The 107,877-nt window shown below is 33.3% G+C and overlaps 2 protein-coding genes and 1 pseudogene across 8 annotated transcripts; 2 read left to right on the forward strand and 1 right to left on the reverse strand.

Annotated features, from left to right (window-relative positions):
* Positions 1 to 8,193: 8,193 nt before the first annotated feature.
* Positions 8,194 to 53,817, reverse strand: LOC125051712. Of its 7 annotated transcripts, none has more exons than XM_047652244.1 (20): positions 37,143 to 37,278; positions 36,678 to 36,950; positions 35,975 to 36,254; positions 35,308 to 35,455; positions 29,877 to 30,176; positions 29,420 to 29,578; positions 28,912 to 29,095; positions 25,901 to 26,050; positions 24,861 to 24,976; positions 21,979 to 22,153; positions 19,682 to 19,810; positions 18,364 to 18,509; positions 17,994 to 18,210; positions 17,318 to 17,592; positions 16,990 to 17,171; positions 16,076 to 16,267; positions 12,664 to 12,823; positions 10,896 to 11,020; positions 10,252 to 10,421; positions 8,194 to 8,788 (listed from the first exon to the last, which is right to left on the reverse strand). In XM_047652244.1, the coding sequence occupies exons 5-20, from the start codon at positions 29,962 to 29,964 to the stop codon at positions 8,596 to 8,598; spliced, it is 2,661 nt and encodes an 886-aa protein (XP_047508200.1). In that variant the 5' UTR covers positions 29,965 to 30,176; positions 35,308 to 35,455; positions 35,975 to 36,254; positions 36,678 to 36,950; positions 37,143 to 37,278; the 3' UTR covers positions 8,194 to 8,595. The 7 variants fall into 7 exon arrangements, with proteins under 7 accessions (XP_047508200.1, XP_047508223.1, XP_047508216.1 ...); XM_047652267.1 differs by lacking the exon at positions 36,678 to 36,950 and adding an exon at positions 36,440 to 36,631 and having other exon boundaries at positions 37,143 to 37,268; XM_047652260.1 differs by lacking the exon at positions 36,678 to 36,950 and having other exon boundaries at positions 37,143 to 37,277.
* Positions 53,818 to 68,320: 14,503 nt separating this feature from the next.
* LOC125055452 lies at positions 68,321 to 68,433 on the forward strand (annotated as a pseudogene).
* An 18,492-nt stretch (positions 68,434 to 86,925) lies between these two features.
* Positions 86,926 to 89,797, forward strand: LOC125052741 (extensin-like). Its single transcript, XM_047653757.1, has 5 exons — positions 86,926 to 87,159; positions 87,899 to 88,030; positions 88,699 to 88,915; positions 89,279 to 89,468; positions 89,596 to 89,797. Exons 1-5 carry the CDS (start codon positions 87,033 to 87,035, stop codon positions 89,719 to 89,721), a joined length of 792 nt encoding a protein of 263 aa, XP_047509713.1. The 5' UTR covers positions 86,926 to 87,032; the 3' UTR covers positions 89,722 to 89,797.
* The last annotated feature ends 18,080 nt before the right edge of the window (positions 89,798 to 107,877 follow it).

Genomic DNA, 107,877 nt, shown 5'->3' on the forward strand with positions numbered 1-107,877 from the left:
GAAGTATTCAATTTATTAATCTGGTCAATTCGAAGCTCAAAAATACGCAACAATACGTATCACGATAAACGAATGATTAAAACTACGCATATTGACGTATCTGGTATTCAGAAATGAATTATAATATTTGTGGTTATATTATTATTTATAAGAAAGCACGAATGCCAAAGGATATCTAAATAATTTATTAGCGTTTATGGATAAAAACACGTCAGATTTAAATGAACATTTTAAGGAAACATAAACACTAGTACATCAAAACATTGTTTCAATATGAAGTATACAATTTTCTAAAGTCTGTTAAAACGAATTCTGAACGGAAATATTTCTTTGCAAATCATTTGCACTATACAAGATTCTTTTCATTGCAAACGAAAGCACTTAAACTCGAAGACGGACTGTAATTTTAAACTCCAATTAACAAATGTGAAACTTCGGGGAGGTCAATTAAGAAATGTCGTGTTAAGAAAGCGAATGTTAATTACTTCAATTTCACTTCCCTGCTGGATTCAAACTAGTGCTTACCAATCTGTAACAAATCAGAATTTTAACGAGTATCCTCATTAGGAAAAATTCAATCATAAGTTAAGAGAGGGTAGTAACCAAAATCTCTCATCGTAGATTTGATTTTATCTAATTATGTGATGTTTGAATTAAAACATTGTCAAGCAGCTCCAGAGTGAATCGTATAAAAATCATTTAATCATATAGGTAACATAATGTACACTTACTCATCATCAAACAACATCAAACATTGACTCGTCAGTAAAGAAATACATATTAATGCTTCTAATTTTACATTCACTGCCAGTTCTCAAATCAAGGCCGGAAAACGGAAGAGAAGAACTGGCAATAAACTCTCCGCCACTCTTTTTAATCGCCATTTTTTTTACACAACGTTTGTAAGAAGCAATACATTGAAACAAATATATATATATTGCTTCTTAGTATCTTGCTCTTTGTATCTATATGCATGGATTTAATATTTATAATACAAGTACAAAACGCAGCATAAAAAATGAAAATCATCTAACATTTATAGACAAAGAATATCAATAAATATTGCAAGATTGTCTTATGATTTACGATATTTTTTTCGAGTCTATGGATGCATTTTGTGTTTGTCTTTTAGGAAACAAATACTCAAAATAAGGTCGTATAAGAAGTCGACTAGGTAGTTAAATCGAATATTAAGTCCGCAAATTACCGCCACAATAAGATTGTAAATTATTGATGCTAATATTTTCAGAACCATAATAATACAAACATATAAAAAATATAAATATAAGTGGTCAAAGTGTCAAGAAAATCGGAATCAATTTTCTACATCAGTTGGGTCGTTTTCCACGTAATCACGTTTTTATAGGTCAACCTTTATCACCTATAGTAGCTTGATAGATCTTGAGTGTACTCTACACTCTTAAGTCTGCCATGAGAAAGATATCGTTTCATAAAAAACCGACACTATAAAAGTGTTGAGCCGAGTGCTTGTTTACTTGAAAGTCTAGAGAAGGCTACTTACCGTATTAATTCCATAATTACGTTTTCAGGTCTTTTGGAATCGAAAATAAATTATTATTCCTAAAAAAAATTTTGTTACTAATGGCTTCGAATCTCTTCGGATCAACCGTGGTAGGGACAAGAAAAAGATGGCGCGTAACCGAAAAATGTGACAAATGTGTGTACATTTTTTTCCAACGCCGATAAAGAAGTTTGACTTCAAAAAGCAACATGGCGCGTAACCTGCTACAAAATTTCTCCCATACGTCGATAAAGAAGTTTCACTTCAAAAGATGGCGCGTAACGGAAAAATTTGACGCGTAACGAAAAAATGTTACACTAAATTTTTTTCCAACCCCGATTAAGAAGTTTCACTTCAAAAAAAGTGGCTTAGTGGTTAACGCCCTAGCCGGGTTGAAAGTTTTTCTGAACATAAGTCACTTTTGAAATAGGAAGCAAAAGTCTGCGTGTCCCGTTTGGAGCTGTAAACATCATGTTCAAGCTTGCCGCTGCCACTTTCATGCAAATTTTGTACAGCTGAAAGGTACTAGCTACTAGCTATTGTTATATTGTGACGAAATCGGAAGCTGTCTTAATGTTAACCACCATTAGGGATAATGAACGATTCTGATTGAGACTGTTGGTCTATGTTCCATTAACCGCTAGCCCAAAGTTTTGTTATCAAACAACAACGACACAAAACAGCAAGTTGCGTAACTTTAAAGATATCTCATGTAAGAAAGGTATTATTGTGTTTCAGTTAAACTTTACTGCTTCCGTATTTCACCTTTTGGCAAAAGCTTTTATAGAACAACTATTGTAAAAGAGAAGGTTTTATACAAACAGTTCTCCGTGACTTCGTTCTCGTGGAAAACAAATGTAGACCACGAAGTCTAGGTAGACCAATTTTTATCCAGATCTGTTCGGCTATTCTTCACAAGGAAGTCTGTATTGTTTTATGTACTTCTATTATAGTAGTGTATTTTGATTTGTGATGTTTCTCATATCATAGAAATAAGCCCGTTATTGTCATGGCCAGAATAGTAAGCAAATATTGGTGAGAGTTATTTGGGCGAAGAATCAAATAGACGATCCTAATTAGATTTTTGTTTGACAAATATAAGAAATTGTTATCATTTTCTCTCAACGAATATTTGCTGTGATAAGTTTATCCAGAGCATGACCTAAATATCGGATAATATAAAATATGGGCATTGACATTGTTGACTATTTCGGAGAACTAGGATATAAATCCTAGGCTATATAGCCATACACAAGCAATACACAAAATTTTTATGATACCTGCTAGGGATTTGGACAGTGTTAAATAAAGAAAACTGACTCGACATCATAAAGACTTTCGCTTTAGCCTTTTGCGTAATTTAGTTCATTTTTTTAACGTGTTAGATCTTTATCTAGATTTAGTTTTAAATAGGAATCGCTTTAATTCTTAATATGTAGTGTAAAATAAAAACTCATTTCATAAAAACTTTAACCTCAACACAAATAACCTTGCTAAACTGTTGATATTAAAAGCTTGACCTAGTGAATATTTTATAATAATCTTTTTTTCATTTACAAATTTGTCATTATGGAGCTGGATTTTATAATCCAGCTACTTCACTATAAAATAAAAATATATAAATTTAATGAATAACTAAATAAAACTTTATGGTCTTGTATTTTTTTTTAATTACTTAGGAATGAATTGTTTGGAAAACTGTTTACTTTCAAAGATAACAAGACTTTGCAAATACAATTCAGAGGTCTGTATAATAATCCCACTCACTTTCTGAGCGCCTTCATCCTCTGGCGTTGAGTAATGATGTGGGGTCTCTTTGCATCTTCTACCGCTTTTATCACAGAGGGTGTTCAGTGGAGTTGTTCAGAATACCTGTTACATCATCGGACGTCGGGGCAGAATACGAAATTCCTCCCGTATTCATTGTTCCACAATTGAGCGTTTTGCAAACCTTCTGACACTGTGTGTGTCCATATAACATGAAGGCAGTGGCGTCATATAACATGAAGTAAGCCTCATATTTGTTTGCCATCTGTTCTATAAAAAAAAACAAAGATAGATAGACTTATATATTTGTAAATAAAATAAAATAGTTTTTTTTTATGATTGGGTAATTAACGAACTAAGGTTCGATGTAATTTTCTCGAATTTTGAATTTGGATTTGGAATCATCTTTATATTTTATTTGACGTTCAAAAGTGCCATTTTAGGTGGTATAATTGAAATAAATGATTTGACTTGACTTCACTTGACTCGAATATTTAAAAGAAATTCAAATTATAAATCAATTAATTACTTTTTAAATTTGATAGTGTAACCATCATCGTATGTTTATATGCCGTTATTGCTCGCTTGTAATACAATCACATAGTGTGTAAAACGGGAAGAGTATAATTAAATAAACAGCGGGTAAATTCCTTGTTTATTCCCTTCTAATTAACTCAGAAATAGTATCTAAACATTGTTAACGGTAGAATTTGAAAGGGCTAACAATTTCCCTCGATGTCAGCAATTTCAATTTCTTATACTGTGTAATAAAATTCATAATTTAAATAATTATGACGTTTCTGCTACGTTATCTCCGACAGAAAGTTAATAGATAGTTATATTCAATATATTTCATTTACTTTATGTCTAATCGGTCAAAACTTACACTAGAATGATACATTATATTCCTGTAATATTAAACCAGTATCGGGACGAGGGCAATTAACACATCCAATAATAAAAAACACTGCAGTGTTCACCTTCAACCTTCACTTTTATGCATTTAAAACATCGCCCTAGTTTATAAATAGAACATTAAAATGGGCTTTTAAAGCTTGAATTTATTTCTAATTTCAATTTTATGAATAAACCCCTAATTGGGTGAGCGCCAAATTGGATTTCTAAAGGCGAACGGTTTTGTTGTAATTTGTTGCAGTTAATACAGCGTACAATGTTCAGTGAAATGAAAAGGTAACTGTTGGGGCATGCAACATACGCTAGCTCATGAATAACACATATGTACTCTTAGTTCAACGGGGACTTAGATATTGTCACTAGCTTCTGCCATTGACAGCTTCTATTTAATCTCTAAAATACGAAACTAATTAATATACGAGTTCATGGCAATGTTAGTCCTGGGTGTCGGGCGGAACAACAGTTGAATGTAATTATACATACAAATATGTTGGTTGACATTCATTCTATTTCCCAGTTAAACTCTCAATAAAGGAACTCTCAACGAACTGCACGAAAACTCGTAAAAGTTGACCTTAATTCGGATTTGTATAATTGTTATTATGGAAATTCAGTATTAAATATGGGTGCTTAGCGCTTTTCCTCGTTGATCTTAGAATAAGCTTGAAATTTTGTGCACAAGGTTTTTTGGGATTGAGTATTTGCCACGCCCGCATGAACTTTAAATTACGACAGCGAATAAAATGAGATATCTGTGAAAAGAAATCCACCTTGCGTCGTCTCAAATAGCACGCGTATTTGGTGTCCTCATGGAAAGCAACACATTCATTAATTGCAGATATAGTAGTCAATTTAAATCTCCGCTGAACTCTCCTTAGTTTTATTATCATACACCTTTGAAATGAAATTCGTTTTCCTCGTAGTCCGCTCTATGTAAACATTCAGAGATAAAATTTAAAAAGGCTCTTTATTTCACCCTTCCTGGCTCGAATATTGATTGATGTAGGTACTTTTTTATATCAATCGTAAAACATTTCTTTCAAGGAAACCTCAAAGGATCGTTGAAGTTGAGAGAAAAGCAAGCGAGCGCTCCTAATGGAGTTTAAGGCCTTATCAAACTGATAGAGCTTCACTGCAGTCTTAGATTTCAAGTTTAAGCCCGTCACAGACTTAGCTATAATATATATTAATATTGTTATGGCTAGGCATATTACTATATATTTTCTATACTAATTTTCGCGTGACCGCACACTCAGCTATAATATATATTTCTGTGACGTCACCAAGCGATACCGTAATATACATTATTGCATAATACTATATATTATGGTACTAGGACGACCATCAATTAAATAAAGGCAAAATATATATTTCTCAGTGTGTGGTAGCTTGCTATAATATATATTATAGCTAAGTCTGTGACGGGCTTTATTCTCTATTTTGTTAATTTCCAATGTTGGTAAAAGGCGCTTGTATCTAGAAACTTCGGCTTCCTTATATTATCTTAATTGAACCAGCCAAATATTTTAGATGAAATACAATATTGTGACCGACACAAACTTCGTACAAGGGGATTTATTACAGCTCCTAAGTATTGATTTTGATGATATTGTGTTTTAAATGAAAATAGTTTCTAGTCCCGAACTCTATGAACCATATAAGATATGTGGCATATTATATTCTCAATACGTTAAGAACTTTACATACAAATATATATCTTTTATATATACCCTGAGTTACATGATTAGTATAACTGCTATTTTATTATGCGATACCAAGCGAGGTTTCAACACTTTATTATGAAAATATATAACTAAAGCAAATGTTTTCTTTGTGATTTCAAGTTGGATCACAAAATAACAAATCGAACTTAATTTAAGCGAAATAAATACGTATGCCATAAACTTCAACTAATACGAAAACTATACAGAAAGGCATATGTTTTGAAAGTAGACGTTACCTTCTTTAAGTTTCTACTATACTTCGTTATTTCCTAGGCATTCGTTATTCTTATATGCAATTTCATCAGAAAGCAATTTAATGATTACCTGCGTAAGGACACCATCACACCAGATTAAAAATATCTAAGGCCTACAACGCACTAGCGGCTGGCCGTGATGCGGTGTGCCGCTGCGGCAGGCCGCAGTATATACGGTCTGCCGCAGCGGCATGCCGTATTCCGGCTAACCGTCCCTATTGCGGTCCTATTGCGGTCTGCCGCAATCGTCACTCGTCAGTGCTTCTTGAAATATTACAAATTCAAATTTAATGACGTGGAATAAGTGATACATGTATCTTATGTTCCATAATAAACATATTTTATTTTTTTATTTTTTACTCTTTTAAAATAGGTTTACAATATTTTGTTTACATTTGTTAAATAATTATATGTGACGACGTAGGTAGGACGGCTAACCGCGCCGTGTGCGTGGAGGGGACGCGGCGCGCCGCATCATTCAACCGGAGCGGCTCGCCGCAGCTCCAGATCAACCGGAGCGGTTGACGGTTGACCGCAAGTCAGTGCGTTGTTATCGTGCGGTTTCATGTAATAATCGATGTGCCGCTGCGGCGGGCCGCGGTATATACGGTCCGCCGTAGCGGCCTGCCGTATTCCGGCTAACCGTCCCTATTGCGGTCCTATTGCGGTCTGCCGCAATCGTCACTCGTCAGTGCTTCTTGAAATATTACAAATTCAAATTTAATGACGTGGAATAAGTGATACATGTATCTTATGTTCCATAATAAACATATTAGGTCTAAGACCTACAACGCACTAGCGGCTGGCCGCAATGCGGCGTGCCGCTGCGGCAGGCCGCACATCGATTATTACATGAAACCGCACGATAACAACGCACTGACTTGCGGTCAACCGTCAACCGCTCCGGTTGATCTGGCGCTGCGGCGAGCCGCACCGGATGAATGATGCGGCGCGCCGCGTCCCCTCCACGCACTCGGCGCGGTTAGCCGTCCTACCTACGTCATCACATATAATTATTTAACAAATGTAAACAAAATATTGTAAACCTATTTTAAAAGAGTAAAAATAAAAACATAAAATATGTTTATTATGGAACATAAGATACATGTATCACTTATTCCACGTCATTAAATTTGAATTTGTAATATTTCAAGAAGCGAGTGACGATTGCGGCAGACCGCAATAGGACCGCAATAGGGACGGTTAGCTGGAATACGGCAGGCCGCTACGGCGGACCGTATATACCGTGGCCCGCCGCAGCGGCACACCGCATTGCGGCCAGCCGCTAGTGCGTTGTAGGCCTTATAAGAGTAGGCTTTTAATAGTGCCATATTTAGTAGCCGTTTAATAATATGAATTAAATAAAAACACAAAAAATTTGATCATTTCATCTATTTCATATAACAATCATTTTTATACCATTCTTTTTACAAAGTGATATAATTAGCATTTATAATACAACTATTGTGCTATTTACAATCTACAATTACACGTATCTACAAATAAAACTCATCTAAATGCAAATTATATTGAATCTTAGTAATATTAAATTAGCAATTATTTTGAGCTATGATCTACAATATTTAATGCTAAAAATTATGGTCAGCAATGAAAATACAAATAGTTGAAATAAATTACTTCTTTTTGTTTTAGTGCGCATGTATTTATTTTTTCGAGTTTGTTTTAATACCGTAATTGGAATGTAAAAAAAATATATATTAAATACTTTGATTACAATTTTATTTGAAAATGTGTAAGTAATAATAAATATTCATAGGTTTATATTGTAAGAACTGAATGAATCTACATCTCACTCCCTTTTAATATTTTAACTCCACTCCCGTCTCCAAGTATGTACATTTGCCAGTATAATATATGATATTTAAATAATGAAGTTGTTGCATTGCCACAAAATTCGTATTGAATATAACGTCAACTTAAAATCAACAATATTTCAGCTACTTTCTACATACTATTAAAATTATGTAATATAATTGATTTTTTTCTTCTAGTTGTACTAATTGACGTTTCTATATTATTCTATAAAAGTGGTGGTATAAAAAAAATTAACAAAGTGCTTCAAGACTGTCGTAGAATAAAAAAAACTGTTTTCCAATATCTAACAAAATAATATGTATAACAACATAATAAACAGAAATACTATACATGTATAATAGTACCTACATTTTTAAAGACCAGATAATGTTATTGTACGATGAGCTCTCTCAATATGAACTGTTTACCAATACATTTCCATTCCCTATTTGTCATTTACAATGTTTACCACTGATACGTCGACACAATACAACGGCAATATCGTTGGGTTTACGTGAAATATCGACTTCTATGTACAACCTATTAATTTAAACTAAACAAGTGGTACAAAAAGTTCATAGCCTAACATTAACTTGATTTATACTATAAAATGTTTTAGTAAGGACACGGGGTAGATTAATAATAGCACTGAGTGTGTTTTTAATTGTTGCGGTGATCGCGCGGAGGCAGCCGGCGCAGGAGTTGGAGGGCCGAGTCTATTGTTAGCGCGAACTACTTGTGATCGCCAACGCATTGTGTACAAAGGCTGCTGACGCGATAGAGCTACTAACCTGTACAAATAATATGACAATTGATAAATTAAAATAATTACATACTATTGCCATCTCATACTTTTTAAAATTCATCATACTTTTATATCTATCGTCTATAATATTATCATATTATGTTTAACATAATTAAATGTTCATTAAACTATTCAGTAACTCATAAATCGATATACCAATTTAGATTATGCACATTAAACTCTCTAATCAAAGTCATTTATCATGAATATTAATACGATCTGAAAGAGACGATTTTGATTGGTTAATAATTAATATGTATATATAAAAAGTTAATATATATGTAACTTGTATATATAGTTATATACAATTCGTAAATAGTGTTTTCAAGGACCTATTTGATTTTTAACTTTAAAATGTTTAATTAAACAAACTTTCCTTATGTTTAACTTAACAAAGTTGTCATGATTTACACGGGAAAATTCCATTTAAAATCCATCCACGTACGACACGAATTTCTAATACGTACAAAAAGAGCTGTGTACCGTGAAATACATTTTAACTGTAAAGGTATGCGCTTCCAGGGGCCCTTTCGGTAGAGTAACTTATTAAAGCTAGGAGCATTCATAAATAATTTAACGAAACGGATCTTTTTCGCTTTCTTTTGATAAAGATGTCGTTAAACTTGAAAGCACCCGTGAAAGGAAGATTACAATGACGTAATGCGTGCTTTCTTGTCAACTTTTAAATGCTGTTAAAAAGCTTAAAATATGCTTCTAACTTTGAGCTATTCGAAGAATTTACATGTAGACCTAAGTATCAAAATATATGTTTTCGTTACAACGCCTTACGCATAGTTTCATATATACCAAACCTAGTAAAACCGAATATGTTACAAAACTTTAAATTAAATGCTATGGTAAGTAGGATACGCTGTTGTGGTGTGATAAAACTTATTCAGAAGCAAAGCCGGTTTTAAAATTAGTTTAATAATTAAGTTTACAGAGCTTTGTTTCATTATTTGTAATTAGCCTAACTCAGAATTGGTACAATAAGGACGGAAGACAGCTAAGAAGGTGTATAAACTACATTAAGGAAACAGCAGATGGTATTTGGCAGAGAGTGGCACAGTGACTGACAGGAATGGCGGGATTTGGACGAGGCCTTTGGGCACACAGCCCTGCGATTCTGTAACTCACTTCTGAAAAGGTGGGAGCTTGTAGTTTATTGTTTATCAGAATGCCAAATCATAAAATGACTGCTTCACGACTGATTTGAGAGCGAAAGCCGATGCAAAAACCGCTGTGTGAGTTCCAAAAGTGAGTTACAGAATCGCAGGGCAGATATCTAAAAATAATGAGATGATAGATAGAAATATAAATATGTTGTGTAAAAGTATCTGAAATGAAAGGCTATTATTATTAATATATATTTTAAGATATACTAAAATCATCAATGTATATTCAGACACAAAGACAGTTATAAAATCAGGTGTTTTGTTTATTTGTTACCTGATGACAACAGTATTTAATCTCCAAGGCAGTGTGTATGTATGGTTCTTATGTCTTGCACAAAATGTATAAAGCAGGTCACCAGCCGAAGCGGCAAGGCCGCCCTCATTGTGGACACCTCTGCCTGACCATTCGTGAATTGTTATATTCCATGAACTGCACGATTTGTCCTAAGATATAAAAATCTTATTAATATAAATATAATTTAAATATTGTTAATTTACACAGTAGTTCATAGTATTGTCTTTGATTGACATAACCTTTACACATTTAAAGAAAAAACTTTTTAACGGATTAAAGTTATGTATTTTTATAAATTTACAACTATTTAACACCAGTGACCACGCACGCTGTAAAGCACGCGAAACGTCGGATAAATTTAAAATTATGTTAAATAGTTGTAAATTTATAAAAATACATAACTTTAATCCGGTTAAAAAGTTTTTTCGTTATACACAATAGTTACTAAATTAAAATTGGTTACAAAATGTTGCTTTAGGAGTTAAAAATGAAAATTTTGACAATATTTGTACATTGGTAATTTATTTATAGAAGGAAACTGGTTTAAAAATAATTAGTGAAAAACGTTACATAAATTCCAATGAAAATATTTAGTCAAATTGTAAAATAAATGGTCATTCTACCTGTTCGGAAGATATATCAATGAAAAGTTGTCGTTCGACGTTGGAATCTAGGACCCAGGTGCATTGCTGATAGAAAAATTCATTCAGACTGCCAGTGACTGATACATTGCGTGATGATATTTCACCTATCAAAAGAAGAGTATTTTTGTAAATGTTACATCTTTACAGGATTTGTATTTTTGTATGTTAGAATAATAAGCGAAAACTATTCAAATTATTTCACCATTAGAATACTACATTATCTCGAGTATATAAGCTACACTTATTTCCCAAATATGTCGGGAAATATATGGTCGCTGAATTCTATAAAATTTCTGCTTAAACAAAAGGTATTAAGAGCTCATTAAAAAATTTATCGACATCCGCTCGTTAACCACTAGTTCAATATTCGTTTAATGTTAAATTGTCTATGGAATGTAAATAAAGACGCATAAGCCGAAGAAATTAATCGTCCTCAGCTGCAACTACATAATTCAATTAACCCGCATAGCGCTGAAAAAAGGTGAAACAAAAATTGTACGGGCACGAATATGAAAATGTAGCGACAAGTCACCACAATAGCGACTATGTAATTGGAACTTTACGACCTTGTTCAAGGTTTTTTCGTCTCGTTCGTACCACGAGCGTAAAACTGGGTCGGGGTACGTAATTTTCTCGGACACGCCTCGCGCCATTCAGAACAATATTCCCTTCGTTCAGAAATGGAGATGCATAAATAGTGTGTTTGCTATTTTTATTCAAGTACATCATTCCTTCAATTTTTGTGATAACGAAGATACATTTACATGAAAATTGTTAATCTAATATATAAAATTCTCGTGTCACAGTTTTCGTTGCCATACTCCTCCGAAACGGCTCGACCGATTCTCATGAAATTTTGTGTGCTTATTGGGTATGTCTGAGAATCGGACGACATCTATTTTTCATCCCCCTAAATGTTAAGGGTAGTTCACCCCTAAATTTTTATTTTTATTTTTAGATATTTTTTCTGTTTTAAAAAATACATACAACCCCTAACTTTCACCCCTCTACGATCAACCCCTATTTTTTTTATTATACATGATATACATGGCAAAACGACGTTTGCCCGGTCAGCTAGTTCTCAATAAAATTTAATTAGTTAAAAATTTTACACAAAGAGACTATCTATATATGTCTATATATAAATAATAATAGTAGCTCATTTTCTGTTATAATTTTCCGTTTTCTCCGAGGGCGCGAATTGAACAGTTGGTTTTCGCGTGACGCCATTTGAGATGATGTGAGTTCATTTCAGATAAATTACCAATTATCCCTCGTCTCCACTGATGGAGGGTTGTAAAATAATACGTCATATTCTAGTTGTATGAAGACGTTAAAGCTTTGTTACAAAATTTTGAAATTTGGCTATCAAACGCACAGGCTACTAAATATCATTAAAAACGCTTACATTAAAATTCAATTATTTAACTATAATACGTATATTGTTTTAAATTCTCTCTCTCTTTCTCTTTTAGACAATTCACACCAATTGACCTAGTCCCATGCTAAGCTGGTGAAGCTTGTGTTATGGGTACTAGGCAACGGATATACATACATATTATAGATAGATATACATATAAATACATATTTAAACACCCAAGACCTAAGAACAACACCAAATGCTCATCACATCGCTGTTCGCCTCAGCCGGGGATCGAACCCGGGACCCATTGATTCGCAGTCAGGGGTACTAACCAATAATTCGTCAGATAGTTAATTCTAAAGGAAATATTTCTTTTGATTTTACCTGAATGAGTAGTATACGTGCGTTGGCCACACATAGAGTCATCGTTGAAGCTATAAGCCGCGGCGTAATCAAAGCCACGGCTAGCGTAGGTGTAATGCGCCACTGAATACTCTAGACGGAGGCTTGTCCAACTTCGTACAACCACGGGTAGCCAGGTGGACTAAAATATTAATAAAAAATTTATGGATTAGATTCAGATTTAGATTTAGAGTCGGGACTTAACGCAAACTAGTACGAGCTAATATACAACGTACACAAACGTAACTATGAAACTTGCCCTTAGATACGAGCTGTTGATCACTTAGTTCACACTTCAAACAATGAAATACGTACATATTTATTTCTAAGCACAAATTATTAAAAAGTAATTTATAATTTATATATAATTATAATAAAGATAAATTATTAATAACAAATAAACAATTATAATTCATACAAAAAAGAATGTTATATCAAAGTTTTTAATATGTAAAAATTTGCTCGTTACATAAGCGTAAAAACTATAGCAATAATATATCTTATTTGATAACCGTATCGAGACTTGATATAATAACATATATATCAAGACTCGATACGTGTCGGCAAATACAAAACATATGATTAGTTATGCAAAGAACCGCGGTCGAATATTTCCTCGAAACCTTTTATAACCGAACCAACCCGTAGACTTAATAAGTTGATTTTTTGCATACTGATAATAAAAAGTAAGGGACAGAACCCTAATCTTTTCTCTGGGGGAATGGAAATATTGGGGTTTACGTTCCAATACCGATATTGACTTAAATAGTTTACATAAAGGAAATTGGGTACAATAGGAACGCGGTATGCGAATAATGGAACAGTGCGCAGAACGTAGTTCGTCCAAGCATAATGTACGACACATGACATACCGCGACATATGACCGGAGCGATGCACAATACATAACCAACAGATTAATGTGGCTCTTCGTCCAAGAATGAAAGCCTAGTGCGGTTTATCATATTACACCACTGTCATTTGTTTATTTAAAATTTATCGTCACTTGGCTAGTATGAGAATAGGTCATTAAAAATATGTATTTATATTACTGATATTGTGGCAGACTACACAATCACTAATAATAAACGCCGACAGTAATTGCCATTATATTGAAATATTGGTTTTGTCATTGTCCAACTCTATAAATTATACAGATGAGAATGGCTTCCAAATATCTCGTCACATTTTTATTAGTTTTTCATGCGAAACTTTGTCACCAGAAAGTTTGAATATGGTTATCATTTAATTACTTTAAACGAGATGTGATTTTACTTTGTCTCGACTTTTTGATTAAATGATATACTAATAAGTAATATAAATAGATAAATCTGTAATTCAAGCAAAATATTTTCAGTTGTTAACTTGGCAAATTTTTATCATAACATTAAAACCTCATCAAACAATGATCGTAGAGGGACTTTTTCTTGTCTTCTTATACACTTTAACAATCCACTAATACTATTTTGGAATTGTACATTTTTATATTTGAACCATGTAAAAACTAAATACACATTTAGATGAAGGCTAATGTTTTAATAAAAATGTTTGTCTAATTTCTCACCACCAAGTGCGCTGTAAGATTTTACAGGTAAACAAGTACACTTATGAACGTCAATAAAGAAGTTAAATTAATTGTTAATTTACATTTACTACCAGTTCGCAAATCAAGAGCGTAGAGCGTGCAAGAAGAACTAAGTTTTGAGTCATACAAATTGTTTGAACTGGAGCAATTCAATCCCAAGGATTAGGATCATTTAAGTATTCTTCAAATTTATAAAAAGTTTTATTGATTACTTTACGTTTAACAAGGGCTTTGAATTTATTTAGTGACTAGTATTACGTGGTAAATCGACATTTATTACTTTGTCAAACTGATAGTACACCAGAAGTCTAGTTAAATATAAGATCACAGTATTTAATATTAAATTAAAGCACTTCCTGTCTTTACAATATTGGCAGCATAGTTGATAAATTATTTAGTGGTCGCTTTCAAGATGGCCCCTCATGCTACGGTCGGCCCGCGCTTTATTGCTATTACATACTTAATACTAACCCTCTTACTTAATTATGCGGACAGGCCGCAGCCGTATAAGCTAGAAAGGGGTAACATACACCCATATCGACATGGAACAATAATAATTATCCGGGGCACATTTTTTATTATGAACCGTAAATGTTTATTAATTTATTTTTTCGGACAATTTCTTAACAGAGTTTTGAGTGTCGCAATGGTTTGACTACTTTATTTCTGTAGAATAATATTTCAACAAAGCAAGCCTTTTTTTTATCAAGTTATCAATATACTAAATAAGTTATTTCAAAGGATGTAAACATGTATAATAAAGTAAAAATGGCGAGATTACTTTATCCAGTTAGTTGGTGTTGTATGTGTAGTAAGGGGCTTTGACCTGACGTAGCGGGTAGTAACGCGCGTAGAGGCTTTACTAAATCCTTAGCGTGAGCCTCACAGACATTTCAAAAAAGAATGAGCTTTATTTAAAGAACTGTAACTCGCATAATTAAAATAGCAACACTCACAAGGGAAATGTAATAATACCCAGAACCCACTATAGAACTTTAAATATTCCTGAGTACATATGGTAAATGAGGAGGTAACAAATATGAGTAATTACGTCTAAATATGCCTAAGTCGTTTTGGTTGTAAAATGTAAATGGGCGAGAAATATCTATATATAATAAAGCTTTAGCTAAGAAGTTACAAATATATATGTAATTTGTATAATTTTTTTTAAACAAGGAGTAAACGGTCGGCAGGAGGCTCACTTGATGTTAAGTGATACCGCCCACCCATGAACACACTCAATGTTAGCCATTTAATAAGAAAATGAGCTCCTACAGATTTGCGACAGGCCTTCAATCTGCCACGAATATATAGCTATGCACAGGTTTATAGGTATTCAGTTGGTAATAGTTTCAGTGGGTTAGTACAGACTATAAAACATATATTGTAACGGTACCAAGTAGCCAAGGCTATACATTTTGCTTTCTCAGGCTCTCTTAGTTTTATAAGCCTGGAGTTACACCCCGAGAGTATAGCCAGACGCAGGCAGTCTCTTTAAATGTTACATTGCATTCATTCGTTTCCTAGCAATTGACGAAATCACGGGAGTTACGCCCCGAAAGTATAGCCAGACGTAGGCACTCTCTTCGACTGTTACATTGCATTCATTCGTTACATAGCAATTAGCATTTAATTATTTAGCTAATATTCCATTGTTGTAAGGGAGTGGTTAATATAGAGTAAAACTTATATCTACTCTATAATTAAAAGCACCCCAATGAACCAGGAACCGTACAGTAATTATCCAATACTTAAACCACGAAAATATATAGTTTTCCTACAAGATTCCTATTTTAAAAAAAGCTGCTTACTTGGAAGTCTCCGCAAAGACAGGACAAGTGTGTACCATCCCCTGCAACCAAAGCGATGTGATCGTGGTAGTGTAGAGGCGTAGCGGAACGACACTCGCAACCAGCATCACCGCAAGCTGTACGGCAACCAGCCGCCCCAGGTACCACTAAATTCGTCGGCTCAGCACTCCACATCCGCTCCAAACGTTGAATCTAAGAACAGCACGTGCAATCTAAGAATTTGCTAAAGCCATTTCATTATTTTACTAAATTATTCTTTTTTCATATATATACATATATATAAATAATAATAATAATATAATCTTTATTTATTTCTCACAACAACTTACAAAAACTTAGGACATAAGCAAGTGACAGTTATATACTATTATAAATAAATAATTGTCTTACTTCTGTTTAGGGAAAAAGCTAGTTTGTGTGAGACTGATGCCTGCTAAAGGTAAGAGTACCTGTGTTACAGGTCATCAGGCCTCCACCACTTCGGATCGACAGGTCTTATACAATACTAAATATATAGTAGAGAAAAGTCTAGTGAGAATAAACAATCATTATTGCAATACTTATAGGAATACACATATAAGGAAACCACATGGGGTATGTGTGTATGCGTAAATTATGTGTATGTGTATCGGTGTGTCAGTGTATGTTTTATTACTTAAGTGTTAATCTAATAAAGCTAAAACTATTACTATATTTTATATGGAATTAATTGAATGATACATTATTTCATTTTCATTATTTCATTTTCTCGAAATGAACGTGTGACACAAAGAGGATAATATTACTCGTTATGGACAATAGTCAAATAAATTAACTAAAAAGTTCTTTTCGCATGGAATATTCAAATTAACTCAATCAGTATAAATCAATAACTAATTAAATTATAATTACTAGTTCCTTACATTAACACTTACCTCAATAGTAACACTTTGATTAGCAGCCGGAATAAAACGATGAGTGCACAAGAGTCTTTCTTCTATATTCCAAAATATGTGGTGTTGGTTTGGCGCTGATACACCCCCATGCGCAGGCGCAGCTAGTCCATAATGTGTAGAGGCGCATGTGGCATCCGGTGATACTGTTCCTTCATGTTGCTCTAAAAATTTTTTATATGAAACTAACAATGTTTCATATAACTAATGAAAACGAACCCAAAAACCATTCGAGTGCATATAGTTAAGATAACCGTTTGGCTTACCATTATACCTTTTTCTGCCAATTACGTTAGGTTATTGTACTTACCGTCATGAAATGCAAAGGCGCCATCGACAAACTCTTCTTCATCTGCACTTTGAGATGTTGCTCTTCGAACTAAGATAGTAAGGTTAGCACCCTTTGAAGTGACAGCTTGTCTAACTAAAAATCTTCCAGTAGGATCTCTAGCTTCCCTCACAGAGGGGCCACAAACTCGGAGAAGAGCTCTATCTCCTCGCTCATACCGATCGGCTCTATCACCTCTTCCACCAACTTCATGTAAACCCTCTAATATTTCAATGTGAGATCTACAACTTTGTAATCTGCCAACAAAATTATGAAAAATTAAAAACAGTTATTGTTTCAACAATAGAAAATCGGTGCGTCAGCGTTGGGTTCAATGTCAAAATTCATATTCAGGTTTTATGAGTTTCATTATATATCGTTTCTGTCGTAATATAAATATAATAATAAAGTTGCGGGTGATTTTTCTTTATGGATTTTTTTATCGACCTATTTAATATTATTTATACCTTATAAGAAAATATGTTTTTTCCATTAAACTAGTTTCCAATACTTAATATCTTGTTTAAAAAATTAACAAAAACATATTTTATTAATAATTTATTCTAATCTAACACTATCTATATAGCTCATAATTTACTTAAAAGTGACAAGTCATTTATCATTACATCAAGTCATCTCAAGGAAAAAATTATATTACCTTAAATTATAATTGAATAGCGACACTTGCACTATGTCTGTAGGGACACCAAGCAAGTGGATGGCACATTGCGTTCTCCATGCACTCGCTTTCGTATCGAAATGGCCGGACCTTACACCGCCCGGCCCATACCCACGTACACTTGCCCCACACCCAATCCTACCACTACTCGACAATTCGTTGGATATTGCGTTTTGATCTACTGGTGGTCGGTCGCCTGTAGAAACATGTTACCCACTTAAAAATGTACCAATTTAAAGTTTTGTCTTTCCAAATTGCATTTTAATAAACTGATGTTAAATTACAAAATGAAAGTTCAGTTAACCTTAGTACAAAGTAATAGTTAACTGAAATATAAATATAATCATACCGTGGTTTGTGTGATGTGTCAGGAAAGCTAGCGGCTGTGACGCGACTACAACTGTCGGTGGTGCATCACTAGACTCTGATTTCTCCAAAAATTCCAACTTCGCAATAAAACCATTGTAATCGTATGGTGGCACTACAGGACCCGAGCTGAACAAAGGATTATTATAAAAATATAATATTTAATAAATAAGTTATAACGAGCAAAATTTGAATTCTTTTTCCAGCAACACTAAACCACGACTAGTATAAATTATATTTCATAACAGATAATAGAACAGTTTTACAAAATAAAAACTTTAGAGGTGTCAAGGGACACCCGGATGGAACGAAATTCCTTTCGATTAATTTATATGTTTATTGGTATCATAACAGTATGATAGATTTTCTCGACACCAATCTTACGACGAAAAAAAAAGCCAACATCACGAGGTGTTCCCAGGCGGTCACCCATCCAAGTACTGACCTCGCCCGTCGTTGCTTAACTTCGGTGATCGGACGAGAACCGGTGTAATACAATAGCAAATAGCAAAAAAGTGTCGTGACAACTTTTTGTAAGAATTTTTTCCGTCTAGCCCCCTTTCACAACGCGCGATAAGGAACTTCGTTCCAAAAATAATTGCTAGTGCTGCGTGTTGTTCTAGTAGTTCTTGAGTTGTAATTTGTTAAAAAAAAGGCTCTTTCTGCAACAAATAATTTAAATTGTGTAACTTTATGTTATAAATTTTACTGCACCTGTGATTCAAATTGATAGTTTAAAAGGTATGAGTTCATGTTATGTGAAACAAATAATATATTTTGTAACATTTGAACAGTTATAAATAACTGAAACAAAGTTCAAAACGCAACTTCATCTACGCAAATATTAAACAACTGTATTCCTCTCTAGCCAGGTAATAGCAATTTCTATCTAACATTTTCTACCTAATACGAAATGCAACTTAATAAAGCCAAAATTCGTCTATATTTTGCAGCAAACCAATTTCTTTTATGTTACACATTTCACAGACACATTAAAAGAAAAATACAAGCGAGCTCTCATTATAATTTCACAATATCATTTTAACGTAATTTAACGTAGATTCTACTTTTCAACACACATCACGAATAATTATTTATTTAGGTAATTAAAAAGATATAACAATTTGCTCCTCGTTCTTTGATAGATATCAAACACTTCTAATACAATTTAATTATTATTTTAAATAAACTTCAACTCTCAAAAAGGTTTATTTGTGTCCCGACGTAAAATGTTAGGCCTTGCTCAGAACGTTACGCTTATTATTAAAATATAAGAGGTTGATATGAAAATAATACGTTACTTGAATTCCAAAAGTAAATTTGGTCCGGGATGCTCCAAGGTGGAGACTCTTTCCGAGCACAATGTTGCCAACAGGGGCGCGGAGGGTGAACTTCCGGCACGAAGCGTCAGATAGTCCGTCGTACAGCGGCTGTAATATATTATATATAAAATTCTCGTGTCACAGTTTTCGTTGCCATACTCCTCGAAACGGCTTGACCGATTTTGATGAAATTTTTTGTGCGTATCCGGTATCTATGAGAATCGGCCAACATCTATTTTTCATCCCCCTAAATGTTAGGGGTAGTCCAGCCCTTAATTTTTTTTATATATTTTAGACAAAAAAAATTAATTTCTATTTTTTTATGATACAGCATTAAAAAATACATACAACCCCTACTTTTTTCACCCCTCTACGATCAACCCCTATTTTTTTTCTTAATATACATGGCAAAACGACGTTTGCCGGATCAGCTAGTATATTATATATATAGAAAGGCTCAATTTTAATTGCCTTTTACGTGCTATCAAATTTAAAATGGTAAAGAAAGGTGTATAAACAATTGTTTAAACAATACAAAAACACACATTTCTTAATGATTTATGTTTGATACGATTTATTGAAAGTTGGCTTTATCAACTCGCTCGTTTAATTTCACTCTAGCACTCGTGTGAACTTTTATAGAACTTGTGAATAATGTGATTTCTTTAGATAATTTATTAGTTAAAACGTGACTAATATATATCGAGAGACGTGGCGGGTCCGATAGAATGCATAACCCCTTTGGTTTGGTGAATTATTGATGTATTTATACTTTAGAGGCATCCGGCTAATTGTGGTTGTAGCCCTCTGGGTGTAAACACATTACATTAAAAATGTAAACGTTCATTAATTTAGAAACATACATTAATTAATCATCGTTGCAAAATGACTGCGTGAACAACTAGTATAACAAATTAGGTTTGTACTCTTCCAACAGGTTACGTTTAATTACGACACAATAGTAAATAATTTTCAATTCATAGAAACGTATAGCAAATACCCTATTGAAAAGCAGTAAAAACGTATAGAACATCGCTGATGAAAGCCTCCATTGGTAGAATTTCAATTAACTTATTCACAAATGGAGTACAATTGAAAACATCAATTTAAGTTAATGGACGTCCCGCATTTCCAAAGTTGATTACTTCGATGTAAATTTTTAGTAAACGCTGTGCATAGGGGTGAGATGGGGTGACATTTCTTTTATTTACCGAAACTGATTGTTAGCCTTTCGGGTGGAATTTTTATACGGGCGTTACTAAAATACTTCCGACACTAGCACTATCTCCCGATCTACTTTTTTAAACGCTTTCCATATCCTTCTTCTTTTATAATCCTACTCCTTTAGTCTTATTGAATAAAAAATCAATCGACACCGTACTAGTACAGACAGTGAAATAAAGGTCAGTATTAATATAACTTTTTCTACAGAGAAAATATACGAATACTCTCTTATATTAAATGTTTTAATAACAATTTCACGATTTGTGTTCTAGTAATACCTGTAATTTTGAGCAATTACTTTAATAAAATAAAATTATTAAAATGCACAAACTGTTAGTGAAGCTCATACACGCAATAATCATATTAAACAAAAACGCTGATTTGATTTGCTCAGCAATTCTTGATAAAAGAAAGTAAATCGTGAAATTTGACCACGCGCCGTGAACTAAGCTAACAAGAATGAGAAATAACAAAAGCTAAAGAAATTTATTAACAAATTTACCCTCGAAATACAAGCAACGGGAAATGAAAATGCCAGGTAGATTTAAGTAAGTTCCTTCAACTAATTTCGACTGAATTAAGTCTTTAGACAAAATTAACAGTACTTTCGAGAAATCAACGTTTATTTTAAACTTTGTTCTAACCAGACTTATAAGTGAAAAGTTATTGATAACTTCAAACAGAAAAATTCTATAATGACAAAACATGGTATATCGTGCCAGAACGCCTGTTCAATCTAAAAAAAGTTTTCATTGAGAAAATTAATAAAACCCTTAAGACGGATATACTGTTAAACGCGTTAATTAACTGAAGAACTAAATGCAGGCATTTTTATTGTATCTTAGGAGTTATGGTAGGATAAAAAAAAGTGACACGCGACTATTTCAAGCGGGAATTTGCATACCATCGGGACCAGAACCACAAGACCAGAAGGTTTGTTGCCTAGTTCGCATTTATAAGTAAATCTTTGAGGTAATATCATTCTACTTAGTAGAAAATAAAAATAAAATTTATTGAACTAGATTAATTTATCATTAAACACATGAACTCACTTTCTCGGTAATATTATAGAAGTGAAGATGATTTTGACCCGCGTGTGTACAGAGTTTGTTGCGAACAGATATCGGCATCGTCGATGCGGTGGGTACAAGCCGGGATAACCAGGACTCGCCAATACACAGGAGCCCGGTGTCCGACACGACACGTCTTGATACAGCCAGTCGCAATCTGTTAGACACCATGTATATTACAAATCTATTACAGTGAACTATTATTGTTAACGTTGTAGCGATAGTTTATTGCGTTTTAATTATTAGCGAAAGAAACAAAAATCGACGTATTTCAGGCACAGATTCAAAATACGATACAATATTTAAATGTTTTTAAATCCGAGCAGTATACCTACTGAAATTTATTTCTATTATATACTCTTTTTATATATACGAGTACAGACCCGTGGTTTCAGTCGTAGCGTATTTTACCTATCCTTCCTCGATAAATTTCTAAATGATTTGGTCTTGATTGACACATCAATAAAAATTAAAACTAATTTAAATCTAGCCTAATTTAATAAAAATCATGATATACATAAGAATATCTAAAAGTATAGTACTTGTTATGAGTGGCACAAATTGTAAACAAACCTGATAAATAAGAAAGCATATATTTTATATAAATATATATGAAAGAAAGAATGCATATATTGGCACTTAAAACACAAAAATGTACACTCGTTTCTCCGATTAATTATAATATTAGAATATGATTTACGCACTTAAGTTACTAAAACTTTACTGTTGATTAATAATCGACTAACCAGTAAACAGCAAACCTCACAAGTCACAAATCACAAAGACAGAAAACGAATAGTGATTTCACTTTGACATTTTGACACATGATATACAGCTGTCACGTAAAAGTAAACCAATGAAATATGAACAAGAACTAAAATCATAGACACCGTTTAAAAAAATAAGAGTAGACACCAAATATTAAGACTTACGTGGGTGGTTTGCTATTATATAATCTATAACAATTGTAACACAGACCTAACTGTATTGAGCTGTAGTATCTGGATTTTAGGAGGCCATATTTGTTAAAATTTTGAAAACTTAAAAAAACGAACTCGTACAAGTGAAACACAGTTTAATTCTTGTGTTCTACTTAAAAAATTCCTGGATTAAAAAAAATAGATATACTATTACGTCTATTCAATACAATTGATCTATTATACAAATACGATGATAAAAAATTTACAAGTATAAAATTGATGTCTTCTGAGATAAAATATTAAAGGAACAATTTAGTTGTTTCATCAGAATTCTTATAAATGAGAGGTATTTTATGAAAATGTTAACTAATATTTGTAGAGACCGGAAGAGCGAGGTCACCGTCTAAATGATGTAAAGGAAAAGTGGCAGAAATAGCTAGTTAACAATGGCAATTTAATGCTTCATTGCATTATGAACTCGCTCTGCCAAAATGGCTGTGTTTCACTGGTAAGGGTCATTGCTATTTTATTTTTTCATAAAAATTCTCTTTGACGAAAAGTGGTATACAATTTCCTTATGTTGAATATATCAAAGACCATACAAATGACAAATAGAGATTAATGCAGAATAAAGAACAAAACACATAAAGGCAGGCAGGTTATTTTTAAATTTCTTTACGAAGGAAGAGGGCCAAAGAGTCCTCAAATACATACATTTTCTTTATATTTTATCTCCAAAACCAGAACGTGTAAAGAGTTTGAATGAACGTGAAAAGCTTTTCAAAAGAGCATCTAAACGAAGTAAAACGTGGCAAAAATGCACCATTTCAGCTTAGTGGAAACAATTTTCCGTATTCTCGAGCTGCCGGGGTTGTCACATCATCGCGTGCAATTTCAGTACTCACTGTTCAGTGTTCATATCGCACGTACCAGATAAACTAAGCTACAGTATTTCCCGTCGAGAACGTCATTATGGAAAATATTAAATTTCTAGGATCCATCCTATGTATATCCTCTTCTGTTTCACTTGACATAGAAACATTTATTACACGTGCAGTTCAAACTATGAATAAAACTTTTTAGGTTTAAATACTTTATGTCTCAAAAAAAAATGTCACTTACATGAGAATAATACTTTAGATTAACATAACATTTTATTTAAAGAAAACACTTTTTTACCGGATTGAAGTTATGTATTATTATAAATTTACAATTATTTTACATAATTTTAAATTTTTCCGACGTTTCGCGTGCTTTACAGCGTGCGTGGTCACGTTGAAAGTTATATCAATAAAAACAAAACTATGTACAAAACTTTTCATGTCCGTAATTTTTCAAATCGTCACATTAATAGACTACAGAATCAATTTTGCAAAGTTGTAATATCTGTTTCATAATTCAATCGCCTTACTTGTCTCTACGCGTATATGATGAATTAATATGACATGACAAAAGGAGCAACGCGCTTTACTAAAACGAGCTCCGTATGATACATTATATTGTGATACATTGCGTCCACAGGGTATCTTTGTAAAGTTGTGTATAGTATGGTTCTGACGAGGGTCGTACCTTTGTCCACCACACTTGCGTTCTTATGGAAAAATCCTTCGAAAACCAATAAATACTCCTTTATCTTTTCACTTCCTCGTTCTTTTATGTGGTCGTATTGGTTATTACTTGTTAACGTTTTCCGCTCATATTCGACATATATATTGATCATTGGTGATATTATATTAAAAACATAGTAGTAACAGATCAGTAAAGAGTATCTGTAGTCTAAAACTGTTTTTTTTTTTTAACTATTTGATTAACCTAAAAGATTAATAATAAATAATCCAACATTACACTTAAGTTTTGTAAATTTGCAATTAATCTGTGATGAATTAATTATCTTAGAATAGAAGAGCGTTTATAGGTTCTCTCATAATAAAACAATTGATTTACCCGTGTGAGGGATTCTAGAGCCACCTCGTGGATGAAACCCAACGCCTTGGGTATTGCTCAGAGACGTAAAACTGAAGAATGCCAGGAACTGCGATCTTACTGTTCTCTCCGTAATTCTGTCAATATAATATTTACATGTGGTGGTTAAGTTAGTCTAATAAGTCACTATTAGGTAGGTATATATATCTATAATTTTTATAAGCGAATCTTTACATCTGTAATATTAAGGTAAAGATATTTATTATATTTGTAACCGCCGCTGTGGCTGTTCAATGCTTGGTTAATTAAATGCACATAACTAAACAAACTGAATAATAACACACAGCTATAAAGGCATGGAGTAGAAATGGCCGCCCCGCATCATCGAACTGTAAATTTATTGTTTTATAAGGTTCAATAAGAATTGCATTTCAGTAAGGACTCTCCACTATTATTTGTATAATATTACAAAGAATATATGCAGTAAGATAGTGAGAAAAGTAATCTTACAGATGAAATTCATAAAGAAAAAAGACGTACTTTATAAAAAGCATCGGTATCGAGGTAATATTATACAACCAGGGCGTAATTGTATATACTTTATCAATACACATATAACTTTTTAGTTAAGTGAGATATATTCTGTTAAAACTTTTTGCTCTAAACGGCTCATACATGTTTGTTAGCTATTGCATTATTCCATCGTGTTATCTCTGATTAATCAGTCAAACAATGTCCAATAATGACGATATTGTCGGGTTTTGTTATTGGCTAGACATCCAACACTCAATATGTGACCTCATATTGCAATACCAAAACAGGAATATTAAATTGTGGTAAAAACATTCGTGAGGTTAAAAGAAGATTAAACCATTGCCGGATGGAAAGATATATTATGAGATTTTATGAATATCAAAGAATTTAAAGAAAAATTTCAGGTACAATCTTAAATAGCTTGAAAAATTATTCAATTACTTTAAAATTATTTGATATTAACTTAATCTTTAGAAAATATTCATTGCTCCATTCAGTTCTAATGGAAATTGATAGAAAATACTTACTTAAAGTCTAAAATGGCAGCACCGTAGTCGGCAAAAAGAACCACCGGCGGTGTGTACCTTTCGTTGCTACCACACAGTCGCGTTTCTGCCGCACCGGTTGCGTCCTGCACAGCACTCGCACCTCCTAACTGCAGCCATCCTCCCGCGCAACTATTATAATAAAGATTATAACCTTTTCCACAAATTCAGGTTAATAGAAGTTACAATCTTGCATAATAACTATGTTAGTAGTATTGTCTTTGATTGACATAACCTTTACACATTTAAAGAAAAAAGCTTTTAACCGGATTAAAGTTTTGTATTATTACAAATTTACAACTATTTAACATAATTTTAAATTTATCCGACGTTTCGCGGCCTTTACAGCGTGCGTGGTCACGGTGACCACTTTAATCCGGTTAAAAAGTTTTTTTTAACTATGTTAGTATTTTAAACTATGATTATTACTTCAAAGTCAAAGTCAAAGTCAAATCGTTTATTTCAATTAGACCATCTAAAATGGCACTTTTGAACGTTTTGAACGTTTTGAACGTTTTGAACTTCATAAAACTCATGGCAGGACTCCAGTGCTGCCAAAGATAAGAATTTTATCTATCACTAATTTCCTTTAGAATGCCGTTCTTGTTATTTCTGCACTGTAGTAGTAGTATTTTAATAAAAAGTAATATAATCCTATTCACATAATTTTTTCATTGATTCAACTTCTCCCCACAACAGCACACCCTTTGTAACTAATTAATGGAATACTAGTTCTATTTATTTAATAACACCGCATTTACTAAGTTGTGGTGATAAATTAATCCCCTGTCAAATCCATAAATCCCATATATGTTTGATTTAGTGATTTCTAAATTGATAGGAAATTTATTACGAAATTTAACAATGGTTAAAATTGTGCTTTACGAGTGTTTTAAAAATATTAGATGACGAACATGAGAAATCGCGATATGAGAATGGGTATCGATGTATACGAGTAATAGATGAGGGCGATAAATCAATACCTTTCCAATTAGACCACCGATTCTTGGTGTCCGTATATTTTTAGTAGAATTCCTTTTATTTCTTTATATAAATAATAATAATAAATTTTTATTCATGCCAGAAAAATGGTTGTGACAAAATTTATCTAATGCTAGTCCCCACTCTAGGGAGACCCTGTGTTGTGGGTTACTAGGTTGCAATTATTTCGTTGTACATGGTGCATGTTTAAAATCATTTTTTTAAGTAGTAAGTGTTCTTTTTAATCCAAAAACTCCTAGCTTAAAGCAAAATTTTATGATCCTCTCTGGCGGTAGTTCTGACTTGCGTTCCTTAGACAATCCAATTCTTGAAACTCCTACTCATAAAACTGAATTCTATCACTCCTCCTTTACAGTGCAAAGTAAAGCAATCCTGCCTTGCGATTCTGTAACTCACTCATTCTGTAAAGCAGTCATTTTACGATTTGGCATTCTGATAAGGTTGCTTTAGATAATTAGATTGTCTAAAGAACGCAAGTCAGAACTACCGCCAGATTGGAACATAAAATTTTGCTTTAAGCTAGGAGTTTTTGGATTAAACAGAACACTTACTACTTTAAAAAAGTATTTTAAACATGCAGCATGTACCACGAAATAATTGCAATCTAGAAACCCACAACTACAAAATTGTGATTTCTATAACAAAAAGTTATTTGTAAAACCCCTCAAGTTGCTTGTGTGTTGTTGAATAAAAAAAAAGTTGTTGGTCCAAATAATAACACGAACCAAATTACCCTCTCTTCTACATTCAATTCTCTTACAAATCACTAAGCAAAAGCGTTGAAGACCTAAGTTTAATCAATCCAAAGTACATATAAAATCACAAGTCTATCAATAATTATAATTTAAAGAAAAAAACTTTTTAACCGGATTAAAGTTATGTATTATTATAAATTTACAATTATTTAACATAATATATAATAAATAATTATAATATACGGAAGTTAATTTGCAATTACAAAAATAATCGTAAACTATAAATGAAACGTAACTTAGAAATAGGTTCCATGTCCCTATGACGCGGTGAATAAGGTTACAAACGAGTACAAGCTCTACACGCAATACTAGATATTTATTCACAATAATAGATATTTTGAGGAAACAAAAGAGAAACGTTATCTTCATAATTTAGAAAAATGTAGTCATTGACCGAATTTTCTTATGTTTATTCAATAGTCGTTTTGTATAGAGCGCCATCAGCGCTTTCAGTTCAAAGAATTTTATTTAACGAGTGTGCTTGTATAATAATAACTCTCAGTAAAAACACAGCGAAAGCAAACACAGCAACAGTTTAAGGTCAGGCATCCTTCAGTAAGCTTGAGCGTTGTTAACTCTGACCTTATAAAAACAAAATGGCTTCCCTTTCACTGTCGTCAGCGTTGATAATGTTAAGATTATCTTATTAGAAAATTTACTTTTTATTTTAACACTACAATTTACTTACTTGATTTATAATTTTCTAATTTTAAAAGTGGGATTAACTTACGACTACTTACAACTGTACTTCAGTACAGTTTTAATCAGTTCATCAATTTTTTAGAAGGATTTAGAAGTCATCATACTAATAAACAGCCTATAATTTTTAATTACTTTAATTTAATTTACTATTACTGAGAATCTACAATGAAACCCACTAAATCAAGATAAGCGTGATAGTACAACTTAGCAAACGAATAAACCTAGCAGAAGCAGAAGACTTAGCAAACTTACGAGAGAGTCTTATTAGGTAATAAGGTTCTCTATATTAAACCCACATCTTGACTTACCGTGAAAGCGTACGACTTACATTGCTTTAAACGATAAGAATGAGAATTGTAGTCTAAAATAACCCTAAGTTTCATAAAAATATCGGCATGTTCAAAGTACTAATACAAGATATTTTTAAAACAACGCTTTCGATTATTATCTATTCATAATTTAACCATAACTTGGGTTGGTACAGCTTCGGTATAGAACAAGCATGAGCCGCTAAATAATTCAGTATAAACATACCTAGTGCCATTAAATCTTCCCACGGACACAAGACGGTAGATTTGTATTTCCACTCGTTGTCCGGCGTCTGGTTGTAGGAGATACGAGCAAGAATCCGGCCCCTCGATGGATGGGGACTTTATCTGGCCGAAAGTCTTGCCCGATTTATTTTTGAGCACTCGGGAGTCGATTGTGATATTGCACACTAGAAAAATATAACCTAACTAAAATTTGGCTATTAATAATATGATAATGTATTAAACCCGATCTATATCCCGATTAGAAAGTCTGATGGTTTATGTTTTCCAAGTAGTTTATATTTTAATTCTACCAGGAAATCATTTTATATAATTCAAATAATTATTTAAAATTATAATCATTTAACGCATTTATTTATAAAGGCAATTATAATTATAATTATAGTCACATACTTTAAGTTCTATTCAAAAATACCTTATTAAGGCAATCATATTATAACTTAAAATGAAATTATTATAATATAACATAGAGGAGGCAGTCTCATACTCACTGTTCGAACAGTACTGCTCTAGACCGCATTGTGCACAGCGTGTAGGCGCGATAGCGTCGCAAGGACACGCACCGTCGCGTACGCAGCACGCGCACTGTTCATCTCCTGTACCAGGGCACGCACAACCCGACGAGGTCTGTGTCCATAGGTCCACCTGACCTGATCGTCATTATACATATCAATATCACGCAAAATTCGTACATTATTAGACCTATAAATCATATTTAGATGAAAAATTGTTTCTTTGGCTAATTTGTCTACATTAAAATTGTTTAATTCTCATTAATGTTGGGTACTTGGTTTGACTTGTGTTTTAAATTCTTTATTTATAATAAAATACATACACGTTTTTTGTAAATTTTAGGTTCGGTATTACGCATATAGATAACTTTTGAGCACTGGAAGAATAATATTAGATATATAATTAAAAAAAATGAGCTTCTATTAAAATACGTACTACTGCCATCCAAAAAAATCGGTGTCCATGCAATTTGCGCTGTAACAGCCGCGTACAGAACGGCGAGTAGCACCACCGGTCGGCGCATATTGCGCGGCAAGTCACCGCGCCGACCCACGTTTTCTTCTCATTGGCTCACGAGTCACCCACAAACAAATAGAATAACGCTATACGCATGATCGACTAGACCCTAAATCTTTTATTATATCAGTAGAGTTAGTTCATCGAAGTTTTATTACAAATCTTGCCGAATCTCCTGATTTCATTTGATTTCGTTTCGCATTTCGGCCAGCGCGTTGTCTGGAACAAAGTAATATTCTTATATTTGAAAAATTTACTGCTTAAACTATATAATATTTCTTTTAGCAACGGATTGTCACCAGTAACATTTATGTTGTTTTTTATCTAAGAAATGTTTCAGATGGACTAGTTTTTTACAAATGGTAGTAAAACATGATGACAAAGTGTTTTTAAAACAAACAATAATGTAAATAAGTTTATAACAACTAAGGTAAAAGTTGTTTAAAAATGTAAGTTAAAATAGTGCTAGATAATCGATATCAGACATATCGGAAATTTCGTTCGGAAATTCGACAATGAGTTGAGGCACCCGGTCCGCTCGGGTATATGCTATAGGGGATATGTCTTTATTCACTAGTATTTTCTTTTACGTTGAAAGGTTTACTCTTATAGAAATGGGTGTAGTTTTTTATATACGAGGGATGGTCAAAAAATAGTGCGATACATTCTCCTTGGAAATAAAAAAAATACTGACATAGCCTAGAAATTAGATTTAACAATAAAAAGCAAGTCATTTGTTTGCGTTGAGTCGGAACGTGTTCTTAAAGATGGATAAACGGAGCTGGTAAATCAAGACATGATATTATTCTCTTCGATCGTCGTGTTACGGTTTGTTTTATAGCAGAAGGAACGTAGATTTCTATAGAAAATGTCCATAATATTATACACAACCATATATATGTATGAAAGGGTATGAAAATAGTGCCAGCGCGCTGGGTGTCCAGCCCTGCGATTCTGTAACTCACTTTTCGAACTCACACAGCGGATTTCGCATCAGCGGTCGCTCTGAAATCAAGAAAAGTGAGTTACAGAATCGCAGGGCAGAATGCTTTCTGATGCGTAGAGTCAAACGATACTGATATTTTCACAAAGCAGTTTGGCTTCGTTACAACAAGATCTTGAGCGATTTTGGCTCTATTCATAACTATGGGTGAAACATGGCTTTACTGTTATGACGCGAATACGAAAAAACATTACGTCCATACCTTGGAAGAGTCATCTCCAACTTCGAAGAAATTTAAGTCCCATGGAATTCAGACGGATAAATTCCGAATAATACAATAATATATACATAATATAATATAATATATATATAGTTAATAATATACGGATAGTAACGCTCTGAAGCGTTCCCCATGATAAATGCAGTAGAAGACGCGGAGAAAACCAACATCTCTACGGAAAGCTAAAGGATCAAGCCGATCGGAAAGACAAAGATCGGGTCATCCGCGAGTCGAGTTGCCCTGCGTTGGATCCGATCCAATGGAACGACCTGGTACTGGGGAGCTCCCGCCCAGAGGTGAGAACAGTTTGTTTTGCCACTGCTCAACATCAACCCGAGAAATATTAGCAGGTATAAAAGGTGTCCTCATAGCTGTCATCTGCATAGCAATGAACGTTGCTTGACTGCAACATGTTATTGATATGCAGGAGGAACCCTCATGGAGAAAGTACACAACTACACAACAGCTACACAAAAAGGGTTGGGGAACTCATTTATGTTTTTTCTGTCGGAATACGTACGTACCGTCGACAACGGCTTTGATGTTCCGATCGGCAAAAAAAACTAGATATCTATTCGCACAATGTCATGGGTAGTCCATAAGCTAGAAGTTTTGAGAGAAGTGCCTCCTGCCAAACCCGATCGAAGGCTTTCGCAATTTCCTCTTTGGCCTCCGCTCATCGGTGTGTAAGGTAAGCTAAAACATCGTACTGAGGGGTCACTAATCAACTAAATTGTTATACGCTCATGCATCTTTTGGGAGTATAATTTTTGTCTAAAAGATACTGAACTTTCAGTTTTATTTTTACAGTTTTATTATTGTCTTTTGTGTTAATATTTGTGTAGTAAATGTAAAGTTAATAATAATAGAAAAATGATCATTTAGTCGTCGTTGTGTCAAACTGTGCTTATTAGGCTTTACTGTAAAGAGAATGTTTTTTAGTTAAAATCGCTATTCAGTTCGGATCGCAAAAAGAGAATAGTGTAACCCCACGCTTAAATTTGTTACGAATTTTATTAAATCCATAATATTAATACAATATAGAATTATTGTTCAACCAAATGTTGCCACTGTTACTGATTGCAATTTGATGCTAATTTGCCTATGACGGCGCCCTGTTAAGGTAACGGCTGACCAAATTAAATTTACCAGGTACCTAGTCTTAATTGTATAGAACGATAGTCCTACAAAGCAGTTTCAGAGTGGATATACTTTGTCGACGTTTTTTGTCTCATATTAAATTTATATGATGTAAAGATTCAATCTTATGTAGGCCTCGATTAATATATTTCATATTCCATAATTGTATGGCGTGTAATATTATTATTATTATTTTTTTTTAAAGACAATTCACACCAATTGACCTAGTCCCATGCTAAGCTGGTGAAGCTTGTGTTATGGATACTAGGCAACGGATATACATACATATTATAGATAGATATACATATAAATACATATTTAAACACCCAAGACCTAAGAACAACACCAAATGCTCATCACATCGATGTTCGCCTCAGCCGGGGATCGAACCCGGGACCCATGGATTCGCAGTCAAGGGTACTAACCACTAGACCAATGAGTCGTCAAATTATGAAACTATTTTACGGCAATTGTAACAAAAAATAAAACAAAAAAATAATAATAAACTTTAATAACATAGCCGCCACATTGTTTAGATTCACATTGAACACGACATAATTTAATGCAATATTGTATCAACAACAGTAATAATAGCAGTTGTTTGGAGGCATAGCCTTCGCTGGGACGCAATCTGCGTAATGGGGACACTGAGGACACGAGTGACACGACTGACTGTAGTTCAAGCCACTCGCGTTTTTCTTTTTCTCGAAATGGTAGCAACAATTACCCTGTACAAAACAAACAAGAAAATCAATGCTAGCTGAAAGATTAGAAAGTGTCAAATTTGAAATGTAAAAAATACAACGTAGGTTAATAACGTTCAAACGCTATTTGTATTTTATTTTAAATGCCTACGTGATATTTTCCAATGATGTTTATAGCCGTGTGTCAAATTATATTTCGACAAAACTTCACGAAGCGTCAATAACCTAATTTGCATAAGCGGTCAACTTCGCGTCGGTATCCATAAATTTAATTAAGTTCGCAGGGTAAAAAATCCTAAGACGAAATTCCTATCTCGTAACTTTTCGTGTTTCTAGCTACTGCGCTTTCTGTTAATTACTGAAGAGGCTGGAAAGTTTAAATTCCGTTATCCGATCTACATAAATAGCGAAAAATTTCAGTTAACTTGAGAATCATGGTCTCGACTATATTTTAGATACATTTCCTTAGTTTTACAGATGTTCTCATTAAACATTCCGCATTCTAAGGTCTCAATATTATAATACTAATATAGCCTATTGAGACAGCTTACCACTTGAGAGTATTGTTACAATTAGTTATTCACTGGTTTCTTCTAATACTACAGACTAAGCAGAAATATACGAAAGGAATGATATAGGCAGACCAATATTCGTATCTGTAACGGATCAAAGATTGAATCAACAACGTCATGAGAAAATACTGATGGAATGGTTGCATTTTTCAAAAGGAAATTTTAATTTTATTTGTTTGATAGATATTTTGTATGCATATAGTGAAGGAGGTAAATGGAAATCACAATTGAATTGATCAAGTTACATTTATTTGTACGCATAACTACAATTATGTCAATTTTTTAACTAACGAACGCTGCCGAACGGGGAGACCGATTGTGCCTCTTTTGCACTTCAAGCCTTAAATGGAACGCTTCAAAGCGAGGTAACGCCTCAAAGCGAGGTAACGTCGCATGCGTCATGTTTTTTCGTGCGTGCAGCCGGCTCCATCGAATTATAAGACGTTGTCACATCAAAATACCGTTCAAAAAGGAAAATTGTACTTTCCTTACATATGTATTTTTGATTACCTTAAGAAACAAGCGTTTATGAATTCATAAACAAAAGTAACGTGACTATGTATAAATTAAGGCTTCACTAAACGAGATAAGAGTCAGGAAAGCTCGTAAATAGTTGGGATTATTTGGCCCAATCACGAAGATCCCATTTTCATCCGGGTTCGGAAATAAATCCAACAGGCTCTCGACGTATAACGGGTAAACATTACGTTCAAATGTAGTAATGTATTACTAAACGTACAATTACGAAACCAAAATTAATTATAAGGGTCTTTCCTATTCATTACTTTTCTGTCAAACTTACAATTTATCCTTTCAATGTTTGTATTTATTCTGCTTGCAACAGTTTTGTTGAAAACGTTTGAATTGTATTGCAAAAAGGTTCTTTGAAGACTGACGCTACAGAGCCTTTCAACTACTTCACTAACTTATAGAAATGTTCACAATATAGAAATTTTTGACTCACCTATTTTAAAATGTTTGTCCTAGTTTTGTAAACGATGATTTTAACAATATTCTCTAACAATATAAGGGGCACCTGTTTTAAAGGTTTGTTATTTTTTTCAAGAATTAACTAAAATTGATTTGTGTTATAGTTAAGCTTTTTAGGTTTGTTGTCACATTTTGAAAGGCAAAATACATTTGCCGAACTAATATGTTCAAAATTGTATACCACTACTTTTTTTTATTCTTGTTAGTTCTCATATTACTATTAATGATGACCAGTATAAATAACATTTTTATATAATGTTATACACTTGACATGTTTATTTATATCCATACACCATACACAACAAAACTATCTCATTACTCGTGAGTAATAATATTCGCCGGTTTCACTTTTATTGGGCTGGCGTGAGTTGTAATAAAATTGAATTTCACCTCAGCGTGAGCGTCAACGACACCGTTTATTCGGCTTTTTGCTTCGGCCCCGTCAAAGGATATTGCGTGGGAATTGATTCAGGTGCGGGCTTTTGCTAGAATATTAATCTCTTGTAAAAGCAACCTATATGATTTCCAATAAGGCCTTTATTAAATTCACACCAACAAGAATTAAAGTAAAATTTGCGTATATATCTGCCCTAAATACTAATTCGCTTAGAAAATATTTTGGCCGATCGGAGGCTTATTATGTAATAAAACAGTCAATTCGATGACTGACGCAATTAAATTATATAAAAAGGTACATAAAAGTTAGACTGAATTAACTAACACGATACCCGCTCATCTTCAGACACGTATCGATGTACCTCCTGCTCTTCGTCTGCGCAGTATGAATGTGCACAAAATGGCTTTCGCCTGGGCCTACATCCCACAGCCACTTCACAAGCTCTACGCGTGAGTACAGTGGGTTGGTTCACCTGGAACAAGGAAAAAATCAAGGTGAAGCGCAATTTTTATTTCTATAAAGTGTAAAGTGTCCTTTAGTAGGTAATGATAATTTCAGACCAAAAAACATTGATTCTAAGGCCGTTTGTCCACCGCCGCCGTCACCGGGACGTTACCGAGAACGAGATTATTATTAACTACTCGAAAGATCGGCGGCCGGGATGACGGCGCTCTGGTGACGTGCGTGCGGTGGAAACATGGCCATATTAAATGTATGTATCGCTAAATCGGCGCCGTCATCGTTCTCGGTGACGTCCCGGTGAAGGCGGTGGTGGACAAACGGCCTAAAAATGTTACAACGGGTCATTACATGTTGTACTTGACCATCAAGGTCACTACGTCTTGTATTAGAGGAAATGACAAAGGACATTTAACAATTTTTCATTTATTACCGCTTACAATAAACGGTTTAAAAGTTGTTTGGCTGCGTTTGATTGCATTGCAAAAGCCTAAAAATAAGCTATAAACGAACACTCTTAAAAATATATTACCCAAATAATTAGTATAGGCATTTTTTTAATCTTCATCTAATATATCTTCAAGAGAGATCTCGATAGGTTTCTTCTTAAAGACTCTACAGCATAATTCAGATTTTTGCAGCTCTGGTACTTTAACTGGGTCGTTAACTTTTACTGGTTGTGTACAAACGTCACACTCAAACATTACATCTCGGGGACATCTCTTAAGAAAGTTTGTGGTGCCCAAAAGTTTTGAGTGTTCTTGGTCTTGCATCCCGTTCCTCTTGAATGCAGACACGGGTAACTTTTGTACCTGCAACCGACAGTGGCCGTTTAAAGATAACAATCTGCTGTCTCAATGTCTACTAGGGTCTGTATTTCACTAACTCACAAAATTATATTTATTAGCGTTAAAATACACCCACAACGACCTTGTCTGAAATCATTTCTCACTGCCATAACGTGGTTGCAAGTGACAAAATTGATTAATTAACGCACCCACTACGTTCATCGCTTCTTATTGACTTTGACAGGCAGTTTCTTCGCGGGTTTGACAGCAAACGCGAATGGATAGTCACTCCACTGCGCGTTGCGCCAACATTTTCTTATATAAGCAATGCCACCACTTTCAATAAATTTTTGATCTTGAATTCCATTTCGTTTTAAAGCAGATGATGGCATGGGGTTAACCTGCCAATTGATATTGGAAATGTGACGCTAATAGACAAAAGAAAACCTGCTAAAATTCTTCCGTGAAAGCGGGAATAGCTTCGCAGACTACTTATTTCTTATCCTTCTTTCTTTTAACTGGTAATATTTCTTGAGTTATCCTCGGAAATACTTTACGAATAGGTTCAACAGCTGTGTAAACACAAGGCATATACGAATTACGACCACCAGCACATAAGTATCTGATGGCTCCTCTATATCCATGCATTTGATCCTGCATTCCGTTTCGACGGTATGCAGAAGCCGGAAGCCTACCGTGTCGTGTCGGCATGTACTGTTCCTGAAACCAACCACAAAATAAGACTAAATACGAATGTGTTGGTTTCAGGAATTTCACAAGTACAAATATAATGGGAATTTTTTTGCTGGAATGTGCTGTTTGTAAGGTTTTGATGTTAACCGCATTCGAGATGTTTGGAACGCATCCAAAAAGAATTGTGTAGATGTGTAATGGTATTATGTAAGTACTTACTATACGGCCATCTTCATAGCGGTAACATGGTATAACATATTTAGTTTTAACTGGATTACATGTAGGATGCTTGCAGGGTGGACAGCAGTGATCGGGCGAACAGTCTCTTTCGCGATCTCGTTGACGTTCATTGGACTTTGGTTTATTCGATTGGCAACAACTTTCGTCTTTCGGTGGCCGACTTGGCTTTCTTTCACAGCAGTAAACAATTTGGCCTTTTGGACAGCGAGGCAAACAGGGATAACAAAGGGCTGGACCATCACAACACGGCATGGAGTCGCAAGGTGCCATGAGCACGGGTGTTACTTGATAGTCTCCACACTCGACATATGAGCACGACATTTTTTATACTTTTTAGTTTTCTACTAAGAATTTTTCACAAAATCGCCAAATTTAGATTTTTATACAATAATTTTCTATATTTTAAATCCTAAATTAAACTTTTGACATGTTCTAAAAATGTTTTACTATTGTTTGGCCTGAATATCAGCCAGTATTAAATACAGAAGAACACTAAAACCTCATTTTGTTAAATATTATTTATAAGCATATGTATATGTCGTAGTGCGATGGATGATATGATAATTTTAACAATTAGTATACTTAAAATAAGTAAGTATGCAAGAATATTCATAATACAATAATTAAAAAAAAATATTTAATGTTCTTACGATATCTAAGACATTAGAACTAATCATTTGTTTATGTTTATGTAGTAAGCGTGTAAAATTCAAGTTATCCACGGATCAGAAGTTTTAAGATGAAGGTGGTTCTTAAGTAAAGCTTTAGGGAGCTTGCAAACATTTGCAGACGTCGCCTCCTTGTCGCCGCCAGTTCGAAAATGCAATTTTCCCAATGCAAATCGAAAGCTCCAGACAGATTTAATGCCTTTTACTTGCTGGTTCCGTTCATCATTTCCTGGAAGTATTAGAGATAGCCACATCTGTGGGAGGTCAACTTTTATTACTTTATTTTCTCATAATATCACTCCGAGGATTATTTGCATTATATTGAGAAAGTTTTTATTCCAATAAAACAATTAGCTTATTGAAATAATGTTTAATAGGTAAATCATGAATAGATATAACAGCTTGAGTTTTAATTTAAAACATCAAGAGTAAAAATCAGAACATATTTTTTCATATCTCTGTAGAGGAGGAAACAAATGGTTTTATGAGCTATGGACGGATATAGAAAAAGGGATTGTGAAATTGAAATCCACCTGAATCCGGCACGCTTCTGTATTTGAGTAACAATGTTTTTTAAAATTGGTTCCATGTTAAATATTCGAATCGGTTCAATGGTAACTCTGAGAGCTTTCAATGCGTTTTGTTTATATTACCTAAAGCCGCAGGCGCAAACAAATACCCACGAAATGGCACTCTGTGTGTCTCCAACACAGTTTACACTTTCCGAGTTTCACTTAGGGAACGCTTTACATTAAACTTGAGTATATTTCTACACTAAGTTTTGATTTAAATTTGACGAATAAATGTAGTTTTGTAATTTAAAAAGAGATGTAGGCTAAAACAAAGAAAAAGTGTTCACATGCTATTTTATTAAAAATGTATAATACTACAGATATGTATATGTTAACGTAAAATTGTAAACACCGTTAGATTGTAATCTATCGGTTATCGGTATTCGGTAGATTGTACTACACTAACTTAGTTATCATTCAAACTTCTTTGGTCAATTACAGATTAATTTTACTTCCCAACAATTTCATATAACTACCGAATAATAATACGTTAATTTGTAAGCAGTTCGTTGAGGTTCACAATCTTTCGACAGTTTACAATCTCGCGAGATAGATTACAATCTAACGGTTTTTACAATTTTACGGTGACATATATACGTTTCGGGTGAGTTTCCTGTTCTTGACATCGTAAAAAAGAGTTAAAACTTTATCGCCTATCGTGTCAAATAAATAGTCAGTCTAATAATATTTGCTATAGTAAAACATGCCGAATATTCTAACTTTAATTTCTGTTTACTGTTTTGATATTAAAAATGTAAGTACTTCACAAGACTGTAGCGTCAAATAATTTTCTCATATGTCAATATGTACTTCTTAACGATTCTATTGAGAAACAGGAAATAGTGTGATATAAAGGAAAGAGCACATGAATGTATTAATACATGACGCTACTACTGTCAAAAGAACTTGGGTTTTGCGGTGATTTACGAGCATTTTCACAAAGAGCGGAATTATACGACCCCTTACTGCTAGAAAAGGCCATGCCGTACTATATTATCAATAATAAGAATATATGATTTATATAAATAAAAATATGTTTTATTATATAAAAATGTAGCCTCTGCATTTAGGGATTTTTTTACTACAAAATTATAATAAATAATAAAGAGAATTAAGTAATGAACATATAAAAAAGTTTAGTTTATTTGTTACGTTTCTTTCCCAAATAGTAATTACCACTGCATACTTACATTTAAGTTCTAAATGGAATTTAATATAAAGACCTAAGACTCCATTTCATATTGTAATATAAATTTTGTATTTCAATCGAATATAACAATATATATTGATCACAAAGCCTCTTTAGTTATAGGGTAATGTAACAATTTACAAAAGATCGAATAACATGGAAATGGGTCGAGAAATATAAAACTCTATGGGCCTGGGAAATGATACTGTATTGAAACAAGAGACGTCATTTGTCAATAATGCCAAGATTTAGTATGTAATATATAACCTTATTCAACCGTTAGTACTTGTACTTGCTTCGAATTTCATTCATACAGAAGTTTTTGATGTATCTTCGAAAAACTTGACTAGAAGTGTCAAAAGTTTATGGTACAATTTAAGATTTATCAAGTATAGTATTGTCTTTAATTGACATAACTTTTACACATTTAAATAAAACACTTTTTTACCGGATTGAAGTTATGTATTATTATAAATTTACAATTATTTTGCATAATTTTAATTTTTTTTCCGACTTTTCGCGTGCTTTACATCGCGCGTGGTCACGGTGACTCAAAAAAATCGTGTCGGATTTTTTTTTTAATTATGCAAAATAATTGTAAATTTAAAATAATACATAACTTCAATCCGGTAAAAAAGTGTTTTCTTTTATCAAGTATTTTAAATTGTAATTTCACGTTTAAAAAGCCCTATTAAAATAACATTGACCAAATTGAAATTTCTCAACCGATTAATACGTATCATCACACAAAAAATTCGTGACGAAATAAAGGACGTTCTGATTGCGCGCAATCCCCGACATCGTACCGCATTTAAATATCGATAGCGGAATCCAATCTGTGCAACGATAATTCTCTTTCAATAAAAAGGGCCTGTCAAAACAAATGCCCTATAAAGAGCGGATATTTATTTTGCAATTTATGCAGCTTTATAGTCGATTTTAATTTTTGATTTTGGGACTCTTTTATTAAATGAATACATACTCTTCTGACCTCATTTTTCGTAATTAACAAGATATAAATGGCGGTCGGGGTCGATCTATAATGATACAATACCTCTATGAAAAAACATTATAACAGAAATGTGATTTTTGTAATTAGAATAATCTGTACATTCTGAAATTGGTCTTAAATTATTTGGTTCGCAAACCTACTTTACATGTGAGCATGATATTATCAACGGTTTTAGAGAAAGCATTGTTAAGTGCCTATCCCGAACCTAATTCGCTGTTTTGCTGATATTTTTTTTTGTCTGTTTAACAAAAATTTCTGGTATTTTTATTGTATGATTTTATCTTGTATATATTTTAATTGTTTTTTTTTTAATATTTTGTTTTTGTAACACTTATGTTTACTTAAATTGTCATACATTTTAGATAAAAGAGTTTGTAGCATATGCCGTAGATTTATTACTATGTATGATGTGGTAAACTTTAATAAATAAACACTTCAGTAATTAAAAGCACTTGAATTTTCAATCGTTTAAATATAATCAGTATATATTTTATTATAATTTTTTATAATAATAAACCAAACTATTATTACTATCAAAACAACATAAAGGGTTTTATGAGCTGGCTGACTGTCGAAACTGAATTCAAACAAGAAAGATTTATGTCTTCAAAAAGTTTCCTTTCATTGTGAGCCGTTTTTCTTTCTCACTAATTGCATTTTTCGTTCATTTGTTCGTAATAAATGAGTGCTCCGTCGTATTTGGGAGTTTCGAGTGTAAAAACGAAGTAAATCTAAAAGCTACGGTGTAGATTTTGTTATGTTTAAAAATATTTACAATATGAAGCTCCATTATCCATAAATTACAAGCGATTATCATTTACGCTTACATTATACATATTATCATCAAATAGTCAATCTATCGATTTTACTCGTTGATTTGAATACATTGTCAAAATTGAACGCACGCCATAACTGATATGCTTCTGATTTTGAAATTTGATGCCGAACTATTTGTTGTTGTATTCAAATTACTTGAACAATGTATGAAATATATTCTATTTACAGTGAACATTGAAAGGGCTGTTTGTTTACATTCCTTAACAAATAATATATCTTAATATATATAAATAACGCGTCACGTTGTTTGTCCGCTATGGACTCCTAAACTACTTAACCGATTTCAATCAAATTTACACACCGAGTGCGGTTTGATCTAACTTAAAAGATAGCATAGCTTAAATCCTAATTTATACCCGCAATATTATTTTATTGCAAATTATTTGTTTATTATATGACACTAACAATTCTAACAGATGGCGCTGTGTTGAAAGTACCAACGTTTCACATAAGCTACAATTTAATAGCATAACCACCAAAGAAGCATGGTGGTCCCCATGACTGGTGTTCTCCTACCGATTCCCTTGAATAGTTTACAACTATGTAGTATAACTAAAACCTTAGCCACAGCAACGCTTGGCCGAGTCTGCTAGTATATATATAGTTTCTTTAAGAAATGCAACATTTACTTCATCGTTTCGTTATGACGTCTCCAACCAAAACTAAATCCTCGCCATTTCCAAGAATTCGTTCCCCACAGAGCCTCGTAAAGTGTAAAAGTTTTTATAACTTACCCTAGCCTATATATAATGAAACCTTCGCTCGTTATTACGGTTCGCTTCTTAATTTGTCTTTACGAATGTTAACACCGTCTAGTACAATTGGTAGGGTCGACGTGTTAAAAACGTTGAGGTTTTTCCTTAATTGCTGGCAGTGTGAGTTATTACAAGGCGAGGTGAATAATGTCGCGTGTTCTAGTGTGTCAGTATATACGAGTATTTATAAAGGACAAAACACATTTCTTGCATTTGCTAATTTTCAATGCCTACAAGATATTTTTTGTGTTACTAAGAATCGAGACTAAAATTGCGTGAAATATCATTAATATATTATCATAATTTGCCTGTGACTTAAATACATATAATATTTAATTAAGACCTAGTCGAAATGTCCAAAAATAAACTATGAATAATCTAGTTAACTATTATAACATTAGTCGGACATAACTCAACGTAGCTTGAACAATATCGCTTTTAACAAAAGACAATAATGGATCGGGTAATAATTTGCAGTAATGTTGGTAAACAATAAGTGGTATAATATACGAAAATTGTTCTGCTTATTAGCACATTTGCTTTTTCGATTAAGTATTTAGTTACTTGCCATGAAAAAATTGCAGTATTTATATGTGGGTTGGAACACGGTTCATCTAAATCAAAATATGCCGTCGCCCACATCATTATAAATCGTTAATACATATGGGATTTATACTTTGCTAAATTGACACTGAATCTTTCCTTTGGTAAGGAAATACTTGGCCTAGTTCCACATACTATTGGTGTTCGTCACAAAGCGTCAAATTTAAAGAAAACACACAACTTAACAAAATTTCATACAATAGAACGTTGCATATTGTATTTGCAGTACTCAGAATTTAATAATTTTGTAATTAAAATTTGATTTTGTATAAAGTTGAAATTGTTTAACATACATGTCATGTTAATAGGTACTAGTAACACCTTACTAATTACTATTTAATTAAACTACAGTTGATACCTTATCGTAATTTCACTTGTGTTAATCTTCATCCACTTTATATAATATAACGATCACATTGAATTCTGAGATTCAATTTAGGGCTTCCTTACTAAATTAATTACCGTAATAATAGTAACCGTTTACGCGTCATAATTAGAAAATGTTATTAGCATCAACAACCTTTATAAAGAACTAATATCTATCACGGAAAAAAATATATCTCACCATTCCTTGATTCAAATGTTTTGAAAACACAAAGCCATTGAAATAAATTGTCAAGTTCTTTAGCAAGTTAAAGGTTATATAAAAGAATTAATGATTTCGTTTTTAATATTCTTTTTGAAATGAAAACTTTTTACCTCATGGGACGAGGGGTACACATTATTCTCTGTTCAGGAGTTATTTATTTAATATAAGTAGAGATTTAATGTAAATACACTTCTTAATTGAAAAAAACATGTTTATTTATAACAGCAATGTATTTTGATTTTAATATTATATAACTGTCTTTCTTTGCTATACAGCAAGTAATACGAGAAGTGTGAATTGCTGAAAATACTCGTATATATGTAAGACAATAGACAATAGACAATAGTAAGTAGGTGTTACTGTATTCGTCCCGCAAACATTTTTGTTTCGCCAGGAACAGTAATCTGGGTTAGTAACTGAATTTTGAATTCCTCGTATCGAACACTTGATCTTCCGAATTATGTAATATGATATAAGTTCTAAAACAACACTATAACAAGATTATAATTCATTTTTTTTCACGTATCAAAAATTGCAGACTATGATAAGTTCAGGAATGACATACTCCTCCATAAAATAAAATGTACTTAAAATATGTTGTTTGTAATGTGTATTGTGATCAGAGCTCTATATAGTAAGGATATCTCGAGCACACATCTTCGAGAGGTTTTTACAAAGCACAAAAGTGTATCGTACAATAGCAATCTAGCTTTCCCTACTTTTCCCTCGTTTCTTTTGGTTCTAAAGGATGTGTTTATTCAATGCGTGAAATTACTTGCATTGTAAGACTTGTATTTAAAAAAATTCTATGACGGGTTTAGTAATTTAAAATACTTAGTAGTTTCTCAATTATATTTTTATTATTAATGTTTATTATTTTTATGAACGACATTACAAATCTTTTTATACAGCAAGCCTTTTCTGTAGGAATAAGACAAACACTTTAAGAATTGTTAAATAAAAATAGCGCTATATAATACTTCGGTCCGGAGTCATATCGACTGGTGTGGTGCCTGCACTGTGCAACACATCAGTTAAGACTGGAAAAAATATTTTTAGCAGGTTTTTTCGCCTACATTGCTCGGCTACGGGTGGGTCACATAAAAATTTTGTCCATAGACAAAAGGTTGGACTTTGCTGACATGTCTGTTATATATGATTTTTTTAAAAGCTAACTTTGGCAGAACCATCCTAGTTTCTAACGCTGCTATTCCTAGAATGTGTACGTGTATGTTTACTAATAATTTTCCCCTGAAATTGACCCCATCCACCACTCTTACTCTCAGTTTCGGAAAGTTATCATTTCCAAAATTTTGCAATAACTTATAATTTATATTTCTTGCTTTTTAAAACACATATTTATTATTTTTAATAATTCTGTTAGTTAGTAAAAATTATTAAGCAAGCTGTGTTTGCCTGTTAGATTAAATTAGATTTATTTGTTATTCTTGTTTGTTTTTATATAGATGTAAGATTTTATTGTGGTGCCCGTTGCTTTAATAAATAATTACACGAGAAATAAATAAAATTAAATATCATAGGCATTTAAATTTAACAGTATAAAGCTGGTGATATGTATTGGTGGGTAAGCTTGGGATGCTTAACTATGATTTTTGATATGATGCCTAAGACTCAAATACCGATAATGAGCACGTGAGTTTGATGACTTGCCTATTAAGAAAGAGGATAAATACAAAAATAAATGATAAGGGGGCATATTGCAGTCGCTAATCCCTGGTGAAAACGCATAAATGTTGTATTATCATTGGATTTGTATATGTATAAAATTAATTGTAGTTGATAATTTAGTAGTTTAGATAATTTTTAAAAATTTACGTTTTCTCAAAATTTACGCTCTTTATTTTATATATAATCATAAACAAATCAAGTAATCGAAATCAGTAATTACGTCGAAAAATTTTATAGTAAGAACGGAAAATCAAAAAGATCACATTCCTAGAGGATAACCCTTAAGAGACTTTATGGGTTTCTGAGTCAAGTATTTGAACGGAACTCTATTGTTACAGCACGCCGAGACCTTTCAAGCAACTGTAGCGTTTTAAACAAATGGAGAATACTCAAATAATTAAGACGCTTTAAGACAAAGTAAAAATGTATATCGGAAGTACAATTAGTCGAAGGGAGACAAGCGTAAGCATTTATCAGGGTCCAATGTGAGCTCATCATTATTTACTTTAATCTATCGTCTTTCCAGCATCATTAAAGTGTAGTGTGCTCACTTAAAAATATATAAGTACGTCAGCCTTGCGGCAATTTTCTACGATTGCAGCGTAGTGGGGTAAGTTCTCGTTAGGTCATGGACGTGCCACTGCCGACATATTAATAATTATCAGTTTTATTTCACATGCAATTATGAATATTTAATTTTTTTTAAAGTTTGAAAATATAATAAAGCAAAAATTTTCTTTTTTTTTAAATTAAAGGGTATCGCATATATCACGCGCAACTTATTCTTTAATATTATGTTATGTTGGATTGTGAATTTCTGGAAATTAGAAAAGGAGATGATATACATATGTTAATAACACTGTGAATAACCAGTCTAATAGTAGCTATATGTAAATAAATAAGGTCCTGCTAGACAAGCGCCACATTAGCAAATTAAATAAAAAAATACAAAGATAATAATCAGTTATAAGAAAATATGGATCTTGGCCTCAGATTGGATATGTCTACAAGCCAAGCCAGTTCCTTCACGATGTGTACACCGTACAAGTGTTAAAAAACAAACAGAAAGAAAAATCTATTGTGCACGAAGTTTAAAAGCACTACCAAAAAAAGGTCCTTCGATTATGCCTGCCTATATAAAAATGGCCAACATTTTTTAAATTTTTTTGGTAAAGTCTGCCTACCAAAATTATTAGTAATTGCATATTATAACCGTCACGTAAAACCTACTAATTATTGAAGGATTTTGATTAGATTTTTACAGATGAGACAGGTCGAACTTATTTTCTCGTATGCCGCTTGTACCTACTGAATCGCACCGCTGAATAAAATTAACCGTCAAAACATCTTAATTTCTAAAACTTGAATATCTTGCAAGGTGGTGAAGGTTGGAGCCGAATTTGAATTGGCAAGTTTACCACATACATATTCAGTTTGAGGAAGCGACGCAGTGCGCAAAACTTTTGGCACTCTCGCTTGCATACAAAAAATGAAAGTGACTTCACGACAGCTGAAATGGCGTAATCCTCTTGCTTAACCTGACCTATATCATCTAATGTTCTAACTTTTGAATAATATGCAGACGTAATCGGATACGTAAATCTAGTATGTGTCTGTATAAATGCTGATTCATTATAATTAGATATCTGTGGTATGTACTACCAATACCATACGTAAGAAAAGTACTATTTAAATCAGGACCTGTATCTATCATAGGTTAAATATTATATTAAGTACACCATAAATATATATCACGAAATATTGTAAATTGTCCATTGATAATATCTATTACAAACAAATGACAATCATCATTATGATTGCACGAGATAGGGACGAATAAGTCTAGTATATATATAGTAAATGTTGTGTGACCATAAAATATATAATACAATAACAAAATAATACAAATTATTCAGAGTTACCTTAAATATATTTAGTACATACTCTTATTAACTGACACCAATTTATTCTAAAACAAATAACAGCACAGAGACTGTTCAAACAAGTTAATTAGTAAATTGCAGTTAATTTTTTATATGAAATGAATTTTCAACACCTGCACAAGTGATTAAACTAGTTACTCGATCATTAGCATTTAATGAATTAATTGATGGATAAAAATATAAAAAATTGTCGCAGGTTGGTTTGAAACGATTAAATCATTATACTTCTAAATATTTTGCTTTTTACCTTCCTGCCTGCCTTAAACCGCATTTAGTTTACCTATTTAATTTATTTAGACCGTAATATTCAACCTGGCGCGTTACAGATGAGGCAAAGAGAGCCGGAAAGACTTGGAGCGAGGAGAAATACGAGGCTCAAGACCGAACGCGATAGAGACTCACTGTGGACGCCCTCTGCCCCATCTAGGGATTCTAGGATATTAAGTCATGTAATATATTATATATGTAAGGAAAACATAATATATTTTCCTATACAAACTCTTTTTATATTTTATTTTTCTTCTTTGGCGTCTGATCGACGATGTTTAATTTGTCACTTGACATAATAGATGTAAAGTGCCCTGTAAACGATCAAATTGTTTGTCAAATTTTACGTGTTTGTCAAATTATTTGATAGTGTACTGCTGTGTTTGACGCGTTTGTCAAACAATCTACGTGTTTGTCGTGTTTGATGAAAATTTGGATTGATGTCGAGTTTGAAACAAGATCTCACTCGTTGTATTGACATCATGGAGGACGCTACGCTCAGTGACAATATGAGTGTCAATATTACTAACATAGAATTTATGTTGCATTTCATATCTGTTTATCGTGATTTTTTTTTATTTTTAGTAAACCTATGTTATTTTGTATATCTTTTAGCAAGAAATAAAAGGCTTTTTATTTTATTTTATTTATTGCTTCACAAGTTTCAATGATAATGTTGCTCAATGTTCGAGGTGCAACGCAGGCTTGAAATTTTAAGTCTTCGAAATCATCGCCGCTAGCCAGATACCTCAAAGTTATTGATAACCTTTGAGAAGCTGGTATAGATTTCCGCATAACTGTGTCCTTTTCGTATTGAAACGAGGGTGGAATATAGTCAGTAAATCTTCAAAAGTTTTATGGTCCATGCGCAGGAAGTTTGCGTAGTCTTTAGGTTCAGTGCGCAATATTTCCCGTAGCAAATTCTCGTATTTATCTCTTAATTTCAACCATTCTCGACTCCATCGTCTTCTTTTTTTGTGTTGATACACAGTGCTGGAGTCAATGCCAAAAATGCGTCATTTGAATTACTCGCGCTCGGCACGGCGACGTCACGTCACGAAAGGAGAATCTACTAGAAATTTAACAAATTTGATAGATATTTGGTTTGATCGTCTAAGCTATTGTTTGATGAAAACGTGAAGTTTGACAAACAAGTTTGTCAAGCAAATTTGATCGTTTACAGGGCACTTAAAGTGCCCTGTAAACGATCAAATTGTTTGTCAAATTTTACGTGTTTGTCAAATTATTTGATAGTGTACTGCTGTGTTTGACGCGTTTGTCAAACAATCTACGTGTTTGTCGTGTTTGATGAAAATCTGGATTGATGTCGAGTTTGAAACAAGATCTCACTCGTTATATTGACATCAAGGAGGACGCTACGCTCAGTGACAATATGAGTGTCAATATTACTAACAAAGAATTTATGTTGCATTTCATATCTGTTTATCCTGATTTTTTGTAAACCTATGTTATTTTGTATATCTTTTAGCAAGAAATAAAAGGCTTTTTATTTTATTTATTAAATAAAACCGTATGGAGTATAGTCAGTAAATCTTCAAAAGTTTTATGGTCCATGCGCAGGAAGTTTGCGTAGTCTTCAGGTGTCCTTCAGGTGTAGTGTACTGCTGTGTTTGACAAACGCGTCAAACACAGCAGTACACTATCAAATAATTTGACAAACACGTAAAATTTGACAAACAATTTGATCGTTTACAGGGCACTTAAGTCTTCGAAATCATCGCCGCTAGCCAGATACCTCAAAGTTATTGATAACCTTTGAGAAGCTGGTATAGATTTCCGCATAACTGTGTCCTTTTTTTCAATACGAGGATGGAGTATAGTCAGTAAATCTTCAAAAGTTTTATGGTCCATGCGCAGGAAGTTTGCGTAGTCTTTAGGTTCAGTGCGCAATATTTCCCGTAGCAAATTCTCGTATTTATCTCTTAATTTCAACCATTCTCGACTCCATCGTCTTCTTTTTTTTGTCTTGATACACAGTGCTAGAGTCAATGCCAAAAATGCGTCATCTGAATTACTCGCGCTCGGCACGGCAACGTTACGTCACGAAAGGAGAATCTACTAGAAATTTAACAAATTTGATAGATATTTGGTTTGATCGTCTAAGCTCAAGAGCGTCAAGCAAATTTGATCGTTTACAGGGCACTTAAGATGTTTTAATTTTTTCATTGTATTATTTTATGTTATAAAACCTAAAATATAGGCTTTAAATGTTGTTTCTTTTGTATTCACACGTGAGTGAATAATTTGACAAACACGTAAAATTTGACAAACAATTTGATCGTTTACAGGGAAAATTTTTTCGCAAAATTTCCAGTGTCGCTTTACCAGCCTTTCTATCTTCTGTCCATAGTTCAGCAAATCTCATAAGTAAAATTTTAAGGGCATCCCCTTCAAACTTTGAGATTGCTGGCTTGGAAGAAGCTAGAAACGCTTTCTTGATTGCATGCCCAGGTCAAAATTTTCCATTATCTCTAAATTCACAGAGGAGCTGGGATGACATACACTGCAAGTTGACTTTTGACGATCTTTTGAGTCGTAGTACAGGTTCGGCGCGTGCTAGGCTTTTGGCCGTGGGTACGCATGAGGCCGGCTACTGGCTTCACGCTTACCCATCGTCAAATACAGGAACTTTTCTTGAGCCTGACACGCTTCGAATCGCAACCTGTCTACGGCTTGGGGTTCCGGTCTGCGCTCCTCATATATGTCCCTGTGGCAGTGATGTCGACAAGTTAGGACATCACGGCCTGTCATGCCAAAAAAGTGCAGGCCGCTTCTCGAGACATGCCGCACTTAACGATATCATACGCCGTTCCCTTGCCACCGTCAACGTGCCAAGTCTTCTTGAGCCAAGTGGTATTGCAAGAGACGATGGCAAGAGACCGGACGGTATGAGTTTGATTCCATGGAAGATGGGTCGGGTACTGGTATGGGATGCAACCTGTTCAGACACGCTGGCCCCTTCCCATCTACATGGAACCAACTACAGAGCTGGTGCGGCTTGTGAAGCGGCTGAAAAAAATAAAGCATGCAAATACAGGGGTCTGGGCTCTGAATATGATTTTGTCCCATTCGGTGTCGAGACCCTTGGTCCGTGGGGTCCTAGCGCTTTAAGGCTTTTTAAAGAAATTTCAAAAAGGTTAGTCGACATCACTGGAGACCGAAGATCTGGCAGCTACCTCGGACAAAGAATTAGTCTAGCAATTCAAAGGGGGAACGCTGCCAGTATCTTCGGAACCTTGCCTAAAGGGACTCCTTTTAATGATATATTTTAGTTTATTTTAAGTTTCGTTATTTATTTCAATGTATATTATTTTATTATTATTAGTTTATGTTTATAAGTTTAATTTTATTAATATTGTTGCTAATTACATGTTACTGTTAAGATAGATATTATGTGGAAATAATTTGAAAATATTTTTTTTTTTATTAAATGTAAATTAATAGATATTTCTTTTGTAAATAAATCTTTTGTATTCACAGAGAAACGCAGTTGCGCCTTATTTATTCCCAGTACTCGTATAAGCGATTGATACCATTATAAGTATCAAAAATAATTATCAGCAATAATTATCAGTAATAAAATAACAGAGTCTGTACATCTTTATCATCAATTCTATTTAGAACAATATTTTTATATTTTAGAACGCGGGACTTCAGTGTGCGACTTACATCCCTGAGGTCGTAGGTTCGAACCCCGGCTTGCACCTATGGACTTTCTTTATATGTGCGCAGTTAACATTCGCTCGCACGGTGAAGGAAAAGTCAACGCCGTGTGTCAGGCACAGGAGGCTGATCACCTACTTGCCTATAAGATTGGCATATAAGTATGAAACAGATATATAAATCTGAGTCCCAGGCCTTATTTATTTTATTTACTAACACTCCTAGTTACATCGAATAAAACAAGGAAAAGAAAACATTATAATATTGACTACTTTTACGTAATTAGATACTTTAAAATCTCGTTAATTTTAAATTGTAGTAAAATACAAAAAATAGAACTCTTATCAAAACATTGTCTTGATTTAAATTTATGTTTTATACCCAGAGAGACTAGTCCTTTAAAAATAACAGCTTACACCTCCCTCCTAAATTCATTCTGCCGGCCATTATTATGTGTGTCCATGGGCTGCCTTTTATGGCCTCTCCATAGGCTGGTTTGCGTATCATATAAAAAAACCAATTACAAAAAATAAAAATTAAAATGTATTAGTTGAATTTAGTAAATTAATCTAGTGTGCCATTTAGACTTTGTTTGTATTCACAATTAACGTTAGCAATTTAGGCAAATCCCGCCGCGAAACCTAAAATGTGTGTTTAGCAAATTACTCACTAAAGTTGATTAAGTTTGAAAACAAATTAAAAACTACAGCTAAGTGTTTAACTTACTAAAGCCGTTTTAATATTAATAAAAACATTTAGTAAAGTAATCAAAACACACAATTATTAATTTTAATTTAAACTACACGTACTACTAAAACAAAAGAATAGATATGAAACAAGAATATTATCTATATTAAAATCCGTCAAGATTGTGACGAAGATGAAGCGGCATGGATTAAAGAGTTTAGCTTAACATGAAGTCGAGTATAATAAATACTGCGAGTCGAGTATAATTTATAAAAATGAAACTCGTTTTCCGTTGTCAGGACATAACATGAAAACGGCTTGACCGATTTGTCTAATTTTTTTTTGTTGTGTTTGTAATTGTCAGGAGAAGGTTCTTACAAAAGAAAAAAAGAAAAAAATTGCGCGGAAAATTAGAAAATTTAAGAATACTTAACCACCATACAATTCGAACTTTTTGATGTAACCTTATGGCGTTTAACAAATGCAAATATCGTCAAAGAGGATGTAAGAAAAATGAATATCGTTTAAAATAAATGCTTCGATCGGGGTTATTATATTGATAACATAATAATATGCGAGCAAAGAATGTTGTATAACATAAAGCATTAGAATAATAAACACTTTGTTTCTGAAATATTTTTTAATTAATTATACCAATTTGAATTCAATATTCATAGTTAAGACAGGACAACGTCTGTCGGGTCCGCTAGTAGTAGAAAAAGGATTACCGTTGCCTCCCTGCCTATGATACCTACTGGTTCCTTTATGCCTATCCTACATATGGATAAGATCTAAGATCGTAAGAAAAAATTCCCTTCAGTTTAAATAGTTTTTTATCAAATATAATTAATTCTATGTATAAGACGAATTACATTTTACTGAATTTCTAGGTGAAGAACGAAGTTAAATCAAAGTTTTATAACACAAATGACGAGTTTAAACTTAACAATGTTCGCCTCTTAATAGCGCAACTCCGATTACAAATTACTGATTTTTAAGTGAAGAACAAAATCAAATGGAAACATGAAACAACTTTCCACGAACATAAATAACATTATAATTTGAATACAATCTAAACATTTGGTATTAAAATTGTTCAAATAATTTACATAGTATTTCATAATCAACACAGACCTAAAATATCATTTTAATTATCGTAAGATACTTTTACAAATGAATTAAATAACTTTAAATATGAGCGGTAATTAACTGCCTCAATATTATGAATTATATCGTATCAGAATATTTATTTTTCATTTCATCTGCAATTACGAGTATATTCGCTTACGAATAAAATCATCATGACTTAGCAACAATTTATATACATTTCCGAGATAAACTAAAATATCGTTATGGATTCCATAACTATGTACTTTACTTTCATGCGATATTAAATATGTATGTATGTGTATAAAATGTGTTGCTAAGCGCTAATCTCGAAGACGGCTGAGCCAACTCGAGTATTTTGTTTATTTATTCCTCGAAGGAGAGTGTTTATGGAGAGAAAAACAGGAAAAATATAAAAAATAATTGAATTTTTTTTTATTTAGTTGTTAGATTTTATTTCCTAAAAGCGCCTTACCGCCATCACCTTAACACTATAATATTTCCTAATAATCGAATGATTTGTGATAAAATTGGTACCAGTTTATATCGCTGTGGTATTTATTTACAATAAATATCCAAATTAAACTTTACTCATATTACGAGTAATATTTATTACACTTGACCTACTTTATCTCCCCTAATAATTTTCCTACCGCAATTTAACGATTGTGTTACTGTTACTAAAACTACGTACGACGTAGCAAAAGCGTTTAGGCTTTCGTCGTAATAATGAGTACCATATTAACAGGCCAAGCGACTACGAATATATATTATTTATAGGTATATATTAAAACATAGAGCTTACCTTAATTTGTCATAAAATAAATTACAAGATTCCAGTCTAACGCGCAACTAAACACATGTTCATAACACCCACACACTCCACTATGAATAGAGATCTTGAGAATTGAATTAGAGCTGTTATACTAAAAAGTCCCAATAGCACCTATTCAATCTGAACTTACGTAAGTTTCCCGTGTTTGAGTCGTTCACGCGCGCAAGGCTCGCGGCCTAGCTTCGTGACGCTCTACGTCACTCTGAAACCTTGCTTCGGGCTATACTCCGCGCATGCCTCCCGCTGTATAAACCATTCTCACACTGTCTTAGATCCCTAGCTATCTATTTGTTATTGTTACACCTTAACAAAAACCGCGCGAATTCGCTACGGATCTATTGATTTTATAAAAATATATAATTTTGTCACCGCAAGGTACTTGTAGCGTTGAAATGTATTACTTATTCATAAACGTTAATTTTATGTTTGCGAAAGCTGCTGATGGCGTTGTTCTTATGCCATTTGATTGGTTTGAGAAGGTGATTTAATTAAGGAACAGTTTGTAACATCAACGTTTGGAAACGTTCTGAAATTGATGAGATTTTAAAACTAACGGAGGTAAGAATGTATCTATTTTTAAAGTTATGTATAGCATTAAATGAGCTAATGAAATTAAAAATAGATTGAAATTAGATACGGCTGTCTAACATCTTTTTATTTAGATTGTGCTCGCGCGAGATACATACGTGATCAGAATTGAAACACGATGGGCCCAAGTTTTTGCACGTAAATGATGTCACGACCGAACTAAATGTTCGTGTAAACAAACCGCTTATTTCCTGCTGCTTTCATGGTACTGTTTTACCTGAGGCCTTTCTTAATTAGTTAAATTCGTAAACAATTTAAGAGACAGGACAAGTTTTGTTGTTTTCCATTTAAAATGCTTTTCATGATAATTAAATTATGGCGTCGATGTTTATTAAAGTAAGTAAGTAATGTCAAGTATTTCGATGCTGGCTGTGGCTTTAAGAAGTGTCTTCGAAAAGAGGAGTAGCGACAAAATATTTTTTTTAGCGGAAAACGCGTAAACTCGTGTCTTTTTGGGGTTAAATTGGACTAGATTTCAGATACAATTTTGTTCCGATACTGATCAAGAGCTGTCCGAGAAAGATTTGCACGGCCAGTGTAAAGAGCATTCCCTGTGGTGTCTTTCGCATAGCAATTAATGATGCTAAGTTGACAGATATCATATGCAGAAGAAACAGGGTCGGGGATATGACGCAGCCTTGTGGAACCCCAGCGGTCACAGATTTAAAGTCGGAATCGATTCGATTCGAGTCGCATAATTTCTCGGGGAACCCGTAAGCTGAAAGAGAAGCTTCGAGAGAAATGCTTAGTGCTTCTCCCTTGGACTTAATTGCCTTTGTCCATGTAGTGTATACAAGAAAGTCACCAAGCTGAGCAACCACGACGGAAGCCGTTCAGATAATCTAAGTTCAGATAAGCTAATCAGCTGGTGGCCCTCTAGATACCTTTGGACCTGGCTGCTAAAATGGTTACCATTATTTTGATTTACAGATTCAAACTTTGTTAGTAGTATTAAAAATAAATACCACCGATATCAAAATTAATGATACTAGTTTAAGAAAACATGATAGGTCTTTTTTTATTTTATAAGACAAATAAGTAGGTACAGCTACAAGAAATAATTTAACGGATCACTGTTAATCTTAGAAATATTATATTAAAATAGTACAGCGAACGTCAACTTTTCTAAAGAATAAACGACCTCGAATTTAATATTTAGCATTAAATAGTGGAGTAGACGGAGAGGCAATTAGTTATTTTTCTCATCAGTTGAATCGACCTTACGATACTAAAAACAATCACAATCTAAAACAGCATACGCAGCCTGAGTTACTCTTCGTTCTAGGTGGGGGTCTACGCTTTATGTATGTTCCCTGATCATTTGCTATTTCTAATAGACAGGTGATCAGCCTTCTGTGCCTGACACACGCCGTCGACTTTTTGAGTCTAAAGCATGACGGTTTCCTCGGGATGTTTTCCGTACACGAGCGAATGTTAAATGCGTAGACACAGGTGCACTAACGTAGATCAGACCCCATGGATGGGAGTCGTACGCTAAAGCGACCAAATCATTGTTCTAAACGCGTTTAACACCTGCTCTAAATTTTAATGTAAAAGGTAAAAACAACAGACTTAATAAGGATTCCACTGTAAGCCAAGTGCGGTTAGAGATGAAACACGCCCTCGTATTTTGCTTTTGCCGATTTTCTTACGAATTTTAAGCTTAATATCACGGACTTCTATAAAATAAGACCAGCAATGGTTGATTGTTAAATTTGGCGTTTTATAGCTGACCAACCATACTTTTTAGAAAGCAGCTGTTTTAATGTATTCAGAGTCAAATCAAAAGGAGACCTAAGCGGCCTAGACGTTGTAGACCAATGTACTCGTATAAATGTATATTATTAAATGGAATGTGATAATTAATTATCAGTAAAGTAATCAGCCCCGATAAGTTCAAATCGGGATTGTAAGTAAGACATAATATGTCAATTGTTCCCACAAAAACCTCTAAGGCGGCGGTCGAGCGACCTAATTAATGAGGGCGAACCCCGGGGGCAGATTAATCCGCACATAAAACCTTGCCTCTGTCCATGACATATGCTCCTTGGCTGACCGCTACTCTGCTTTCTTTGCCAAAAATTTATTTTTCTTAATCACCACCCACTTATACATTATACACGAATTTAAATAGCTAGAAGTACAGTTGATACCGTACGGCATTTATTTTTCATATTGCAAACCATAAATAGATGTTTAATATCAGCCCTGCGATTCTGTAACTCACTTTTCGTACTCACACAGCGGTTTTTGCATCGGCGGTCGCTCTCAAATCAGTCGTGAAGCAGTCATTTTATGATTTGGCATTCTAATAAACAATAAACTACACGCTCCCACCTTTTCAGAATGCCAAATCATAAAATGACTGCTTCACGACTGATTTGAGAGCGACCGCCGATGCAAAAACCGCTGTGTGAGTTCGAAAAGTGAGTTACAGAATCGCAGGGCAGGTGTACCGCAATTCTAATTCTAATTTTATACAGGTAAACTCGGCATTTCACACGTTGGCAAACAAACAAAAATGTCCCTTGTGCTTGAAATTGTTAATATTCACCAAGGAAGGTCAGAATAACATGGTGAACTTTACGAATTTCAATAGGGTTCATGGTTTGTAGAGGCACAAAGGATAATACGACCAACGCGGTGTTACATAAATATATTATACAAGGAAAACAAAAGCTTCTGTGAATTTGAATATACTATATGAAGAACTTAGACCGTAATGGGATGATCGGCTGGGTTTATTCACAAGGTACAGGGGATCTACGCCAGCTTTTCATGGATGTGCGTGTACGGATGGATTTTTCTATACAAATACATATGTTATTATAATACAATGTTACGTAATAGAAAAGGACAGGTGCGAAAAACGTACGAATTTACGAAAGCTGCGAAAATGGTTTTGTTTTTTGATTGCCTATTTTCCGAATAATGTCTTAATCAAATTCATACAACTAGAGAACGTAACGATTATGTGTTTGCGTGTTGTTCCCACGAGAATGTAAGTGCGTGCTCCTATTTCACCATGCCTCCTGCTGATAGAGGACAACTCTTTGTTTTTAATTTATGTTATTATTATTAATTACTTAAGATGTCATGTGGAACATGGTTTAATGGTTGCAGCTCCATACAAACGTTGTGTAAAAAAAAATATGGCGATTAAAAAGAGTGGCAGAGAGTTTATTGCCAGTTCTTCTCTTCCGATCTACGCCCTTGGTTTGAGAACTGGCACTAAATGTAAAATTAGAAGCATTAATATGTATTTTTCTACTGACAAGTCATAATTGTACAATGTGTTACCTATATGATTAAATGATTTTTGAATTTTGAATTAAAGTAAAATGAGTCGTTATTACCATAAAGGGAAAACTAGTGTTGTCATCTATTTTATTCATCCCATGTACTATGCAATTGTAGTGTCCCGCGAATATTTTTGTTAAAATGCAATAAAATATTTTTATTTACGTATATTTCAATTCGAGTGTTGTATTGTTGGTCGTTTTCCATGACAATCGCGAGGCTCATTAAAATGCAGTGAGTCCACGCGAACACTCCTCCTGCTGCATCTGTGAAATTTCCAAGCCCATATTCTTTACATACATGAGCGGGTAATACACAAATTTCTTCAATTCTCGAGACTTTACAATTTACTTTGTGTAAGAGATAAAAGAGTTTGTTTACACTGTGGCAAAGTACTGTTAATGATGGAAACATTTCTGTCTTTTTATCAGACACCAAATTAAATATTTTATTAGCAGCTACGCACTGCATATAATACATGATAGCCAAATAAAAATTTATTCGGTATTTTTATTAATAAAGGACGCGACTAAATATAATATATAAAAAATATATAAATATTTCTTATTATAAAAGCAAAGCTTTAATATCCTCTTCTTCAATATCCTCAAAATTCTTCTGCGAAATCAAGTAGGTACTAACTACTAACCTAGCTTAAAAGCCTTGATAAATAGATTATATAAGCTTTTTCAAGCTTTAAATATTAAAATCTAAACTAAATAATAAAATTCATAACCAAGTTAAAATGAAGAGTAATAATGCGAGCATCACTTGTTTGCTTAGTGCATATTATTTATTATTTAATGTTGCGCAGGCGGGCTGCATTCCAGCTAAACTTGCTGACTGGCAAACTCCTTATTATTCATTGCAACGGCGGGTAACTGATAATAAAACTTTGCCGCTCGTCAATTTAAAGCAAGTAATTTACAGTTCCCGTTTGCTATTTCTCGAACACAATATATTCGGATTTTTAATTGAAATCGCCGCTGATACGATGTTTCCGATATTGCTACTGAATCGAGCTATACAATTAATTGTTTGGCTACTCGGTATTTTACATAACCTAATGTAAAGTATTATAAAATTACTTTATCCTTATAAATACTCCATAGTTTCCCATGCTTTAATTTCGACGTGGTGTGATCCTTTAGAATTTAGGCCTTCTTTTATATAATTATGTACTAGCCGTTTCCCGCCCGCTTCGCTGGGCGAATTAAAATAGGATATAAATAAAATTTTATGTTTTATTATTATTTTTTTCATATTTTTATTATTCTTCTTTTTAACTTCCCGCTAAGAAAATTGAAAATTTTCTAAAATCGAGTTTTTAACAGATTGTTGACGTTTTGAGGTTCTAGGAAACCTCCCCGAATGTTTCCGCGGTGAAGTCCGTATGTATAAATAAAAGTAAAACAGCAATAAAAAATGAAGAAACGTTGGAATTTAAAAAAAATATAGCCATTAACCATCTAGGAAAAATTTCATGTCGATACGATCAGTGGTTTAGGCGTGAAGGAGCCTCAAATGAAGACCATTTTTCTTATAAATACATAGAAAAGATATAGGTTTATTAAAAACCATATATGTTTTCAAACCTTGTGCCTTCCACATATAATATAATCCAGGACCTGCATTAAGCTACGCACTAGACATTATTATTGCAAAACAAGAATTCTAAAAAAAACTTTATTTTCTTAGCAATATTTGCTGTAGGAAATATGTTTATGACGGGATCATAAACAACTTCCGGGTAATCGTTAAGTAAAGAAAAACATTAATTTTTCAATTCCATTCATTACTCGAAATGTTTTTCTTTATGGTAGGGGAGCCCAAGAGGGGATTTCGGGATTTACTAAAGCGCGGCAGATTAATATATAGGGGGATACCTTGTACCCGGTTAAGTACCTCCACAAAATATGAGGCCCATATATAAAGCCGCACGTGAAGGAGACAGGATCAGTTTAGTAAAAAAAAATTGACCATCAGAAATTCCCGAGCGCGTCAGATTAAGGTAGGGTGAGTTAATTACATCCTAAAAAGTGTATATTCCACTAATCTGACAATTTGAGAGTGACGGAAAAAAAGGGGAGGGCAACAAAGTTGTAAAAAAAAACGTCATCTCGACATTCTCGAGCGTAGCAAATTTTTTTTTTATTTTGAAGGAAATAATTCAAGAATAATGAAAAATATATAATCTGACGATTTCCGCAAGCCGAAATAACAAAAATTCGTCGATAAAGTTAAATGCGTGCAGCTGCGTGATGCCTACATTTCCTTAAACCGATCGGAATCTACTAAACGGCGTTCTAAATATTTCCCTCAAAATTACATTTCCTGTGAATTTGAACCGATTCGGACCGATAGATTTTGAGAAATTTTGAAAAATCTTAAAAAAATAAGAAATATTTTTTTTAAAGTATTTTCTTTATCGATCAACTTCAAAAACTAATCCGCCTTTGAGCTTGAAAAACCACGTCGATCGCCACCAAGCTGGTCAAAAACGGTTGATTCGTTCGAGAGATATCGTACACGAAAGAAACCCGAAAAAGTGTTTTTTCGGGATTACTCCGAAATTTGTGGTTCGATCAATTAAAATTGCAAAATTATTTATGAGGATGATAAAACTGCGTCGAATGCCGCCAACCGCGTGAAAATTGCTTGATCCATTCAAAAGTTATTGCGGTTTGAAAATTCCAAAAATAGTGTTCTATGAAACTTCTATCAGACTTTCGAGCTGGGAGAGCTCAAATGCATAGAAATGTTATTTCTTTGAACTCAGCGAGCTCAAAATATCAATTTTAAGCGCCCAGGAATGGAATTAGCGGGAAGTTGCAGGGATGGCCCTTTAGGTGAACCGTTTTTCTATTTTTTTTTTGGCAGATCAGGCGAATCCCTCTAGATAATCGTCAGATTATGAGACAGTACGTTTAGAACATAAAGATGAACCACATATATCTTAATCTGACGCGCTTGAGTATTTCAAAATTGCGATTTTTTTTTGCAAATTAAGAAAATGGCTGTGGGTTTGCGTCCCATCGAAATCGTCAGATTAGTGAATGAGAGCTTTTTTTTGGTGCACTTAACACTCCCTTAGAAAATCTGACGCGCTCGATAATTTTTTTTTTTTTTTAATTTTCAACCCTTAAATACAACCACCCGCATCATGCAAACGATCAGATTAACATACGTACATTATTAAAAATACGTAGGGCATAGATGCTATCAATATCTGACGCGCTCGAGGATGTCCATGCAACAGTTTTTTTTTACATATTTAACTATCTATAGCCGCTTCCCCCACCGATGAAAAGGAATTTATCATATAACATTTTTTTCTTCTTTTTATCTAAGCTTTGCATCCCAATAGGTCTCTACGACGCTCGAGTAAATCCCCATTTAGCATCGTGGGCTCCCCTACCATTAAAGGTCTAATATTTTAACGTATTTTCGTGAGGCTGGTTAGGGCGTGACATATTGTCGCGGTCGGAGCACTTCAGAACGTAATCATACGCTATTAGGGGATGATGAATAAAAACGAGAGTAATCTCATCATTTTATGTGATAAGAGCTTTATTACAATCTAAATATCTTCGTCCATTACGTAGATAGTAGCTAGGATTTTTACCGCGAATATAAATCCAAGTAAAGTGTGCGGGAGAGATCGTATTTGTTCAATTAATTTAAATCGATGTTTTATTTTTACACGCTTTATATTAGCTTCACCTGTATGTATGTATGTATGTATGTACGTATGTATGTAACCGACTCCTTCGGACTCGATTTTGACCCACCTTAAACGGGCAGATTTTATTCAAATTTTGCGCACCTGTCAAAGATCGATGACAATGCAATAATCCGAAAAAAAAAATTAACTAAAAAATTAATAATAGTTAAAAAAAACTAAAAAACACGCTTTTGAAGCACATTAAACTAAAAAGTGAAAAATAATTCCTAATTAAGGCTGAAAATGGTAATGAACAAACAATACTGGTTTTATTGTGAAAAAGCGTGGGTTGCTCGATAGACGAAAAATATGGCACAGAGAAATTATTTTTCACTTTTTAGTTTGATGGGCTTTAAAAGCATGTTTTTTAGTTTTTTTTAACTATTATTTATTATATGATAGCTTTCCATGTTATCTAGTTATACTTGATTACATTTATCTTATTTTTCTATCGTTAATATTTTCATAATAAAACCTAACTTTAAACCCTGAAATAAAAATTAAGAGTTTCATGAACACTGTAAAATCGGTTGGTCGTAAAAGGAAAACGTGCTATATTTTAACTGGGAGTCATTAACATGACACATTAACCAGTGGCGTGCTCTACGACACAACGGAGGCTGCATTGCTTCGTGCCAACTAGCGAATTAACGGCTATTTGCTCCTCATTCATTAATTTACTACTGAACTTTACACGCTCCTATTACTAGGCTTAGTATATTTAAAACTACCTCAATATATTCGGAAATATTGAGTTTATATAGGATATATTTTCACGTATAAGTTCTATAGAATACTACTGATCGCTGTTTATAAATTAAGTAGTTTTGTTGCTGCAACGATTAAAGTCCAGATATATCTAAACGCAGGTTCTAGATTCAATTACTGGAAAAGATATAAACATTTCACGTTTTTACACATAGAACTGACTCAACTGAACTAAAAATATTAAATAACAATATTCGTTATTTGTACTAATTGGTATTGTATTAACAAAATTTTTTTTTTTTTTATGTAATAGGAGGCAAACGGGCAGGAGGCTCACCTGATGTTAAGTGATACCGCCGCCCATGGACACTCACAATGCCAGAAGGCTCGCAAGTGCGTTGCCGGCCTTTCAAGAATTGGTACGCTCTTTTCTTGAAGGACCCTAAGTCGAATTGGTTCGGAAATACTTCTGTGGGCAGCTGGTTCCACATAGTGGTGGTGCGCGGCAAAAACATAATTAATTAATTTATATACTGGGTATGTAGAATCTCTTAGTCTAATTTTTGGTCAAATTATCTTTACAAATTCACGTTTAAACCAATTTAATTATGTTTAGTATTTCAACTGGACTAAGGTAAAAACACAGCCGCATGCTATCAGAAAATAAATAGTTACAATAGCAGAATCCAGATCGCTATCATTAGGGTTTTTACAGTGCGGTTTAAAAAGTCCAGTACTCAGAGGAACCGCAGATAAATTCTAGTACGATCGTATCTGGGAGAGCAATTAAGATAAGCGAACATTGTGCTGTCACGGCTCTCCGTACGTTTAGCGGACGTTCCCGATTTATGCTCGCTACGTATTCCAACGTATACTATTGCTAGAATATCGTAATTAATATGTTAATTAATAAGTAATGGTACAAATTATGTAATCCTAATTAGGATATGTTAGAAAGTCACGCATCTGCGCTGTTAAATATAAAAAGGATATGTTGACACTTTCAAAATCTATGTATTTAATTATTATTATAAGTTCGTGTCGTAGAACATTGAAAGCCCGATCTGATGTAACTACAGAAAATATAAAAATCTAAATTTTGTAATGAAAATATGTAATAGACTAGCTTTAAGCACCCCTTGAAAAGCACCCAGCTTTTAATATGCTGGAAAAGAAATTAACACTTTACGCTTTTCATTTTAAGGTTCAAATTAAGTTTTTCCTGTATCATTCATAATAGCAATTATCGTAGAATGCGCGCCATAAGAGGGCGTGTTAATGCATAGTTTGCACGCAATGTAGAAAATATGAAAAGTTAAAAAACTAATCAAGAGCATAATTAAAAAGCCTATCAGAGCTCAGCCTGTGTTGGCCTAGTTGCTTAAGCGTGCGACTCTCATACCTGAGGTCTTAGGTTCGAGCCCCGGCTGTGCACCAATGGACTTTCTTTCTATGTGCGCATTTAACATTTGCTCGAACGGTGAAGGAAAACATCGTGAGGAAACCGACATGTCTTAGACCCAAAAAGTCGACGGCGTGTGTCAGGCACTGGAGGCGGATCACCTACTTGCCTATTAGATTTAAAAATAATCATGAAACAGATTCAGAAATCTGAGGCCAAGACCTAGAGAGGTTGTAGCGCCACAGATTTTTTTTTATCAGAGCTCAGCAGACCTTTTTATGTTATCTGATCAAAAAAATCGGCAACACTGTTTATATAGGAAAGGAACGTTTTATAGTTATTTGATCTATTTCTTGAAAAAAAAATCTAAAATTTTCTTGATTTACGGGGCTTGTCAGCGTAATACACAAAGCTGTGTTAGCAGACAACTAGAACGGTTTACCTAACTTACTTAGTAGTAGTATAATATGCGACAACTTGCGTTACGCGAGAGCAAAGTTCTAACCCAACCCGACATCGCCGTAGCTGCCTCCAATCATCGACTCAGAGCAACAACAACTCGAAACGACCTCACTTCATTCGTGCCTTCACAACTTCGGAGAATAACTTACAAATTCAATTTACAGTGAGTGAACTCTGCAGGCCTGTTATGAACCTACGTTTGTAAGTTTCACCAAGAAATTGTTTGTGACGCTGGGTTGTCTAATGACTTGTTATAACATAAAACAGAATTGCTTAAGACGAAACATGAATTAAGAATGTACCTTGCAGTTGTATTGTAGCACAAAAGGAATTTTTATCAATACTTTATAAAGCTGTACAAAGGTAGATAAGCTTTTTGAATTTTTGAAATATTATATTTTTACTTTTTATAGGATTTATATGAGGGAATTGTGTAGGGTTGTAAGATAGAGATATGTATGTCAGAGATAAGGTTATAATAGAACACGGTGTAATTTGTTTCATTACAATGGCAACACCACGCAATATCATAGACATCTTACAGGTTGTAAAGTGTCAATGTGTCTATTGTCAAAGTCAATTTGTCAGTAGTGCGGAGAATCGGTCGTGAAGAGCTTGAGTTGCTTTCCGATCGGCGTCTGCGGCGGACGTGCGCACTGACTCTGTTTAAATATTAAGTAATAATGTCGGACGACGGTAGTGATACCAACTTTGTAATTATTAATCGCGTTGAATCTCCGACATGTATATACAATTTTAATAGCTTAGAGTTATGTTTGAAACCTCTGATTGTTCATCATATATAGATTACGTTACAACTAAGCAGATTAAATAAAATATAATCAAGTGTTGTTATAAATTCAATTGTTACCATTATTTATCTCAAACAGTCTGCTTGATAACTCAAATTAATTATGTTCATACTATACAAAGGATACTTGAAAGATAAATAAATGTCAAAAAGGATTATTAATCGTATAATTCAGATAATGAAGTACAATGAAAACAAAACAATGTGATTAAAAGTCTTATTAATTTTCTGGGATTTGTAATATTTATTCCCTAATCTTTTATACTTTTTATTAAAGAGAATATTTTCTGAACATCAAAGAAACAAAGTAAATTGACTTTATTTTTTTAAAGCTAGTGATTACATTAGTTCCAACATTTTTGTTTTAACCAGTGAAATTGTTAAGAGTTCAGCATTTAAATCATATTAAGTGTAAAATAACATTAAGGAATGTAAACTAACCAATTGTTGTATGAATTAATTAATAAAGCTTTAATAATAATAAAGTGTAAAATATATGTGATAAAAATATTGCAGCTGAAACACTGTACTGTGAGCACTATATTCTAAAAAAGGTTTGATCTTTGACTAAAAGATGACATTCTAGATAGTCACAAGTTCACCACTAGTGAATTAAATGTTACAAAGTTTGTTTTGTTGGACATTTCTTTTATAGCCATGAAACGTGGAAAAAATACACATACGAAGTGATAAGTGTCAATAAGTACCCGAGAACATATTTGTTAACACGTAAAAAGGACGTGATACGAACCTCACATAAATTTAAACATTGTAAATTTGTGGACCAGAATGTCTAGACAAATAATAAACATTCATTTCACAAATATACTCTCAGTTACCTCACTGAAATAATATTACTCGAGTTGAATATAAGTCAATTTAGTTTAATTCTAAGATTGTAAATAAGTTGTTATAGGACTTAAGAATCGTACCGAAAACAAACAATTAGCTTTAATAAAATTTACGTTTTCACAAATAGATATTTTAATAACTCTCAGTCTTATTTCAAATGCTTGTTATATCAAACGTTGGTCCTTCAGTTTCTTTTACGTTACGAGTTCTGTATAAAAAAAATCGGCTCATACAATAATTATTACCATTTGGCAATTTCTTTAGTACGCGGTACCTATTTATAGAGACCTTATTACTAGCTGTATTTTTGTAAGAATATGTAACTAAAGCAATTAATTTGTTATGTACTAGTTACGTAATTGTGTATTAGTTACGTAATTTAGGCTCTCTTTAAAATGTGCCAATTTCTTAATCTCTTTGATCAGTTAATTACGCTGGATGATGCCTAATCGATGAAAAGTAATATAATATTAAAATATTTTCTTTTATTTAATACATGCTACGTACTTTTCTACAAATTGTTTTATCGGAAAACGTAGTAAGAAAGCTGTCTTACATTAGAGCTCAAGAATATTTATGTGCAGGACGTCGCTACATAAATTATTCAGAATGAACTTAGCTGGTAATTTGAATAGGGTTGAAAAATGTCTCTCACGGGGCACCCGTCCGTGGCCATCTTGAGCAATCTGTCTTGTTTGATGCGTCGTCGTCACAGCTTTGACAAGTTGCTGATAACATTTTCCTTAAGGGCCTCATAGCCTAGCGGTCTTATTAAGTGGCAGCTAGGTGAGGGGTACCAGGTTCGATTCCCGGTTCGAGGGCATGTTTTAATTTAATTTAAATTTGTTCTCGGCCTTTGGGAGGGTTGTGCGGTACCGGGCAAGTGCCTAAACCGTACATGGAGGATATGGTCGAATTTCTAAGGCAAAAAGCACGAATTATAAAAATCTTATACTTGACGCTGGCTTCAACTGTCAAAACTTATTATGAGTCTATTTAAAACACTTATATAAAACTAATTGTTAGTACCGTTAATCATTATCATATTGGCATAGTATGTAAGGATAATGTATGTATTTCTGTAATAAATAAAAAAAAATTATCAGCATTTAATTACCTAAATCTAATTCTATAAAAAATTATTTATTCTTTATAAATAATATTTTAAAGACGAAATTATGTTACCGGCTCATATAAAGGGAACTTGTTAACATAATAAAGCCCTTTGTATAAAAAGACTCACACAAGAGATTATCCTAAACAATTTTCTTAAAACATTATTCATCTTCCAAAACTTGGCATAAAAGAAATGATATTAATCTAGTATTTGCGTAAATCACTCAATGTCGTTACCATTTTCACGTATTGAGTGTGGCTCAAGAATTGTGAGCGTTTTGACCCTCTCGTTACAATTTATTGCTTCCCAAAGAAATAATAAATCCGCTGTTCGTAATATACCTTCGATATACTATACTGCTAAATACGGTTTCACCTGCGTTCACTCGGCACAGATTTCCTTGATAAATTGAATTTGAATGAACTCTTAAGAACAACTCTTTAGTTTCATAATATCAGTATATTATGTTCTCCTAATTACAATAAAAGATATTAAGTGCTTAAAATGACAAAGCATTTTACATTTACAAAACAATTCATTGTTTTTTATTTGTAAAAAACTAAAACATTGGGACAAAATTTGTACGCATTACGCATATTATTTCATTTACACTCAAATTATTGACCTTCCTAGCTTTTGAAAGTAATGAAATAAGAGTTAAAATATTTCTTCTTAGGTTTCCATTCTTAAATGATATTATTTGAATCCCCAAGACAATAAAATAAATAAGTCTCTCAACAAAGATTCTGTGCGCGCAAAATGTGTTTTCTATTTTTTGTGTACACAAATAAAAACAAAGCTGTAATGTGGAAAGTTGACTCGGGAAACGCCATAAATATTATTTTTCTTGCCAGTAATCGATATTGTCAGCTATTTGCGGAGTAACCCATTTGATGGATGCTATGTTGATGTTTAAGAGGTTCGTTTTATATTTTCAGAGCTTCTTTTTACAATAACGTAATAAATATTTATGTATTTGTTCTGTATGAGAATCAGCGAATAGACGGCATGCTTCATTCGCCAACCTGCATTTAGCTTGTGGTGGTTTTCCTTACATCCTTAATTTATAGCTATAGTGCTTTGTATATAACAATAGTACATGAAAATATCAATCATTCACGTACACCTTTGCCACACGAATAATGTATTTAAATTGGTTTTTCGAGACAGTTTTTAAAAGAAAAACTATTTATTTGCTGAACTAATGTATTTTCTTTGTAAAATTGCTTTCTTAATATTATTTCCCATTATTATTTATTTATTTTTCTTTTATTATTTAATTGAAAAGAATCCCTGACGGAGCGTGGTAAATTACGAAAATCGCAAATGCCGCACACACCTAATTAGATTTCACGCAAGCTTTTACACAGTCGCGATTTCAAACGAATTTCTTTAACAATATATTTCTAAATAAACAATTTTAATTTCCCTCGAGCCGTGGTTTATTGGGGCAACAATTTTGTGGCGGGTCTCATTATTACTTGAGGTTGTGCTCCCTTCTTGCCAGGATAAATGCAGCTACAGAAACCTCCTAGAGTGATCTTTATGACAAAACTGACAAGTGTGCTTTGAAAAGGCGAAACTTCAAGAAATTTAACCTGAAAACGTAAAATTGTTAATTTATATATGAACCAACAAAACTCGTATGCTATAAAAATCTGATAATTAACTTATTGGAACGAAGTTCCTTATCACGCGTTGTGAAAGGGGGCTAGACGGAAAAAAATCTTACGAAAAGTTGTCACGACACTTTTTTGCTATTTGCTATTGTAATACACCGGTTCTCGTCCGATCACCGAAGTTAAGCAACGTCGGGCGAGGTTAGTACTTGGATGGGTGACCGCCTGGGAACACCTCGTGATGTTGGCCTTTTTTTTTTTCGTCGTAAGATTGGTGTCGAGAAAATCTATCATACTGTTATGATACCAATTAACATATAAATTAATCGAAAGGAATTTCGTTCCATCCGGGTGTCCCTTGACACCTCTAAAGTTTTTCGATCTATATGGCATTGGTAGTATTCATATATAATATTATAAAGATTAAATTTGTACATTTGCAAAGTCAAAAACTATCTAACAGATTTCAAACATTCACCATTACAATGCTACATTATGTCTGAGTAATAAGTTGTTTAATTATTTCCAAAATAATTAAAACAAACGAATGTTAAATCGTCTGGGACTACAGGAAACGAGACAGACCTATCTCGTCTAGTGACCTATTAAGATAATTAGATCGTAATTAATAATATTACCAATTAGTCTCTACTCCAAATGCGAAAAAGAAATTTTCAACGTAATTCCTTTGTTTCAATGATGCTTTACCAAGTAAGATTTCACATTCAGTCTCATAGAATCTCAGCTTACATTTTGAATGTATAGTAAGCTTGACTTGAGTATAAGCAATATCCTCAAACGTTAACGGTATGCTAACTACAAAGTACATTACTATAAAGGCTACATAACCATTAGCCATATTACTAAGGGAAGTAGTACTACGTTTGGTTAGGTTCACAAGAAATCTATGCTAGAGCGGTTCCCAAGAGTACAACAGCCCTGCTGTGAAAATCTACCCACAACGCTTCTAGCACTAAGGATTTATTGCAGTAGTTACATGAGCATTACTTCTATTGCAGGTTAAATATACAGCTTTTGATAATGAAGTGTAATGAATTTAAATTTTATCGACTTATCAATATAGTCACTCGTCACTAATGTATAAAGGTCAAAAAGAAAATATCAATTCAACATGTTATTTTGAATGAATGTGAATTGTACAGTTTCGATAAGGGTTCAAAAATACATTATTTTTCTGAAGGAATTATTGCAAATAGGAAAATTGACTCCTTAAAATAATTGAAATAAATATTGCATATAACATACTATCTATATAGATCTTGGTAATGATGCTTATTTCATTAGAAAGACAGGAGCCATTTATAAGCATAGTACGCGCAGTCTGATGAACTTTAATTACAATACTGGCAACTAAGCTGGAAACAATTACCGTTACTATTAGCATACTCATTAGTCTGCATTAATGAAATACCAGGTTTGATTTTTCAAATGCTAGATTTTCATTTGTTATTTTCCACTAATGTAACAGTTTAATTACGACTGATCATTTTTCCTTAGTGAAAGTTGAGACGTTTACCTTTATAAATAAGTATCTCTACGATTACTTTTTCACTAGCACTGATCTTTTTTATTATAGGGTTTTAAACATGAGTTGATAGATAAAAAGCAAAGAAAATAGAGTTGACCTCATTATTGATCTTTGTTCGATTTGATCATCATGTAATTATAACGCTCTGCTGAACCATTATAATTACGACAAGGGCTTTCTAAATACAAAATCCAATCAAATAATATATCATATATTCCCTATAGTAGTTAGGCATAATTATTTTCATTTAGAAATTAGATGTATTAAAGAAAGGTTACCCTTTGCCGAAATGAAATTTTTTATTGTATATTGGGCACATTCAGAGTTTTATATGTAAATATTTCGATTGATACTAGTTATGATTTACAAAGTTTTGTAAATTCTATACATTTCGTCAAACCAAAAAACCTTGTTGCGCATGTCGTGAATGAATCTTTAAATATATTAGCATAAACGCTTTGACAATTTTCTTCGGAAATTTATTAAACATATGCACTCTGCATTGTAAAAATTTGCAAAACTCACTTCATTTATTAACATACATGTGGTTTAATCTCACATGATTGTCAACCGACCCAACAAAATAACGTTTTAATGTCACTCTGTCTGCTGACTAGCTTTTAGCCTTCCACGTATTTATTTTTTGTGCTCTTCTGCTGTATAGTAGCACATTTTTAGATAGAAAGAAACTTTAACCAATTATGAAATTGGAATCCTAGTACAAAAAAACAATAAAATAATTGTGGAGGTGTGCCAAGTACAAATAAATTAAGTACAAATTGACTGGGTAAATTTACAGAATGTTAATTTTCGGTTTTCATATATACATACATAGTTATATTATTGCTATTTTAATGTACAGTCTAAAATGATGTTGTGGTAAAATAAATGAGACCACATCGATTACAGTGATATAGTACTGTAATTTTATTCGAACCAACTCACAAAGCGAACTCATTAAACTACGGATTGCCTGAGACTTCGCCTAGAAACGGAGATAAAAAGTAGTCTATGTCACTATTTAGTTCTCTCTCTTGTTTCTCTTGATTTAAAATATAACGGAAAATTTATCAAAACATCACAAGTCAAACTCAAAAATCATTTATTCATATAGGTAGCACAATGCACACTTCTGAACGGCAAAAAACATACATTAAATGCTTCTAATTTTACATATACCGCCAGTTCTCAAATCACAGGCGTAGAACGGAAGAGAAGAATAGGTAATAAACTCTCCGCCACTCTTTTTAATCGCCAAGTTTTTTGTTTTACACAACGTTTGTAAGGAGCTGCAACCATTATCTTAAGTAATGAATAATAAGTAAATAAATTAAAAATTAAGATTTGTCTTCTATCAGCAGGAGGCATGGTGAAATAGGAACACGCACTTACATACTTGTTTTATTCTTCCCACAAAACGCACAACTATTAAAAAAATATTAAATTGCAAACATATGAATATGTTTTATAATATATAATGATAGTGGTGTAGGTTCCCCTGTGACTTCGCACAAGTGTCACCTGGTGCTTTAACTCTCCAATATTAGCTTGCAATTTATAGCACTTGGACGCCGTCTGCGCTGCAATCTACCCCACATTTTATTCTTATCTCAATTCAGTAATACTTGTACCAAATATATCGGTAGAAATAATGGGGTTAACGTTGCAATGGAGGCATGTACAGTACATTGTCATTGGCGACATTTCAAATAAATTGAGCCGTTACTTTTGAGAACAGCAATTTTTTCAAAATACAGTGTAAACTCTTTATAACGAACTTTTCTTTTTCGTTATAGAGAGTTTACGTTATATATAGTGAGAAAAAACTCTTCTAATTTTATTACTATCAATAGGTAAATTATTCTAAACACATGTATTCTGTTAACTATGCCTGACGTGTTTTGCTATGCCAATATTTTTGGTGTATTTTTGAGTATTTTGTCTGGCCATCTTGACAGTTTGTTTACGAATAATGGCACACGTGTTAATGCAATTTACAATAACAACAACGAGACGGCTGTTTATGACCTCAGGTGTCTTTCTTCGGCTTTCAAAAGGTTAGTTTTGTAAGCTGATTATAAAAACAATTACACTTAAGTATGTTGTTGATGTCTAAATATGAAAGTATTTCTTCGTAATAGAGAGGGCTTTGTGCGTTATAAAGATATATTAATGTATGGGTATTAAACCAAACAAATATATCTCGTTTTAACGTTATAGAGAGTTTTACTTTATAACGACTGACGTTATAAAGATATACATTGTAATAAGATTTTAAAATACTACATACATACATAAAGAAGATATAAAAATACTCAAAGAGAACTGCTTGGTGCAACGGGTGGCCTTATTGTTCCTAAGCGATCTCTTCCAGACCACCCTAAATAGCAGGTGAATGACCTTAGGCTTCTTCCGTTTCATGAATAGTATTACTAAGCTTATAACAATTCTATCCACAATATACAGATAACCTTATTAGCTTAATACTTAGTATTTAAAAATTGTGTGAGGTTACAATAAGCTTAATGATAAAGCCAAAAGGGTGGCCAGAGCTATCTTTTTTTAGCCGTCTGTGCCGACTAGGAATAGCACGGATCAATACGACAAACGAAATCTATTTAGCTCGAGTGAATGCAACACATTGAGCGGAATATGGTCAAACGTTTTTAAAGAAACAAACAATGTGAAAATGAATTCCGGGAATCTGTTTGGAAATTGCTACAGTTGAATATATCTACAATCAGAAAAGATTTTACCCTCAAATATAAACGCTTTAATCTGTACTTGTAAGCTTACCATGTGTTTGTGGTATAAATAGAAGTTAGTAGAAGCCAATTAAAACTAGGTGGAATCTTGTAAATATGGCGTTGCTTATATTATATACTATGTTATATCTAATATATAAAATTCTCGTGTCGCGGTGTTTGTGGTTAAAGTCCTCCGGAACGGCTCGACCGATTCTCATTAAATTTTGTGTGCATATTGGGTATCTCTGAGAATCGGACAACATCTATTTTTTATCCCCCTAAATGTTAAGGGTAGTCCAGTCCACCCCTAAATATATTTTTTTTATTTTTAAATATTTTTTTCTGTTTTTATTTTTTTATGATACAGCATTAAAAATACATACAACCCCTAACTTTCACCCCTCTACGATCAACCCCCTTTTTTATTATAAATGATATACATGGCAAAACGACGTTTGTCCGGTCAGCTAGTTTATATATAATATTGTATATTTGCAGTTATAGTTGATGGTATAGGTACCACATCGTAGGTTGTTTAGGAACAATAATTTCTCATTACAAGAGAGTTTTCAAAATATTAAATTCACCAAAATATATATAACAGAACAACAGAAATGTAGTTCTTGTAAAGTGATTTGATAAAGACATCAAGGAACATAAAGATCTCTATTACAAAATTACAGCTATGGTAACATGAGGGAAGTAATGCTATTAATTTGCGCTCGTATCCGCACTCTATGTGCCGTCTTAAATTAACGGTACTCGGTACGCTATTGTCCTATACGTAATTACAGGTAAGTACATCAGTTTATTGAGGCAGCTCCGCTGACAGTCTCCCGGATGAGTTATTGTAAGCCGTCATGAGGATCCCCTAGGTTGCCTCGTTACCTACAATGACAGGTTTTCTTGAGGATAAATTTGCACTCACATATTACTGTGTATTTATGTGAGCTCGCCTTACAAATATTTCATTTAAAAATAAACGTAAGGATTAATGTTACTCTTATATGACAACGGAATTATTAAAACAGAACTTAAATTAACAAAAGTATAAATGGAAAGCTTCCACAGTGCTATTTATTCATGAAGAATAAAATCGTATTAAACTATTTTAAACTGGAGGTAGCTTATAAGTTTTAAATGGAGATTTGAAAGTGTATCAGAATTCCATCAATATACGGGCGCAAAGTTTCACCGGCTATAGTTTTAAAGTAAATGTAAATGAAATTTTATCCGCAGTATAACGTTAATTGATGGGCAATTAGATATTATTTTAAAGGAATTTATAACTACAACAATGAACAATTTATTTGTTAATAAACTTGGCATGTTGGGCTTTTGTTTCAAACAAGCAGAACTGAATAAAATTAATTCAAGAGAATTATAAATTAGAAAACATACCAAAATATAGAAACAATATATAAAAAACTAGTGGACCCGACAGACGTTGTCCTGCATGATATTTCAAGCAATTAGTAAAGCAAAGTATGAAAGTACCGACTGCAGCGCCATCTGGCGGGCTGATTTGTGAATCTAAACCATTCCCAGATCCCCTTGAACACACACAAAAAATTTCATCAAAATCGGTCCAGTCGTTTGAGAGAAGTTCAGTGACATACACACTCACAGAAGAATTATATATATAAAGAATAAAGATAATGGTTTCAGAATATCTATTTTATTAGTATTTCGATATTTATAGGGGTGATAGTAATTGATCGATACAGTCTGGTGTATGCCTAGTCGAGTTAGAAGGCTATTTTCCGCTACGCTAGCTGTATCGCCCCTTAGCTTCTGATGTAATATTACACCGTATAGAACTTACTTTAAATAAGGATTTTTATCCGAGCTCTTAAATTATTAAATAAAACCAATTACGATGCTTGCAAGGCTCGTTTCTAGCATAAGACATCATATTGTATACGCTTACCTTTATTCAGGCCTGTTATATTACGTATTAGATTACTACTGGCAACCCTTTGATACATATTTATTCTGTAATTTTTGGTATTTTTGGTACGCTACGAATAGATGTAATAAAATATCGACAACCGAGTTTTAAGCTATTGCATAGATTTTATCGCGGGCTTTGAACGCGGCGACCGAATCAAGAAATTGCGTAATGAAATAAACCTAACACACGATGACGTAATATAGGTGCGGCCAATACGCGTTAGAGCGGGACAGAACGCATACTGCGTCTCACATCGGTTTAGCGTGATCGGATAGGCGTGTAAGTCTGAGTCTGGTAGAGTGGTAGATTGAATTAATATCAAAGAAAAAAATACTGTTAAAAATAATTATATTGCATAAGTTTATAAATGATGCTATGCTTTACCGCGTCAGTCCCCGAGTGCCACACGTTTTTTTTTCATTAAGAATTAACAGTTGAGCCATTAAACATTTTAATAAAGTCCCAATATGCTACCTTAAATCAAGCCGTAAATTTTGTAGATAAGTTCAATTAGTAAAATATTTATGTTAATGCAGTTTTCACATCACATATTAACAACAGTAAGTACAAAGTTGAAGAGATCACCTCATTAAAAGTTGTGAAATTATTAAATTTTCGAATCCTACAATGGTCTGTGAGTCCACAGTAACAATCCTGTTAAAACAAGAGCTTTACCCACTGAATAATTTATAGCTACAGTAGAAACAGAATAATTAAAATGTAAACTTGCAAATGAATTATGGTAACGCAATAAATTCATCCATGTTACCCATTTCTAGATCTTCACTGACCTAGTAACGTGTTGTTACTAATGTTTTATTGTAATTCATCAGTGAAATAACGTTAGAACTCATCAGTATAACGAACAATTAAAGAGTTATTATTAGTAAAGACATTGAAATGTACGTAATACATATTAACTAATATTATTAATAAATAATCCAGGCGCTACAACCATATTTTTATCTGATAAACAAGTTTGGTGGTGAGCCTTCTGTCTGACACATATAGTCGGTTTTTGGATTTGAGATATGCCGGTTTTATATTAGTATCCCTGAGGTCGCAGGTTCGATCCGCGGTGGTGCTCCTTTCTGACTACGTGTCTATCTAACACTCGCTCGCTTTTAAAGCAAGAATACAAAGTTGTTTTCTTGCTTAAAAATATCACAAAGTATTAAGAATTCAAGTAAAAACCCTTGTAAACCCACATATGATTTTAAGTTATACATACATATAACCCGAATATTAAAGTAAGAACTAATATTATTAACCTTATTATTCGGGTTAATCAGCTTATTTTGTAATGCAACGGTCGAATTGTTCAATAAGTGTACTACCTTTTTGGTATTGGTATATGATTGATATATGATTTCACCCCGAAATAGAACAATAAAATCTGATATTTTGTTCCGGCACCAAGGCCCCATAATCAAATAAACCGAGTACAAGGATCGGATTTACGACACAGAGATTTATTCTGCCCTATAAAATACTGTATTCCAATCGGGTAGTATAATCCGTCATCATAATACTGTCGTCACGTATAAGGTTTTGAAATAATATATTTGTTGCTAGGTTTTTATAATTGTTATCACACTATAGGGGACCAGTAAATGGAATGTCAAACCTGACTTTAAATAAGATATGGAAAAAACCATGTCCATCACGATCTTACACATTTTTATTTAGAAATTTAAATACTATTAAATACTACATATATACTACTCAGTTTTTTATACAAATATTTTTAGTTCGTTAATAATTAGGAAAGTAAGCTAAGTTTTAGTTTAGCTGTGATGGCCTAGCGGCTTCAGTTGTAGGTTCGATCCCCGGTTGCGCACATTTTTAGTTGCGTATGTAACACTCGCTCTTACACTGAAGGAAACCATCGTGAGGAAACCAGCATATCTCAAATCCATCGAAGACATGCGTCAGACAGAAGGCTGATCACCTACTTGTCAGTGAAAATAAAATGAACAAAGAAACGAATGCAATCTGTCGTCATGACCCATAAAGGCTTGTAGCGCCACTGAATTAATATTATTCGTAATAGTTAAATACGGACCATTTGATGTCTTTACTATTAATATTTCTACGTTTATCAATTTTTTTAAGGATATTAATTTATTAACACTATAGGAATCTATATACATTCATTAATTAAATTTATTAAGTGTGAACTTTATAACCCTCACTAACATTGCGCTATGCTCTTGTGAAGTGCATCATGTACTTGATAGAACATATTTTTAATTAATAACAAGTCACGTTAATAAAACACGCTATATAGAACGTTCTACGTATATATTATATACATTGTTATACAAAATGTCAATACATTTTGGTGTTTACATAATGCATTCTCTGTGAACGACAATGCCATGAAAGCGTCGATAAAAAGCCTTAGACCTAACTTAGGATTTACCTTCAGGTTATCGTTATTCACGGGAGAGTTAATTTAGATTTCTAAATCTCCCTCTAAGGTATATGATTACTTTTGATGAAAATTCTCCGCCTGTTTGCTTTGATTTTAATAATTAAAAAACTACAAGCGTTACAACTTCCAGGTTTGATGTTGACGTGTGTTTCATGAGCTAATTTGTTTCATTATTTCATACATTCTAATAGGCAAGTGGGTGATCAGCCTACTAACACAGGCCATTGATTTTTGTGTGCATTTAGCGAGTGTTAAATGTACAATAAAAGCCAACACTGCTTATAAATCAAAAACAGAAAATACTATGACAAAACTAATTCAAATATATTTTACATTCGCAAAACTCAGGTGTTGACATAGGTATAATACCGAAACCGTAACGACTAAATAACAAAATGCGCTTTCGCGTTAATAATATTAGTATGGATATTTCAATCTGCCGGGCTTTTAATGAAGCTAGGGGCCGAGAACGAAATAGCCAGAACAGCAGTCTAAAATTGTGATTGGTCCGTTGCATATTCAGAGCAGTGTTGTGCCTATTGCAAACCGAATACCCATTCAATACTAACCTGAATTGGTTCTGGAATCTGTTTGGAAATTGCTACAGTTGAATATATCTACAATCAGAAAAGATTTTACCCTCAAATATAAACGCTTTAATCTGTACTTGTAAGCTTACCATGTGTTTGTGGTATAAATAGAAGTTAGTAGAAGCCAATTAAAACTAGGTGGAATCTTGTAAATATGGCGTTGCTTATATTATATACTATGTTATATCTAATATATAAAATTCTCGTGTCGCGGTGTTTGTGGTTAAAGTCCTCCGGAACGGCTCGACCGATTCTCATTAAATTTTGTGTGCATATTGGGTATCTCTGAGAATCGGACAACATCTATTTTTTATCCCCCTAAATGTTAAGGGTAGTCCAGTCCACCCCTAAATATATTTTTTTTATTTTTAAATATTTTTTTCTGTTTTTATTTTTTTATGATACAGCATTAAAAATACATACAACCCCTAACTTTCACCCCTCTACGATCAACCCCCTTTTTTATTATAAATGATATACATGGCAAAACGACGTTTGTCCGGTCAGCTAGTTTATATATAATATTGTATATTTGCAGTTATAGTTGATGGTATAGGTACCACATCGTAGGTTGTTTAGGAACAATAATTTCTCATTACAAGAGAGTTTTCAAAATATTAAATTCACCAAAATATATATAACAGAACAACAGAAATGTAGTTCTTGTAAAGTGATTTGATAAAGACATCAAGGAACATAAAGATCTCTATTACAAAATTACAGCTATGGTAACATGAGGGAAGTAATGCTATTAATTTGCGCTCGTATCCGCACTCTATGTGCCGTCTTAAATTAACGGTACTCGGTACGCTATTGTCCTATACGTAATTACAGGTAAGTACATCAGTTTATTGAGGCAGCTCCGCTGACAGTCTCCCGGATGAGTTATTGTAAGCCGTCATGAGGATCCCCTAGGTTGCCTCGTTACCTACAATGACAGGTTTTCTTGAGGATAAATTTGCACTCACATATTACTGTGTATTTATGTGAGCTCGCCTTACAAATATTTCATTTAAAAATAAACGTAAGGATTAATGTTACTCTTATATGACAACGGAATTATTAAAACAGAACTTAAATTAACAAAAGTATAAATGGAAAGCTTCCACAGTGCTATTTATTCATGAAGAATAAAATCGTATTAAACTATTTTAAACTGGAGGTAGCTTATAAGTTTTAAATGGAGATTTGAAAGTGTATCAGAATTCCATCAATATACGGGCGCAAAGTTTCACCGGCTATAGTTTTAAAGTAAATGTAAATGAAATTTTATCCGCAGTATAACGTTAATTGATGGGCAATTAGATATTATTTTAAAGGAATTTATAACTACAACAATGAACAATTTATTTGTTAATAAACTTGGCATGTTGGGCTTTTGTTTCAAACAAGCAGAACTGAATAAAATTAATTCAAGAGAATTATAAATTAGAAAACATACCAAAATATAGAAACAATATATAAAAAACTAGTGGACCCGACAGACGTTGTCCTGCATGATATTTCAAGCAATTAGTAAAGCAAAGTATGAAAGTACCGACTGCAGCGCCATCTGGCGGGCTGATTTGTGAATCTAAACCATTCCCAGATCCCCTTGAACACACACAAAAAATTTCATCAAAATCGGTCCAGTCGTTTGAGAGAAGTTCAGTGACATACACACTCACAGAAGAATTATATATATAAAGAATAAAGATAATGGTTTCAGAATATCTATTTTATTAGTATTTCGATATTTATAGGGGTGATAGTAATTGATCGATACAGTCTGGTGTATGCCTAGTCGAGTTAGAAGGCTATTTTCCGCTACGCTAGCTGTATCGCCCCTTAGCTTCTGATGTAATATTACACCGTATAGAACTTACTTTAAATAAGGATTTTTATCCGAGCTCTTAAATTATTAAATAAAACCAATTACGATGCTTGCAAGGCTCGTTTCTAGCATAAGACATCATATTGTATACGCTTACCTTTATTCAGGCCTGTTATATTACGTATTAGATTACTACTGGCAACCCTTTGATACATATTTATTCTGTAATTTTTGGTATTTTTGGTACGCTACGAATAGATGTAATAAAATATCGACAACCGAGTTTTAAGCTATTGCATAGATTTTATCGCGGGCTTTGAACGCGGCGACCGAATCAAGAAATTGCGTAATGAAATAAACCTAACACACGATGACGTAATATAGGTGCGGCCAATACGCGTTAGAGCGGGACAGAACGCATACTGCGTCTCACATCGGTTTAGCGTGATCGGATAGGCGTGTAAGTCTGAGTCTGGTAGAGTGGTAGATTGAATTAATATCAAAGAAAAAAATACTGTTAAAAATAATTATATTGCATAAGTTTATAAATGATGCTATGCTTTACCGCGTCAGTCCCCGAGTGCCACACGTTTTTTTTTCATTAAGAATTAACAGTTGAGCCATTAAACATTTTAATAAAGTCCCAATATGCTACCTTAAATCAAGCCGTAAATTTTGTAGATAAGTTCAATTAGTAAAATATTTATGTTAATGCAGTTTTCACATCACATATTAACAACAGTAAGTACAAAGTTGAAGAGATCACCTCATTAAAAGTTGTGAAATTATTAAATTTTCGAATCCTACAATGGTCTGTGAGTCCACAGTAACAATCCTGTTAAAACAAGAGCTTTACCCACTGAATAATTTATAGCTACAGTAGAAACAGAATAATTAAAATGTAAACTTGCAAATGAATTATGGTAACGCAATAAATTCATCCATGTTACCCATTTCTAGATCTTCACTGACCTAGTAACGTGTTGTTACTAATGTTTTATTGTAATTCATCAGTGAAATAACGTTAGAACTCATCAGTATAACGAACAATTAAAGAGTTATTATTAGTAAAGACATTGAAATGTACGTAATACATATTAACTAATATTATTAATAAATAATCCAGGCGCTACAACCATATTTTTATCTGATAAACAAGTTTGGTGGTGAGCCTTCTGTCTGACACATATAGTCGGTTTTTGGATTTGAGATATGCCGGTTTTATATTAGTATCCCTGAGGTCGCAGGTTCGATCCGCGGTGGTGCTCCTTTCTGACTACGTGTCTATCTAACACTCGCTCGCTTTTAAAGCAAGAATACAAAGTTGTTTTCTTGCTTAAAAATATCACAAAGTATTAAGAATTCAAGTAAAAACCCTTGTAAACCCACATATGATTTTAAGTTATACATACATATAACCCGAATATTAAAGTAAGAACTAATATTATTAACCTTATTATTCGGGTTAATCAGCTTATTTTGTAATGCAACGGTCGAATTGTTCAATAAGTGTACTACCTTTTTGGTATTGGTATATGATTGATATATGATTTCACCCCGAAATAGAACAATAAAATCTGATATTTTGTTCCGGCACCAAGGCCCCATAATCAAATAAACCGAGTACAAGGATCGGATTTACGACACAGAGATTTATTCTGCCCTATAAAATACTGTATTCCAATCGGGTAGTATAATCCGTCATCATAATACTGTCGTCACGTATAAGGTTTTGAAATAATATATTTGTTGCTAGGTTTTTATAATTGTTATCACACTATAGGGGACCAGTAAATGGAATGTCAAACCTGACTTTAAATAAGATATGGAAAAAACCATGTCCATCACGATCTTACACATTTTTATTTAGAAATTTAAATACTATTAAATACTACATATATACTACTCAGTTTTTTATACAAATATTTTTAGTTCGTTAATAATTAGGAAAGTAAGCTAAGTTTTAGTTTAGCTGTGATGGCCTAGCGGCTTCAGTTGTAGGTTCGATCCCCGGTTGCGCACATTTTTAGTTGCGTATGTAACACTCGCTCTTACACTGAAGGAAACCATCGTGAGGAAACCAGCATATCTCAAATCCATCGAAGACATGCGTCAGACAGAAGGCTGATCACCTACTTGTCAGTGAAAATAAAATGAACAAAGAAACGAATGCAATCTGTCGTCATGACCCATAAAGGCTTGTAGCGCCACTGAATTAATATTATTCGTAATAGTTAAATACGGACCATTTGATGTCTTTACTATTAATATTTCTACGTTTATCAATTTTTTTAAGGATATTAATTTATTAACACTATAGGAATCTATATACATTCATTAATTAAATTTATTAAGTGTGAACTTTATAACCCTCACTAACATTGCGCTATGCTCTTGTGAAGTGCATCATGTACTTGATAGAACATATTTTTAATTAATAACAAGTCACGTTAATAAAACACGCTATATAGAACGTTCTACGTATATATTATATACATTGTTATACAAAATGTCAATACATTTTGGTGTTTACATAATGCATTCTCTGTGAACGACAATGCCATGAAAGCGTCGATAAAAAGCCTTAGACCTAACTTAGGATTTACCTTCAGGTTATCGTTATTCACGGGAGAGTTAATTTAGATTTCTAAATCTCCCTCTAAGGTATATGATTACTTTTGATGAAAATTCTCCGCCTGTTTGCTTTGATTTTAATAATTAAAAAACTACAAGCGTTACAACTTCCAGGTTTGATGTTGACGTGTGTTTCATGAGCTAATTTGTTTCATTATTTCATACATTCTAATAGGCAAGTGGGTGATCAGCCTACTAACACAGGCCATTGATTTTTGTGTGCATTTAGCGAGTGTTAAATGTACAATAAAAGCCAACACTGCTTATAAATCAAAAACAGAAAATACTATGACAAAACTAATTCAAATATATTTTACATTCGCAAAACTCAGGTGTTGACATAGGTATAATACCGAAACCGTAACGACTAAATAACAAAATGCGCTTTCGCGTTAATAATATTAGTATGGATATTTCAATCTGCCGGGCTTTTAATGAAGCTAGGGGCCGAGAACGAAATAGCCAGAACAGCAGTCTAAAATTGTGATTGGTCCGTTGCATATTCAGAGCAGTGTTGTGCCTATTGCAAACCGAATACCCATTCAATACTAACCTGAATTGGTTCATTATAAAACAAACAGCAAGTCTATAAGAGGATTTTGTAATAAATGGAAATGTGAAATTTCCACAACGGATAATCTTCATTCATCTAGTTCATATTAATTCTTGACAGGTCCCGGCTGTAAGTTATTAAAATTACCAATATCAGAATCATACAACAATTTATATTTTAAGTAATTGGTAAAGTTGAAATCCCGTAACTTCAGAATGGGGCAGTTACATGTGTGAACCATGGATATTTTTGAAAGTAGATTTTCTTTATCCACTAACAGAAAACTTCAACTTTGCCGGGAATCGAAAGTACATAGAAGTCATAGAAACCACGTCCACCATGCGAGAGAGAGGATTACGAATAATAAGAATTAATATGATGTTGAATTATCTAAGTAAATCTAATATATAAAATTCTCGTGTCACAATGTTCGTTCCCATACTCCTCCGAAACGGCTCTACCGATTCTTATGCATATTCAGTAAGTCTGAGAATAGGCTACTATTTATCCTTCAAACCCCTAAATGATAAAGAGTGTCCACACCAAAAAAAAAAAATATTTTTTAAATATTTTTTTATGATAGATATAGCGTACAAAAATACATACATCCCATAATTTTCACCCTAACGATCAACACCTATTTTTTATTATAGTAGATAGTTATTTTTATTGAACTATAAAAAGTTTACTAGAAATATATATGGCAAAACAACGTTTGCCGGGTCATCTAATATTATTCTATAAATCGGTGGTTCTTCAATTTGGAGGCGGATTTTTTGACCACGATCTACATTATTGAAATTATTTAATAAGAATTTGAAAGCATTAAAGTAATCTAGTTATGGATCGACTATACAGTTATCTTGTTTGAGAGAATATCAGTAGCTATATAAAAAATCTTTTCATTTAAAGCAATGAAAATTATAAACATAATTCAGTAGTACTCTGAGTGGACACGACACTCATATCGCCTATAAACGTAACATATTAAATCTTTTATGACTCTAATCTTATAAGCGCGTTATTTCTTTGAGTACCTATATTAGAGTTTCAGCTCACAACTATTTTATATGCAATAAAAATGATAAATAGACACTCAACCGGATTATGTTATATAAAACCCTCTAAAATATTATAAAAACTTGGTTTTCGTGTGGTTAAAAGGTCAGCTCCACTCGCAAGCAAATTGGCATTATGAGTATCCGAGCAGCAGGTGTTATTCGCAATGTGCCTATAGCATAAAATATTATACGATAATTTAGTTCAGCATTAGTCGTTACAATGATAATTTTTTGTTGTCAACTCGATCGCAAAGTATTTTTATACGATTTGTATAGACTACACTAATTTACTGTACTTTCGACTAGTTTGAAATATGAAGGCGTAGCGCTATCAAGTGTTATACATAAAAATGTAATGTTACTTCCATTTCATGTATAACATTTTATTTACATTCTCCCTAACCCATTAGCCCTTTTATATATATATATTACTAGCAAACCCGGCGAACTCCGTTTCGCCACCAGATGGCTTCGTTTTATTTGGTGTTTTTTTTTTGTAATATTTTCCCGCATTTCTGTTGAAATTTTTCCTGAATTTTCTTTGCTATAAACCTCACGGAGCCCGAGACCTTTCCATTATCTTATTTTTATATAGTAGATATACATATAATAACATAAACCAAATATAAACATTTTTTCAAATATTTGTTTTCCCTTGATATATTCGAGTGATTGGTGATCTAAAACGTGGGATAAAGATAAAAACTAATATAAAAAGTCGTAGTTGCCTCGGCACTTTAAAAAAGTTCCCAGCTCAATTGACTTTTGCTGTAAGAAGTTTCCGCATACTTCATTTACTGGTTTGACCTACTTTGGGCGTCGAATTGTGGTCGAAACTTTGGTTTCGTTAAGGTCGAGTAACATCGAAAATTATAATGGACAATTAAAATATATTTGTACAAAAATTATACATCTTCCTAAGAACACCTCCTATTAGCTTTATTGTATTATTTAAATGTTAATAAACAAATTTAGACTGTAAAAGGTATTATTATACTTAATTTAAAGCAATATACTTAATGGCATTGCCTATAAGATTTTTTTTTGATTTCTAATACCAAAATTCAATTATTAAAACCGTCTTATGTTTTAATATGTTGTGCTAAGAAGAACACATTACTTATAGCGACGAAACTCAAATGAAATGTATCTGTATATGTATATACTTACACTTATGATAATACCTAAAAAGTGTTTCTCTGGCGACCTCTCTAGGAATATTTCTGCGTTGAGGTAGCCAGTTTCATCACAGAGACAATGGCATGTATCACGATTAGTATTAAGAAAGAAAAAAACATTACAACATTACATACATAATGATTAAGTTTAAGTTAAGGTTCGTATATAATAGTCTCTATTACACGAAATGGTTATTCAATATGACTTAATAGCTAAATTACTATTGTACGTATTTAAAGAGGCATTTTACGTTGAATACCTTCTTGGCTTAGCTAAGCTTTTTAAATACTGTCCGTGCACCAAAAGCATAGTGGGATTAAAGTGGAAAATGACGCATATTTATAATAGAATTTATTAAAAGCTCAGGATTTACGTGTCCCCGTTGTATGGCTTGAATAATGAATGCCGCACGAACTGGCAATATTGCCCGCTTTTTAATTTTCCATTACGTACATGAATAATTGAAACATGAAATTCTGAGTGTTCAAAACTGTAATTAACTTGACCTTAGATATTCATAACGTGTCTAACTTAGATTAGATTTATTTTGAGAAAGACTAAAAGGAGCATTAGGAACCGTAATTAACCATAATTAACAAACTATATCAACTGAAGGTTGATTAGATTTTTTTTTACAAACAATTTAAATATAAAAAGTGGAAATCTTTTTACTTGATATAAGGAACATGCTCAGTATATATTATGTTATCTCTGGTCTAAAGTAGCTATCGATGACAAGATAAAATTCAAGTAAAAACTCCCTTAAAGTTAAAACTTGGATTGTGTTGGCAAACTCAAAGCTTTTTGTTTTCGGGTGCGTGTACTTATGTACGCGCGTAAGAAGTTATACTTCTTTGCCATTAAAAATAGTTTTTGATTGCATGCAAATAATTAATTACAATTAAATAATCAAAGACTGTAAATCGCGCATCGTAAAATTTCACTGTCATCAATTTTTCATAACGCGCCTAAAGAAGTATAACTTCAAAAACAAACGTCACACAGTTCCGCATTAAAATTAAGAGACTCTAATTCGGAATCTAATCCAACAATCATAGGACAGCGTCAATCGTTATTATGTTTGTTTCTAACTAATTAGGATGAACATGTTTCAAGCTACGAGGCGTCGACGGAAGTGCTTTGAATTATTTAGTACACCATGACGTCTATCAAAGTTAAGATAGGGCTATAAATAATATATACGATTTTTATTTTCATTTCTGATATGAAACCTTAACCTTTAACCCGCTTAACCATATTAAAATCTCTATCAACTATTACAATTGGTGATATTAAATAATTATTCTTATTTTTATATGAATTATTTTAAACCAAGAATGTATTTTGGTCTAAATAGATTCTTGGGACTAAAGAGGTACTTTGATACCCTGGATTTGTTATAAATACTAAAATATAGAAAATATTGTTTTAAAAGTTTTTCACGTATATTTTTGTTAGCTTATTGCAATTTTTTGTATCAAAGTTATGCTACTTCCGATTCTATTAGAAAATGACAAACATATTAATACAAAAATGTTTCGTTTTTATCCACCGTAGTCAAAGTATCCGTCTCTTAGTTAAACGTATGATGATGTTAGGCGGAAATTTCCTAAATTGTACCTCATTCGCTAGTTAAAAATATTGACAACAAAATTTTAATTACTACTTTTAAACAACCTTAATGCATAATAGCGTACATACAGATGAAAAACGATGGCTCACCTCGGCCGGAAGTCATTCCTTCGTCGCACGTCGTTCCGGTGCGACGATATCCGGTGAAGCTCAATTTCCTGTTCCCTAGAATTTCTTTTTTTATTTGCTTGATTCATTTATTCCTCGTCTTTTATGTCATGTTTTATCTGAGTATGTGCGCTTCAGCACTTTTGATTAGGCCCAAACGTGTGCCTAAAATCCCCTTTTCAGCACGAACTTTTAGCCTAATTAAATTTCCTACAGAGTAAAAATTTTATTTAGTAAATTATTTGAAGATTAACTTTACCTACTATTCACATTAATTATGATATCATTTTAGGTGTAAATGTGCGGATGAAAAATGAAAGAAAATTGTGATCTGAAAATGTTTCATTGAAGAACAACGTCTTTCACTCTCCGCCATATTCTCACTTGATATAAAGATATTTGTTTAAAAATTGTTTCTACACAAATATAATTTTATTATATACGTCCTTTAAGCATTTATAATCATTGACGAAGAAAAAAATTGAGCCTTCAAACAAACGTCAGTTCTATGTGTCGACTATTGAAAATAATATTTTACGTCTACGTTTTACCAAGCATTTATAAAATAAACGTTTGATACTTTTTATTTACAATGCCGTGGGGTTGGGAATGTAGGGCGCGGTTTGTTAAGCAATCGCCATGTAAACCAACTGAGCGGAGGGGAAAGCGAGATCTCAAGAGTCCTGGGCCTCAAGAATATGAAACGCCTCCAATATTCTGTAACATAATATCATGATTATTATTAATATTAATTATACCGTTAATTTTTGTAATAGAACAGAGTGTGCGTGGTGCAGTTTTTAGTTAATCCAATATTGTTAAAACTATGCAATTTTCAATTTCAATGAGCTGAACTACAAGTAATTCTAAATCAAACTGTAGCGCGGATAACTTAAGCTTTTATACATAACTTATTTGAAGCCTTTCTAAAGTTAGCAAGTGCTTCAAGGGTTACAATAAACTTACAGTGAGCTGTCGTTAACAACTGCGTATCGTACATGTTGTTTATTTCTTAGATTAATGCATTCTCGTGCTTTTAAGGTTAGAAAACATGGCTGCTTAGTTTTTTTATATATTATTGTAATTATTATATGAAGATGATAATTTTGTCCTATCGGCGTAGCGGTTATGCGAACTAATATAATTCTTATTAAAAAGCATCAACACTGTCAAACTTTAAGAACGCAACACTCATAACAAAACAGTAATTAAGCGCTGCTGCGACTAAATTTCTTATTTTCTACGACTAAATTCTCTTACCGCACAGACTCTATATACATCAAAGGATAAAGGCAATGATTCTCAGCTTTCTCTATCCCTCTTAATATCGTATTGTCTTTATACTATGTTTTATTCAAATTTAAATTTGTTTTTCATTGTAGTTTTATATTTAAGCATAGTTGTAGCCTTTCAAACGAATAATTAATTCCTAAAAATCACTTAAGTTCAAGTTTGTAGGTGGCAAGGGTTACTCGAGGATACAGCGTGCTCCGGCGTATACTTTCGGTCACAAGACACCTGTGAACTTTAACAAACAGATTCTTACAGCGAAAGCGCCAGTTTTAGACATCTCGGGACATAGTAAAAAAGGTACTCTGACACATGATAGAACTTTGGTAGATAGAGCAAGTGAACCTATATATAATATTACGAAACTGCCTCGTTCATAATAAAATACTCCAATACTTAGTAATAAATTGTTGCGGTTATAGAAAAATGAATGAAGATTTTTACAGACACTATTTCTTATAAAGCCGATTATGATCCGCAACTTTGTCCTTCAGCGATTTATTTTTAACTTATTATGTGGAAGCTGAAATTGGGAGTCGGTAAAGCAGTGTAATATTTATTACCGATAAACAGAGTAGGGTCGGTAACAACGTCGTACCAAATATATTTAAAAGTTTGAGCCGGGGGCCTCATAGCCTAGCGGTCTTATGAAGTGGCAGCTAGGTGAGGGCACCGGGTTCGATTCCCGGTTCGAGGGCAAGTTTTAATTTAATTTGTTCTCGGCCTTTGGGAGGGTTGTGCGGTACCGGGCGAGTGCCTAAACCGTACATGGAGGATATGATCGAATTTCTAAGGCAAAAAGCAGGAATGATAAAAATCTCATACTTGACGCTGGCTAATGCACAAACCGTGCCAGAGCCATAAAAAAAAAGTTTGAGCCAGACTACAACTTGAAGGCGTAACTACAATATCTTAAAATTAAATCAAACCAAGGTAATTTCAATCAATTATTAAAGCAACTGTTTCAGGACCCTATAGGATACCTCTCGGTGTAGTTTCACCCAGATTAGATCCGATACAGTGTAAAGGCAAATCACCAGGCCCTGACAGATATGTCCCAAAAAGCCAAGTGGTCTTTAAAAGACCTCCAGTCTACTCGATGCGCCCAGCCGCAAAGCCTCCATATCAACCTTGGGACATGTGGACCCCTCCCCCAAATATGTATTTGCCCAAAATACATTTCAAGTAAGTAAAGTAATAATTTCTATTCAGATTTACTAATAATAATATTAAATAATAGGATGTGCAATACCTACTATGTATTATATATTATTATATTATATTCCAATGACAAAATAGTTGGGGAACTATCCAAGGAGAAAGAAGTAACAGCAATAATTTCAATGCGATCAGGCATAGTTTCGCTTTTTTGGTTCAATAACCTGAATTTTATTTTACATTAAATCTTGTAATAACAGGTAAAAACAGATTTATTTTATTTAATGCTTTACAAAATATTATACCCAGATATAGGACTAGCCTACTAGGATAAAGATAAATACTAATTATAAATTGCCAATAGAAATGATGTATTCCTTTGTGATATAGTAAGCCACCCTCGTATACACTCGGATATGCAGTACGAGCAATAACAGCACAAAATCTTCCCGGTCCCGGAGAACACGATCCCAACTTTGACTTTGTGAAGCTACGAAAGCCCGCATTTTCCTTTGGTGCTCCTTTCAAAAGCCCACCGCCCAAAAAGACGCCACCGCCAAATACTTATTGCGAGAAAAAGGTTATTAAATCTCTTCTAATACTAATTTCATTCCGCAGATGTGTCGTAAATTTAGAAAGAGAAATTATTTACACCATTCGAAATTTATAAATATTAATAAGTAAGTATATTAATGTGAATATTACAGTTTATGTACCCCAAACGTACTATCCCAGCGCCAACTTTTGGGATTCGCCACTCGCCATACTTGGGGAAGCAAGAAGAATATCTTACACCATCAAACTTATGTATCGTTGTTAGTGGTGAAGACTAGAATGTAGTTTTTTTGAAATTTTAGTTCTCAATTCTAATTAATAATTTATTATTTTTTTTGAATTACATTACTATATTAGAATATATTAATTCTTTCATTTTTCACTTCCCGATTATTTCGTTACGTATTAGATTTCTTACTGAACTAAAATAAATAAAAAAGTTATTAAATTATTGGTTATACTTATATTTACCCTGACACAGGTATTTTTTACTTAAAAGGGTTCCCAAATCTTACACATTGTAATTCATATGTACCTAAAATGAATAAACACATTTTTATTTTTTAAACGAGATACATATACATATAATATAAGTTATTCTTTATGATCCACAAAGTAATAAGTGTAAGATAACATACAAATTACCATGACTTAAATTAAAGGTAGACAATGAAGGCTATTCAATGTTTCATCAAATATCGCGAACCAATGTTATTTCCTACAAGTTGTATTGGAAGTGGGCTAGTGTGCCGATTTGTATGCGACGAATGTGTTTCACCGGCCACCGCGTCCCCGGTGCCACTTAAAAGTTTTCCTTTTTATGCATCCCGTATTGTTGTCAACATTTTCCATTACTCAAAGAGAATGAATACATATGCAAATTTAAAAATACAAAGACTCGCCTAATTTTTCTTTACTGTGCACGCCTACATCTTGAGCCGTGCTCTACATTCAAAATGGTGCTCTTCATTTCTGTTACAATTAATGTTTTTCTTAAATTAACAGTCATGTCTACATATAAATCAATAAAATACCTAAAGGTCACACTGCTCTATTTATGTAGAAGGTAAACACTTTCATTGTCTGGGAGTTGTGTCAATAAACTGTCCCCACACTTTAATATTGAACCAATAAAATTTAATTAAACCGTCTTTCATCGATCGTGTGGAGTTCAAACGTGATTTTGAACTCCAGTCTTAGCCAAACTAACACCAATTAGTTTATTTAAGCACTCATGCAGTGCCGTACATTACACTTGCTAAAAGTTTAAGCCGTAGCGTGGAAACAAACACAAGGGAGTTGGACGCTGCAAGGCAAACATCGTGAAATGGCCAAGTCCGTCTGCTGTTGGTTTTCGATGATTGGGTTTACGTTCTCGATTGCTCCATTCATTTTCAAGGAAGTCAACTTTAACCATTCACGACGAGCTTCCAAGAATACTTATTTTCTCATTGAATCTTACTGTCCTCTGTTACGACGGTTCTATAGTATTGTTATATGATTATGTAGTAAATTTTCTTTCTTTGTATAAGAGATGAGATAAAAACAGAACTAGTATACATATAGTATTGTCTTTTATTGACATAACCTTTACACATTTAAAGAAAAAACTTTTTAACCGGTTTAAAGTTATGTATTATTATAAATACAATTATTTAACATAATTTTAAATTTAAGCGACGTTTCGCGTGCTTTACAGCGTGCGTGGTCACGGTGACTGATTAGTATACATATATATACTAGCCGATCCGGCAAACGTCGTTTTGCCATGTATATCATTTATAATAAAAAAATAGGGGTTGATCGTAGAGGGTTGAAAATTAGGGGTTGTATGTATTTTTTAATTCTGTAACATAAAAAAAATAAAAAATAAAATTTTATCTAAAAATAAAAAAATAAAAATTAGGGGTGGACTACCCTTAACATCTGGCGGGCTGATTTGTGAATCTAAACCATTCCCAGATCCCCTTGAACACACACAAAAAATTTCATCAAAATCGGTCCAGTCGTTTAGGAGGAGTTCAGTCACATACACACGCACACAAGAAATATATATATTAAGATATCGAGAACCTAAATTCAATTTCTAAAACAAAACCTTTACGTTTTTCTAACAATTGTTTCCATACTATAGCAATTTTTAATTATGTAAAAGCATTCAGTTAAGCTTTCATAATTGGTCGTTAAACGGGGCTGCTTCTGGTGCGTTAAATTAGTGTAGCGCCTGTAAAGTAAGCTCGAAGTATAGACCTCGGTACTTCGCTAACTTAATAGTACCAACATTTAATACCTGTTTATGATGATTGTTTAACTCGTAGATTCGTTTACGAAAATCCAAGTTGACGGAAACAACACCGCTGTATCTCATTTGTTTAGGAATTGGTTTATGCAAAACGTTTATATGTAAAGAAATAGGTTAAATTTGCGCCATGTATTTGTACATGAACTTTTTCATTAGTGCATTAGTATTCTCATTATCATTGGATTAGCAAGCTGAGAACTGATTAAAAAGTTCTATTATATTGACAAAAATATTATACAAAAAGTAACAACCAAAAGTGATATCTTCTCATATTGTAAACAAATAATTTATGAAGCAAAATAATCTCAACGGGATAAGCCAGTTTACCGAAACTAATGCCGCCAGAAGGGGGATACATTCATAAACTATTTATAACCAAACTCAGGTAATATGCAGCGTACTATTTCACACTATTGTGGTGCTTATTACAATTACGTAAAACTGTTTATCGCATAATACTTTACAGCGGACAACGCTTTAATATTTTGGTCTCGGGTTATGAATATAACGCGTATTTGGAATAAATAATAAATGGTCCAAGGAGGTTGGTACTGGCTACATTTTTATAATGGGCGTATAAAGTGCGGAAAGTTTAACACTGGTGCGACAATTTCTCTTGTTAGGTATCCTCAATTGTAAATAAATAAATATAAAAAAAATCAGTGGCGCTACAACCTCTTTAGGTCTTGGCCTCAGATTTCTGAATCTGTTTCATGATCATTTTTAAATCTTATAGGCAAGTGATCAGCCTCCAGTGCCTTACACGAGCCGTCAACTTTTTGGGTCTAAGACATGTCGGTTTTCTCACGATGTATTCCTTCACCGTTCGAGCAAATGTTAAATGCGCACATAGAAAGAAAGTCCATTGGTGCACAGCCGGGGATCGAACCTACAACTTCAGGTATGAGAGTCGCACGCTGAAGCCACTAGGCCAACACTGCTCCGAATTGTAAATAAACCTGAAACAATAAGCCAGATTAAGTAATATTTTTAGTTTATATGCTTAATGATAGGTCGACTTTGGATGTCTTTAGCCAGCCATCCTTTACCGCAGAATCGAGACATGAATATTTTATTATCTGTTTCATTATTCAGATAGCGAAGAAGACATTAATATTTTTTAATTAAACATTCTATTAAAAATTACGAAAACAAATCAGACAACTTTAATCTATATATATAAAAATGAAACCCGTTTTCCGTTGTCACGACATAACATGAAAACGGCTTGACCGATTTATCTGATTCTTTTTTTATAATATTTCTTGAAGTACGAGGATGGTTCTTACGGAGAGAAAAATTAAAAAAATTGAGTGAAAAAGTCTAAAAACAACACTTTTCTATATTCCCATACAAAATATTCGTAATAATATTTAAATGCAATTTGAACTTTAATACCATATCATAAAGTTCAAGTGTTAGTGGAGGGGTTCCGGGAAGGTAAATTTTATTTTTTGACATAATGTATTTGTTGTAATATCAACTTTCTTTTTTTTATCTTACTAGCTAAACCGGTGTCCCGAATAGCAGAATAAGTATTAAAAATAAATAAAGAATCGACTGTTAGGCGGTACGATGTTCGCCAGGCCAGCTAGTAGACAATAAAACTTACTATTGTATTTTTTACTTACATGCAAAGTCGTGGGCAGAATAGAACACTTTCCAGTTGGACGATTTTATTCATCTTTTTAAAAGACTGATATTTTATTCAGTGCTCCTATTAATTATGACGCCAATTAATCTTCTTTGACATCCCCTACAACCTTTGATAACAAAGACGTGATCGGCTCTAAAGGCGTCATTTGCGCTTTGTTACACTCAGTAGAGTTTAAAGACACTCAGCTCATCAAAAAATTGTAGATCACCAGTAATAGGTATATTTTTCACGTAATTCAATTACAAATACTTTAGTTGACACTTGTGGGATTATATTTTTTTCGTACGGTGGGATTTTATTTTTGTAATTTAAACACAATTTGGTACGGTAACAATACACCACATGATAGAGGCAAAATTACTTTTACTAGTTGACTTGAACATGTCCTATGGAAATGGTCACTCAAGAGATATTGACTAGGTTTTCATCCGTCTTTCTAGACTGATATTCATAACCAACTTATCCCGACTTTACTATGTTGTTTTAACTACATAAATCGCAGCACTATTCACTTTATTTCGATTTCCGCTGCTTACATTTGACATTTTCCGGAATGTGAGAAGTCCTTTTTGTGTAAGCCGGAAATTGGAATTTGACGAAATCTAATGTCATAGTCACGCACATTGCCAATGACTTATCGAAAAGGAAAAAATCTTAACGATAAATTTTTATGCGAAAAACATGTCAAATTATTTTATTTTAGAGGACTAAAAAGTTATAATTTTTTATTTGTAGAATAAACAGGCATAGTTATTTAAACCACCAATACTATTATTTACTACAAAACGTCCCCATGAATATAAAGTAATGTATCAGATCACACTGAACAGAAAAGAATAGCAATAAAATTCCTATTTATTTGAGAGCCAACATGGCTCGCTATAATGAAATTCCTCGGAAAATATTAGCGTATATTTTTCCAACAAAACTCTTACTTATTATCATTGTGGTCTAGCATATTATTTCATGAAAAACACATTTATAACTACATAAAGAAGCTTTAATTTGAATTGAAAATGAATGAAGCTTTTTAGGCGGAATAACAATCGCGCAAGGCTGCGAATTCGTACGCAAATGTACGTAAAATCCGTTCAGTAAACGTACAACATTTATTCATCGGAATCCCTACAAATTACACGGGATGTAACAACGTCGAAACAATCACAGCCGATGATCCCAGTCGGGCTATGCTAATCTAGGCTTTACGTCTAACAATTGATTGTTGTGTTCCGCCCTTCGTGCGAATTACACTGCTGCCTAGCCGTCTTTACTGTTTGACTAGCTGTACCCACTCTAAGTGGTCAGTTGATTTTTTTCTGAATAAAATTGAACGGAGACTATGATGGAAATTAATCGGTCATAAAGTCTTTGTTTATGAGTCGGTAAAATGTAGACATTCAAAATGGAGCCTGTATGGCGCGCGGATTCTTAGAGCGACCTGGAGCTACGCCAGCCAAGACAATACATGGCTGGTTGCAGGAATACTGCCGTTTATCTTTATTATGACCAGCGACTATAGATTATACACCACTTAAGATATACCTTAATATTGAATAGTACCTTGTTCATTCACCTAAATAAAGCATAATTTAAAACAGAACATAGTAACGAGTTTCCAATAGTCTTCAAAACCAGAGGCAACATTTCACAGAGTGCACACAAAATACGTCTACGAATACTCTACGTATATGAATACTCAATGGAGACGTTTTTCAAATATAAAACATTTCTCGCATTTAGAACATGACACAAATTGTTATATGCCTTCATCGCATCCGTAAAAATCCGCAAAAATCTAGATATAAGAGCATTTTTATTACTTTACTGAAGTCAGTGAGGTTTTTCCTTGTTTAGCTTTCCCATGTTTGGTTTACAGTTATAAAACTTTATCTCAATCATGGCTTTACTTAAAAATTTTATATCGAACAATTGACAATCAAGGTTAAATCTAAAAACACAGTTTTTTAATACAAAAAACTGTGCTGATCGGCCTTAGTATCTATAGGTAGTGACAGTTATTCTTAGGGAATTCCATTTCAATTAAAAAAGACATTGAATTAAACATTAATAAAAACGATGATTTAAAATGAATGTGTCAGTAAACATGATGATGCTTCATAAGCATTATTTCCTGAATTTACATACTCAGTTTTTGTCTACAAACATTATGATAATATTCCCGCATAACGATCCATTTTACACCTGTTTACGTAAACATGCTAAGCTTTGAGACGATTTTAGGCGTTCGGGGATCATTAAATGCTATAACAATAGTGTTTACAAAACACCCTTCGTACATTAGAGATTACGACGCAGTAAGCTCTCATTTTATTAGCTATAATCAAATAAATGAACATTACTAGACACATTTAGATATTTGTCGTATCGTAGCTTAGCAACAAAATAAAAATGAAAGTAGAAAATATACTACTGGTTTAATAATGTGCAAATAAGAGAGATATTATTATATCCTAGTAGTTATATTAGATTTTTTTAGAGATATTATTATATCCTAGTAGTTATATTAGATTTTTTTATAGAACTAGGGACAAGATATTTGACCTGATATTTAGTGGGCTCTCCATAACTCAGAAGTGCGTTACTGGCCTATTAGGAATTGCTACGCTCTTATCCTAAATGACCCTAAGTCCTAAAGGATACAAAGTGGTGGTGCGCAGCAAACGAGAGAAAATTCGGAGTTAAAGCGTAAACAATTAAATATGATTATTAATTTCTCTATATAGATTAAATAGTTTTTATATCTTTACAAATACTAAAACCATAATTAGGTATAGGCCGGCGAGAGGTTAGGTATTGGTATGCAAATGCCCAAATTGGCAAGCCGGTCGTATTGACAGAATTCTCGTGAAATTGCTTATCATGAAATAGTTATAAATAAAACAGTTACTACAGTAAACTATCATTTTAATTAACAATGATGACATTTTAATAGTATAAATTGACAGGCCTCCGGGACTAAGTATAAAAAAGCCTAACATTTAGAGTCATAAAATAAGTATAGTAATAAAGTGTATTGTAAATATTCTGAAACGTAATATTGAATGAAGTATTTACTGTTTTATTGCAGTATTTCAATTATTAGCGTTGTGCCGTGACTACAGCTGCACTCGGCTAAATTGGTCTGACAGATATTTCGTCTCAAGTTTTTTCTCAAGAGCGAAGCTTCTCGTATCACGTATACTATAGGGTCGACGCCACATAGCGTACTTGTGATTTGTGGAAGAGTGACGAGCTCTTATGAGCTCTCTGTCGGGGCGACCCTCAACACCCCATTGTTGACTTTCGTACAATAGACGTAAGTAACATTACAAGTGTGTTTAGTGCACATCTTTTCTGTTCATAGGGGTCTATGTGTAAATACAGATTTGTACACACACAGGCTTGACAGGATTTGCAGGTATTGGTGTATTGAGATATGATTCTACACAATACTAACAATTTCACACACAAAAACTTGGCAATTAATAGAGTGACGAAGCTTTCATGCTAGCTTAGATCTTCCTTTTTTTAACATTGACCTAAGTGTACATTTTGATATGATAATTTCGATTAAATTTAATAAGTTTTAGTTATATTTAAATAAATAAAATAACTCATAAAGTTTGAGAACACCTGGGCACCTATATCTAATTTAAAGTTTCTCCAGAAGTGTTAAGCTGAGCGGCCATCCGGACTGCTAGCGGAACTTTTGCGGATATTATTGTGATACGGTAAGCCAACTAAATCAACTGCAAAGCTCACGACTCTATGAATTATGTGATCAACTCACGCTGTTCAGAAACAGAACTTTTATACTACTATTACTACTGCGTTACTACATTTTTATACTACTGCGTTAATATTTAAGCAACCCTTTGGTAGAATTGTGTTAACATTTATGAGTTAAATCTACACTAAATCATGAGTCACACTAATCACTAAGTTTCACTAGCCATGAAAAAGATCTCGCGTTTCAATCGACAACTCCTTACTAAACAAACGTTTTAACGACTATAAAAAGTGATGTATGATAGCGTAATTGATAGACTGTAACATGATAACATTGAATAAGTTGCTAAAATGAAAGATTTTGTAAAACTTTAAGTTTTCCAACATTAAATTTGTGTACAGGGAGAGATAGCATTTCTAAATACATGTTTTCTTATTAAAGTAGCGGCTACATCGCCTACTGTCAATCAATAAAAGCGTGATAATTGTTATTGAACAAAACTGGTCAAATTATTAATCATATTAACTGGTTAAATTATTATTAGTACTAAACATGGATTTAGCTTCAAAATTGAATATCATTTAGATTAATGAAAATGTTATATATGGGTATATTACACACAAATTACAGGTTAAGTATGCTTCAACATTAAACTCGCATATTCCAACAAGCGTATTGTCACGAGAGTACTTAATTTACGCAACCTGAATTTACCTCGAAAAGTTTTATAAAACATTTGGTCTTCTGATTTGAGGGAAAAAACAGGATGGAAAAAGTTATTGGTCAGTTTTCCTCAGCGCTTAGAAATACCTGCGTCACGTTAACTGTATATCTACGTGTGTTCCAGACACTCGCCTCATATTTCCAAGTACTAAGTATTTTCTCGAAATATAAGCACATCTTTTGTGTATGAGTGAGGTGAGTTTGCAGTTATTTCATAGACTTTTATTCTATACTATAAACACTTTTATATTGTACCTTAACGAATAATAAGGTTCCCGAAAACCACAAACCCGTCCAACTTTAGCAGGATTTTAATGAAGCTACCTTATCTAGCACGTATTTAAGAAACAACAGAGCAGCTTCTAAGCTTCTTTATTTTGTCTTCGGAAAAAAATGTTTTATCTACTTTCAAAGGAAACCAAAGTTCAGATAACTTTCTACAAATACCATATTTGATCGAAGAAGTATTGTAAAGAAAAATATTTCAATTACTTAATATCATTGTCGATATTTATTTTCCAGAATATAAAGTTCCGGCAAACACCTACACGCGTTTAGTATTCGACCTATTTACATTGTTAAACAAGGCTTTCGAGATCTTTGTGATTTCAATATCAAAGGAAACAGGTAAGAGCGTGTTAACGCTAAAGAATCAATTAATAAAGTGTAAATAATACTAGCAGACTCGGCCAAGCGTTGCTGTGGCTAAGGTTTTTGTTATATAACATAGTAGTAAACGATTCAAAGGAAATGGTAGGATACCACCATGCTTTTTTGGTAGTTATGCCACTAAATTATAGCTTATGTGAAACGTTGGTACTTTCAACACAGCGCCATATGTTAGAATTGTAATTATCAAATAATAAACAAATATTTTGCAATAAAATAATATTGCGGGTATAAATTGAGATGTAAGCTATCCTACCTTTTAAGTTGGATCAAACTACACACGGTGTGCAAATTTGATTGATATCGGTTCGGTAGTTTAGGAGTCCATAGCGGACTAACAACGTGACACGTAATTTATATATATTAAGATTAACCATTACCGTCGTCTAATATACTGTTTAATTTGGATGTGTCTAGATGTGTACTACAACCCGTGGCCTCTGATTATCTTCTTTCGTCTTCGCTTTCATTTTTAATTATCGCTTTCTCTCGATGATTCCCTTCGCCGTACGAACAAGTCTAACTGCACAAAAAGATAAATATATTTGTATATAGACGAGATGCAAATTCAGTTTGAGGATTGAATCCTGAGGCGGCAGTAGAGTAATTAACTATCTGAAAAAAAATCCTTTCTTCACTATCAAAGATCTTACTTAATTTTCTCATTAGTCGCCTCGGAGTGTTTTTTGCAACTATTTTTATAAACACAGTTATATATACGAGTAGTTTAATTTAGGATTGCCTTCTATTTCATATAATCTTCTATATATAATAATAATGAAAATGGTCTTCGTTTGAGGCTCAATCACGCCTAAACCACTGATCGTATCGACATGAAACTACCACCATTCGATGCGAAATTGTTGTCCTAGATGGTTTATGGCTATTTATTTATTAAATTCCAACGTTCCTTCATTTTTTTATTGCTGTTTTACTTTTATGAAAATTTATCCATACGGACTTCACCGCGGAAACATTCGGGGAGGCTTCCTAGAACCTCTAAACGTCAACATCTGTTAAAAACTCGATTTTCGAAATATTTCAATTTTCTTAGCGGGAAGTTAAAAAGAAGAATAATAAAAATATGAAAAAAAATAAAATAATGAAACATAAAATTTATTTTAATTCGTCCAGCAAAGCGGGCGCGAAACGGCTAGTTCTTTATAATCGTTATGTACTTAGTAAGAGAAAAGAAAACAACAAATCCATAAAAAATTGGATACGTTTTTTGCAATAAATACAGATCCTTATCGAAATGGCTATCCATTTTGTCTGATTGTCTAGGCTTAACGTTCTGTCTTCTATGTGGGGAAAGAATTTATCTTAAGCTTCATTAGAATTGCGTGTTGGTGAAAATATTTTCGCTACTTATCCATATACATTATTTAGGTATACATTTTCTTAATATCGTACTACGTTCAAAGTATCTTTGTATTCGAATAAAAATGGCATTCTAGTACTTCGACACAAGTTGGTTTTAAAATATAAATGTACTAGTGGACCCGACAGACGTTGTCCTGCATGATATTTCAAGCAATTAGTAAAGCAAAGTATGAAAGTACCGACTGCAGCGCCATCTGACAGGCTGATTTGTGAATCTAAACCATTCCCAGATCCCCTTGAACACACACAAAAAATTTCATCAAAATCGGTCCAGTCGTTTGAGAGAAGTTCAGTGACATACACACTCACAGAAGAATTATATATATAAAGATTTACAGTTATCTTAATTATTTCTATGCTTTTAACCTGAGCGCGTATCAAACAAACTTATTCCTCCGTATACTCGTACATACACATTACAAATGAAACTTTTTGACACGAAAAACAATATTAAATATTTTTGTAAAGTTGGAAACAAAACTATTTACAAACTTTTTCTGTATTACAAATTTTCCTATCCATTGCCGCCAAACATTTCCATTTGATACATTGTTGGAAATTATTTCGAGATCATTACCCTTTAAGGACGCTGTCATAATAGAACAGATAGTTTACGATGAAATAAAATATACATAGGTTGCGCGACTCATGATCAAATAAAATTTCTGCAACGTAATTGAAATTGTATAAATGAATTCGAGTTAGATACATAAATGTATACTATAGTATACTTAAAATTAAATATACAAATAATGAGTTAGAAATAAAAATTAATAGAAATAAATTGTAGTTTTCATCAGGTATGGCTCCATCACCGAATGGATTCTGATTAATTACAAACAAAACTTTACCAATAAATCAGAAGAAATGTTAGGAATTCAAAGTTTTGCGTCCTATTTCCTGGTAGTAATCAACAAAGTTATACTTGTAGATTACTTTGTATTTGGTATGATTGCTTTTCTACGTATTCAAGAAACCATACAACTCGTTCTCCTATAATTCGAGTTGCAACTTAGTTGAATTATTATTATGCATAATTTCGATACCGGTCACGTAATATCATAGATTACGAATCTAGAATACGAGTATACCTGCACCACATCTTTCCGTGTGTGGTGCCGGCTGATAGAATAGCATCTTCCCATCTTTACCCATGTCGTATGAGGCGATTAAGGGTTATTAATGCGTAGGGAAGTGATGATCCCATCGCTCTCTGGTGAGCAACAACTATTTCTCCACCAACGCAGTCAGTTAGTCCAACTAGTAGGAGTGTCATGCTGCGTTGCCACCCAAATGAGCCGACACGATCGGGGAAATACCACTTTCCCACTGATAATAAGCGTGTTGTGGCCCACGCTGGGCGTGTGTCGCGTTTCGTTTAGTGAGTGTGGGTCTCCCGGAAGCTCATCCCTTTCCTCTCCGAATCATGGCAGCGTGATTAAATAGAATTTTTCTATATATTATCCGAAACCCCAGGACCCTACCCTCTTGGGGTCCACAGTCCGTCATTTGCGAACCAGTGAGCTGAGGAATTGACTCCCGGTGGGGGTTTCCCTGAGAGATATGACCTCCAACTGTCTTCAAAGTAAGTGTACTCTTCCCATAAAGGCCTTAAAGGCAATGCAATGCACCCACTAAAAATGGGTGTCCATGGGCAGGATGATTTTTGCGCGACCCGTAGGCTCGTATTCTGAAAAAAATCACTAAAAGATTAAATAATTACACTTAAGTAAACTTTATGAATACAAATAAATCATCGTGTAGTAGGCTAGACAACGCACACATGTTAGCCTAAGTTTGATTTGCGGCGAGACAGTAGTTATTTCAGATTGACAGACACATAAGCATGATAACATTTTTGGTGAAAATATAATTAATGAAAGAGACACAAATTTGTACTTTGTCCCTTTTAAATTGCTGCGGTGATAAACGCTCCGTCACCTAGGACATCCTACAAGTAAATTAGTAATAGTGACGGACGGATAAACTTTAGATATAATAATTATATATATTGAAATTTGTCATATTGTTTTTATAAAATTTATCGGCTTGTTACCTTCACAAAAGCAGCCTTGCGTGCAAACGTAAATCTAGGAAATAGAATGTCAGTCTGAAATGTAAATTTAGAGTATATTTGTGAAAACGATCCAGACATATGAAAATAGATTCGTATTAGAAAAGCTACATTATGTTAAAAGCGCTTAACGCCAAAATGCACTCAGTCTTCACGTCGCCCCAGTTTCACCTGTCCGATGGGGAGCTTTTAATGCAAATAACCTGTGACTTTATTCGTTCACTATTTTAAATGCTATAGCGGCTTTCATATATAGCCCCGTGACAACTAATAGTTGCTTTATACCGTAGATAGAGTATAGAACTAGATGAGCTTCTAAAATAACTAAAGAGAGAAGGCATTAACGGGAAAAACTTAAGCGCGAGCGTATCGGGCTTTATTTGTTTACCACCGAGCTCTTGGTGGTAAACAAATAAAAAGAGCAATAATAAAATCACAACACGCTTTTGTTAATTATTTTTTTGCCACAATTATTATTTCTTGAGTAGATTGAGTTGACATTTTTTTTAATTACTATGATTAAGAAATGTTAAAATTTTTACCCACAAAATAGGGAAAATTCTTCTCATGGCAATATTAGTGGCATATAGATATACATTATAAAGTTATGTCGATCATTCGCTATCTCACACTCTGTACGCTGATGCCTGGTCTATACCATAGCCCGTCTACGCTTTATACAAATACTTAAGTATTTGGCACTATGTAGGAGTTAACAGAAAACAGAAACTGAAGCCATGCCAGACAGCGATGGAAAGAAGCATGCTAAATATCAAGAAGAATATAGAATCAATAATAAAATCATAAGAAACCACACGAAAATTTAAGACGTCACAACGAGGATACGAAGATTGAAATGGAAATGGGCTGGTCATATAATAAGAGGTATAGAAAAGTGGAACAAAAAGTCTTTAGATCATCAGCCTTTTATGACTGACACACGCCGTTCATTGTGCTGTTCTGAAATCAATTTGACAAGTTACTATAAAAATACTCGATTCTCCAGTACCTAAGGCTAAATTTAAAAAAAAATTGGTTGTTTGTAAAGTAGGTTTACGATCGAGATGTTTACGTGATAACGTCTTATTGATATAAGTTTTTGGGAAGTAAGGAATTAATGAAGATAACAATTTTTTCAAATTTTAAATTACATCTATCGTTTTATTCACACTTTTGATGATAAATTTCGGGTGTAAAATGACAAGTTTACTTATTCGACTATGATATACATTTTTCTTCATACATTCACGGAATGACTGGCAGCGCTCGAGATGAGACGGAAGATCGGTACGTCTCTCTCTCGTTATGCGATCGCGCTCGTGAGGTTTTGGTGTGACACAAGTTTCTGAACATGTCACCCGACTAAAACGATTTTAAAGACGTTATCACGTCAAAAATGTCATTTCTCCATAAGCCTTAAGCTTTTGTGAAGCCTTTTGAGAAAGAAAAAACAACATTTCGGTTCAGAAAATTTTAGAATAATCGTGAGTAGGATAAATAAATTCGAGGAACAGATAGAGAGTAAATACTCATTTTGATTTGCTACTTTAAGTTTTAGGGAATAATAAGTCACAAAAAGTATACCTACGCATTTAATAATCACTACTTTTACAATAATTTATTAACTCTTTGAAGCAATCTATGATGATATTTACTGAAGCTCTGTAAATTGCACTGTTTTAGTTTAATTATTTTAAATGAAATTGTGATATAGGCTTTTTAATATCTTATAACAATACTATTATTACTTATAATAAAACAGTGCGAACATACCGTCATGTTTTTACATTTATTACAATACGCGTCCTATTTAAACATTCAACGGTTCTATACAAATATGTTGTTGTAACAATAATTACACAGACTATTCCCGTTTTTATGAATCCAAATTTATTGTCGACATAACGTTTATTTCTCTTTGTTAAAATTCTATAACTACCTTTGAATTGAATGAAAAAAGCTTCACAAATTTATATTGCGACACAATTTTTAAATAGAAAAATATGCTCACTTGATTGTATTAATTATGTGAAAAGTTTTCGCGAAAAATATATTTAAATCGATAATCCTTGTAGATTATCGATTTAAATATATTTTTCAAATAGTATTGTCTTTCTATTCTATTAATAGTATTGTATTTCAAATAGTATTGTATTGTTTGTTTTTTTATTGTCTCCGTGACCACGCACGCTGTAAAGCACGCGAAACGTCGGTTATATTTAAAATTATGTAAAATAATTGTAAGTTTATAATAGGTACATAAATTCAATCCGGTAAAAAAGTGTTTTTCTATATATTTTTCATTCCAACCCTTTTGTCAGACACAGAAAACTGTTCACCTTCTTGCTTATTAGAAAAAACAAATTATGACGAAATAGATACAAAGATCTAAAAGATTGTGGCATCACTGGTTTTTTACTTCAATCGTTTACTGAAATTCATATAACTATGCAATTAGTATGCAGTAGTATTATCCTAGTATAGCTATAGTAGTACCAAACGTATAAATCTCAACCCTGAAACATAGGTGTAAAACGCGGTATGTTAAAAAAAAACATCGCACATTCTAGCGTAAAATTTTAGCCAGGATAATTAAAATCCGTAACGTAGCGATAAGGTTATTTTTTTGTGTGTAAAATTCAATTCAATATTTTTCAACGCATTAAACCCATTTTTATTTTTAACAGTAGTATTAATATTATAAAAACATTACGAAATTAACTTCGTGGGCAAGTATATCTTAGACCCAACAATTATTCATATATAAGTTTCTGACATCTAATTAGTTACAGGAATTCATACAATATATATTGTATATACAATACGGCACAAAGACATCGCCGAGTTACGGAATATACATCAGGCGCGTGGCTGCATACAATATTGCTTACTTTCAAGGTGGCTAATTGTATTACGTAGAGTATATCACATATTCATTAGTGCACTTTAATTAGATACCTGCATTCGCGTCGCATCGCACTCGCCGCCTCTGTATTCTACAACAGATAATAAACGCAAATATGTTAAAGTCAAAGTGAAGCAGCTTTAGTTTGTGTTTTCATTTCCGTTTCTTTTATGTGTTACTCTTTGATATAATTTGTAAGCTAAATCTACTGAGAAAATAAATATTAAATGGTCCTTGCTCATTAGTTTAGTCTCACAATCATATTAAATCTGTGAACAAAGGAAATGTTTGTACTGTTCAATGCAATTTTAAGAAAAACTATTATAATTTTCTTGTTTCGATTATTCGATTTCACGACGTTTTTATTATTGAAATTTATTTAATAACGAAGTTAATACCTACATGTTTTTAAGTAATACAACAAAGGTACAAGTTAGGGTTATGGATGCTGTTTAGAATAACTTCAGAACAGAAAATCATAAATCCAAGAGAATTGAAAGAATATAGGGTCGACTATTTTATTTGCATAGAGACAGGTCGAACGTTTTCATTCATTGCTGTAATAAAATCCTATGTTAACATATTAATAATGGAGGCTTACAAGTTCGTCTCTAAACGTTTAGGAGATAATAGATATGAACAAAGTATTTATTACATCTAAAGCGATAAGATCTGTACAGAATTATATCAAATGATGCAATAAATGAAAGTTTCGAATGGATTTCACGCCCTCTCCTATCTAGTGGGCCATAACGACCATATAAGGCCGATTGCTTTCTTAAACTTATCCCATTTGTACTCCAGCTAGACAGAATTGGAACTTCTTTATGCCAAAGTTACAACACTATTTCCATTTCTATTAAGTCAAAACTAATAAATTGTTCTGTCTTATCGACACCGATCACAAAACTAAAAGTGATAAATGGTACCGAACTGTCTTTGGCTGTCAGTAACTTATAGCCGAAATAGTTTTTATTAAATCAAACTATCGTGACGTTTACTTTATTTCCAAAGTGACAAGGGTCGTTTAAATTCCATTGTACGGTAACCGATCGGCGTATCGACTGGCATATTACTTAAAACAACGCGTGAAGTGGTTCGCCCCGTGTAAAGTTCATATTAACATAGTAAGGAACCCATTTCCATTATCATCCCCAATTTCGTGCTCGGGAGGCACTTAAGTACTTAATGGATCTCGGCTCCCCGTAATTTACCGGGATGTTGGATTGAATAAAATCGTAAATCTTAACACCAGTAGACCAAAGATGCTATTATTAAGAATGATTTGTAATTATTCGTCTTTTAATGTTGGGAAGCTCTTTAATTACCTAATATACCATTACTCGGGGCAGATGGAAGATTGAGTAAACGCTTACGTGAATCATCTTATATTTAATTACGTATATATAAAAGGAGACAGTAATAAACTAAATTCAACGCGCTAGAAATAAACTGGATCAATATCGTGGCACGATGCTACTTTATTATGCTAGTAATTTAGGTTATACTTGAAATATCCGCCGGAGTAGGTCACACCACATCAATAAGTCAGAACCGAGGAAAGAGTTAAATTATTAATCGATGAATTTCGAATAAAGGCTTTATGTAATGAATTCTCAGAATCCGTTCATACGAACCATTCATAATTACAATATTCACGAACAAAAAAAGATTAAACAATTATTAACACGCACAAAAATTTACATAATTAACAAACAAAGATATAGCTAAATATAACAAAATAAATATATATTGCATAGTGATAATTTGACCACACTCAGTACGCTCGCTGTGGACACTCTGGTAAGTCTTGTAACCACAGCACTGATTTTCACCGCTTCACCGGACATCACGCTGACGAACGACGAGTGGGAACGCATCAAAGCCTACACAGAGCTACAGAGAGATCAGTTCTTTCGTCTTAGGGCACACTAAGCAGGAGTGGATGTCGCAATCCACTTGACAGCAGATAAACGACCGTACGGAACTCCACCTGAAAATTCTAAAAACCGGTAGACCGGTGGGTTGATGGTAATGCTGACCACGCTCAACTTGCACCAACCGGCGACATGAGAGAACTGTATAAAGTGACTAAAATCTTGGCAGGGATGAGAAGACAGTGTAAGAAGCCAAAGTCAAAAGACGGTCAGCTTATCGTAAAAAAATCAAAAGTTGCCCTTCTGAAGTTACGATAAAACTACGACGCTTGCGTGAGCACTTTGAGGAAACCTTTCGTCCCGCATCAATGTTGATTCACCACGTGGTAAAGTAGCGAGAGCAGTCCTGACTCTTAAGACTGGTAAAGCTAAATAATAAGTGCAGAAATGTTAAAAGCGGACTACGCAACCACCGTCGTCACGCTGACCTTTGATTGACAAAATCTGGATCAGAGAGAAGCTTCCGATTTCCTGAGTATTATTTAGTTAAGCTGCGGTATTAAACAAAAACGAGATTTTCTCACGCAACAAAGAATCACCACATAAGTCAGTTCGCCCTCGAACGCGATAATGTTATGACTACATTTCTGTGCCCTTTGGGAAATTCAAACTGTACTACAACAGCCAATAAAACATTGTTCATGGGTTTGTATGTAAATCCCATAACGACACTTGATCTCAACTCTCCCGAGGCTTGTAGTTACAGATTGGTTTCATGGATTTGGGATTATAATAATAGGCATCCGAAGTAATTGGTTATTCAAATGCCCCAATATATTTGCATACATTTTTAACTGAATGATTTACGTGTACGCGACGCTTTTACAAGATTAAACTCATAAAGCTCTAACGCCTGATGGATTGGTATTCGAGCCGCATATCTTTATAGGATAGAAAACACAAATTGTAATAAGGTAGCCTGCTTGTTGATATCTCATTATAATTTGATATGTCCACACGCTATCACATTTCTTTAATATAACTACCGGATACTCTTGTTCTAACCTTACATATACCTTACTGCCTTGCGAGTCTGTAACTCACTTTTCGAACT

Source organism: Pieris napi, chromosome 1, assembly GCF_905475465.1.
Source record: "Pieris napi chromosome 1, ilPieNapi1.2, whole genome shotgun sequence".
Lineage (NCBI taxonomy): Eukaryota > Metazoa > Arthropoda > Insecta > Lepidoptera > Pieridae > Pieris > Pieris napi.

Coding starts and splice junctions, on each gene's coding strand:
- LOC125051712 (XM_047652277.1), bottom strand. CDS start 29,964: ATGCGCCGACCGGTGGTGCTACTCGCCGTTCTGTACGCGGCTGTTACA. Junction 26,051..28,911: donor GGAAGATTTAATGGCACTAG/GTATGTTTATAC, acceptor TTATTATAATAG/TTGCGCGGGAGGATGGCTGC. Junction 17,172..17,317: donor CGCCTTTGCATTTCATGACG/GTAAGTACAATA, acceptor AAAAATTTTTAG/AGCAACATGAAGGAACAGTA.
- LOC125052741 (XM_047653757.1), top strand. CDS start 87,033: ATGCCGTGGGGTTGGGAATGTAGGGCGCGGTTTGTTAAGCAATCGCCA. Junction 88,916..89,278: donor TTGCCCAAAATACATTTCAA/GTAAGTAAAGTA, acceptor TTTGTGATATAG/TAAGCCACCCTCGTATACAC. Junction 89,469..89,595: donor ATACTTATTGCGAGAAAAAG/GTTATTAAATCT, acceptor TGAATATTACAG/TTTATGTACCCCAAACGTAC.